Source organism: Galleria mellonella, unplaced genomic scaffold (assembly GCF_026898425.1).
Source record: "Galleria mellonella isolate WM207_F2 unplaced genomic scaffold, CSIRO_AGI_GalMel_v1 utg173, whole genome shotgun sequence".
Taxonomy (NCBI): domain Eukaryota; kingdom Metazoa; phylum Arthropoda; class Insecta; order Lepidoptera; family Pyralidae; genus Galleria; species Galleria mellonella.
In genome coordinates this window covers 2,766,067-2,892,594 of record NW_026442016.1, presented here as the reverse complement: position 1 = coordinate 2,892,594, position 126,528 = coordinate 2,766,067, and the positions used below count along the sequence as shown (strand labels likewise).

Sequence of the window (126,528 nt, the reverse complement as noted above, 5' to 3'; positions counted from 1 at the left end):
ACTAAGTGCTTTTACACACTACGCTTAAATTATTCAAGAAAAGGTCAAATAGGATGAAGGAAACATCAAAGGAAAGATTATTTCTCAACCTTACGGCCTAGCTGAGATATTTTACGAAATTTCCAGTAGCATCACTTTTATGTGATATTGGTATACAGGTAGATAAGAAGTTTCTTGTATTTTTTTGTTAATAACCAATGAACCAACCGGCTTCGAACGGGTTTGTTAATAAAATACAGCATATGCCCCTAATAATATAGCTTTCTATAAGTAAAGATTTTTTTAAAATGGATTAATTAATCGACTTGAAGAGACCCAGATTATATTTCTCCGGAAATCTGTGTATCAAACGATTCATATATACAGACCTTCTTTTATATAAATTTACTTTTATTTACTTTATATTTGCCTATTTTAAATATGTCTTTTTATAACTGTCTTTACTTTATTGACACATGAGTTTTGTGAAGCTAATAAATCTGGCACGTACGCTAGTACGTGTCTAATTTTATTTATTTATTGCTACCGCCCTTCCCTCCACAGCGCACAATTAACAATACAACAACTGTACTTATTTATATTACATGATAATCACAAAATTCAACGTTTGTAATTTCATACATTATTTGTTGACTGACTTATCGTCCTTCAAAATGAAAATTATTTATACCAACATTTCTCATTCGAATTTATAACGAGAGTTCATTTTCGATGGTTTCGAAATACATGTGCAAAATTACTCAGAATTTACAGTACTCCATTATTTTCTTCTATTGTATTTATGCTATTTAGTATATGCACGTATATATATATATATATATATATATATATATATATATATATATATATATATATATATATATATATATATATATATATATATATATATATATATATATATATATATATATATATATATATATATAATCAATTTCATAAGTTTACCTTTTGACATAACATATTAACAGTTCATCAAATTATTATAATACTATACATTTTAAAAATTAGACCTTACAAGGTACCTTAATTCTATACCTATATATATAAGATATATGCCAAAAGATAAACAGATAAACAAAATTAACAAATGAAAGCTTGGTTAGAGTGTGTGAATTACTTAGATCCTATATACACGTCCGGCAATATATTCGCATCTAAAACTGAAAGCGAGTCTTGATTAAATGATGATTAGATTCAAATAGCTTCATAATATATAAATAGAATACTTGTTTTATTCCCACGAAATATTTCAGATAAGAGTTATCTGCATAGGCGTATACAGAGGAGGGGCCGGATGGCCCAGATTCATCTAATGCTCACACCAGGATGCGAGCCTAGCCTCGTAGAAACATTTCTATGAATATACATATATACGCCTTTATTAAGGGGCCTGCCTCCCCTAAAAAATAAAATACACCATTGGTTACCTATTTTTTTGTATTATATCAGCCATTAACTGTCCACTGCAGAACAAAGCCTCCTCCATAAGTGGTGTTTTTCTAGTAGTTGCCACGCTTAGCAGGCGGATTGGCAACCGCAGTTTGGCTTTTTATGATGTTTTATGAAGAACGAGAAGGAGGAGGAGTTTGATGATTTTATATCTCCAGAAATATCTTCTGAACAGGCAGGATTTGTCAAAGGTCGTGGAACTAGGGAGCAGATACTAATATTTCGACAATTAATCGAAAAGAGCAGAAAGTTCAATACCCCACTCTACATATGTTTTATTGATTTCAACATTAAATCAACTTGATTTTATCACTCTAGAATGACTGTAGCGCTAGAGTAGAAAGTAAAATATTTTTGAAGAAATTTATACCTCTTTGGTACCCGCATCCTATCATGTTCGCATCCTATATCTTTTCAGTCAACAAGTCAATACAGAAAACTCAGAGTTTATCATTACAATATTACTATTCCGTATAGCGCGTAGTGGTATATACAGAATAAACAACCTTCCTATATTTTCATAGCCATAATGTGCCCTTTTTGAAGACAATGAGTGTTCTGTATTGTTATTATTGATTCTGTACTATAACTTTATTATAACTATACTCAAGACACGTGTAATATTTCCATGTTTGTACTAACTTACTTATTATTTTTATTGAGCGAATTCATTCATAATTTGCAAAATTATACAATATAATAAAAAAAAAATAAGAACAGGAGTTTTAAATTTTAAAAACATTACAGTATCACAGATAGATAGAGCGGATTATAAATATTAATTATTTTATTTTAATTAATAATAAATAAACACACTTTGTGTTACATTTAATTAAAAGAAAAAACAAAGATTAAACAGATTAAGTAACACTGGAGGTCAATCTTTGAATATTAGCAGTCACACACATACTAATGGTAACAGAATTAAACAAAATAATTCTAATCAAATATTATAATAAATTAAGGTAGTTGCTATAGATATTAATTAAAAAAAAATCGCAGGTAAAACTTGTAAATTTAAAATATTATTAAAACAAAACAAAAAAACCTAATAGAAGGTCCGAGAGAATTTTTGTAATGACAACATTAAACTCTTAACACAACTGCCAGAATTTCACTCAAAACTAAATTGTGATGTTATATCTGATGGTGTGATAGTTGCTATACGAATCTGACAGCCACACGGCTAGCAGCTGCAGGCGATTAAACAATGGGATTACAAGATTTTTACGAGACCCTAATTCTACATTCATAGCAATTCAAATCATGCTACCGAGACCTCGATAAAATCGAAATGATATATACATAGATGAGATCGTTTCCATTTGCAATAATTGCGAATGGAAAATTAAACCCAACGTGATAGCCATTAAAATGTTTTATGTAATGTGCTTTATTGGTAATCTAATCACCATAATTACGAGATTTTGTTATCGAAATACTTTTCTGGTTCCTTTACCAAATTCTATAATCGGAACTCTATAGATTCATTTATTTTTCAATATGCTATATATATTCATATATCTTTTTCAATTGAAATTATTTTAAAATTATTACGAAATCTCTTCTTTATCGAAGTAGTTGAAAATTATTTTTGTATCTATTTTGTTCTAGTTAACTTCAGATGTGACTTAGTACTTAATTGTAATATTCGAATGTATATCACTAAAATTAACCTATAAGTAGGTAGCTATTTAAGTTTTAAAATCAATATAAATTTAATTGATGGACCGACGACAGTTCGATTAAATCCCATCGAAACGAGCAATGCTTCATTGCTCAAATTTAATCCCTGGCTAGTATTATTTGATCTTGAATTCATTTAATTAAAATTCAATTTTTATATATTTTTAGACTTAAAATTAAATTTTCAAATACAAAGAGGAAAACTGACTCTAATTGGCGCACAGTTGAAACGGTGTTGTTTTGGGGCCTAGAAACATGAAACTTTGCGCAATGAGCTATTATATAATATGTAATTAAAAGAGTTTTTATTTTTTTATTAAAATGGAATGAAAACCTCGTCTGTGCTTCAAGAACGAATACGGGGAGGATCCTTTAGAATTCAACCTAATAGGATATATTGCCAGCAATAGAGCCACTAGGCTAAAAAAACCTGCATCGGGAGGGGATTGTCAGTAATGGATAATCCCCTCCTGAAGTTCTTTTAAAGATAAAATCATAACTCTGCCTGCGCCATTGATATACGCTCGTGGAGTACCAATGAGTGATAACAGGCGAGGATAAGTTGAATCAGTTTGCCCATCTTAATAAATTTACTAAAAATTTATCAGGATGGTTTCCAGGAGGAACCAAAGGGTAAAACCTCGTATTTCCGAAGAGCATATTTTCGTTACTAACAGTTCTCTTCCGTTGATGAGAATAAAGTTTAGTTAGACTGTAATAATTCAGCAAAAATTGAGAAATAGAGGATGGCCTTATCCAATAACCTATCCAAGTTTGTAGTTTAATTTGGTTTGTATTCATGAAACTGAACCATTTTTAGTTCTTCACTAAATTTCGAGCCGAATGTGTATACCCAAATGTTGCTATAAAAATTAGACCTTACATAGATACCTTAACTATACTTACATATATATATATATATATATATATATATATATATATATATGATCCTTTCAAGGCATTTTCGAAGCTTTATATTAACATTATAAAAAAAAATTAAAATCACGTAGTTTAACTATTGTATAAAAAAAGTTCATGATATACCGTCTCAAATAAAAGGAAAGCGAATTTTGTCCTGTGAGTCGTACATAAATTATTTTCTCATTAAACCCTATGGGAAATCGACCGCAAGTCAGTGATGGATGTAACTTTTCTTTCCCGCGCAATTAAGTAGATGTTCCTCGTATTTTAGTTTAAAGAAAATGTATTTTAAATAATTATCCTACTAATTATGATAAATCTGAAAGTTTGTTTAATGTTTGGGTATTTTTATCCAATCCAGATAAATTTTAAATGGATTAAAATGCAATAATAACCTCATATATGATTTATGAAACTACTGAAAAATTTGAATGAAAATTAATATCCTAATGAACCGTATTCTATATTTCCTTTTTACACCGAATATTAAAATAATACACGAGAGAAGAGTCTCGGGATAGGAATATAAGTAAAAAATAAATATAAAAACCAGGACTATAATATGAGCTACTCAGAAATGTAGTCATTATGATACAGCTGCCCCTGTTTCGCCGAACATATTTTAATTGATATGATGCTACATAGCTCTTTATTTTTTTAAATGAATGGAAATGGACAAAAAACCATTTTAAAGGAAACTTTTAGTATTTTTCATACCTATTTGTTTCTTTTTTTCGTTATTTCTAAATAAACTGCTGCCTTCTCATGATTGGTTGATAGCTCAAAGTATAAGCGATATATTAGCATTTTATTAACAAAATTTGTACATAAATAATATACATGGAAATTCCTGGTGAAATATGTCTCCTACCTACGCGTCTCACAGGACCTATCATCACATATAATTTTACGACGTGTGATCGAAACTGATGGGACTACGCTGACGTTATTATAAAATAATAGTTATTTGACACATATCACCTTTACATACTTAGCTACATTTCGAATTAGCTGTTTCCCGCGATTTTACTTACATAAATCAATACATAAAGTATCCTATGTGCTAAGTTAGAATGTAACCTATATATATGGTATACCATACCATATTTTATTCTAATCTGTTCGGTAATTTATAAGTGAAAGAATAATAAATATCTATTCATCCATCCTTACAAACATTCGCATTCGTAGTACGTTGAGTATTAAGAGTATTAAAATAAGTAACATTCGAAAAGAAAGGAAACTATTCAACTAAGAATAGTATAAGTATTACTTAAATGAAAGCGTACAAAATATTTTAAATATTTCTCTGTAAAAAAAGAACAGAGGCTCCAATCATTGCAAAATAGAGACCAACACATGGAGTAAACAGAATACAAAAAGAGCAGTAGTTAGTGGAAACAATATATACGAGTATATATATACTATATATATATATATATATCACCTATTATTGTAAGTTTATACTTGTACTGAATCTATGAAATTATATGTCAATATCGTAGTTGATAGACATAATGCACACACGATGTGCATTATGCACATCACATCACATAATAGGCATAGAATATTCCTTTCCTGTGGGTGTTGTAAAAGGCAACTAAGGGAACTCAATAGTCAAAAGGATCAGCAGTATCATCCCTCTTAAAATAACGCCAAAGCCTTAATTGCGGTTGCCAACCCGCCGGTCCAACGTGGCAATTATTAGCAAAACTCTCCTTATGGGGGATGCCTATGTTCAATAAAAACTACAATGGACAGTTAACGACTGATATATACCTTCCTAATGCTCCTCAAATATTGCGTCTAAATTGCGTCCACCATGTACCCTCTTGTATAGGCGTTCCGTCACCCCTATTCAATAGCGAGGACAGGATGCCTTAAATACTGTACCGCAAACCATAAAAAAAAGACTGATATAATGATGATAAATGTACAATCGTTAGACGATTACCCAAAAAGATGTATAATGTTTTTAGGGTTCATATATATAGTATATGTGAGTTTCTTTATTCCATCATAACTTCTAAATACCTGAAAGGATATAGATACATGGGGTACTATTAACACTTTTACCCCATTTCGAGTAACATTGGCTATAATTTTCTTAAAAGTTAGAAACCACACTACAAAAACAAATCAATTTTTTTTTCTCTTAGTTTTAAAATTTGTAGAAAAATACTTTATAGCAATAACAACATCGATGAGATATCATCTGTGATTAGTGATGATAGTATCCATTTATACGCTACTGCTGCCCAAGAGACGAAGGATATTGCTCACTATTGACACAATCATCAAGTGGTTTGGTACAAGGTTTTTTTTTCTAGTTTTAATAATTGAATTAGTTCTCCTGAATTCAAAATATAAAATATTATATATGGTTTCCGTTATTGTCTGTTACAATATCCTGGAGATGTAAAGGAGAAACTTTATGTTCTTCGTATTTATGTGACTCCCACTACTCCTAGTCGGACAGGGAGTTACTAGATATTAAACCTCAACTAGCGCAATATCAATTTAATTAGCTTTTCTACGATCTTATTGCCGTTGAAATATCTCATCCTTAACCAGTTAGTAACTATATCTCATATGAACATAAAGCTGTGCAAATTTTGAGATTTTGGATTCAGCTATATTTGTGTTCGGGCGAGGTATTTACCTGTAAACTAAATTGAGCTTTCCGGGGTTATGCGAGAAATACATATATAAACAATATCAGTCGTAGCTACGAGGCAGCACGTTAGGACAATGTATGAATAATTATTAACCAATTATTGGACGACATCCAAATTATTATTAAAAACAATATTTTGTAAACATATAGAATTAAATCAAAGTGCATAAAGCCGTGTATATACGTAAAACAAAAAAATAATTCGTACTATGCCATATATAAGAACAAAAATGACATGAAACAAAATTTCAAAAATCGTAAAAAAAATTTGAATATGTCATACTAACTAAACACCTGGATGTACTGTGTTAGTATGGGAGGCTCAAAATTTTTTATTGTTACGATAAACGGCAAAATTTTGTCATCTTGATTTAATATTTTTCCCAAAGAAACATAAATCAATAGACATAGAAAAATGGGAAAAAATATTAAGATCTTAAGTTTCACTGTTATAACACTTCTCTATAAATATACTAATGATTTCAATTTCACACTGTGCGTACATACCTATAATTGGAATCCTAAAAGGTGTAAAACAAGTTAAAGAAACAAATAGCTACATACCTGCTTCTCTACATTCGTTAAAATCTTAATTTTAAAATATATTTATACCTTAATTTACATAATTTAATTCACATAATTTAACCACGTAAATGGCCAGGTTGGTATAATTAAGGGCATTAAGTAATTAAAAAAACAGTGTTTTTGCCATTTGTGATGAAATACAGGTACTGATTTTAACCTGTACCTAGTGCATCGATGGACAAAGTAACAACTTAATTAATATAATAATTATTAGTCAGTATACGTATAATCTGTATAGTAAGTATAAGAAACACAATTTATAATATTATAAGAGGTGATTAAGGTTACTAGGTTGATAGGTACAGAGGTCGCAATTGGAGACTTGGTCGTATATTTTTTGCGTATCACTATTATTAATAAGCTATACCTTTGCTGAGTAATAACGGCGAAGCTACCTATAGTAAATATTACAGTATCAAGTAACAGGCTACTGGTACTCCAGACGGGCATGCCAGTAATGCAGACTATAAATATATACAAACTGCGGGCCCCTTTGCCCACATATTTTCGTATTGTTTATCTGTTACGTCAATCTCTCATTACTCAGCTCGACACGTCCGAAATACATCAGCGTGGCTCTCTTTAACGAAAAGTAACCAGAAGTTGAATATATCAAAGCAAAATGCATTTACACATGAACATTTTATACAAACATATTTGAAATTTGTCTGGCACTTATAAAAATAATGGGCTATTTCTGTTTGCTAAAAAGCGTAGAGTTATATTAACAAAAACTTCTTAAGGTTATATTGTAATATGATAATGTAGCTATAGAATATTCCATGAAACATATCAGAATATCTACATAGAAAGTTAAATAAATTCCTAATATTAAATCTCATATTAGTACGTAAGAGTTAATATAAAATAGATCTATCTAGTTAAGATCAAAATGATATACACACATTATGTGTGATTAACAAGTACACAAGCTACGATTCTTCCATTGGTGTCTTTATTCTCCAACGGCCTTCTTCGTAATATTCATATTTTTGTCATTGTTATCATCATCTCAGCCATTATCTGTCCACTGCTAAACGTAAACCTCTCTCATAGATAAGTAACGATTCTGAGCCACCTTCTTCCACTGACTCCCTGCAATGCATTTGAGGTCATCACTCCATCTAGTGGGAAGTCGTCCTACACTGCGTTTACCCGTACGGGATTGCCATATTTTAATATTATAATATATATAGGGTAAAACTAAAATTAATGACATCCCTTTAAGGAAGTCATATAAGAAAGAAAACATTTTGTCAATTGAAAACATATATCAGTAAACTACAAAAAATTTAAAATTTCTTACTACTTGCAAGATTAACGCACTTTTTAAAACTGATCAGCTTGATTCAGTTGTCCACAAAGAGATGCTAATGATTGCGATTCTACCCGAGTACATACGCTAATAGTACGTAAAGACGCTTAATTAGAAAATAACTTATAGAACACTTTAAAATAACAATAAGATGATAGAAGATGATAAATAGGTATATACATGCTGAAACAACTTTTAAATTGTGCCTCGTGAGATAGCCAACACAGGCCTAACACTTCTGTAATTTCATCTTTAAAGTTTTAATGATGAGTTGTCGTTCTTTCTTCTTTCAAATGACGCAACATTTGTGTTGTTTATAACAATTAATGAGATCATATTTTTCTTTTTCTTTATTAATTCTCTGGATATTAATCTGACATTAAAACTTTTTGTCGCCATAGTATATTTTTTTTTTTATTTTAGTTATTTATCCACTGCTAAACAATCTGCGATAATAATTCTAATGGAGAACACTTAACCGTGACCTGAGGCTCTTAAAATGTAATCCTAAAATGAACTTTTAACTTTTCTTAATTCTTATTTGAATCATATAAAAAAAAATACTTTTACTTGCTTTATGTTTCGAAAGGCACGTAAAGCTGACGTCTGATAAATCATGTTAAAGGTTTATAATGCAGGACGGCTAGATATTCTTGATTGATATAAAGAATAATCTGATGATTACCCACCTTAACATGAGTAATAATAGCATAGACCCACCTGGAAAAACCCTGCCTGATGTATCCATCAGCTACAGCACATTTAGTTAGCTAGTTGCCTCTATAAGTATGTAAGTAAGAATAATAAATCATCATTAGTTATCGGCTCTGCAAGTTATATAATACAAATATAATGGGCTTACTACAATTTCAATTCAAAATATAATCCCATATAGTTTGTTTTACATGAATGTATATTTATACCAGTATAAATATACATTCATATACAAACTATATGGAATTGTATATAGGATTTTATTGCTGATCCAGAATGATTATTTCTTTTTAAAGGGTAAGAATGGAATAATAACCCCACCTACACTATCGATATATGATGACGGGGCACCAGTGCGAGATAATAGGCCAGGATGAAACCAGTCAGTAAGCCTATCGTAATAAATTCCACAAGAATTAACCTCTCTTTTCCTTAAAAGAGAGGTTAATTCTTTAAATTAATCTTTAGATTAATTTTCCTTAAAACCACGTGAAGATTGACCTGCTAAGGTATATGAGAGCTGCAAAGACAATGGATTATTTCGACCCCATTACTAATAACCCCTTACCCCCCTCCCCAAATAATATATTAAGTCACATCACGAAGTACACTATAAGTTATATAATAATATATAACCTTTGTGTCACTTCAGTACGGAACACTATAATATTGAAATGTGTTTGAATAAAACATGCAATGCTAGCATTTGTCACTTTCTGTCCAAATAAAACATTTTCCGTCAATAAATCTAAAAGGGGATACTGTTAGTGCGCTATATACGCATTTCGTTTTTATTTTTACTTATTTACTTACTTGTTAGTGATATCTAAATCTGCAGGTGTCGCAAAAACTAACAGAACTCCATAACGCAATTTCAAACTTGCAAAATCATATTGTAATCAACAGGAACAATGTGACAAGTTTAGTGTACTAATACTATCACACATATTTGAACAATCAAAATTGTTAATTTATGCATTTATTGCGTAATGTATAAAATTCATAGTATATACTTAATATGCTATCTACTAATACCTATATTTTTACAAATGTTACAAATGTTAAAGTAAATTTCGTTATTTATTTTTTTATGGAACTTAGAATGGCAAACAACCTGACTGCCCACATGATAGAAGTCGGTAATCATCGCCTATAGACATAAACAATAGAAATATGGACATAACAGAATATACTGTTTCGCTCATGATACCCTCCGTGCGTTGCCATTCTTGAGAATTTAAGTGTTTATTTGTTTGTTTGCTACCTATTGACGCCTTAACGACTTAGTCAATCGTCATGAAATTTAACATTTAAAATAGAGTAGAACTTAAGTTGCTTTTTTCTCGATCAATTAATACATCTGAGTCAGACGGAAAAAGTTGCGCGTCAAAACTAGCCATTATAATATGATGTTGAGTAAAAAATTGTATTCGCAAACAAACCTTGTCAGAATCCTTTATAATATCTACTTTACAAAAAGTATGAACATACATAAAGTTTTTTAATTAGGCGAGTTGATATACGAAGTTAGGCATGAAAAATATTTCAGACGATCATTATATTACAAAAGTTTCAAGCAGCTAAAATTAAAAATTATTAAGTATGATCTGTCTAAAAAATTATTGTACATGCACACTAATTTGACCCGAATGTCATAAAAGGAGTAACATTTTCAGAATATCTTGAACTTTGAAGTATTTTTATATTCACTAGTGTTTAACTACTTCGTCCACGTGGCCAAGATATGTTCATTGACCGGCATAAAAGGCAGCCTAGGTCCTTATTCCATCCTAAATACTATAGTGATTGGTTGAGCTGATGCCAAGAGATAAAAAACAAACTCACATGGAATATTTACGGGTGTAATAATTTTTTAAACCACGAAGGTGGCAAACAAGCATTACTAGGAATTATTTAATATACAAATACGATGACACAAAGCGAATATAATGCTTAATTTTCGGCAAGTTTAAACTTGATTAATGAGCTAATATTAGATTCGCTTTAACTGTGGAAGTACTACAAATCACTCGGCCATAGTGTAAAACTTCGTAAATTTAACAGGCCAGTTTTTTTTTCGGAGATTTTATTGCAGCATTGTTCGAAATGATACCCACAGCCAACTTTTATTATGGCACCGTTCGCCATTTACAGGGAATTTATCCTCACATGCTAGAACCTAAACGCTCACGTACAGTGCAATTTCAATAGAATTTTTTCCCACTAACGCATAGGCTGGCATCCATGGGCTGTAGTAACCGTTTATCGTCAGACGGACTGTATGCTTGTTTGCCATCCTCGTGATATAAAAAAGTCACTTGTTCAGAAAAATGTCTATACAATATAAAAGTGTAAAAAGAGCCGATCAAGTGCGCGTTGAACTCACACGCCAAAGGTTCTGTATATAAATATCACATAAAATTACCTATATTGTATTTCAAAATAGATAGCTAATAGTTATTATTATTGATACTACAATTCAAAATCTCTTCTTTTGGTCCATAATTATGGTTAAAAATAAGACCGCGTAACAAAGTTTTATTAGATGTTTCTGATTATATTTCAAATACAGGGCTAGTTAACTTTGTTTTATTCTTCCATATAAACTTCAGAAATAAGAAGAGAATGGGATACTTTTTCCCCATATTTTCGACAATATGTAAAACTTTACCAAATTGTGCTGTAATAGATGAACAGACGGACAAATTCGCACCATAATGGTTCCTTCGTATCTTTTTAGTACGGAACTCCTAAAAATAGCTGAATTGATATACCCTGAGTTAAAACTCGGGCATATAACCTAATTTTACTAATGACCGTGTAATTACGCTCAATTAGCAAATCGGCAGCAGCCTTAAACGGAACTGCTAGAAGCAATTCCGTTTAAGGCTGAGTAGATAGGTTTGTTATCATTTTCATAATATTGGAATTAATTATTATAAAATGCAACCTTTTATCTTTTAGATTTTTATATCGGTATTTAAATAATAGACTGTGTGGTCCCGGCAGAGGACAGTCCTTCCCCGTGAGTGTCGTAAGAGGCGACTAATGGAAAGCGAGGGATGGGCAGTATTATCCCTTTTAAAACTTCGCCTAAGCCTAACTGCGCTTGCTAAACCACCTGACTAGCGTGGCAACTACTGGCAAAACCCCCCAAGGGAATGTTATGTTCAGCGATAGACAGTTAAAGGCTGTTATGGTGATGTTAATAAAGATGATCAAAATAATGAAAGGAGTAATAAAGACATATATAAATAAATATAAAGCTTTTGTTTAATGTTTCTTTATGAAAATAGAAAAAATACTAATTATGAAGTATAGTTGTGAATCTGTTACTTCGTTTCTCATAGTAAAGCTCTTGCACCTAGAGTTATTAACACATAAAATCGAAAACCCTTTTTAAAAAAAAAATGTTTACTAGTAAATCCACGATTGACCTTAGTATCTCCAGCTCCGAAAAACACATTATTTGCATATACCTATTTTAATTCTACATATGTTTAGGATTGACTTATAAGAAGAAATTTTCTAAGATTAATAAATTTTAGAAAATTTCTGCTCTCAATTTTCTAAAATCCTTTTATTTAAAAAAAATCATATAGGTATATGTAATATTTTATAAGCAATATTTACGACGAAGATTATTAGCTTTCATATTCAACTAATTTATTGAATGTTATTAGAAGTTTCATACAGGTTAATAAACTAATTAATAACATTTTCACTAAAACTCTTACTTAGTTACTCCAGTATCGAGACAAGCAATTGCATTTCTAATTTAATTTGTACCTAGAAGCTTAATACTGAATTTAATGTTACAGACTCGTTTCCACTCTTAACAAAATTGAATTTGTGTTTTGTTTGTTTGCATTATATATGTATAATTTATTATTAATATTTTCAGTGATCACTAAATTCACTCTATTTAATACTAATATTTACTCGCGACTTTATCCGCGCTACCAGGATATAATTTATTGACCTGGATAATCTAAATCTATCTGGATAAAAAGTAACCTATGTTCTTCTCCATCTCAAGTACTACGTAAAAGAAGTAAGGAAAAATAAAAATTAAACTCATTTTTACTTAATATTAATAAAGACAAGAATTTACAAAAAAAATAGACTGAAAAAGCGGCATTATTTATTATTCATGTTTAATACTTTTTACGAGATTTTGTATATCCAGTCATGTGCATCGTATGCTCAGTTAGGGATTACCATAGTACTATAAAAACTTAAATGGTAGTCAGTATTCAAGTTTAATGTAGTATGAAAACTAAAAACCTAACAAGATTTATCTAAGTCTTCTAGGTTATAGCAAATCATCCAATATTTTTATAACGAGCCGAGTTCAAAGGAAAACTGATAAAAGTCTGTTTCATCATAACAATTGAATCTTATGAATATAATACATCGTTTTTGTAAGTAATAAGAACATATGACATAAAACACTGAAACTAAGTAAGGCAATAATACTTATATGTATAAGTATTATATTATGTAACGTATTCTTTATATATCTACAATCTATCGTCATCATATCTACTATCGAGGTCTTTATACTCGTATAATAACTTAAAAAATGTAGATTGAAAGAGAATTTACACAAACTAAATTTAAAATTTTTATTGTAAATTGTAATTTTATTGTGTATTGTAAATTTTAAAATTTAATATATATTTTTAAAAATATAAATTTTAACTACAAAATTAGATACATACAAAATGTTTGCAATACATGCATGATGCTTGTATCAAATATAATTATATTATTAAGTTTTCTTATAACCATTGTTATGTGACTAAAGAAATAAATAAATAATACTTAAATAAATAATTATTAGTATCTAATGGAACACAGATTAATTACACTGAAATATCTATTAATAATTTGTCCTTAGGCAATTGTGTAAGTTTTCGTAATAAACTTTGATACCTATTCTATCTTGGATCTACCCAAACAAAGTTACAAATAAACTTTCAAGAAGACAGACTACATCTAAAAGATACGTACATCACAAACATGTACGCAATTCAGTGTACTAAAGATAATCCCTTAAATGAAATGCGAACATAATTATGTATAGATAATACTCATAGTTGGATAATAATTAAATTGTGTTATGTTTAATGGAATTACATTAAAATTAATGCTCATTGCGTAAATGAATGATTAACTACATGATTTAATCCGATATGCAAATAATAATACACTATTGTAGTTAATAACATATTACACTTAGTGGTATCATTATAAATAGTATATGTATTAGAGTATACGCTTGTGAAAGCAATTATAGAGAAGATTACTATATTTTTATGATTTTTGTACAAATTACTTAGTGTGACAACGTTGCAGTTATCGGTCGATCTAAAACTAATCTAAAACTTTAACAATAACAATATACACATTTAATTATTTTGCTAATACTACATAGTCTTAAAAATTCATTCCGAATAACGTTACTTGACATATATTCATTAGTCTTATTAATTATAAAGATATCTATTAAATACTTACATTTACGAAAATATTAGAAAATGTATATCTATGATCAATCGAAACGATAAATCTTAGACAGATGGATCTACCAACTATCTATTTACGTTGCTGCTTACATATTATATTACAATTTTAGACAAAGAAAGCATCGCAGACTTGCACAGGAGACTAACGGCAGACCAGTTTTGCCAAAACAATTAAACGAAAAATGCAATATATTGTCAAAAAGTTGCTTATAAAGTTTTGTTCGTATTTTCCATTAAGTGATAAATAATAATACTTAAAATTGTTCATTCTTCTTCTTCTTCAAAATACAAGTACAACTACTATATACATAATAAATGTTTACATAGTATATTTAGTTTACGTATTTTCAAGTTTTGTGAAGAACTGATGTCTAAGGTAGGATATAATAATAATACAAAAGAATTGTGCGGAGTTGAATAAAGGATTTTGAAATATAAATAAGAGTTAAATTTGTTGAATATTGATAAATTTAAAGACACAGTTACATACATACAATTTTATCAAAAGTTAACTAATGTAGCAAAAAACTAGGCTCACTGTGCTAAAACGATAAATGTGCGAACGAACGATATCGCTATACACTTGTGATTGATTGAACCATCTTGAGATTGCATTAGATGTCTTCAAAGATTTTCATTGCAATCTACGATCGATCGTTCCATCAATAAATTGAATGCGTTGTCGCTATACAAGTGCGATCCATCATTCGATTATAAAATCGAACAACGGATTTCCTCATTTTAGATGATGAAAACATATTTTTCTTTTAAACTGTTTATTCCAAAGTGTAATATATAATACATTAAATCTAATTAAAGTTTATAAAAATATTTTATCCAGAAAAACAAATTGCCTAGTGTTGTTTCTATTTGTAAAGACCTTAGATAAAATCTAACTAAATCTAATTATTATAGTTTCAGTTCGAATGTAACAAATATAACAAAATACAACGGAACTAAGAACATCCTCTTTTTTAAGTCGGTTACAGGTATTGCGTACCTATATATACCTACGTTACATATATATACATATATAACTACCGAAATAAGGCATACCTATCGAAAGATTTTTCTACCCATATTTAATGTATAAATGGTCCTGAAGATAAAATTTAATTTAAAAAATCAAGTACATAAGTACCTTACCTACTAAGTTTGAAACCAAAACATTATTTACATATTTAAATAATTAAGTTTCTCTTTTTTTAAAGAAAACTTTTACAACTTCAATATAAATTTAAACCCGTACACGAAAGAATTATTTTTAGTGCTGGTATTTCATTAAAACTGCAAAATCTCAGTCCCTTTTTCGTCATGCTTTATATAATAGTGTTTACTTACCATTTTAAAAAGAAAGAAATGCTCAATTCGTTTTATGTGTTATGTTATATCTTTACTAATTCTAAAGCGATTAGGCATAATGATTTTCTGCCTGTCTCACCTTCTGACAGTTGCAAGGTCGATTACCCAATACAAATATTTGTTTTTGTAAGTATATCTCTTTGTTTCGGTTTGTATGTTTCTATATATTGTAAATATGTTTAATTTTAAAACATTTCATAATATGAATTAAATATTCAAGAATCTTAAAGATCATTTAAAAAAAAATTCCGATAGATTAATCCCAAAGCCATACCTTTTCACTTATGAGTACGCAAAAGTTACATTCAATATAAAATATCTCTTAATTGTTTTATACTCGTATTCATATCATAAAATCTGATTAATTTATTACTAAAAAGCGCTGTTTAATAAATAGTGTGTAATAATACTAAATTGTTTTATTATCAATATATGATAAGATTTAATCATAAACTTGTTATTGTTGATTTAATATCTAAAGGGTACAGAGGCATAAATATTACCTTAATCCTCAGGAATAACTACATAATTACTAAAAGCATGAGTAGCACTACTAGTAGTCAGAATATTTTCATGTAATATTTGTTTTTTTTTCTAAGTTTACTATACTGTAATCTTTTGAAAGGAATAATAAAGAAAATCTAGATAACTGCTTGTAAGTAAAAGTGGAGAACTTACAAGTCTATAGAAATTATTTATTAGAATCAATTTATTTATTTATTAAGTTACTAAAATTTTTCTTCCATCTGATACCTATAACGTAGGGTTTTAAAAAACTTAATTTAATAGGGTCCTGAATGGCTTATATGTGTACTTGTATATACTCGTATATTATAAAGTCAATACCATAATGTCAAACAATCATATTTTTAATTAATAAAAAAAAATAAACACTTTTATAAAACTATTTTAGACACTTAATATTATATGTTAGATTAGTACTAATAGCCAATCATGGATTATTTATAAATATTAAATTTTTATTTATAATATTTATAAATAATTTAAAAAAAAACTCTCTAAGTAGGTAAGAATAAGTAGGTAGGCTGCATGTGAAAATGTTTTTTAAAGGTGTTTTTCGAAAATTTTAAAAATCAGTAAAATTTCGTATGGGCTAAACCTGTAAAATGAAATATTTTAGCATTATTGTACTTACATATTTAGTAATTTAAAAGTAAAAAATGTTTACTGAGAACTTTTGAAGACACAATTCTGTACACCTATTTTTGCTTACAAATTAATACATATTTATTTTTAAATATTTGAAAATTCAATTATTTAAAAAAGAAAATATATTTTAAGCCTATACTTAAAATATAAATCGAAATAATAATAAAAGTTAAGAATCATTATGAATATGATGATCCTTAACTTTATGTCATGCATTGTTTACCCCGTTATTTCATTATAGTCGTAAGAATTTTGTATCGTTTTTATTTTGCAACTTAAACAAGATACATCCGATTACTACTTAACAGATCTGCGAGCCTACTGTAATAATCACGAACACAATCATTGATAACTAAATTGTGTACCATGGGGGGAAAGGGATTGTTAGTAATGGAGACTGAGAATCCCATCGCTAGCAATATACCCAACCAGGTCGACCTCCTCGCGGTTCCCCCTGGAAACATCATGGTTAATTCCTGATGAATTCATCATGATGGGCTAACTGGACTGTTTTCATTCTCATCTGTCACCCTTCACTGGTGCTCCGCCAGCGTATCCCATTAGCGCAAGCGGGGTTACCATTACCATTTTCACCCATCAAAACAAAAAAATTGTGTACCATTTATATTTTAATAAAGTTATTATTTATTATTATTATTTATTTCTCTCACATATTGAGTAGTAACTGTACATTATATACATATGTATAAAAAAGTTTACCTGTTTTCGTAGAAGTGTTTGTATAGCAAAACTATTTATATAATATCAGACCTACACCTACACCTTTGTATCAACCTACTTCATAACCTACACACGTATCCCCTTATTTCTGATACTAACAATACCAAAACAAAATTATAATATACTCATACATGCATTATTGCTATGACAATAATCATTATATTAAATATTAAAATATGTTTTTGTTACGTAATAAAATAACATGGCATAAAACTTCTAATAAATTATGTAAATATTCAAATTCCCAAAACGACTCAACTGGACTTCAACTTCGGATAGTCGAATCTGTTATCTTCCGACGCCATAAGAATTTCAGGAAATCGTTTTGTAGTAAACACGACATTAAAAGAATTGAACTTAATGTATCCTATATTAAATAATTTAACGTTTATATTTCATTTTATTTTTCAATGCCTTTTTTTGTTTTGTTGCTCATAAATGGCAACTCATGATGCCATGTATCAAGAGTACCGCACGCTGGTCATGTTTTCAGATATTAGTTACCATTTTTCATCAGATGGGCTGTCAGTATATTTACCTAGTGGCATTAAAAAATTATGGGTTTTTCCAGGAGTAACCGCAGAGATGGACCTAATAGGTTATATCGATAACAATAGAGACTAAATTTCCCATTACGTTAGTAATTGTTAAATACGATTTTTAAATACAAAAAAATAATACAAAATTGTATTGTTAAATACAATCCCTTTGATCCAATCGGTATGACTACCGGGGAAAAGGGATTGTAAATATAAACCCAAAGAGAGTATCCTTTAACAAACTAACCAACAACTTAGACTTTAACTATTATTTATTAAGAAATAAAACAACATTAAGAAATACATTAAATTTTTCATTAAAAAGCCATCACACTTGTTATTTACTATTATTAACTTGAATAAAAGTGATAAAATTAAGAATACCTAATTGTAAGCAAATCCGTTTTAAACTTTCATACATTGACAACTTATAGGGAAGATTCGTTTTTAGTCTCTTTATTTTTCTTGAAATAAATATCACAAAACACTCTATAATCATGCTTATATTAAACTTTTAAGAGATATTTAAAATAGTAAACAAACCTTTACGCAGAAAGTGACAACCATCTCGTTGCTTTAAACACAAAAAACTTTATAGAAGTTTCTTATAACTGATTTACCTATGAGGTCTCTTCTTTCATTGTTGTTACTTCTGAAAACCCATGTCTATAATTGCACCGGTAATGCTATTATTTATTATCATACATTTTTTCAATATAGTTTGTAGTATACAGACAAAGTTAACAGATCTATGAACAATAGATATCATGATTAATAGCTATCAAAGGATAAATTTGATATAAAATTTAATTTAAAAATATACCATAATTTAAATCTAAACATAAAGTATAAAATGAATATGTTTAATGTATTATTAGATTTGTTTTCAAAAACTCTTTTTACTTGTAGGTGTACGTTTATATTTGTCTACAATCCCATAGGTAACTGGCAAAACCTTTCGGTAAATACTGCTTCAAGGAAAGAATTTAAATTAAAATTGTAGTCGAACTGCAGATAAATTGAATGAATAGATAATCTAAAGTGTTTATCTTTTTGTTGAAATAAAATATTAAAATATAATCCAATTGAACAAGGTGTTAAAAATAGTGACGAAATAACTTTTTACAGTTTAACTTGTAAGATAACCACTGGGTTGGTTTTTTGTTTAATGAATATGAACAATCTTAATTCCATTAGATTTCTTATTTAATTTATTTATTATTAGATTTCTTTATTTTTTTTCTAAATATAATTTGATAAAAGCGATGGTTTCATTCATCTCTTTTATATAAAATATTATTTTGCTTGTATTTTGTATTCTATTTAATACTTGATATTTTTATTGTAAATAAGTAACAGCAATAAATACGCCATTTTCAATTAATAACAAAATATCACATGTTTAAGAGTAATTTTGATAAGGTGTTAAAAATTTATTACATTTCAAATATACAACTGAGCATATTCGTAGAATATCTATTGATAAAGCTCTTTAAACACCCAAATTCTTATAAAAAATATTTTTCCCTGAATTTATGTGTAGTTATTAAACTCTTATTACTTTCTTCACGTCTATGCTACAGTATTACACATTATGTTAAAATTTCAATTTCCTGTAAGATTTCGTACAAAAGCTACGGAGCCCGTGATACATAATTGACACCGCAATAGAATTATATACAAAATATTAAAAATAAAATACAGGCGGCATCTACAAAAACGCTCTAAGTAGATTTTTAGATTTTTTATTTACATTGAAATTTACGTAGTTTTTTTACATGCAATTAATAAAGGAAAATATGTCAATGGCCAAGGTACTATTTATATGTTATCTATTAGTATGGGTTAGCATTCTACATCTTTTTGTAAAATCAAATAAAAAAACATAAACGAGTTTTTTTAATGGACGACATTGGAATGGTAACTCCAACCCCGCCCGCGCTATCGGTATACACTGGCCGGGCACCAGTGAAGGGTGATGGGTGAGGATAAAAAGGCAAGTCAGTCAACCCTTTATGACGAAATCAACGATAAATTAGTCACGATGGTTTCCAGGAGGAACCACGTGGAGGTTGCCCTGTTGAGGTATAATGATAGCAGTGGGAACTAACCTCCCCATTACTAATAATCTCTTTTCTTCAGGATAGATTAATAGAGAGATAGATAGATTAATAGAGAGATGGACATCCTGCCCATATTTTTGTTATTGGTATATAGTCAATATATCATTATCATATTAAATCATATATCATTTTAAAATATATAATTCGTTGGTTGATAATACTTTTTCAAGTCCTAAAGTTTTTATTTCTTATGCTTACTTACATATTATTCATTCGGACATTGATTCATCTATTCGGCATTCGGTTCAACTTTCGATCGGTCATCCATTCAATACGTTCTTTATTAACTTCAAAACCTTAATTCCAAAGGTTCTCAATTCGACTGTATTTTTTATGTTAACGCAATATTTTCGCCAACTGCAAACTGATTTAATTTTTTTTTTTACTACTTAAAAGGATTTACTTTTAAGACAGGTCCATACAAATTTTCTTAATGAACTTAAATCATTTTTCTTTATAAAAAACAATCATCATATTTTTAAATAACGTTCAAAAGAGGTTTTTGTTTTATATTTTTGGTCGAGATCGTATTTATATCCGAACCAATTTTATTAATTCTTTTAGCAAGCAATAAAATTTACTTGGATATTATAATTTTTATATTATTTTATTGTTTTTGCTTTCATATTGCCGTTACATAATGATTTTTTACAATTCGAACTATAACAATGATTTTAATTCATACTAAAACTACGTTCTGCTCGTAACTTCAGTCACGTGAAATTTGAAAATATAAAAACCATTGAATTTAACCACTTCAAGATAGCATTTAAAGATTAAACATACTGGTATACCAGATTTTATATCATAAATTCAATTGTGAAAAATGCATCTAATTTTATTAAACAATTTTAGTATAATGCCGGAGAACACAGACAGACAAAATATAAAATAAAATACTTCTATTGCTGTTATTAAAGTCATTCATATAATTTTATCTTAAATATCTACTATATATTACATAGATATCATCGATTTGAAATTTTATTATGTATATGTATATAGATATAACCCGTGTCTTGGAAAAATACCAACCTAAGGAATGAGCTAATTTTCAAAATAATATCCGCAACTGTAGATTACAATCATACAGTCGAGCAGTTAATAGAGTAATGCATTTATGAAGAAGTAAACACAGATAATGTGTATATTTATCTTGTACTACGTATTGATTATGTTTACTTCTTACTTAATACAAACGTATTAAATAAGTCCACCTCTCTTTCAATTAATCCGTAAGTCTGTCAAATTTTATAACGTACGAATAATTAAATAGAGTGATTGAAATGTAAGGTAACAAACAAACTTACTTTCACATATATATTTACAGGTAATTATTATGTTAGTAAGTACTTGTTTTACTTCACAAAGTTTTCCCTTTATATGTAACATAGGTATTTCAATTTGTAAGTAATTTTGGTGTCTTCTTATCTTATATTCCATAAAACTCGGCTTACGACTGAAGGAAATACGATTCCAAATATTTGGACATTTATTTCAATTTTATAGGCGCCTGCCAGTTCTCCGATGTAATACGATAATCAAAATACGACATATTGTTTCCAACCTGTTTTATTTAAATCAAATAAGCTGATATTTGTTAAAGTGAATAACATTTCTATTTCAATGGACGTAATTTAAATTAGACCTATTCGTATTTTTGGCTCAATGGCTTTACAAAGCTATGTCTAACCATTGTACTATTCAAGTGAAAGCTACTATTTTCTATAAAGTGAATACTTAGCTTGTCTGCCATTTCAGGTAATACCTAATAAATACTTACTATTTTTTTTGCCATAGTTCAGTAAATAGATGTCTAACTACATCTATGCAATATTTCATCCGCGTGACCGAGATATATTCATTAACTAAGATGAAAAGTTGCCTATGTCCTACTTTCTTTATAGTATATTTATACCAAATTTCATAGTGATTGGGTGTTAAAAGATAACAAACAATAAAACTCGCTTTCACATTTTTTACGCGCGACCTCCCCTTGACCGGGATGTATTCACTGACTGTGATAATAAGTAGTCTATATACTTCTTCATTTCATATAGTACATTGAGTCTGATACAATATTAGTTTGTTTTAATAGATTATAATAGAATAGTAACCCCGCCAGCACTATCAATAAAAATACGCCAGATACAGATGAAAGCAGGTCAGTTAGACCATTTGGACAGATTTTACTACAATTAACCGCAGTAGTATCCAGCACTTTTCCCTCCAGTACGATATTTATAGGGATAAAGACATAAATATTATTTAAACACTAAGGGGTCAAAAATATCCTTTGCTCACTTAGTAATTTAGGACCTCAGTTTTCGACTGTATGAATATCAACTATAGAAGAGTTTGTCAGTTTATAATCAAAAACTTATATAACCTTTTCTAGATTCCTTCAATAACATCTATAGACAGGCTTGTATAGGTAAATTTAATATATTCAAAATTTTTTCTTGATGTAAAGGTGCCTGTTTTTTGCAAAGGAGTGTATTTAAGTACCTACTGCCTACGTCTTTGATCAAGAATGGAGATCCATTGGGGGAATGGTTACTGATCAAAGGTGCAGCTTTTTTTTATCTTTAGGAATTAACCTTTTATAAGAATATATTTTTCAATTTTCTTAAATACTTTATAGATAAAAGTTTTTAAAAGGCCACATTTATCTCATTATAGATGGATGACAAATATTACAATAAAAATATACTATACTATACTTCGCAACAAATACTAAGCACATAGGAAAATTATGATTTATCAATACAAGTAATTTTGATTTAAAAAATGCATATAACAACACACTATTTATTAAAATGTTTTAAGCTATTTCACACGCTTCGCTTCAAAGATCTGCACTACACACAATCGCTATTTACACCTGTGTACACATACCCGAAAAACATTACTCTCCTTTTATTGACATTCGGATAAATATACAAGGTGTAAACGTGGTTACCACCACTAATGGACTTGCCAATATAGTGGAGTGACATGAAGGACGATATTGTGTACACTGACAAACCCGGAACATCGAAATTACTGCAAATCAAAACACAATAACCGAATTGTATTGTAATTGTCTTAATATTCTTTACTAGGGTTCTCAAATTTTAGCTGTAGTTAATAAATGTCAAACCGTAATCGTTTGCACAAAGTAAATCTTCCGAACCCAAAGGTCGCTATTGACCCCACTAAGTATATGAGTGCCACTTACTGAATCCTGCGAACGTATTTTTTTACAATTCAGGAACATAGAAATTCGGCAGAATAATACTTGACTGCCGCTCTATGTTCTTTTATGTTTAGTATACATTAGTAATCCTAACACGCCTAAGTATTTTAAAAACATAAAATATTTGTATAATGTTAAAAATATATATGTATCCATATACTGAACGTAATGGTAGTAAAATAAATTTCAAATAAAGGCAAGGTAGATAAAATATGAAATAAAGATGCAATCCCATTTCCTTTCTGTGATAAGGTGGGAAGAATATATATATATATATACATATATAATTATTATCAATCTATAATTTTATATCTTAAATAAAATAGTTAATACCATAAGAAAAAGGATTATTCTTATAATAATAATCTGTCTTATAAATGTAATTATACTTTAACATTAAAAATCATATTAATATAATATAAAAATTATATCCTAATATCAATGTCAAGAACCACTATTTTTTCGTGTACATGTATGTTTCGTAATCAAAAACAATTTATCTTTCAGTAAACCAATTTTAAAGAATTTGGACTCCCACTTTATTAACTTTCTCCTAATTTATTTTCCAGTTTTCCGCTTTATTTTTCAAGAGAACAAATATTTTAATTAAGAAAAGTATTGACGAATCGACATTTGAAATTGGAATTAAAACGGGGAAAAAATATCAATCAATACAAGTACATAATTAGTATATACAGATTTTTTATTACGTGGAGAAGTAAAAATATCTATTTATCATTTTCATAATACAGACAATTTTAAAAAAGATTTGCTGTCTGTCCCAAGTCTTAGCAAATTATATGCACAAGGTTTCATGTCCAATAGAATAAATATTCATTCAGTTTAACTTGATAGATTCTATTAAATTTTGGTACCATAACTGGTTTTATAGCTTTATTTAAAAATGGAGTATCCAAGTAAGATATTTTACTTTTCTGGTATCTGTTTTTAAAAGGCGCGTGAAAACACTAGTTACATTTGGAACTTCACGTGATCAAAATTCTGTTAATTGACCAGGAAAAATAGTAGCCTAAGTCGTTTTTCATTATAAATACTACATGCATATAAAGTTTCATGACGACTGGTCGTATCGTGAGAAGCCAGTAAATAACAAATATATAATCAATTGAACAAATTCATTTTTACATTTATAATATTATCGCAGTATAACGGTATATTACTAAGAATATCAATCTGTACTTTTTTAATACACTTCTTTTATGACTAATGCTACTTAGAGTGGCAAACAGACGGCCCCTTAATAGAAAGTGGTAACCGTCGCCTATAGAATTAAACAATACCATGGACATAACAGACTATAATATGTCGCCCATAGTACCCTTCACGCGTTGCCATTCCTAAGGACTAAAGTGCCATGCCTCTCCCTCTCTATATATATTATTAGTACATATAGATAAATGATATCCTGCATTATTTCATTTATCAATAACTTGTATAACAACTATATTTGTAGAACAATTTCATAATAATGTTCGAAATATCAACTATTAATTATACGGGACTATACAATGAAGATCATTAATGGTACGATCATGATATACAAAGCAATATTGTCATTTTCATAGTGATCCGCTTGATTAATATCTTGTGGGACAAATCTCTGGACTTGACGTAACTGTAATAACTAACGACACCTAACAAATTACCTGTTACAATAATATCGTAGTAATGTACTCTTTTATCTGTTTTGATTTTGGTTTTTCTTATAAAATTATCTAATATATATATATATATATATATATGTGTGTGTGTGTGTGTATACTGTTTGCCTAACTGACGAAACCACTAAATGTAAAATCTTGCAGTTAGGTTCTATATGTAGCATAGGTAAATAATAAAAAAGAAATTATGAAAATTTAACTCCTACGGGAGTAAAATATAAAAGTATGTATGGAATTTTATCAGTTTAGAAATTAAACACATGAAATTTTAGGGTTAAACTATTGGTTTAAAAGAAATATAAAATATGATTATCGGTTTTTGAAGGAATCGCCCCTAAAGAGGTGAAATACAAGATGAAAGTTTGTATAAGAGGTCTGTTATAAATGAAGTAGAAGCCAGAAGTATGAAACTTTAGTTTTTGATTTTTGATTTGAAATATATAAAATATTTGAGGCCTAAAAGGAAAAGTGATTCTCGCGAAAAATCGAATATCACACGTGACAGAAGCGGCAAGCAAAAGCTAGTCTATAATGATTAAAGGCTGTTTTGGATAATGATACTATTTTTTTTTCAAGGTAAAGTACGTAATAAGTAGGTATACTATATACCTCTTATAACAATTACTGCATTTTTTGTTTCTCCCCAAATACCAAAACCTTTTTCTCCAGTGTGATACTATTTCCCACTTATTCACAGGTTTGGTCCATTTTTGCGACATTTTATCAAGGAACCATTGTGACGAGCGGTAAAAAAATACGCTACTCCTCAAACTGAAATTAATAGTATAATCTTTCTAACTACAATATTATATTTTTTCATCAAATAGCTAATCCACTCATCTACCCTCACTCAGCCAAACGGAAAACTGCCGCCGTAAAAATTAAATTTCCTTAAATAATTTTTTACCTTATTTCATAATTGGTACTTATTAAATATTATGGTGAAATTAAAATTTTGTCCTTGGGATAGCTCCTATTAGGTGCTTTTATAATTTACTCTAGAACGATACAACACAATTTTTAAGCGATATATAGAAGATTGATGTTTTCGATTTAACTGTATTTTACATAACCGTATAATACACGATGTCTTCACCAATACTGAACCTTTATTCTTCCTTCAAAACATTTAATCACGATAAAATATTGAAGCCCTGCCAAAATTCAGCGTATATTTTTAACAGGACGAAATCTTTAATGATATAGAAAAATTTCTTTGATATTAAAATAAATTTGAGAATATTTTTATCGCATAATCTTGCATTATAAAACATTTTTTTTAAATTAATTGGTTTAAAAATTTCTCTTCCAACAGGTGGATCCAATTCAAACCCACATCTCTATGCTACCCTTGCTAGAAATGATTAAATATTTATCAACTGATTGTTTTAGTGCCATAGTGTAACTGGGAACTCGCTCAGCGCGAATAACACAAAGATCCTAATCTCACCGGATCGAGCTATCATGTGGTAGATTTTTCAACATGTTAATTATTAAAATTAAAATAAATGTCCTTTTCTCCCCCTTTTGACGGTCTTGAGATAATAATATTCTGCCTCCGAACCAAAATCTGAATTTAATTAGACGAATACCAAATGCGATATCTTACCTTTTAAGAATGAGATGTAAAATTTAAGATCTAGACACAAATAATACAATGCTACTAGATCTTTGTCACGCAATAATTAATTTCTCAATCACGTTGACATTTTAGTGTTTAAAATAAGTATAATCAATCATAACGTTGACCTTTCTAGCCAAAAAAAATATAACAAAGTGTATCCGCCTACCTTATTAAATAAATTTTTATTCAGAATTAAAGTAGGTAGTACGTAGAACTTGATGACTATGATTAAATATTATTTTATTTATCATATTATTTTATTGCCTTTTATCAATAAATAAATATCGACTAAGTAGGTATTTTCTTTTTCTAAATTACTACTTAGATATTTTTCCGGTCTCCTCCCCTCCGCTTCCTTTTATGATCACTTAGGAAAGAACAGAAACATTTTACTGACGACTACATAAAAATACAAACAAAAAAAACTATGAAATTAAACAATAATAGTAAATCCCTTATTTAGTTACTGACGCGCCCTACACTCAACATACCTTTGCTAATGCCAGTTTGCAGTTACTGATGTAGCACTTTTAACATGTACAAACCACGTAGTCTGTAATATACATTTTACATTCGTATTATTAAATTGTAAGACTGTCAATATTCTGGCAAACGTAATACTTGACTTGCTCATATTTCACAGGATATATTCGAATACAAGGTGGCACTTAGAAACAAGACTACTACGCCGTCTCGCGGTTTGATTGGTTTCGTTAATTACAAATCAATAACAGAGAATATATTTTATTTTATTAACGAACCCAATTAGTATCTCTATTAGATGTAGGTATATATGTAAAGAGACAGTAGTCGTTTTATAAATTGGTTACTACTTTAAAATAAATAATAAGATCTTAAAATATCACCACAATATACAAGTAATAAGTAGGTGCATATACTACTTCATATGTACCATATAAGCATAAACTTTCAGTCTATGGAAGACACCCAGCTTCAATAGTAAATAATGAAGCTGAGGTAAAAACGATGTTGAAGAATGTTAGCATAGCCTAATCATTTTAGTAAAAAATATTGATATTCCGGTTTTACATTGTGATTTTAAATTAAGAAAGGTAAAAATTTTAATTCTTTCTATAGTGTTTTTTCAAACAGAGAAACATGTATTTAGAGGTATAATCCAAAACTATAATTTCGATAAAGTATGGTATACTACTGAAAACCTAAAAATATAAATGGGTCCTATAAATAATAAAAACATTTGGAAATAACAAAGCAATAAATTTATGTAACAATTAATAAATATAAAAACAATGAAAGAAAACTCCTAAGCAGAATACACATAACTGATACTCGATAAATTTTGGACTCTGATGAGCAATAACAATCTTTGATAACTATATCACTGTAAAATTTTCTCAAATCATTCACTATATCGTTCACTAATTTATCTTGATTCAAATTATCCATGTTCAAATTTATGGTATCTTTATTTATAGTGTCTATTTTAACAGCATTGTCATCATAATCTACATTATTTATAATATTTTTTGATACATCAATCTTAAATGGTTTCAGTGTCACAGCTTTATTATTAAAATAATCATAATTATAATATTTATTATTATCAATTACTTTCAGTGGTACCGTATCTTCGGTTTCTTCATAATACAAATCTGCGTCATTATATGGCTTTGTTTTGTGTTTTTCTTTTATTTTGAGTTCATAATCATCTCTTTCGTCATTATAATAATCAGAGTGTTTGTTAGGTGTATTTATTGGTAATCCTATAAAATAAGTTTGGTACGGCACATACATGGATGAAAATGTTGGTAATGATGATAAGGTTTGTGTACACTGGGGACGTTTTGTGGTTCCAGAAGTATGTGTACATTTTTCGGAGATTGCTGTATGCTTATGACTGCATATCGCAAAGGGATTAGTCTTCATAGAAGTGCATGATTTATTAGACGTAATCAAATGACTAACATGTGCAGGAATCGCAGTTATGTGATGCAAACTTCTGAGACCTAAAGCTTTTTTAGTCAGCTTTTCATCAACAACATTTTTATTTGCAGTCTTAGCGTTATCTTCTTCTTTTACAGCAGCATTTATTATTTGTTTTGTTATATTTTTGACATCTCTTATATAATTTGTTGTTGTATATTCATAGTCTACAGCTGTCCATTTTTGTTTTATTTCTAAAGTTGGTGTTTGAACACTTACATTTGTAATAATTTGAACCGGTATGTATGAGAGATCTTTTTCCTGGAATTGTCTTTTAATTGATAACATTTCATCAGATAACATCTTGTCAAAAATGTTATACTTAAGATTTGAGATTTTAGTATTTGTCATATTTTGAATAATTTGAAAAAAAGGCTTTGTACTTAGCATATTTCGTTCATTACTTTCACGAACATCTGGTAGAGACAAGAAATATTAGATAAATAATAAATAGAGTAATATTTGTAGTACAATACTTAGTAATATTAATTTCAAATTTATTTTTTATATTTATTTAAGAGGGTGGTGAAATTTAATAAATTTAATAAATTCGTCGTCCTTATAACACCAACGTAATAAGTTCATAAAATTAAATTAGAATAAACAGTTCATAAAACCAATTATAAAGTACAATACTGCTAGATTTATTAAAGGTTACCTTGAAAGTTTTCCTGAGATTTTCCACTATTAACGTTTCTATTGAACTTATTTTCCCTAAGCGCAAAACTATGTATTTCCTGTAAATTTATAATTAAAATTACTAAAATGTAAAACAGAAAAAACATAACCAACAAATACCGTGTAGTCCATTTTAGCTGACATCAAAATAATATGCAGTTGGTGATCTACAGGGCTGTGATATTAACACTACAATTATCTGTCATTTGAATTATTACAACATTAGTTATTTTATTATGATAAAAGTGAAATTAATTGTATTCTACATATCTTTCAGTATCGTTTTATGTTGTGCTAAATATTGCGAAATATGTCCCCAACACATACTTTGCAAATATAAAGTATGTTCTACAAAATTTCTGTTCATTATAATTTGTATGTATCTCACGTATGTATAATGATAATAATTTTAATGCTGCTTTTTCCTATGGCTACATTTCAGATGCCTGGACCAAGCGCCTCTTGTGAACGATATGATAACACAGCCGTTCTCACTGAAAACGATATTAATGAGATTGTCAATAGAATCAATGACCGAAGAAATTTTATTGCTCTCGGACTCTCAAAACTTCTCCCCCAAGCAGCCAACATGAAAAAAATTGTTAGTAAGAACAATAAAAATAAATACAGAATAAAGGATTGGTACTTATCTGTATTTATTATACAGTAGTCTATGTAGTACTTTATAATAGAAACTGTACTCGAAAAGACATTGCTATAAAACAAAAATAAGTTTGATAGATACGAGATCATCTATTGAACCATCTAAGAGTATACGTATCATTAAATTAAATCAATTCTGTGTTGTGGTAATAATAGGGCGTAGTATAAAAAAAAAATTCTGTTATTTTTTTTATGATTACTGATGTTTTTAATTTAAGGATACAATTAGATACTAGCATTCTAAACGCATTCTTTTTACAATATATCACTTATGCGATTTTTGGTAAAAAATCTGTCTCTGTTAAATTTGTAATTTTACAACATTTTAATTATTAAAATATTTAATGAAACTGTAGTAAAATTTTATCGTGATTAGAAACATAATAGAAGGTCGATGAAAATTGGTGATAAATTTATTTACGTAAATAATGCATTCATTTTAACCATTACGTAGATAATGCATAATAATAAAAATATTTAAGTTTATAAACATGCTAGATTGTTTAATCACACATTAATATCTGAATGAATATGAACGAAATGGCACGCAATATATCGAAGAACCCTGTAATACGTATAGGACATTTTTTATAGCTGCGATGTCACTCAAAATTGATGTCCACGTAAACTATATTATCGTCAATAGCTGGATAAAACTATTTAAGTCTAAGCTATTTTTCACAATTTCTTCATTTTAGTATAATAATAATATTTTAGCGTTTGTACTACTATTATTATTAGGGGTTAGTGTTTAAAATTGATATAACCTACTCAACGCTATGTAATAACTGCCAACTTTATTCTTCTAGAATTTCTATTTGCAAGACTTATCATCTTAGTCTGAGAAAACGATTTCCGCATTGAGAGATTTCGCTCCCAAGGTTTTCTTACTGCAAAAGGTATTAACAGACCTTTATAGGAACCCGTTCCCCATCTCAACTCACATTTTACAGTAATTATCTTAAACAAAGAATATAATGGGTATTGATTTCCTTATTTACCATCGTTTTATTAAGGCTGGTTCTTAATTAAATTCGGATACCGTTGCTCTTTGATAAGTATCAACCTTTTCGCTTTCCTTTCCCGGTTTTCAAACTTCCTTGTTCATTATCTCGCTTTCTGTCAGATTATTTATGTGATAGGTAAGGAGAATCGTGTGCACAAGGACAGCGTTGGATAAATAGTTTTATCTATTGTGAACCTATGGGGTTATAATGCCTATCTATAGGTTGTTTAAATGGATGATAAGAAAATGGTAAGTCAACTTACGCTATCGTCCCGCTTCACTGGTGTTCCACTATTATAGTATAAAGTGAACCACCACCAGTGAACGATAATATTTGAGGATGTATATAGGTCGTTTAACCTACCATGACCAATTCAATTCAAGAATTGACCACTTTGGTTTCCAGAGAAGACCGAGTGGAGGCCAACCTGACGGATTACTCACTAGAAATGGAGGCAATATTCCCCTTTACTAACAATTCCTTTGAATAGTTTTACACTATGGTGGGCACAATTAAAAGTATGAAGCTGAACTTTTCGTTGTGATAACTGTTCACCAACACTAAGATTATTTTCATTGTAACTATATTGATACGAACATAGATCATTCTAAATCCTGTACATTCAGTTTAGAATGTAGAGTTTATGCTTCCATGGACTTACGTAATCTCGTACCTCATCCGTAAACTACCTATTCAAAGATTAAACGGATTAAATTAAGTGATTTATGAAACTTATATTGTTTATCCGCCCTTTGCTCAACACAGTCTTACTATTCTGTTAATAAAAGTCAAAATAATATTTTTTTTTAATATTGTCTGTCTGTAGATATTTACGTTTGTTCCAAGATCATGCGAAAATTACTGAATTAAATTGGATATGGTTTTCATAAACACAAACAGCGGAGGAAAACTAGTATTTAACATGAAAACGTAAAGTCATCATCGTCATAATACTTTCACAGGTTTTTGACTTACATATGTTAAGTTTACAACAAAAAAGTTATGAATGTATAAAATGACAATCACAAACTTCGTATTTATAATAAAAAACGAAAATAGAAAGCTATTAAGCTACAATCAATCACAGTATTCTTGAACAGACCAGTCCCTACTAGAAGCACCCGTTAACTAGTATGACGGAACACAACGATGGACCAGCCATCGTTGTATTCAACTATATTATAGGGAGCCCAATGACCCGGCCCACCACGCCGCCACTAATCTGGACGTGAGCCTGACTTGTTTCGCAGATACGCAGTTACGCCAATAATATATATACCAAAATGAATGTGACAATCAGTACACCCAATCATAAAATTAAAATGTTATATATATAATTATTTCAATAATTTTATGTAGTTTTTTAAATACTAAATAAATCAGTAAAATAACTTATAACAGCAACTCGGCACTTATTGAGTAGATAGATAGATACTCTTTATTGTTTCCTCCGAAAGATTGCAATAGTAAACTTATTATAGATATAAACAATTACAAGAAATAATCACAATAAGAAAACAATGGGCGATCTTATCGCTAAAAGCGATCTCTTCCAGGCAACCTTTAGATGGAGAAGAGTAACTATAAACAGTTTGATCAGAGGCACGAGGAAATTTCTATTATTTCTAAATATGGAGATGTAATACATGTAATAATGTGAATATATATCCCTACTCATTATTATATACATACATATACACATATACATACATACATACATGCATATAAACACACAACATACACAAATACAAAAAATATATAAATACTGCTCGCATGTATACGTTAAATATGAAGTTATTAAATTTTTAGATATCTGAAAAACTAAGTATGCTAACCAGACAAATAAATTAAGAAGATGACAACTTGCTCACATAAAAATCCTTAAGATGTGTTTTAAAACGAGTATTACTATACCATATACAAACATAAACACGGTGAATTCATTAATTGCCCGTGACCTTTGTATATAAACATCGTAATAAACATTCAGTATTTTTTTTTCTCACTCATGCAGTCACGCCTAAACAAGATTTAAATTTTGTTCATGGATAGACGTTATCCTACATTAAGAAATAGGATTATTTTTGTTCTAATTTAAGCCAGCAAAGACTATGAGTTAATGTTTGAGGTATTAAACATTTTGAAATGAAAAAAATACTGTTATTTTTATTTCATTTATTAATAAATACAAAATAATACAATTGTTTCGCTGAGAATGGTTGGAAAGTCCTTACAATCTCTATTGTAAGGGTTTATCCAGAAAATATCTCCCTTTGTATCATCAACCACACATTTCAACTGCTAACCCTTGGCTTTCTAGGAAAAGACATTTAAATATTAATTGGATACGTTATTCTTAGTAACAATTTATAAAGAAAACGAAGCTAAATTAGAATAAGTAATTATTGTCTTATTTCAGTTATGGTCAGAAGAGTTAGCGACATTTGCCCAACGTTGGGTAGATCAGTGCGATCAATCTTTGCGTCCCGATAAAGAGGATCAGTGTCGAGACTTAGGTAAGCCATTAATACCTCGTTCATTAGAATAATACCACAACACTTAACACAAATTTAGTAAAGTCTATTATTTTAGTAGCAAAATAGCTCGAGTAATCTCTAATATCGAAAGAACATGAAGTTATTTAGAATTAAATTTTATTTCGCATAATAGTTAATTTTATATTAAAATATGTATTAGGTATTAAGTACTTGTAATTGGCGGAAAATACTTTAAGTGGCAATAATTTTCCGATATTTATTTCGACTGCATATTTAAGTAATTATACATTTATTTACACTAATATTAAAGCCAATCGTCAAATTATAGCAATGGAAATTCAATTATAAAAAAAAATATTTTTTTATAATACTTTTAAGTATCTCAACATATAATAAATTTTATAATTTATTTACTTTACACTCTTAAGTATGATAGATTATGTAATTGTTCAATATTCCAGTGGAGGAAAATGTCGGTCAGAATATAGCCAGCATATTAGATCCATCACCAAATTTCAATGTAAAAAGTTTTGTAGACATTTGGTCTATGCCAACATTAGACTACTTTGGAAGCGTTTCATATTATAATCAGTGAGTACGTAGTTATTTTAGTTTTTACTTTCACTAATATGACGAAATTATTAAAAATATGTTATCATTCAATCACAATATTAGGTTTCATAAGATATATAAGTCATTTTCAATCAAATTAAATTGATTCTGGAATCTGTACTTTTGATATCGTTTGTCAACATCGAAAGAGGTTGTTTATAAAGCAAAATCTACCGATTGAGTATATAAATCTTCCCATCACTGTTCCAACGATATGAACAGATTTCAGTCGGATATTTCGCGGGTTGAAAGTTCAATGAAATGCCGCAGTAAATCCTGACTTTACAAGAAACACTGGCTTGTTTCCAATTTGATTCGCTGTTTGTGTAGTTAAATTGTATTTGTCACTTGAATACATATTATTTTTAGCGTTATTCCGTCCCCATTGTTATAGAATCATATTCTCTAGTCAATATCAATATTGGCCCATTTTAATTAACTTTCTTTTTTCTTAAAGATAGAAAAATGAAAGTTAAAATGCTCTATTTATTATATTTTTAAAACTAAACTACCACTGGCAGTAGTAGGGTATGTTCTTCAATAAAATACCCATGTCTAGTCTTGGGGCATTAAAAAAATTACTACAGTAAATTAAAATTATCAAAATATCATGAAAGTAAACACTATCCACTGAACTTTCTGTGAATATTCATATAAATATTTAATATAAAGTTTCTTGGGTAACTTTGTCTCATACATATTTCAGTCGCTAAACAGCTATACTTACTGGATTATACTTTAATTTGAAGAGTGAGGTGGGGCAGTAAAATTAGGCGATTCACAGAGGCTTCAAATTTGAGAAAACATGATTTTGAAATTTATTAAAATAATGCTGTATTGTATATTGTATTTAAAATTGAAATACAAAATTGATAAAACATGACATACTTAGTTTAAGAAAGTCTAAAATGGATTGTCTACGATTACAGATCACGAAATCACAAAACATATTATTTTACACAACTGATCTGGGCTGATAGCGACATGGTAGGATGTGGCAGAGCCAGATTTTTCGTATGTATTTCTATTCATTAGATATAATTATCTACTACTAATCTAATTCCGCAATTTCATTCGCATAGTCGGGATATACCTATTACTAGTAAATAAAAGTAGCCTACATTCTTATTACCTATTCATTGCTACTTGAAATAGATTTAACCTGGTTAAAACTAATTTAAATCAAACCACTCAGTCCTAATCAACTAACTAGGGGGAAAGGGATTGTCAGCAATGGGGATCAAATAGCCCCACTCTGGGGGAAAGGGATTGTCAGCAATTTAGATTGACAGCCCCATTGATAGCAACATGCCTTATTAGGTCGACCTCCACGTGGTTCCCCCTGGAAACCATCGTGAACAATTCTTGCTGAATTCGTTACGATGGGCTAACTGACCTGTTTCATCCTCACCTATCATCCTTCACTGGTGCCCCGCCGGTGTATACCGATAGCGCGGGTGGGGTTACTATTCCATTATCACCCATTAAAAAAATAGCCCCATTACTAGCAATATACCCTGTCAGGTCGACCTCCAATCAATTCCTCCTGGAAACCATCATGGTTTATTCTTGTGGAATTCGTCACGACGGACCAACTGGCCTGCGTTTTCATTCTCATCTACCCCACCTCGTATATCACTAGCTTAAGCGAAGTAATCATTCCATTATTTTATATAAAAAAATTAACTAACCAAACCAGGAGGAAAGGGATTGTTAATAATGAGTTCTAATAACTCCATTGCTAACAATATGCTCTACCAGGTCAACGTGATAGGGTATATTCAGATAGTTCCCCCTGAAACAATCGTGATTAATTCTTATGGTATTCATTACGATGGCCTAACAAACCTTCCCACCTAGTCAAATGGCAAACCATTTTTATGTTTTCATTCCGTCAGTTGTAAACCGAATTGGTTTTTTTTTTGTCGGCAATGGACTTATCAGTAAGTCCCATAGAAATTTTATAAAAATCAGTTTAGTAATTTAGTTTAAAACTGAAATAACTGGTTATGCCACAACTGAAGTCGGTTTTTTGTGGAACATAATCTTAATTATATTTATGTATAGTTGTTATAATACTCGGTTTGTCCATATATCGCATATTTTAATGTAATAGAGTAATGAAATCCTTACTAATATTCAAATTGTGAAAACGAGTTAATTTGTTACCTTTTTATTTGAAATTTTGTATATAAGTATATAGCATTTAAGATGACGAATGACATTACAACATACTTTCATAATAGTTAAATAATATATCCTGATCACGGTGATAATAATGTAGTATGTACATCTATTTACTTATACAGTCGTTTTTAATCATTTATCAAGGTACAACCAAAATTACTAAGTCTAGAAAGCTAAAATTTGAATCATTAGCTTATTTTATAACGTAAGCATCCGAAAACAAAGGATTTTTAATAATTTCAACATAAAAGAGAGAAAGGATGCTAGTTATTGTTATGCTAACAACGCCTCGGGCAAAAACTGTTCTAATATAGAATAATAACAACATCTACTAAAATTATACTTTTACCTTTCAGCACCACAAACAAAATACAATGATTGAAAGATTAGTATGTAATTTCACACCAAAAGGAAATATTCACGGCAAACCAATTTATAACATAGGATACCCAGCTACACAATGCCCAATTTATACTAGACCTGACAGGAATTATAAAGGTCTATGCAAACGTTATTTACAAGAAAACGGTTGGTTTTATGTACCTATAATAATTTTATTCCAATATCTATTATACTAAAATATTGAAATCAAATAATTTAACTAAACGATTTGCTTACAGTGACAAAATTAACACCCTCATCACCCCACCCAAGGGTGAACAGTTTACTCAGGATAATTAATTTATCAAATAACTCAGTTAAACAAGAAATAAATCCTATCCGCAATGATTGGAAACATCTAAAATCAAACGTTAACAAAAGCATTGAACAAAGACATCAAAAGACTAGACATGTCTTAAATAATACGCATGGTATGGAAACCTTTTTTAATAGGATATTACATATCCATATTTTTTATGAAACTTAGAATGGCAAAAAAGCTGACGACCCACCTGATAGAATGTGCTAACCGTCGCCTATGAACAGTACCATGGACATAACAGAGTATCCATATTATTTGTTACACTTTATATCGCACTTGTAAAATATAGTTATGAGCTTCTTTACATTTACTTTGATCATTGAGTGTACGATATTTTATGTATGTAAAAATGGCAAACATGATATCTTATCTGATGGATAATGGTGATGATCTTAATGACATTCCTCATGCGTTGTTATTCCTGAGGCTTAACCTGTAAACCTATGTAGGTTTACAGCTTAGGCCTCAGGAATGTACCCTGTAATTTTACTGTAACATCCTTCCCTTCATATTGAATCACAGCTATACAAAAAAATAAAAGCATAAATGAGATAGAGGTATTAAAAAAGATGACTTTTGTACAGTGTCTTCTTCTGGTATTTTGTCTTACTTCAAAAGTTTTTTTGTGTTTTCAGAATCAATGAAACATGTTTCTTATAATAATCGGAAAAATAATATTAATCATTCTAGAAGTTCTTATATAAACACTTACTCCCAAGCGAGGGGGCATTCGCGTCTTTATCATGGCTACGATATGCATAACAATGTATACACCCTCTCTCATCAAGAAAATTTCAAAAAATTTAGTTATTCGACAGAAGTTTTTAATCCATATCTAAATCAAAATTATAAAAAACACAATCAAAATCCTTGCACACGTAAAAACATGTACCCTGAAAATTATTCTTCAACTTGCGAGACAGTATCTGATAAATGCACAAGACAATATGAAAATAATGATTATTTACAATCTACAAAATCATATGGACCATCCACAGATATTTATTATGCTATTAAAAGTATTTTTCGTCATGATTTATGTCCATTTACTTCATCAACAACAACTTACCAAATTGTAACCCCAACGTGTTTATGTAATAATAACCGCAACACTTTGAATACAAATTGTCCAAGTACAACTGTTTATCCAAATTTTCGAAGACATGAACCTGTAATTGAAGATTATACAAAGAAAACTGGTGAATTTCATTATTATGATCTTTTACCAAAAATGGGAATTCACAGTGGCGATATTATTAGTGACCATATATCTTCAAAAACTTTACATTATTTAAATACCAATAACGATAAAATATTTGAAACGAAACCTAATAGTCAACAACAAATTAGAAATACTTATCATCAAAATTCAAACAATGATCGTGATTTTCCGTCATATAACCCTTTTCATTTATATGAAAGACATAAACGTGATGATGAAAAATTTAAACCATTCTGGCAAGTGGGAGAATTTAGTCAAAAGATGTCTCCTCAATTAAAATCAATTAAATATACAACGTTAATAAATAGAAATAAAAAATTAGTAAAAAAAACAACAATAACTATAAAAAACCCTACAACTACAGAACCCATAACTATTAAAATTAAAGATAATATCAACATCCGTATTAACAGTCAAAATTCTTTAACAGAAAAATATTTATCATTTGACGAACTAATGCATTTAAGGAAACTAGGTATTACAGATGTAGAAAACAATGCACGGCGTAAAGCAAACGATGCATTGAGAAATACCAATATATCCACAACTGAAGTTACTGCTAATACGCCATTCTTAAGAAAAAAACATTGCACTCGCAAATTAACATGCACCTGGACGGCATCGAGCCCGACTGGAGCTGATGGTTCTGTTATTCCTGGAGGTAACATTATAGACCGAGGTTCACGTACACCACCTGGGTATGTTGATGGATGTACTCGTACTTCAACATGTACCAGAGACTTCATGGACAGAAATAAAATGGCAACCGTAGGTGAAGAAAGCTCAGGAGAGCCAGATCCAGAAAATGAAGACTATTGTGAAAGAAAATCTCTTAATATCCATAAAAGAAAGTCTGGTTTGAAACGCTACGCACCTATTTCTTCAAAGCATACTGAATCTAGTAATAAAGAAACTCGTTCTTCATTTCATTTACAACAATTAACAACTGCATCTCAATCTAACTGTGTTTGTTATGAAAAAATCTCCAGGATAAAGAGAGACGAGAGTAATAATCAATTTAACTCCCTTGCTCGTAACAATGCAATAACACGCAAATGTACATCAGAGTCATTGTCATATGGAAATTTATTTTATTTAGTTTTACATAAAATCATAAGTATTTGGAAGAATAATAGATACTCTATTAATCAATGTTTATGCAATTTTACTGATACTTTGAGAAACAATGCCTTATTATTATTTTTATTATTTATATGTAATTTATATTATCTATTTATTTGAAGAATTACACATTTTATGAAAAATATATGTATTAAAATATATTTATTTGAAAACATTTTTTATTAACACCATACTAGGAAAAATTATAAATATTACAAAAGATTTTTTCAAGGAAATATTTCCAGAACAATGAAACATTTTATTAAGTTTTAATACTTTCAAATCTTGTGCAATTTTTTTTAACAAATCATTATATTTAATAACAAAATAATTGTCGCTGCTTAAATAATCTATCTCATGTAAATTCTTTACTTTTTTCAAAGGCATTTTCTTTTTATTATTATATATTATTTTGATATTTCCATTTACATACTGAACTTGTCGCCTATTTCTTGTCACAAATTCTGAAAAAAAAAACTGAAGTGAATAAGTCAAAGATACAATAATAACTAGTTTTTATTATACTAATATAAAATTAAAAATACATATTGTAAACCAATCATGGTATTATTAACGTAAATCTATCAAATCCGTCGTCAGCAAATTAGATCGTGCCCTACTTTCAGACGCAGGTTCGAATTCAAGTATATCTTCTAAAAAATCTTTAGTGGATTTTTGTCGTTTCAAATCTTCAATTTCCAATACTATGTCAGTAATAGGAGGTTCTGAAATATCATCATATATTTGAGTTGTTTCTGAACTGGTTTCTTCTGTATCATCTTCGGGGAAAAAATAATGGCCAGTAAAATCATTATTCTGTTTTATTTCAGCAAGCTCAGCTCGTATCTTAACTGGACTCACGTTACCTACTGGTTGTGTAATTTGTAATCCATTTTCTGTTGTTGATATTTTATCTATACAAAAAAATAAGAAAGTAGCTTTAGATTTTATATTATTTATAATTAATTTACTGTTTTACCAAAATTCCATCATAAAAAATAGCGTTCGTTAAATAGAATTTACGTGGATGATACCTATATAAATGAACTATATAAATGATTAGTTGTTTATAAAATTAAGTGCATAATAAATTACAATTAAATCGTTTAAACTGTTTATAAGGTATCTCAGTCAGTCTTAGTAATTAGTCTCAAAATATATACAAATATTCAATAAAATTAGATTTACCTCCCTTCCTAAATATAACAGCTTCAACTAAATCCGCGAGTAAAGTAGAATTAATATGCTCACTTTCCGTTGATTTTATAGTAGTGATGTCTTCTTTTTTACTATAAATTCGACTTACTAATGCCGCTACACTTGCATCAGTGTAAGTATTAGTTTTGTCAGATATTTGCGTTGAAGCACTTAGCAGAAGTTCTTTAAACATTGGATCCTTACTAAGCTTTATCTTTAATAGTTCTACAAAATCGTCAACAGCTACGAAATCTTTACAAGAACTGTTGTTATCAACATTAGAAGCAGTTGTTGGTCTGGGTACATCTAAAAATCTTGAGAAATAATTATATGGAGTAAAATAATCATCATCTTCTATAAAATCTCCAAGTGTTGTGGTTGTAGAGTTTTTAACATTTACTGTACCAGGTCTATCGATTTTCTGTACAACATCAGATATATTCACGTCAATATTAACTTTAGCTTTTTGGCTTGAAGCAGCTGAAAAAAAAATGCGTTATTAACCTATTATTCTATAAAATATCTTCATAACCTCTAATATACCAAGGTCTTAATGAACTATAAATCCTTTATTTTTAATAATACAGTTTGTATTCATTGACTGAAGAGAGTTGATAGACTCGACTAAGTAAATACCACCATTTTCTATACTCTTTCCATCAAACATTGTTTTTGTTCGAGAAGTCAGCACGAAAAATTTTTAAATGAGGCAAAACAATTTTAGTACTCAAAAATGGCAATGCATGAATACTTAATTCAATAAATGACAGATATTCTATGATATTCACAATACAAATAATATTTATAGACTACTATTAATTGACAATAAACAACATTTCACAGTTTTGTAAAATAAATTAGACACAAATCTGTCACTTTATAATCTATTTTACATTTAGGTAATATTTTATAATTTTCAAACACATTATTGCCACAAAATTTCAAATTAGTGTAGAATAAAGATAATATTAGTAAAATATAAATTAATTGTTATTACGAGTAGCTTGCACCAGTCCTTTTTTTTACAATGTTAGGTCTTTTTTTACTTAGACAAGGTCAAAACAAATCATCGCATCGATAAAATCGCTTCTGTCAGCGCTAACACAATAATAAACAAGACAGCGCTTGACGCCATCTCATTCTATCTTATGTACTCGTCAGCGACAACGATTTTATCAATAGATTAGATTGTAATTTGCCTAGGGGGACTGTTAACGTGAACTAAAATATGACTATACTTTCCGTCATATTGAAATAGAAAATTTAGCTGAAGTAGAGAATAAACTTGACACTCTCAGTAGCAATCAACGAAAAGAAACTACTGTTTTCCGGGATCACACGTGACTCGATTTTTAAATATGTAGGAATTTCTGATATTTACCTTCAAATTCTTATATAAACAAAAAACTATACTTATTAAATAATCGCAAGTCAATTTTTTCATTCGTTTTGGAAAGACATAAAAACAAATCTAGTGAAGTTAATTGTTTTGTGTAGATATGTAATTTTTAGTTACATATCGTCAACGAATATGTCGTTTAGAAAACCCTAACAGAATGATATATCCTAAAAATTATAAGTGCGAAAATTATCCTAAAAACTAACCACATAAAGCTTCATATTCAGTATCACAAACTAAATCATTCAGACATCTTGAACATGGTGTTCCTTTGTTATACACCGCATTATGTATAATGTTCCCACTAGGCGAAAAATTGCATACTAATCTATTTATTGTTTTATTTACTACTTTATTTCCGTCTTCTGTTATTTGCTATAATGAAAAAGAAGTATTAATATTTAGTATAATTTATCTGCCAAGGTGTATGACCATATTCTACTCATGTATATTAAATATATACAGTGCAGTTTCGGAGGGATTTCTTTCCGCAGATGCTCAGTTTACGAAATTTAAGTCACTCCAATATTCAGATTTTCTCAAGAGACTACAACATGGAGTTTTTAAAAATTCATAATTCTGTGAAAGAATTCTTTTAAAATGCGCCATTTATTCCAAGTGTCCACAGTTTTTAATAACTATTTACCATCAGGGGTGACATATACTTTTTGCCATGTTATCATAAAAATATTTACATATGCTGTATAACAATATTTTCTGTACAATAATATCATTAGAATTTCAAAGATCTTGCCTACAAGCTTATTAAATTAAATTAAAATATTTGAATTTGAGATAAAAATTTTGACTCATTATATTATGTATAATTTTTCGACTCGAGTTAATAATTTTATCCTGTTATTATGTTAACAATTAATCGTATGACCTTTATATTAAACAGTTTTAATTTATTTCATTTATTCAATTAAACGACCAACATGACTTCGACTTTGATTATAATTTTTATCTTATGCATATACCAAGTTCAGATATACAGTGTTGGCTTAATTACTGCCACGGCATGACTAATTATTTTAGAAATAATGATTTCGCTGTTTGAACTAAACAATAACTAAGGTGTGCTTAAATACGAAGATATGTATGTATTTATGTATGTTTTTTGAAATGTTTATAAATTTACCAGAGGGAGACTTTATACAAAAGTCGTTTGCTTGGGCACTTCTGTCCCATTCGTGTTTCTACCGTGAAGCAGTCGTGTTTGCATGGTTGTGTTTCAGTTTGAAGGGAGGGGTATGGCAGTGAATTTACAGGGTACAAAGAATTAACCCCTGAGTCCGCAGGAATGGCAATGCATGGGGGTATCATGGGCGAAACAGAATACTCTGTTATGTCCATGGCACTGCTCATGTCTATAGGCGACGGTTACCACTTTCCATTAAGTGGGCTGTCAACTTATTTGCCATTCTAAATTAAATTAAAAAAATGTTCCAGAACGACATACTTAAAATGTACAAAATTTTACGAATATATCAATCAATATATAAATAGCTTTTTGCTGTAACTTTATAATTATTTTGGATTCTGTTAATTGTAGTGAAATGTCCCAGATTAGTTTTAAATAGTTTTCTTGACAATAGAATATATTTTTTACTACGAAGCAATTTCTGCGGTACGTTTATAATAACTCGTTCTAAAAGTTTAGGGCATTTCAGGGCACCTTTTATGAGTTTATAGAAGAGTGTATGGTTATAGAGAGCTCGAAACTACAGCATGGGGTTCTTAAAAAAAGGTATATTAAGATATTTCGGAGTCAGCGACGCACGTGGATACCCTTGGTATTGCATACATCCACAATTTAAAGTAACTGTTTAGCATCATAGCAGCTGTATTGCTTGTTTGCCACCTTTGTAGTATAAAAAAAATAATTTCAACATTCGTTTAAAGAAGACTGTTTCTTGACCCTTTTAAAACAACCTACTATATCAAAGTATACTATTAAATTTTCCATATTTTATAAAAATAATAATAATAAATGTGAATGTAAGTTTATTTAATAAGAACCCATTAGCTTAACGACTCAAGCAATTGTTATAAAATTTTATGAAAACTAAGATGGAGAAAGACATGGGACTTTTAACCTGGTAATGTATAAGATGCGAACTCAACAAATTAAAAATAATTATTGAGTGTTATTAATTTTTAATAATGCTTAGAACTTACTTTATATTTAACGCTGCCGCAACCAACATGACTGGACTCCGCCCAAACTAGTTGAGTGAAATAGTCGTAATGCGACATTCCCATTTGCGTGGAACTGAAATTAGTAAATATTCAGATATTCAATACTTGTTAATGATGTACTTGTTTAGAAGTTTCAGCAAATAACTATTATTTAAGTAAATAATCAAATTGTTTTCTTGTTAACAAGTTACTACGACTTGTATAATAACAAAACAATTTAAGTGCAAACATAAGTAAACCTTCAATAAATTTCCACAACTCATGGTAAGTATTCTTAGAATAGACCATAACACTATTTGATAAATCAATAGATATCCATCCGTCCATAACAATCTATAAACATCCCACTACGAGGCTCTAAATTCTCGTCGTAATAAAAAGTTACTACCAATATTCAACGTGTTTATTTTGCTGTTGAGACATTCCTTAAATGATGCGTATCTGTATAAATTATCGTTATTAATATTTGGTAACAAAACAGTACCCCGCTGCTCAGGTGCAAACTGTCAATCAGCGCTGAACGCACGATACGTTTTCTATTATGCAACTTAGAATGACAAACAAGCTAAGGGCCCACCTGATACAAAGTATAAATATATATATATATATATATATATATATATATATATATATATATATATATATATATATATAATTAAAAAACTTATTAATAAAAAAATTGGAAATAAAAATATAACATAATTAGTTTTTTTTAATTATTTTTTTTTCATATCAAGGGACTTATGGGCCTCCTTGTATTATGGTTAATAATTATATTAATTTAATAAATTTAATAAATAGTATGCACAAACACACAGGCATAACCATATGTATGTCTATACTCGTATATACATATATATGTAAATACGTAAATACGATGGATATTATAAATAGATGATTATAAAGATCTAAAAGCGACTATAGGCTAAATATCTTAAATATTAAAATCGCTTTTTCTTATAAAAGAAAATATTTCATTTTTGTTATTCAATGAAACAATGTTCAAAGACCTTTTGTCTAGTGTGATTTATATTTTATAACATGAATTGATAGGGATCAGAAATGTGAATAATCTTTATAATATTATGTAATATTAATAATTCTTTTTATAGACTAAAGAATTCCTATGATTTTTTTATATTAAATCACTATAGCAGGAATTCAGATTAAAGTAATTAGCCATTAAAATTTAAACCAAGTGTTTAACTTAATTTAAAGATCAACTAAAGTAAATCGGTAGTTTTATCCTGTAAGTTTAAATAACTAGTCTGGCCATAAATGCTGTTACATAAAAACTTTTCTTTTTTCAACTTTTAAATTATTTTAAATTTGGAACACATTATTATTTTAAAAACTTCTTTCGATTTCGGCCCATTTCACATATTTTTTCGTATTCATTATCAAATTACAATATGGAATGGGGTGTTAAAGAAAATAGGATTGCAGTGATCGCCTTGCACAAAGTGGGTATGGAACCGTCGGTCATATTCCAGACACTTCAAAAACTTGGTATTAGCCTTATGTTCGTATATCATAATATCAACAGATACAACAATACTTCCTCTGTCTTAGACCAGAAAAGATCAGGGCGGCCGCGTGCTGTTAAAACTACAAGGGCTATTAATGCTGTTAAAGCCAGAATTCGTCAAACCCACATTAGGAAGCAAAAAATCTTGTCGCAAGATAAGAAGATTCCCGCTAAGACTGTCGCGTATTATAAAACAAGACCTGAAGTTCGGTGCTTATCGTCGATATGCCCTAAATCAATCTTTAAAATTAAAGAGATGGAGTAAAATACATTAACTCACATGCATATATTTCTAGATAGGTTTAGCATAACAGTTTAGAATAAGCACCCTGAAGTGCCAATATGTCGAGAATTTCCTTGAAAAACTGTTAACTAATGGAGAAGGAAAATGAGTGGCGATCTTGTAAAATTCCTAATATTTACGAGATTCCTCTCAAACAAAGAGTAGGACGACCGCAATTAAATGGAACAATAACTATAAATTTATTCTATGCAGAATTATTAGACACAAGTAGCTCAGGACCGTCCCTTATCATAAGGAAATAAAGAAGAGGTCTGTGCTCAACAGTAATAATGAATTATAGAAATATCTGTGCTATTTTTCATAACTAATCACTACATGGTTGTTGGTGTCGTAAGAGACGACTAAGGGAGGGTGAGAGATGGTCAGCAGTGTCCCTCCTAAAACATCCCCAAGCCCAACTGCGGTTGTCAATCCGCCTGCCAAGCGCGCTTACTACTAGCAAAACCCCCCATGGGAGAGACTTATGTTCAGTAGTGGATGGTTAAAAGCTGACATGATAATGAAGAAGAATCACTACATATTTATTAGCAAGATAAGCGACGATTAATAAGTACACTTGATAAGTTACATATAAGTAAACGTCGTCGTTCAATGAGATACTAGCTTAACTTATAAATAGCAAGTCTTAGAATCTGCCCGTCAACAAAAACTTTGTACATGAATTTAAAATTAAAACGGTATTCTATTATAATTCTTCGGTAATGATAAACGCTGTTAACAAATCAAATTAATCCGAGTGAAGGCGGCAGGCTTGCACGCTGCCTCTTTGGATTGTAACGTGCTTAGCTAAATGTAGGTTTGTTGAGTGTTACATTCACCGTAAAGGCAACATTCAATAAATGCCGATGACTACCCCATTAAAAATTTACAGTAGAAGGCATATTTTTTTATTTTATTTTTCAAATAAACCATTCGCTAGTTTAAATTCTTCTCGCGTATTATTAGATTCTTTAACAAGTGAACGTGACTAACTTCTAATAGATTATTTTACACCAGCGAAGCCAGCAGTACAACTTTAGAAAGAAAAAAGTGTTTATTGGCCAGAAAACAATTATACTTAGCATTACAAATTGGAAATAGTTATTATTCCGTCGTGAACTCGTAAAGTACCGCCTCGTTGAACAATACGCAATTTTTGGCGCCAACTTTTTATGTTATGGTATTATGAATGGTTTTATACTTACGGGACATAACTTGATATAATTGAAGCATTTGCGTGTAATAACTCCATATACCATATATCAACCAACGCCGTAAGCGATAGCCCTGGTGCATCGCCGTGCACCGTCGCTATGTTCTGGCCCACAAATACGTTTTCTAAAAAATTTAAGCAATTAGATTTATTTTCAAAAAGAGTTACGTCATCGTAAAATTAATGTTTCAGTTCTATATAGATATCTTTTTACAAACACCTTACTCAAAACAACCCAACTTTTTTTATCCTTTTTGCGAAGGAATATATATATCGTAATAGATCACATGTAGCCTAAACTTTTACGATATATCTGTATTTACTTAAATATCCATACCGAACTATTACAGCTTCTACCTACTTACAACACTGACAAAGTTTCCCTGTAACTTATACTGGTTGTTCAGCGCGTCTTTATCCGTAATATCTGCCGTTTCCATGGAACCGTTTCATGGGTTTCAGGAAATCAAATGAAAATATTCTAATTTCGAAACCCCAGAGGTTCAAGGACTAACCAAAGCAGTCAAATGCACAAAAAATCATGTAGGTATGTGTTTCCATTTCATAGTACGTTTGTTTATACCACCATAAGTTCCTAAACAAATTTGGATGTATGAGGTAACAAAGGTTATATGTAATTTTTTTAATAAATCGTTTTTGCTAGAGCAATAGTGTTTTCTAGTTTGTGTAACAAAATGTACATGTCATGTCATGATAAATTAGAAGAATTATACCTACTAGAAAATTTCATTACATTACAGAGCTAGAAAAGACATGTTCAGTCTTCAGAGTGATGTCTCTATATTGCGTATCCTAATTTTATGTCAATTTAAATTACACCATTAACACATACTACGCGGAATACGGGCAATTCAAATATTACATTTACAAACTAAATTATTATACTGTCTGCCATTACATTAACTACTGTAATAATCAAGCTTATCAACGCAAGTTGCATATATTATAATATATATAAAATTGTTATCATATAATGGCTTTATCATCATCATTTTCAATGCACAAAATAAAGAAAAAAATAAAGACATCAAAGATTTCTTTTCCTCTATCTACGCTATCTAAAATTACAATCTTGAGCTTAGAATAGAGATAGAATCTATTTGATTTATTTAAATAGTATTATTTAATGTTTTTCACTTTTCTTTCGTGAATTTTAAAATGTTTATTGTTTTGCAGAAAGGAGCTTTTAAGAAACTCAACATAGGTACTTTTTCTTGTGTAAAGTGATTGCTTTGAAGGAAATTTCAATTAATTTCGTGAATAGATTTTTAATAAGATATGGAAGTGTTTACCATCGTTTACCATCAGACGCATCGTATGCTTTTTTACCACCATAGTAGCATAAAAATATATACAATAAATATAAACTACTATATAAGATAGAACAGATCTACCTAAATCTCGACAATTATCCAAAATATCTGGCGACTTTTGTATGACGCATTGATCGGCCCATCTCTGTGCTGATATTTCCAGGGCTTGACTCCACTCCTATTTTAAAGATGAAGAAAAATTATGAATTATTTTTTATAAATTTATATCATAAAAATAATGCTTATATAATGAATGTCTATAACAGAGAGAGAATGAAGAACAAGATAATGCACACCACTAAATTATAATGTTATATGGTGTTGTGAATTGATTGATTGTGTGCACTGATCAAACGCAATAGAATTTACCTACAATATATAAATATTTATAATAATATCATCGTGTGGTTCTAGAATAGGCCACTCCTTCCTTTCAGGTGAGTGTCGTAAAATGCGATTAAGGGAACTTAATGGTCGAGGGATGGGCAGCAGCGTCCCTCATAAAATATCACCAAATCCTAACTACAGTTGCCAACCCGCCTACCAAGCATGGAAATTACTGGCAAACCCCCTTTATAGGCAAAGCATATATTCAGCAGTGGAGCTGATATGATAACGAAAATATTACATTATCAAGAACAAATACAAAAACATCGTACGGGAAATATTGCAACCTCAAATGGTCTAAAAAAAAATTTATTACTTCCCCGGAGTTCTCTAAGTCTATTACCTAATTTAAACTAGCTAACTTCGATTATAAATTACCTAACCCTCGTAACATCACCTCAATAAAATTAGATTTTATATCTATATTTATATTTATTTATTGAAATGAATACTTCAAATAGACTGGCAATTAATTTGAACTAGTTATTTATCTAATATTTTATCTAATTAGCTTCAAAAGATTTTAAGGGACATTATTAAAAACGTTATTATATATACCTTCATATTATATATATATATATATATATATATATATATATATATATATATATATATATATATATATAGATTTCACTAAATAAACTGTATAAATCCACTTCTGTACACCAAATTTTATATAAAAATGTTCAATGCATGATTAACATAACATACAAACATCTTACCTGTGTATCCGTTCCTATATTAGTAGTTATATTCTTTTCCATACATTTTTAAATATTTTTTCATATTTATTCTTTGTTACTTTTACTACAAAGTAATATTCGTTTAGGTTTTATTCTCATTTCATAACTTAAACAAACTACCCGATTCGAAGAATAATATCCACTAACTCTCTCAGTATTAACAATTCTGAGAAACTTTAGAAAAACTGAAATGTAAATTCTGTCCCAACATTTTTAGGTGCTTTTTATTAGATTCTTTTTATTTCAATTTGATTTTTTTTTGTTTCCCGCCTTTTTCTGTCGTTGGATTACAGTTATTGACTTTTATAAATATCTGCTTATAGATAATAAGAACCGAATAATTTTTAATTTATAAACTTTTAAAAACCTTATTAAGTTTTAATACACCTTTTAGAAATTTTATAGAACTGTTTATAAACTTCATCACTTTATAATATATGATGTAGGGCTAGCATAAACTTATGTACCAAAAAACAAGTAATCACTACGTTACATTTTTAGGTTATATTAAGTAGTACTCAGAAACTTTTTAGCTATAAACTTTTTATGCACTAACAAGAAATGTACTGTAATCTGAATTGTCTGAATTAATGAAATAATAAACTTCAATACAAGTTTTTTATTTTTATGAAACACTGCATAACATTATACTACGTTAAAGATACAACATACCTAGAAATATAATTAAATTTAATAAATATTGTTCATAAAAGGAATAATAAGACAAATGTGTTTTATTTAGACCAAAACAGCATAAAATCAAAGAGGAAGTAATCACCACAGAGCAAGCAATCAGTACGTTGTAATCTTGTTCATAGATTGTAATCATTAGGTACAAAGATAACGTAGTGATTACAAAGTAAAATGAACGGGTCAAAATTAATCTTACTAAATATCTATAGAAAACAAAAAACCAGAAAATGACACAGAAAGCACAGAGCAAGTAATCACTGCGTAATAATAGAAAGAAAATATGCATTAAATTTGAATATTTATAATTATGTTTATTCTTGTAGAGTAAGATGAAGGAAGTTAAATGTGGATTGCGGAGTGATTCTTCTTTGTTTTAAAATTATTGATAGAACAAAATTAATTGAAAATTGATGACAAAACAGATAGCAATATTGAAGAAATAAGAGAGCTATATTCTATATTTCACTAAGAATACATTATAATCGTCGAATATCGAATGCGCCGAACTAAAAATTGACAAGGCATTTATGTTATACTATTATATGAAAACTCATTCTTATGTTTTTTAAACCAAAGAGCTAAAAAATAGGCCAGTCTTCGCATATAATTTTCATCTACAGTACAAGCCTCTTATACATGACGCTGGCAGAAATGGTCGTAAAAATAACGACCGATTGCCATTGAGGACAAAAAGAAGAAGAATCTACGGAACAATGCTTTTTTATTTTACATTCTGATTTTTGGTCACTCGCCTCAATTTTAAAAAGTATCTAATGTACAGATAATCCACAATTTTTAAATCTTTAATAAGCTAATTAACTACTTAATATATTAACTTTTAAACTTTAGTGCTGCATATTTCTTGCTTTATGAGATATTTTTTTTAAATGAATCAAGATAATTCTAGTAAATTATTATAGTTTACCTAAATTATCATGTTATTTCCCGTCCCGTATAAAACATAATTTGTACATAATTCTGTAATAAAGTAGGTAAATTAATTTACCGGTTCGTTTTGACCACGGTTTACAAGAAACGATAATGTAGAAACACAATTATCTCGCTAACCCAACTGTCGGCGACGAAATCAACAGATCGTGTGTGACGTACAAACAGAGACTCCAATACAAACATAATTGTGGAATAGTACAAGTGTTTTTACGATAGATACGCCTACTCCAATTTCAATAACAACCTAGCCTTGAAGCTTTTAAACACAAGTGGTGATGCATTTCACCAGAAGAGCGCATGTCTAGAATATCTATGTCTAAATTCTGAAATGTTTGCTTATACACGTGATGAAACTTTTGACAATTGACGAGAAATTTTCTAAATATTATAATAACAAGGAAGATTTGATTATAGCTCGAAGGCTGACAGCAAATAGATAAATATCGACGGTCAACAATTAGTCCCCATAGACAAGTGTCAGTTGAAGCTAAATAGATATGTTTTCACTGTTACTAACGATAACTTTTGTCTACACATAATGTGGCTGTTCTTATGCAGATTTGGATTAATATTGTTTGATTATAATGAATATTTATTTTATTATTTATTTATTTTATTTTATTTGATTTTATGTATATATTTATTTATTTAATACCAAATTTTATCCCCGACTTCGTCTGCGCGACCAGGATATATTTATTGGCTGGGATAAGACGTAGAGTATATCATTCACCATCCTCCATAGTATCTAAGTGTATAACAAGTTTCATAACATTTTGATAGCGATGAAATAGACGTTAAGGCGCCAAGATGTTACAAACAAACAAACTCACTTTCACACTTCTAATATAAGTAAGGATTGTTAGATACAGACTATTTTTTTTATTTAAGTGCCTGTTAGAATGAAAAATACCTACCAGTTTCATCATATTTTCAGAAGATGGAAACGAGCGTATATCTCCAGATGCCACTTTATTCCGTCGTGTATTTAATTTGTTTAAAATTGCTATTTTATCTTTCACCGTTTTTGTGGTCGTCTCATATTCAATACAATGGTCCGCTAGAATTTGCGTCTGAAAATAATACAATTAATCATTGGTCCAGTCAAATCGCTCTAAATCACCCTTTTTCATAAGACAAATGACAGCTTTTAACAAGCTTGCAACCTTTTATCTTTTATATATATCTTTCACTAAACTAGATTTAACCTGCGTCTTTGGTTTCATGAATTAGAATATAAAATATCCTAAATATTAATCCAAGATACACTTCATGTATTTGTAAAATTTAATTGAAACCAATTCAACTGTTAGTTTAATTGAGTTCCATTCACACATCTTCACAAATTTAACTTTTATAATATTGATAGGATATAAAAGGAAAGGAAGATCGTACAAAAGTCAACTGCTCCTACTTCTGACTCAATCTTGTTTCAACCAGCTATGCTTATTATATTATTATATCTGTCCACTGTGTGTATCCTTTTACTATACCTAGATAATTTAATTAATTACTTAATTACTGACAATATTTTTGTCCGTACTATGTATCTAATACCCAGAAATATAGGATATAATTATAATGATTAGTTTTAAACAAGAATTATCGAAGCTTACTGTGATATCTCTAGTTTAATGTCGATTATAGGGTTGATTTTAATGTTTCTGAAAAAATTTTTGATAACATGAACAGTTTTTTACTATACACTCTTAGTGTCTATTTACTCCGAGGAGTACCTAAATGATGACGCTGAGAAAGAAGGGAGCCTCCCTTTGCAATTAATATATCCCGTCTCCCTAGAAACTACAGTATTTAATTCTTAATTAATTCATCACGATGAGCCAACTGATGATTTCATTTTCGCCTATCAACTCACTACCCCTTTAGTCAGTACCCCGCCAGCTTAGGCCTACCGATAAAAAAACCGTGATTAGCAATTCATTAAAAAAAATATAGTGATAATCGACGTGCAAATGATCAATCCAATAATATTAAGTCCTTAAAATATTTGCATTAAAATATGTTTTCAAATAACAAAATTTTAGGGCATATTAGAACTCTATCGAATATGATAAATTAGATTCGAAATGAATTATAGGAACTTTGCGTAATGTATTTAGTGAATGTTCTAATGAAATTTAACATAGATTTAATATAAATTACTGTTCTTAATTTAGTATAAAGTACTACGTATTTAAACATACCTGAATCTTACATAAGTTTTGTTGTTTATTATTGTTAATAAGGGCATTTTGACTGTAATTTAAAGAAATAACATTAAGAAAGAATATTAAAACGAAAACACTAGGAATTGTAACAGTTACTAATCCTTTTGCAGACATAAATTTATTTAGTTTTTTGTTAAGTTAAAATTATGAACAACTGATATAACAACAAATCGAGATGGTTGCAACAAATCGACAGGTTTTTTTTAATGGGAGATAATGGAGTGGTAACCCCACCCGCGCTATCGGTATACACCGGCGGGGCTCCAGTGAAGGATAATAGATGAAGTAGGTCAGTTAGCCCATCGTGACGAATTCAACAAGAATTGTTCACGATGGTTTCCAGGGGGAATCACTTGGAGGTCGACCTAATAATATATTGCTAGCAATGGGGCTGTGAAACTCCATTTCTTACAATCCCTTACCAAACCCCCCCCCCCCCCCACCGAAAGCGCGGGTTTTTTTTTGCTGGGTGAAAATGGTATGGTAACCCCGCCTGCGCTAACGGGATACGCTGGCGGGGCACCAGTGAAGGGTGATAGATGAGAATGAAAACAGGCCAGTTAGCCCATCATGATGAATTCATCAGGAATTAACCATGATAGTTTCCAGGGAGAACCGCGAGGAGGTCGACCTGGTTGGGTATATTGCTAGCAATAGGATTCTCAGTCTCCATTACTAACAATCCCTTTCCCCCGAAAGCGCGGGTTAGGTTACCATTCCAATATTACCTATTAAAAAAAAACCATAACCACAGCGCTATGAACACCACAGAATTCTCCGACTATATGGTAACTCTGAAACGTCACCATTTTTCAGGACTGAGATATCATGCCTCTATCAATATTCTGTTATTTCATTATTATTTTATCTATTTATTTTATTTTTTATTAAAAAAACAAGAAAACAAAAAGCTAATTATAGGTTTGCACAAATTCAAATAAGATTTAACTAAACGCACATGACATTGCTAATACTTAAAATCAACTACATAAATTAAACTTAGGTTAACAACATTATAGTAGAATAAAGATTAAAGATAAGCAGTATGCAATTATATCCTTTCTTTCAAAGAAAAACAATCATGTACAGCTGTTTAACAATAGATGGATAAAACAATGTTTACAAAAAATAATTATTTAAAAATATAACAATTAAACAAATCATGTCATTTATTAGCTGGCAAATTTATACGAAAAGGAAACAGTCATATAGAATTAAATACTTATATTCTATAGGTAGTATTTCATTTCAATTTGTAGATTTATAGATAAATTTCTTAATTTCAACGTTGCCAGATTGAAAAAATCGCATCTGACAACCATGACACTTGTTAGATTAATGTCAAACAAATTGTCATTTGTCGGTCTTGTCTGTGATTGTGCTTATGTGATTGATTAAAAAGACACCGCCAATTGTGCTTTTGCATTTTTAAATATTTTCAGAAAATATTTTTTAACCTAGTATATTAGATTTTTGTAACTACTCAAAATCACAGTTTATGTATTTTTATAACAAACAAAGAAAAAATCGTACAATAACCTGACAAATTAAAATTACACGAACTAAAACCTAATAAATTTACCATGAGCAATGTACGGGCACTTATAGGTCCTTCTATTCTTAATTCAGATTTATCAAGATTATACGAGGAATCCCAGAAACTACTAGATAATGGTGCCGATTATTTACATTTAGATGTAATGGACGGTCACTTTGTACCTAATTTGACTTTTGGCCATCCAGTAGTTAAATGTCTGCGATCTAAAATTAAAGATGCCTTTTTTGAAACCCACATGATGGTTTCTAAACCAGAACAGGTATGTTTTTGGACTTAAAGATATTCCTACTTTAATTTCATCTATAATAGTCCTTGAACTGACATTGTAAATATTAACCTATAAACCAAAACAAAGACACGTGATTGTGTATATGGATATTTTTTTATTGCATTTTGTTTCCTTTTCCGCACTTCTGTAAGGTTTATTTAGTATCTATGTTTATTTTATTATTGATTCAGTGGATTGCTCCAATGGCTGATGCTGGTGTCAACCAATACACATTCCATATCGAACCTGTCAATAATGTTGAAGACATATGTAGAAAAATCAAAGAACATGGGATGAAGGTACCTAATATATATATTTATCTTCAAGCCTAGTCCTTTGCTATATATCCAGACTAATGTCAAAATTATTGAATATAAACATCTATAAATACTTTGACCAATTAACAGCTGTACATTAAATCAAGATAGCATTAACTATATTTAATAATTATTATTACAGGTTGGATTAGCAATCAAACCTGGTACACCAGTTGCTGAGGTAGAAAAGTATGTAAATATATCAGATATGATACTTATTATGACTGTAGAACCAGGGTTCGGTGGACAGAAATTCATGGAAGACCAGATGATAAAAGTAAAGCATTTGAGAGAACACTATCCTTTGTTAAACATTGAAGTTGATGGTGGAGTTGGTCCATCTACAATAAATTGCTGTGCCAATGTAAGTATTAAATCTATCTATTAGATAATGTAAATATGAAGAAAACAGTGATAAGTATAAAAAAAATTAATTAAAAAAGAATCATCAAAACATTCCATAACATGATAATAATTTGAATTTCAAACTTCTTCATATCAAAATAATTAAGATCCTAAATCTCATTAAAATGATCACATATTACTATCACTTTTGAACTTTATGATTTCAGGCTGGCGCTAATATGATAGTATCAGGGACAGCAGTTATTGGTGCACAAGATCAAGCCGCTACAATTAAGTTGTTAAGAGAGACTGTACAAGAAGCCATTAAAAAACTATAATGAATATTAATTTAGTTTACCACACACTTTTATGCATATTGCATAAATAAATGTAATTGTCTTCCAAAATATTCTTTATAAGGGAAATGAATGAATTAAAAATTAAATATTTTCTTAAAAATAACTTTTAATCAAATTTACTTAAATCTATTTGGCTAGAATTATTAGTAATATCATCTTTTGACACTGGAAATGTTGAACTGCAAGGAATACCAGATTCATTGAAAACCATAGGTTCATTATTAGCTTTAAGTTTAGTTCTCAAACCAGAGAGAGCAACAAGTATAGCTTCTTCTGTTCTGATTGTTCTTGATCCTTGATTTGGTAGTACATTGACATAATGGTTGAAAAGTAAGTGAGCTTCATCTACTTGCAACTGTTCATCACTTTCTAGAGCTGCTTCTATACCATGTAAACCACCAAATACCACTAAAGCATGATTATACCTTAATTCTTTAGAAGGTAGATCATCTATATTAGTTCCTTTATCTGAAGTACCAATAGTAAGGTCATATCTGGAAATAAAGACAATTTTATCATGATTAGTCTATGGTAATTCCACTAATTGCTTGCATTAATTACGGTCAAACAAAACATTTAAAAAATTAATATGATGTGACATTTACACAAAAATAAATTGAAATGAGAGCAGACTGCAAATCTAATGTAAAGTGGTAATTGTCAACAATAAACATGAAGAAATTAACTCTTATTCAATTACAATATTTTACAGCAAATCTAAATAATTCAAGTAAATATGCAAATTTATAATACCATTTATATTTAAATTTATTAATCATTAAATAGCAGGATGAAACAGATTTGAAAACAATTGGTATGTAGATAGAAATTAATAATTAAGGCAATTAATATTATTAAAATATTGACTACTATATACATATTTTTTAAGTATGCTATCATTTGTGTAAATTATATTTAAATAAATAAATTCTATAATATAACAACAATAAAGATAGCATTGAACAATAATAGATAAAATTTAGTATAATATGCTGGGTGATGCAAGGCATAAAGATGCCTTTAAACAATTGATGAATACACTTACCCATCTTTATATAGAGATTGTGTAAACACTTGTCCAAGGCTATTTGCAATTCTGACCGTGTAACCCCAGTAAACACCGGTCTCAGCTCTTGGTGTTGTGAGGCTGACTATCTTGCCCTTGATTTTCTTACTTCCATCAGATATTGGCAACATCCTAACAGTAACTCTAATACCAGGATTCAATAATTTGTCAGTAGAAACATCTTGATGTAGTCCAACATTGACTTGTGATCCTCTGCCTGGTTTTACCTTCTTGTTCATAGTGATTCCTTCTCTGAAATATAATTAATATTATATCAGAATGATACACATCCAACGAGTAATATATTGTAGTAAAAATTTCAATATTTAAAATTATTACACCACAAATAAAGTTTAAAACCATATAATACTCTTATTAATATTTGTAAATAATTTAACAGAAAAGCATGCTCATAAATTATAAAATATAATAATTACCTAAATTTAAAATCATTTGATAAACGTAAATGATGTGGGGCATCAAGAGGATTTAAAAGACCAGCAAACTCCAAATCCTTGTGTAATGGGAAGAAGTGTTTTCTTAAATATTGTGGGCATTCCAGATATTGTAAAATGCGAGCCAACTGCACACAACTCTTACGAGCTACTTTAACACCATCGACGTCCTCCAATTTAGACTTTTTTGTATCAAATTTATCACCGATATCATCATAAACAATGACTTCATCCACACAGAACACACAAGCAGCTCGAGCAATCTGACCAGCCAAATAAGTTCGCAACTCAGCTGACTGTGCATTCTCCAATATAGACCCTGGTACAGCTATACTGATTGTAGAAATTTCTGCGTATTTCTTTTCTCTCTCAGCTTCCTCTTTACACTTCATCTCAGTTTCTTTTTCCAAAGCCAGCCTCTTCTCACGTTTAACAATTTTCTCCTCATTACGATGACGTTTCAATGCTTTTCTTTCTTGATTTATTTCTCGCCAGCTTTTTCCAGCTGGTCGAACCGTTGACTGAGACATAACCTCAAAGTTAGAAGTACAGAAACCAAATTACAAATATTATTGAGTAACTTTATACTTGTAAAACAATTGATAGTGACAGGATTCAACGGTAAACACGCTTCACAAATATATTAATATCACAATAAAAATAAAAAACTGTTATACGACCTGTAATAACACAGACAAAGAATATATAACTAACGGAACACAGACTAAGAGTACAAATTAGAGAAACTAGAATGACATTACTAGGAATGATGTTATGATGGCATCGCTAATCTTTATATATAAGTACTATCCTTAATCTATGTTAAAAAAATATTTATGGAAGGATTTGAAAGAAACTTAAGTAACTCCTTTTTTTGTTTTCTTTATTTTTATTTAGGAAATAAAGTAACTAGTAAATAAAATAATTGTATTCCTATGCCATTAGATCGTAAATTATGTTATTTGTCGCAAAAAAAAGTAAATTTAACATATTAAACGATTAAGAAGCAATCATGCACTTACCATACATAACATACATACCGTTTTTCTTACAATTAGCAATTGTTTACAATGGGTACACCAAACAGTTTTAGTATTTGTTATTTGTAGTTGCTGTTATCAGGAATATAAGGAACTAAGAAATTACATAGAAGGAATGATAAAATAAAAACTAAATTATATGGTTACTCTCCCAACGACTCCAATACTTTCTCTCAGTAAATACAAAAATCATGCTCGCACAATCTCTACTACTCCCGATACTTGACTATGCCGACGTCTGTTTTTTGGATGTGACTGAGGAGCTTCTAAACAAGTTGGAACGTTTACAAAATCTATCTATTAGGTTTATCTTAGGTGTTCGCAAATACGATCACGTCTCTGCCTTTTGCAACCAGTTAAAGTGGCTCCCTATCCGACTTCGACGTGATATGCACATCCTTTCTTTCCTTTATAACATACTCAATGACCCCAATTCTCCATTGTACCTCCGCTCCCGGTTTAAATTATTACTACCACCAATCCGTCCTAAATGCTCCTGTTAAGTTCAGTTCAAAATGCTTGAACTTCCTTTGTGTAGGACACATTTTATGGGCAACTCTTTCTCGTATCGAGCCGCCCAGTTATGGAACAAACTTCCTTCCCACGTACAAGAGAATCCTTCTATTACCTCTTTCAAGAAAAGGTTAAAATCACATTTTCTTTCCCTTGAGTCATAATTTTTAATTTTTCTAATTGAATTGTCAAATCTAAAAACATTAAACTTTTGTAATGTAAATAATATATTCATTTATTTTAACATTTATTATGTAAGTAGGTAGGTATTATATTTATTTATAGTGTATGTATTTATGTAATATTATATATTTTAATATTTTATTTAACTCTATATTTGTTTATGTATTAATATTTGTAGCACTTCAGCTGCTCGCTAACGAAATGCTTTTTCACTGTATTGGGTTGACTAGAAGAGATCTCTATCAGAGATAAGTCCACCCTTGCACACAATTAATTTATAAATACATTATTTTATATGTTACTTAGAAATGCAATAAAGAATATTTATATATTATATTTATATAAGCAGAAAGGAGGCAACTATATGATTTACAGTTTTTATTTTATTATTTCTTCTATGTAATTCCTTGTTCTTAAATATAATATTACTTAATTTTTTTCCTTTATCTGTGCCTAAACATAACCTTATCTAACCTAAAAAGGTATAAAATAATTACCTATAAAATTAATAATTATATTTGAATGTTTTGTTTATATTTCTTTATTAACATCTACAGCTAATTTTGGTATGTATATGATTGGGTTTATTTAATTATATTTAAAGAGAAGTTATTATCTTATCTACATTTTATATTAATTTTTGTTTATACTAACGTACTTTTGTTAACTTATTTACCCAAAATTTGAAAACGCTATAAAAGAGAAAAGTAAATAGTTATTATTCCAGTTTTCGTTAACACGTGCTCTATCACACTAATGGACACATTGTGATTAGCTTTTGTTTTTTATTATTATCTAGGAATATAAGTACATATAGTAGCAGTAGTGCTTAGCAATAAGGCCGATCTTTTGTATTATATCTCATTTCAATTAATTGTATTTACTATTTTATAAATGGTGTAATAAAGTGTAATATAAATAATAGTACTACGGCTATACTTTGTCTCCTTTTAACCGTTTTCTGCCACTTGCCATACCTACCCCTAGTGCTCGACTAAAGTCGCCTACTTTGTATTGTACTCAGCTCTTTTTAATATTTCTGACAAAAACAAGTAATTTTAAAATATTTATTGTATTACAATAAATATATATTATATTGAATTTCCTATTTTTATTAAATATATATTGTATTTCCTATTTTATGACTTTGTCAATGTGGTAGCCAATTAAATAAACAGAAAAACAAGTAGATTAATTAATGAGAATGGGGTTGGTGCATTTACTTCTATTAAAACTTAATAATATAAACGTAAGAGTGAGTTACCAATTACTATTAGATTTTATTGTTAAAAATTTCATAAGCACACATTCAATTTAAATATAATAATGTTTAATTTACATGTAATTTATAATGTAACATTATAAATTACATGGGGTTAGGTCCCAGTTGGGCCATAATCTAATGAAGGTTTTTTTGACTAAATTACACATAAGTTAAACCATATAGTAAGTTATTATATATGTATTAAAACTACAATAATTGACATTGATTACTTAATATCTGCAGTGATTACCACCACATAACTGATGAGATAAACAATAACAATTGACATATAACTTATCTTTATTACCTACTTATTCAATATTATTTCTTAAAATGATTGTAACCTCAGCAACAATAATATTATTTTCATCATATTGATGTAAACTGACAAGGGCTGTCAACATATATAATTGCTTAATCTTTTCAAGAAAAATAATTTGTAAATGTTTTTCTAATATTGTACTACACTTTACATATAAAATGTGACCTAGTAATGTTTATAGGATTATAAAATAGCTTGATTCTGAGACAAACTGGCAACCTAAAAGTTCTATCTCAATATTTTTTTGTGAGTGAGACTAATTTTATAGTTAATTTTATAATTTTACCAGAGATACAAACTGACCAGAAAGACTGTACAAATGTTAATTTGTTTAAAGTTTCTCTTAATTACCTTTGTTCCACTCATGTTTCTGCCATGAAGCAACTGTGCATACATGGCTGTTGTTTAATTTGAAAGGTTAGATGTGATAGTGGAATGGCATGGTATGACAGTACAGCATCATTGTTTTCAATAATACCAGTGTCTGAACCATGGATGCCATGGACATCACAGTGTATTCAGTAATCTCCATGGTGCTGGGGTCTTGTTTAAGGGGACAGCTATGACATTCTTTTAGGTGGGCATCAATAAAAGTTTTAAAAAAATAAGAAAATATATATTATTTAGAAAATAAGAAACACAACCCTATACTTGTTTGTCTACAGAGGCTCCCATTATCAGGAACCCCTGCAGGAGGTCAAACATCGTGATACAACGGCTTGTTTATAATATTGTTTTAAATTCAGTTTATTAGTACAAGGTAACGGAAACAGACATGGCAGCAAATGGCAAATTGGGTAAGAATTTATTTATAACTTTAATTTTTAGATAACTGTGTTAATCAATTAAAAATTCTTGAATCTCTATTTAACTAGTAAATAGACTTACAATTTGAATTGAATAAATTGGCATATTACTTTTGTATGCAATTTAAAATCAAGAAGAATTGAAGGCCCACCAAATGCAAAATGGCAACCCAGGCCTGTTGATATGAAAAGCACCACAGACTTCAAATAATTCACTGTAACATAAATCACTCATGCTTTCCTATTTCTGGCATTATGATGTTATGACTGTAATTTCACTGCTACGTCAATCAAACCTTTCACGCCAAATTACGACGATGTCAACATAACTGCTTGGCGACAAAGCAGGAGTGGAATAAAGTTACTTTTTTATATGTATAAAGACTCTTGATATTTTTTTTTTTTGTGTTTTTTGATATATTATTTTACACTTAATTTATTACAGCTCTTCTCAGTGTGTCAGATAAAACTGGCCTATTGCCCCTGGCAAAATGTTTATCAGAAGCGGGACTCTCGCTTGTAAGTACAGGCGGCACAGCCAGCGCGCTCCGCAATGCGGGCCTCAAAGTTTTGGATGTGTCAGATATTACTGGAGCACCAGAGATGCTTGGTGGTCGCGTCAAATCGCTGCATCCCGCTGTGCACGCTGGAATATTGGCCAGGTACTTACTGTTCAGTACTATTATTATTATCTAGTATTCTCCTTCTTTGTCCACATGAAATAAGTTTAACTGTATTAATCCAAGATATGATCTATCTGTGTACCAAACTTCATTTAAGTTCATACAGCCATTTAAATGTGATAGAAGGACATACATCCAAATGTAGTCATGAACTTTCACGTTTGTCATATTGAGACTAGGAATAAGTATACCTAGCCTAGTAAAGTAAAAGCAGAAAACGACATCTAGTAAAGGTAAACGAAAAATATTAACAATTACTTCGGGCGTTTATTTTATATGAGTACATAAAAGGTAGTCACTTTATTTGAAACAACATCATATAACAATGATTATAATTGTTTTGTGAAATATATGCAAATTTTGCATAATATAAACTTGTTACCTCTTTAATGGTAAAGACTCCTTTTCTATGCAATAAGTATAGACTACTGTTTAAATTAACCTCTAAGAAGGTAATATAATGCGTCTAATCATTCATCCTTTATACCATCCACATTTAAATTGTTTACCATTATTTTAACTTGTTTATATTTATACATTTAATATACCTATTGCTTATTTTCTTTAACAAAGACTTACAGATTCCGACCAAGCTGATTTGAAGCGGCAAAAATTCGACCTGATTAGTGTCGTGGTCTGTAACTTGTACCCATTCGTGGAGACTGTGTCCAAACCAGAAGTGACAATTGCTGACGCCGTGGAGAACATCGATATTGGCGGCGTCACTTTACTGCGAGCTGCGGCTAAGAACCACGACAGAGTGACCGTGGTGTGCGACCCTAACGATTATGATAGCGTTATCAACGAACTAAACACGAGCAAGGATCGCCAAACCTCGCTTGATACAAGGTTAGTTCTAGTATAGATATTGGCAAATAAATTTAACAATTATATCTAGGTACTATTGCAATAAAAAAATTACTTAAACCTCCCCAAATAATTACCATTTTTTTTTTCACTTAAATTGTAAAAGTACATCACGCTCTGAACACACTTTTTAACTTTAAACTTAAAAAAAAACACTACATAAACAAGTGAAAGCTTTATAGTTTATTGTTTTATTTATTCACCAGTAGTCATACCTATTTTATTTTATTATTTTTCTTTTTTTTTATTTTATAATTTTTTTTTTGTCAAATACGTTATATTTATTTTCTACTTTTTAGGAAAAGATTGGCGCTCAAAGCCTTTACTCACACATCTGAGTATGATCTCGCTATATCAGATTACTTCCGCAAACAATACTCGGCAGGTCAATCACAACTGACCTTGAGATATGGTAAATTAATTATAATTTTCATAAACTTACATCTTAACAATATAAAAATACATCTTTGGTCACATTGTGGTTAATAGAGATCACAAATCGCTACTTGCTTTTGTCCCGACATACTTCCCTTGGTATATTAACATTCTACGATTTTTCATGCATGCTCATTGGTTTTATTTATTTATTCTTTAGTACAAAATATGTTTACAAGTCTAAATTCTAAAAGTATTACCTCCTAGTCTACCTAGTTGATTTTGGCTAGGTATTCTTGATTTGGCTTGTTTTCAACCCATCACCAAACTGCAAAATGCACTGTCGTCAAGAATTTAATTAATTATATATTTTGCCATTATCACGTTAGCATCTATTGATCCAATTTTAAACATTATGTACCTCTTTTACCCTCTTCCAATTTGGCCTGTTTTTAATCTAATTTTGAATCCAGGGTATCCAGCTATTAATGACCTAAAAATCTTTGATCCTTGCTTGGGTCTTAGTGGGTTTTCGGCCACCTGCATGGTCAGTCTACTAGCAGTAGCTAGTAATGCTAAAGGATAAAATAATAAGATATATCCTTTTGCTTCTACTGCTAGGAAAACAACAAGAGTATGCGGGAAATGCTAGAGCATCATATTGGGTGCTTTTTCCAACCAAATACACTACATATAAAATAATTAAAATTAGCGGTGCTATGAAATTTTATTGTATTAAATTTATCATATAATATAATAATATATTTTATCATAAAATATCCTTAAACTATGCATATTTTACTACTGACGATACTTTTGGACCTTGGCCGTAGATGGAATAAGAATTACAAATATTTTACATTTTTGTAGGAATGAACCCACACCAGAAGCCAGCTCAAGTATTCACAACTCGCGATAAACTGCCACTGACAACATTGAACGGTGCACCTGGTTTTATTAATCTTTGTGACGCTCTTAACGCGTGGCAGCTCGTACGTGAACTAAAAGAAGCCCTGGGACTGGCCGCTGCTGCGAGCTTCAAGCACGTATCACCAGCTGGTGCTGCAATAGGAATCCCATTAACTGAGGAAGACGTAAGTTTAAAACTTCGCTCAATTGTTGGTTAGCTTTGAGCAAAAATTGATCCTCAGTTCATAGAAATACAAATACGTCATAACCTTCAAGAAAATAGCATACTCTTTTTTAAAAGGCCGGCAGCACACCTGCTACGCCTCTGGTGTTGCGAGTGATCATGGGCGGCGGTAGTCACTTACCATCAGATGAGCCGCATGCCCGTTTGCCCCCTCTTATAAAAAAAAATGACAATGGATATATTTTTCTTAATTAAAATATGCTCTAAAGCGGCTTGAGTCAAGCAGTCATCTATTGCTATTTATAAGTGAAAATGGAACAGTTTCGTCTTTATTCATTAAATAAAATAAAAGAAATCTGTTGAATGTCTATAGAACCATTTGATCTAAAAATGTTGGCTCTCGTGTTATTAATAAGTGCGGATATCGATTAAGCGTGTTTATATGTGCAGGCGAGCGTATGCTGCGTAAGTGCATCGGAAGCAATCACATTGAGCCCGCTTGCGGCCGCATACGCACGAGCACGCGGTGCTGACCGCATGAGTTCGTTCGGCGACTTTGTGGCGTTGTCAGACGAGTGTGATGTGTCCACTGCGCGGCTGATCTCGCGCGAGGTCTCTGATGGAGTTATTGCACCCTCATATTCACCAGACGCTCTCGTCCTGCTCAACAAGAAGAAGGGCGGCAACTACTGCGTCTTGCAGGTCTGTATCTACTTTAAAAAACTTATGCATTGTGTATTATTACATCATTATATTAATAACATTATTATAATTATTTATGATATTGTATGTGCAAAGTCTTCATGCAACAAACTCTTGTAGCTTTGTTTAATCTCCATCTCCTTTACAATAATATTAGTTATAGTATTTTAGATAATGTTTTAAATTTGCAATAACAACACTAGGTATATTTGTTTCTATATTTTTTTATTAATATTTAATAATTATTTATTGCAGTTCTTTTTAAAATATTTCACTAATCTTAATAAATACTTATCTAATTACATATATTTTGTAGATTGATCCGAATTATGACCCTGTCCTGTTGGAGCAGAAAACTATCTTCGGTCTTACTCTGGAGCAAAGACGCAATGACGCTAAGATCACATCAGACTTATTTAAAAATATTGTTACCAATAACAAAAATTTGCCAGAGAGCGCCGTAAGAGATTTAATTGTGGCGACTGTGGCCTTAAAATACACGCAGAGTAATTCTGTATGCTATGCAAGAGATGGACAGGTATGTTAACAAAATTTGTCTATTTTATTAATAATAATTACAGATTAATTCTTATTAATAAAAAAAAGTGGTAGCCCCAACTGGCATTCCAAAATAATATTAGTTTTTAAAAAATGCAAGAGAAACAGTTTAAAAAGTAAAAAGCTAGTCTGTTTGGTTGTCTATTTTCAAGCAAATTATAAAATAGTTACCAAATATCTACTTGTTGTATGTGACATAGACATCATAATGGAATGGCAACTTGTGCTACCAGTTTACGTTAGAAAAGGAGATAGGTGAAGCTAGAACTAGGTTTATTGGCCTATCATAGAGAATTCACTAGAAATTAATTATGATTGTTGCCAGAGAGGACAGTGTGAAGGTTGATCTGATAAATTACTAGCAACGGGACATCTAGACCTTGTTACCAACTCTTCTTTTTAATTAACAGTACACAGTCACCTTAAAAATCATTGTATTTTTAATTCATGATAAATTAATCATGATGTGCCAACTGACCTGCTTTGCCAACTCACCAGAAAGAAATGTAGTAAATAGAGTAGAAGTATGATAGACTCTATAATTTCTCTTTGGTGGGGATGGTAGTGACGGAGTTGTAATTCCGTTATCGTCTATTTATTATTTTTAAACAATTTTTTTTAATAAGTTGTTTTTTTATTTAATCACAGTGGAAGCGTTATTTAAATGGTGGCAGAGTGTACATTGTAAGGGTAATTTCCAGGTAATAGGTATCGGAGCGGGACAGCAGTCGCGCATCCACTGCACACGGCTAGCGGGCGGTAAAGCGGCGCTGTGGTGGGCCCGCCGCCACCCGCGGGTTCGAGCTATCGCCGCCGCAGCACGACCCGGCATCTCGCGGGCTATACTCTCTAACGCTGTCGACAACTACGTCAATGGCACCGTAGGTATGTACGTCATGCACTATCGTCAGTGAAGTTATAACAGTGCGTAAGTCATTTTTTGAAGTTTGTATGTTAATTTGATTTTTAAGAGGAGATATCACTGTGTGGCCACGGCATAGAATACATCACCTCTTCCTTTCCCGTGAGTGTCGTAAGAAGCGACTAAGATAAGGCGAAGGATGCTCTTAAAGCATCTCCAAAGCCTAACTGTGGTTGCCAATCCGCCTACCAAGCGTGGAAAGTAGTTACTGGCAAAACACCCCAAGAGGGAGGATTATGTTCAGCAGTGGAGAGGTAAGGGCTGATTTGATGACTAAGAGTAGAGCAGATCACCTAAACTAACCAGAATCTTGATTTTAAACAATTGCCCTATATATTAAAACTTATGATTAAAAGAAATGATACAATAGAAAAATAAATAGATATTTTATTCAGTGATACTCTTAAAGTACATTCAAACATCAATATTACAAACTTTTCCCGTTATTATATTAATGAAATAACTAGATCAATTCATGAGGTGCTTTAATATCATTTTATAGTGAATATATTGTGTACCTTAAATATAACCTCTTAAGATTATTTTTCGTTTGTTCTGACCCCTATACAAGTATAGCTACTTGTATTGAAAATGAAACTTCATTACCATCCATAAAGGAATTGTATGAACGATTCTTTATAGCAATGATGCTATATATCCATAAATTAGTGTGCCACTCATTTTTATTTATTTGTAAAATAAATCTAATCAAATAACCTATCACTGGTTTGTTATTGGACTTCCGTAAGATAACACTTTGTCTTTTGTACACATTGAAGTATGTAGAACTCGCTAATGTGAATATTTTAGTAAGTTATATATATATATATATATATATATATATATATATATTTTAATGTGTATAATTATGTATAATTTTAATATAATTATGTACATTTGACCATAGAATACATACCTTTTACATTTCAGGCACTGATTTACCATTTGAACAGTGGAAGAGCCTTTTTGAGGGCGAGCCCCCTGCGCTATTGACACAAGAGGAGAGAGATGAGTGGACCAAAACATTGGACAAGGTGGCACTTGCCTCAGATGCCTTTTTCCCATTCAGAGACAACATCGATCGGGCTGTTCAGGTATGTATCTATAGAGAACATTAAGTGTTTAAAAAAATACAATGTCATTGATATTACATGGGAGTAGTGATCTAGCATGTTTCGCAAACATTATATAAAATTGTTAATTATAAAACAGTTATACTGTACAATTTATCATTATGATCTTATATTGAAATTGTAACTAGACAATGTTTTGGAGATATTTAATACAAAAGTAAATAAAATGTCTTAATAAGAGCAACTTATGCTGAAACAAAAAATATTAGACTTTTATTCATCTATTATGTTTGTCTTATCTAAAATAAGCATAATTATGCTACTTTCATATGCTTAAATATCAATCCCGTACAATTTTATTTTTACTTGTGACATCGTTAATAAAGTCTAAGCTTTTTTACTGCCTATTACTATACTGCTGACATGCTGCTAAAAATGTGTAATGGAAATTATAATTTTGTTAAATATTTAAAGTCTTCTTCTTTTTGTGTACAAAATGCCTTCGATAATTTTTCAACATGTTTGGTAGTTTTCTAATTATTTTAAATAGAAATTATTTCTTAGCATATTGCTTCCATTTAAATTTTAACAAAGATATTGAATAGATTTATAAGATATTTCACGCATCTTTACAGGTTGGAGTTGAATATATAGGCAGCCCATCTGGATCGAACAAAGATGATGAAGTCATCCAAGCATGCAATGAACACAACATCGTGCTAGCTCACACGAATCTCCGCCTTTTCCATCACTAAACATTATTTCCTTATACACATAACTACCGGTGTGCGTGTCTTATCTGCGCCAGCGCTTATCGTTAAAGTCAATGGAGAACAAAATAATGTTTGTGCTTTAAGTATTATCGCGATTTACTATTTTATTGTGTGTTATTTTTTACGTAATTAATTCTGTAATTGATCGTTCAAAAATATTTTCCAGTTATTAATTACGACAATAACACAAAGAAACAATAGTAAATAACGATTATCACGAAACTATAAATATTGAATTATTTCGTTCTCTACGTCGACGTTAATTAATTTTATACTACATTCCTATTACTTTAGATCGTATAAATTTTCGTCCTAACACAGATTTACATTTAATATGTTACAGGCGTCAGTATTGCGCTAACTTCAACTGTACTAATTATTACTTACTATACTTGATTTGCCTCAAGTTTTGAAGTCTGTGACTAACCCAATGCAAATCTGTGTTCATTTATAAATACATAAAACCTCCAATATAGCTATTTGTTTTATTACATTTTATCAAATTAAGAATATTGCTCTAAAGAAAGAGACGAAACATTCAACTATACACTAATAAATAACAGCTAGATTAGGCTTAGGTTAAAATCAAATAGGGCTAAGTTCTATTAATGGAGGGATCATATTTTTTAATAAGTGCCTGTGTATTTGTAATGGCGCTAATACTATTATATACAACATTCCTATTATTGTAGATTTATAAAGATATTTTGAGCTTTTTTACCTTTATATCATAGTGTTTAGAAACTAAAAGCAATTTTACAACAAGTAAAGTTTATCCTGTTTTTTTTTTTATATTCAAACATGCTTTAAGACAAATAATGTGCCAACGTAGTATACACGTGGATTTTTCATAATTATTATTACACTATGTTATTAATTTATAAAAATGTTACTAATTAGTTTGAACTGCTTTAGTAATTTAATAGTAAGTTAACAAAAATAATACTTGTTAAAGTTGGCTAAACTTGTTATTCAGACACCATTAAATGTTATATGCACTAAATAATGTAAAAGTGTATTATGTATATTACTAAAACAGTCCAAACTAGGCTTACGTGAAATAATCTCTACCACTGTACAAAAAATCTGAATTTTCTATGAATCTCTTGTCGAAAGTGAATCTAAAGAAATAGAAAAATGTATGAATCTCATGAATAGCTGAATTGTTCTATTTTGATTATTTCGATGTTGTAATTTATTATATGTATTCAACCTTGAGATTCCACTATTTTAATTTCCGTTTTTAGATTTGTGTTATTGATAAAAATTTATTATTGAAACCGTTATAAATAAACTACTGTCGAGTATATATCACTTTCACACAGAACATCAAAATATTGCCAGTGTGAAATTGTAATAATATTAAGTCTACAGTAATAAAAATTTTTTATGCCTTATTGTTAAGATTTTGAAGTATTTTATTGTAAGAAAATTAAATGTTTGTACGTGTAAGTACATATATTAATATTTTCTTTTTTTATTTCTATTTCTTGCACCATAGAATATAGTTTGTGATATAAGATGATTCTGGGTAATCTCCCGTCCTCGTGGAAATTTCCGAAAATACCACAAAGAGACTATCGTCATAGTGCTACAGTCTGAATGGCAATACAATTACCGTTTATGATATTAATAAGCTATACGCTGAAAAGCGTATTTACCAACTCTGAGGGGTAAAAATTTTGAAAGAAAATAATAATATAATTAAATGTTTCTAACTCAAGTAATGCCTGCGTGTTAATATTTGAAGCTACGGTGGCCGAATGTCATCAAGCTAGCTGTACTCTAGTAATTTATCTTTATAAAAAGATAGTTCTTCCACTCTGATCATCTAAACAGGCCAAATCCTATATGCATTGATGTATCGGTAATTTTTTTTTTACAGCTATAAATTATAAAGATATTGGGTTTAAACTTTAGATACTCTTTATTGTTTCCTCAAAAAGATTTCCTACAGTAATAAATTTATTATAGATAATTACAAACAATTACAAGAAATGCTCACAGTGAGAAAACAATGGGCGACCATACCCCTTAGAGCAATCTCTTAGATACTTGAGGAGATCCCCCAACAATTTTTATTGCAATAGAAGGAACCAAAAAGGTTTTTTAATTATAGTTGTGTTCTAAGTGATTACCGACTTTTAAAATCCACGCATACGAAGTTAGGTCATGTAGCTATAAATAGAAACTAATGTATTTATTTATTGGTTACCAACTAAGAGAGTTTGATAGTTTCCCAATTCGTACTAGCCAGTCTTTTTTTTTTACAACACAGGGGGCAAGCGAGCATGCGGCTCACCTGATGGTAAGTGACTACCGCCGCCCATGATCATCCACAACACCAAAACACGGGTTATTTATAATTTTACTACACAACACGGCAAACGCGTCAAAGGCACTTATCATGTAAGGTGACCAACTATACTCATTTACTGAGTTTTGTACTCTTTTTTCGCAAACTACTCTTTTCAAATCCTGTACTCTAAAAGTACTTATTTGTATAATTTTATACTTATTTGTATTTATAAAATATTTTTTTAGATTATTTTATTTCAATTTATTAATTAAATATTTACTAACAATCTCTGAAGAAATTCGAAGAGTAAATTTATATTTAAATGAAGAAATGGAACGATGAGTAAATAGAACTTGACAAAAGATGGGTGGAAATCTTTCGGCATTTTAGAGTAGAACATATCTCACATGAAAATTTAAAAGTTTTAATAGAAATTCCATATGTTGTCCAGGCACTAATGCTGCTGTTGAAGGGGTATTTTCATTAGGGAATGATTATTGGAGCAGTGTGAAATCGCAACTTTCTGTAAAAACATTATCTGCCAACTTAACAGTCAAATTTAATATGCAAAATGAAAATTGTTTAGATGTGGCTACGTTATTAGACGAACATTCTGGTTTACCAAAAAAAATCCACTCCGAAGAAAAATATGTTTTTAAAAGGAAATAAAGTTTTTATCTTTTTTTTTCACCTATGAAATACTTGCAAAGTGTATTTTTTTTTAAACAAAAAATAGTTGGTCACCTCATTATCATGATAAAATTACCCTACCTTTCAGAAGAAAAAGGAACTGCTAGTAATCAGCTCTGTCTGCAATACACCCTATTATATCGACCTACATTTGGTTCACTTTGGAAACCATCGAGGTTAATTCTTGTAAAATTCATCACGATCGGTCAACTAACATGCTTCAGGGTGGGTATTGCATTTTCACCCATCAAAAATTTTTTTTCTTAACTCGCAGCAAACAGTAGATATATACTCTCAAAATTCTATTGAAAGATTAGTGTAAACCAATACCTATAGATGAGGGGGAAAAGCGATTGTTAGTAATGGAAACTGAGAATCCCATTGCTAGCAATATACCCAACCAGGTTGACCTCCTCGCGGTTTCCCCTGGAAACTGGTATCATGGGCGAAACAGTATACTTTGTTATGTCCATGGTACTGCTCATGTCTATAGTCGACGGTTCCACTTTCCATCAGGTGGGCCGTCAGCTTGTTTGCATTCTAAGTTATATAAAAAAAAACTATCATGGTTAATTCCTGACGAATTCATCATGATGGGCTATCTGGCCTGTTTTCATTCTCATCTTTCACCCTTCACTGGTGCTCCGCCAGCGTATCCCGTTAGCGCAGGCGGGGTTACAATACCATTTTCATCCATAAAAAAAACTATAGATGCTAGCTTGCAATATATATATTTATAATTATATTTAATTATATTATGTACTATTTGTAACAATGATGATGCTTTCGTATGTGGGGATTTTTGTGACTCATAGGTCATTGGTTATTCCCCGACTTCTTACATTTGCAACGTCATAAGTTTAGCGACCGTGATAATCACAATGATACCATGTTCAACAGAATTACCCCATTTTTCAGTATTTATATTAATAAAAAAACAAATTGATAATGTCATTCATGGATCTACCTACTAGAAATCTGTAAACAATTGGCGAGAATCATAAATAAAACAAATTAAGCTTTTGTAAATGAAATTCAGATTACATATACATAATTACTTAGTCGAGCATGTGCAATCCAAATACAACTGAAATTGGAAGAAAAATCTACAAAATTACATATGTAACACTTACCTGCACTTGTGCAAAAGCATTTAAAAAAAAATATAGAAAAATATTATATTCAGGCCAAGTAAAGTTTTAAATATCCACGAATTGAAATGAATAAGAAGACATAACACACAGTTTTATCTAATCTAGTAAATTAATGAGGGTTTCTATTATATATAGTACATAACTGACAGTTATTATACTTAGTTATATTATTCAATGATATTATACTTCATTTATTTTTTGGTAAAAACATACTTATTATTGTACTATAAAAATACTCAGATCAATACAATCAATAGTTGGTTTTTATCGGAAAATAGTACCAGTGTCCTACGCACATAAACAGGAGCTTGTACATCACAGAATATACTGTAACACTCTTAAGGTCCATTGTTGCGTACTGACATATTATGTCTATAATTTCACTGCTATATGACATCCACGATAATACTATTCTATTTTCTATGCTTCTCTAAAATATACTATTTACAATGAAAGTTTCATATTCACTAACTTGCAATTTTACATTAAATATTAAATTTTATCGAAACTTGCACTTTTAACATCTGAGTAATAAGGTTTATAAAAAGGCAGTATAAAATATTTCATTTGGTGTAATAATTTATTTTTTTATGTTTTGTTCCTATGTTAACTAAATACATTGAAGACACTGAACATACAAATATAAATCTACCATTAAAACACATTAGTTTCGTATTGACTTTGATGTTTACCAATGGAGAGATTGACTTTCTAAATCTAAATCATAATTAAAAATTATATTACGTTTTTTATAAAAGATATTATGCAAGTTCTATGATTATATATGTGGCTCATTACGAGAAGCTTATTTAGAATAGAAGTTTGTCCTAATTGAAAATTTATCCCATTTTATTTTCATATTTACGATTATTTTGTTATTGTTATTTATTTTTGCTAAAAATAAATTACAGAAACAATGAAATAACATTATTTTTTTAAGATAAACATCCACTTTCTCAATACATATCAACGAGTACAAAGAAAGGGTAAAGAATCAATGGGTGAGTAAGTAAGCAACATGATTGAGGTAATACTAGGCACGATTCTGGTGTGTCTTTTCTTTAAACTTATCTCTTAAATTATATTTAAATTTAATAATTTCGCGAAATTTCTACTTTGTGGACCATCATAAATTAAATTTATAATAATGTAATCTATATATATTTACAGATTAAATACATTTTTACTTTATCTTTTTTATACCAAGAAGGTGGCAAACAAGCATACAGCCTGTCTGATGGTAAACGGTTACTGTATATATTTAAAAAAAAATTATTAGAAACTTAGTTTATATTGGTTCATAAAACAAAGATTTCGCTGTGGTATCAAATTTAAAGTTTAGAGAATGGCGCTTCAGTATCGGCTCCTCTCAAAATCAGCAATGAGGAATTTATGATTTTAAATTACAGTAACACTGAATTTGCATTGTAGTTCTGAATATAATTTTGTCTTGTGCTAAAAATTTATTTTCAAATTTATTAAATTATTTCAAATTAAAGGAAATTATATTTTCTTGTTTAAAAGCTGTTGTGAATAGAATACAAAATTTAATAACAAGTTGACGGATTGTATTTATTGCAAAATTTACTTAATATGTGATTGTGACAAAGGACTTAGTTTGACTAGTTATCTGTGTTATATTTAAAATTATTTGGTATTGTGATTTATAAAGTGCAAACCATGTCAGCTATTGGTAGTGACCAAGATACTGAATCGTCCAACTTTGGATCTCCATCTCCACAGTCGAAAAATATACATATCGACTCCCCTTATAGTTCACCGTCGCAACAAGTTCCTCAGTTAGCATTTTCATTGAATGAATTATCTTGCACAGATAAAAATTTCAGCATGCATTTCGGTAAGTAAATATACTTTTTGTAATTATTTTAGTTAGTTAAATCCTTTTTTAATAACTAATATGTACTATGTGTATCTACGTGTGCAAAAAAATATTATTTAGAGATACTTATTCTAATAAATAACTTAAATGGACTATAAACATAATCATATTACTGCGTAAATATGTATACCTAATATGAATTTCTCAATTATTTAATTTTTTTGATTAGTAACCGTTTAGAAATATTACCTTTTGAATCATTATGATTGAAACACTATGTAAAAATGAATTAATTTTATTTTTTTTATTTTCTTGATATAAAATAGTATAATAATGATTTAACAGGAAAATTAAGGTTATCTGTCAAATGCTATCTTTAGTGCATTAGGAATTTTTTGTACTAATTTTTATTGTGATTTGTAATAAAATAGGTAGACAAAGTTGTTGAAGTTGCTTTTGTCCATTAATTTGAATATGTAACAGTTTATCATTTTGATACTGAATAATTTATACCAATGTTTGTTTACATTTCTAGCTTACTTCAAAAATGAGGTTTCTTTTATGTTTTTTGTGTAAAGTATGTTATAAAATAGCTACCCAATTATTTTTTAAACATGAATTTACCATTTCTTTTGTAGGCAATTATAATTTAGTTATTACATACTGTGAAATATTTCATTTGACAGCTACAATATAAATAAAAAAAATGCAGCTAAAAATATACAAATCCAAATTTCTTCTCACTTTATGATTGGTTAATAGATTGAGCAGTCAAATAGGTATTTTATTTTTTAAACCATTCAGGTGACAAACAAGCATATATCCCCATTTTCCCTTATTGAAAAATAACAAAATAACGATGTGTTTGCTCTAAGCTATTGGTATTTTCTTACATATGCTTATTCCTGGTTTTTATCTTTGTTGAATAGCTTAAGAGACCAATATAAGGACAGATTTTCACTAACAGTGTCTGTTCAAATAGATTGATAGAGAAGAGCAAGTTTTCATTGCATATTGTCATATACTGTGCTTGAGGGTATAATCAAGTTTTTTTTATACCACTGAGGTGGTAAACAAGCATACGGCCCACCTGATGGTGAGTGGTTACCGTAGCCTATGAACACCTGCAATACTAGAGGTATTACGTGTGTGTTGCGACCCTGAAGAAACCTCTTTATAAACCTCGTTATAAATATCTAGTCTATTTATATGATATACTGGTGAGTGAACATGTGTATTCTTCATATTTAAGGAATGCTAAATTCCTTGCCCAGTATGACATTAGTGGTGTTGAGAAATCATTTTCACTCTTCATTACATGAAATTGCAGAATTTTTTAAATTTTACAACCAAAATCAGGAGGAAGGGGAAAAGTTTAAGATTACATTGTTTATTTGAGGAAATTAACAATTCACTGTAACTTTAAAGATATTGGATGCACTTTGTATGATCGTTTAGTCTGGGATTCAGAACACAGATCTTCAAAGAAAGATGTTACAACAATCTAGTTTAACATTTGTATCAACTTGCTATATGGTATTATCTCATAAATTTATTAATAGTGATGTAGTTTAATACTTATTCCAGAAATTAGAATATTTAATATAGATTTTTAAGAACCAATGGATGTTAATAAAATTTCATACAAAAAGAGAGAGGTTGTCTTCTAAACCTCAAGGAAAAGCTTACCATAGAATAAAAACAGAAGTGAGTGGTGGTTGTGGTAAAAAAAAACATAAAAGTGAGTGTTGATTTAAGTGCTCAAAATGCAATTTGTGGGGGCAAACAAGTCATATTGATCTCAATATCTTATTTTACACAAATAAACTATCTGGTTTGTTTGATTAAAAATATTGATAATGGTAGTATATTGAAGTGAATTTGCAATGGTCTGTATAAAGATTGAAAAGAAGACAAAAGGAAATATAATCCTTTTTCATAAACATTGTTATTAACAATGTTGAAGTTGATTTAGTATTGATGCATTTTCATAATTAAGTGAACCAATAGCCACACATATGGAAAGGAATATTACCTATTATGGAAAAATATAGTGTTCCATTAAAAATATGGAGGAAGATATTTTAGGTAAACTGATAGTACCTGATCAGTATAATGGTTATAATAAGAATTTACCTCTGATTATATAAAAGGACACTGACTGAGTTTAATGTGAAGAAATTGGTTTAATGATTTTAATATTTAATTGCTAGAAATAAATAACATTAAGATGGATGCAGCAAACACTATTTTTTTTTATGGGTGAAAATGGAATGGTAACCCTGCCCGCACCAACGTAATACGCCGGCGGAGCACCAGTGAAGGGTGATAGATGAGAATGAAAACAGGCCAGTTAGCCCATCATGATGAATTCATCAAGAATTAACCATTATACTAGTTTCCAGGGGTCTGCGAGGAGGTCGACCTGGTTGGGTATATTGCTAGCAATGGGATTTTCAGTCCCCTTTACTAACAATCCCTTTTCCCCCGCAGCAGACACTATTAGGGTACTTAAAAATATAGAAACATTTTTAAAGAAGGTTTAGGTAATTAATTATACAGGACCAGTGAGGAACATCACGCCAAAGGGAAGTGGTCAAAATTAATCAAGATGGTTTCCAGGTGGAAACACATGGAGGTCGACCTGATAGCTAATATAGGCTGACATTCAATGGAGCTGTTAGATCCTCATTATGAATAATCCCTTCTCCCCTACTATGGCAGTTTAGGAATCTGAATGTTCAATGCAAATGTGGATAGAGGCGGCCAGAAAGACCTAGGCTAACCTATTATGATCAGATTTGGGGGGGAAAGGGATTGTTAGCAATGGAGTTTGACATCTCCATTCCTAGCGATATGCCCTATTAGGTCGACCTCTATGTGGTTCTCCCTGGAAACCATCATGCACAATTCTTGTTGTATTCATCATGATGGGCTAACTGACCTGCTTCATCCTTACCTATCATCTCTCACTGGTGCACCGCCAGCGTATACCGTTAGCGCAGGCGGAGTTATCATTCCATTATCATCCATTAAAAATTATGATCAGAGAAACCATGTTCAGAGAAACCATCTTTTTGAAAAAAGTCTCTGGAAATGATGTGAATATATAAAAGTTGCCTAAATAAATACGTATTTAAGGAATATATATCCACCTACTTAATAAAATTTAAATTTAAACTATAATTTCATCCCACCCATCTGGACTAGTGGCGGTCCTCCACCGTGCGTTTTTCAAGGCACTTTTTCCCACGCACAACCACTCTTTGAAATCAACTTCCAGCAGCAGTATTTCCGAACCGATATGACAACATAACCTTCAAGAAAAGAGCATATTCCTTTATAAAAGGCCGGCAGCTTACCTGCAATGTTGTAGGTGTTGTGGGTGACCATGCGCGGCGGTAGTCACCATCAGGTGAGCCGCATGCTCTTTTGCCTTCTGTGTTGTAAAAAAAAAAGAACCGGAAATATTTCCATTCTTTTAGACAATATTAGGCATTTACTAACTGAAAAATCTATACTGGGGCCTGTTGCTTATGTTCAGGGACTGTGTATAAAAATACCCATTAATTACCAAAATATTTATCTTTATCAGCTATGGACAAAATATGTAATAACTTGTATTTTTTTTTTTATATAATATTGGCCTGGGACAATGAGTTGTCCAGTTTACAGAGAAACATCCATATATATAGACTTGGTGTAATATAATAGTAACCTTCCGCTGTCAATAGTATGCAAGTGTGCCCACCCCAGAATTGGCTGTTGTCAATCCTTTGATGTTAGCTAAGTTTACAGTTATTTACAAAGATATAATCTGAGAGTAAAAAGAGTCATTTTAAGGAGCCAGCCCTCTGTGGAAAGCAATCTTAAGTACGCCAATGAAATTATCAGAAGTGGAGCATATGCATTATCAATAAATAATAATAATAATACTTTAATTAGCTATGATTTTGGGTATAAAACATTAGATCTTATAAATTAAAAGTACCTTACCAAATCTACTTACATAAAATGTGCAAATATTAAAAAGAAATACAATTACAAATTTTTAGTAGCATTAAAAAACTAAGAATAAATTTTACGTACAACATCAATATTAATTTATTTTATTTAATAATAAAATAATATTAGTTAAAATAAATCTATATAAATTTCAGACCGACTATCAAGAATCTCTAGTCCCATTTTAGATTTTAGTAGTCTCATAGCATAGTGTCTTTGTTTTTTGCGTCTTTAGTGTATCCCCATAAAAAACTAGTCCTGGGGCGTCAGAAAAATTACTGAATAATTCCGTTTCTGCATCTTTATCATTTCATTAGATTCCGGTAGATTATCACCACTGTAGCACTTGTTTTAATGTGTATAACATTAAAATTTTGCAAAAGAATTTTAATCATGTTTGAATAAGTGAAGTTTCGTTTTTTTTTGCTTGTTATTAATTGAAAATATTTTGAAAAAGTAATGTTTTTTTAGTATACCCGTAGCTAATACTTATGATAACAAAGTTCAATCACCAGAGGGAGACTTTGTACAAAAGTCGATTGTTTGGGTACCTCTGTCCCATTCGTGTTTCAACCGTGAAGCAGTTGTGTTTGCATGGCTGTGTTTCGGTTTGAAGGGTGGGATATGGCGTGAATTTACTGGGTACAGAGGAATAACACCCGAGTCCTCAGGAATTGCAACGCAAGGGGGTATCATGGGCGAAACAGTATACTCTGTTATGTCCATGGTACTGCTCATGTTTATAGGCGACGGTTACCACTTTCCATCAGGTGGACAGGTGACCTGTTTGCCATTCTAAGTTGTATAAAAAAAAAAACGATGTTCTGTGTGCTGTTTGGATGACCTAAGTGTGAAGGTCAACTTCCATCAACCGAATCCCAATCTGATTCGAAATAATAGATCTCAATATTTTACTGCACTAGACAATGGCCCTGCCTTGTAGTTCTGGCATAGAATAGGCTACCCCTTCCTATCCCGTGGGCGTCTTTAACATCTTAAAAAATTGTGCTAGTTAGGAATACGAGTATCGTTCTATTTTTCCTATAATATTTACTTATATCTTTATAAATCGTAACTATGATCTATTGGATATAAAAATAAATATTTGAAAGGGACGGATCGACGAAGTCACGCCATAAGGGTTCCTATGTACTATTTGGTACGGAACCCTGAAAGCAGTATGAAAAAACTGCGTGACTGCAAGCGACGGTTGGGGGCCGTGAGCAGTTTTCCGAGTTATACTCGTACACCTTCACAAAACTAACCCGTCTCCGCTGTATTGCATATATACGCCCGTTCCTGAACTAAAGTTGCTAATAAATAATTTTCTGTCTATATCTAGTAATACGCCATTGCAACTTCTGCTTTTCATAGCAACTTCCAAGTAGTCAAACCTTGTTCATTAGTAGTGTGACCGAATACGCTTTGTATTTTATTTTGACGATACCCGTGTATGATGTGGCCTTGTGTATGAAACGTAATGGCTTGTTCTAAGAATTTGATTTTATTTTGGTGCCATAATGTGTTTGTATTATATGCAGTAGAACAGAACGAAGTATTAAGTTTTATTATAGTCCAAACACTTATTGAATTATTTCATAAATTTCTTTGTATAGAAAGAATAGTAGGATTTTTTGAGTTACTACTAAAAAACGAAGCACAAAATTAGATATGCAATTGGTTATCAAATCTAGTAAATGGTTGGACTACAGAGTTTATATACCTACTTATTAAACCTTATATGAAAGTGCTTCCATTATACACCTGTATACGTTCCACTGTAGTAAAAATATATTTATATATTTAAAATATATTTTTTGTCCTTTTTTGTAATACATATCTCCTAGGAAGAAAATTGTCGTATCTCTTTTATCTATTCCCATATTTTTTTTAACTTTTGTTTACATAAAGGAGGCGTATATGTAGGTACATTAAATGGTCATTTACATTCCCATTGGTTAAACTGATAAAGTTTTTTGTACGGAACCGATAAGTACTTAAGTACGTGACTAAATACATAGGCGATAGATGATATTATAGATTTTGAGTAAAAATAAAGTAAAACTGATAACGGTATTGTAAATATTTCGAAAGTTATTTAATTTTAGTGGTATTTTATTCCAAACATAACACATACTATTGACGAAAAATAAAGAGTATTGTTTTCTTATTATAATTTATGAAAAATATATTACACCTAATTTTATGTAATCGTAAAAGTAGATATCTAAGTACATCTCTTTTTACGATTACATAAAATTGTGTTTACGTGCTGATGATAAATAACGATTGATAAGAGTATATGCATAATTTTGTCACCTTTTATAATTTGTTTCATTTATGTATGTATAAATGAAGTATCATTCTTTAAATATGTTTTAAATATTTACTCTGTTATGTCCATGGTACTGCTCATATCTATAGGCGACGGTTACCACTTTCCATCAGGTGGGCTGTCAGCTTGTTTGCCATTCTAAGTTGTATAAAGCATTATAACAGCAATTATAAAATTAAAATGTATGAATTGTATAATTGAATTTAAATAAATAATTAGTAGATACATATAAAGTTTGTACATACTAATATTTGTGAAAGAAGAAGAAGAACCGGCGAGGCGTGTTATTAAAGTTAATACCCGACATTCGGTTCTCTCTGTTTACCCTGTAAAAGATTTGGCGTGAACATGATTAACGTATGTTTTTTTTGTAGAACTGCGACCATTTCTCCGTATCGTCGAACAACCTCAAGACTACTTTAGATTCCGATACAAGAGTGAAATGGTCGGAACACATGGGTGCCTACTCGGGAAATCTTATGTGACGAATAAATCCAAAAAGCACCCTACAATCGAGGTAATATCACTTAATTTTAACTTTTACAATTTCACACTGCGTATTTTATATTTTATAAGAGACAGGAATTAATGCGATCATTTAGATAAACTACGATGACATGAATTATCTCAATGATTCGACCATGTGTTTTTTTTAATAGATGATAATGGTAACACCGCCTGCATTATCAGCTTACGCTGGCCGGGCAACAGTGAGGGATGATAGGTGAAAATAAAAAGCAGATCAGTTAGCCCATCTTGATGAATAAACCTCGATTTTAGCATAATGGTTTTCAGGGGGACCACGTGGAGGTCGATCTGACAGAGTACGTTACTAGTAATTTGTTTGGTAGATACATTACATCGGCCGTGGTTGCTTAATGTTTATTTACTGTAGGCTTTTGAAAGGAACAATAAGAACAATACGCAGTAATCCTTAGGTTCTTAAGTCCCACGTTACATATGGATGCTTGAATGAATTAATAAATTTTCTTTTACAGCTGGTCAATTATACGGGACGGGCAATAATAAGATGTCGGTTAGCCCAACACGATAGTGATAAGGAACACCCCCATAAGCTCCTCGAAGATGAACAAGACAGAGATGTGAGCTACGAAGTGCCCGAACATGGCAGCTACAAAGTCGGGTGAGCTATGTTTTTATATGAACGTTTCAAGGGCACAGATAATACATACCTGTAGTAACCCGATTTTAAATTTGACCTTTCATTTAAGTTCCTTTCTATTCAATAAATATAAAATTATATAATTAATATGGGGTAGATAGTCGTCTTGTTAGCTATTTTTACAAGTGACATCTAATATATAAAATTCTCGTGTCACGGTGTTTGTTACCAAACTCCTCCGAAACGGCTTTACCGATTTTTATGAAATTTTGTGTGCATATTGGGTAGGTCTGAGAATTGGCCAACATCTATTTTTCATACCCCTCAATGATAAGGGTGACCCACCCCTAAAATTATTTTTTTTAATTTTTGACAATTTTTTTTTATTTTAATTTTATTATGATTAAGCATTGAAAAATACATACAGCTTCAAATTTTTACCTTTTTACGATCAACCCCTGTTTTTTAATAGCGATTTTTATATTCCGAAGAAGGGTTGCAAGATGGCAGTCAAAAATAATAATTGTAGTACGAGAAATTTTTCCCTACAACGCTTCATTCCTCTTTTAATCATAATTACATCCTAACACACTTATAATGTTAGCTATTTTTTAAAAAACTATTTTCTAGAAATAATGTATATGGCAAAACAACGTTGCAGGGTCAGCTAGTATATCGATATAAATTGACTACAAACTAGCATGTTAAACATTTTACTAGCAATTTTTAAAATTATTGAATCTATTTCTAACTGAAAAAGTTTTCAATTCGGATGCATTTTTTTATGTGAATGTTACGTAATGTCTTCTCCAATAGGTTTTGTAATGGGCACGGTTAGCTCCCACGTTGATCTTGTATTAATCTATTTATTATAATTATCTATCTATCTATCTAATCTATTAACGATCTAAGCCACCAAATTGAGAAGCAAACGTAAAATTTGATTGTTACGAAATAAAATCTACTAATATTTCCATCTACTTGTACGAGTAGACACCAATTCCATATTTTGAACCGATTTCAAAAACAGGAGAAGATTCTCGATTCGGTTGCATTTTTATTTTTATGTTCATTTTTAACTCCGTCAGTTATAAACAGATTTTGAAAGTTCCTTTTTTAATTGAAAGGACATATTTTCAGATTGCTCCCATAAAATTTTTATCAAAATTGGTTCAGAAGTTTAGTTTTTAAATCAAAATAATTTATTTTACAACGTTAAATTTTTTTATAGAACAATCCTAAACACGTGAATGAAAGAAAAAGTCTTAAACAATATTTGTTATGATAAAATAAATTATTCAACCTATTATTATTATGAATCTAGAACCTAGATTAATAAAATAGATTCTAGGCTATTCTCCAGATTTAATTCAAATCCTAACAGTCGTCGGGCGACTCAAATCTTGTTCTTTCTCTTGCTGATTTCTTTCTTTTTGGCAGGTTCGCGGGCATGGGAATTATCCATACAGCGAAGAAAGATGTCCCCGGATTGTTGTACAATAAGTATGCGTCACAAAATAGTACAATGAGTTCTAGAGAGGTGAGTTCTCTGTGCTTTTTTTAAGTGACTGTCGTGACTACATGGTACCTTACTGGAACTCACAAAACGCTTGATGTTGCATTCTTAATTTAAATAATTTCATGATAATGTGTACTAAATGTCTCGTTCGGGGAGAAAGGGATTGTTAGCAATGGAGTTGATAGCCCCATTGCTAGCAATATGCCTTATTAGGTCGACCTCCACGTGGTTTCCCCTGGAAACCATCGTAAACAATTCTTGTTGAATTCGTCACGATGGGCTAACTGACCTGCTTCATACTTACCTATCGTCCTTCACTGGTGCCCCGCCGGTGTATACCGATAGCGCGGGTGGGGTTACCATTCCATTATCATCCATTAAAAAAAATGTCTCGTTCAGCCATGTTTTTTGTCACGTTTTCAACCAACTTTAGGCAATATTTTTTTAACCAGTTATTTTGATTTGGGAATTAAATTACTGAATAGATTTTGATAAAATTTCTACGGAACCAGTCTGTACATATATCCTTTCAGATAAAAAGAGAAATTTTCGGATTCGGTTGAAAGTTCACGATCAGAAAATTATCCATATTACCTGCCAAAGACGAGTATCAGTCCTCTTAATAATACTACCTATCCTATCCTACTAATAAAAATATTAAAATATGTTTGTTATTGTCATTTGTACGTTATTTATTTAAATAATATCACCAATAAATAAGTATATTTATTGGTGAACGGTTGTGGACAGTTTGATATTATACATTGATTTTCGCTCGTTGTTATACAAAAGACATCAACGTTGGTATGTACCTAGTAAAATTATTTAAATTTTTGAATTTAAAACTGGAAGTTGTGCATGCACATGTACATTTACTTAGTATTTATTCAGCAACAAGCAATATTTTGCTCCGCAAATATCCACATCGGCTTCAATCATGACAATATTGGCTTAACACGAAATTATAATTCTCGATTGAACAGAAATATATCAAAATCGGTTCAGTATTGGCGTAGATAACGCGTAACATACATACAAAGAAAATATAGACGAATTGACGAACGCCTCGTTTTGGAAATCGCTTAAAAATATATTAGTTTATATTGGACTGTAAATTTTGCTTACAGAAATATAGAACAAGTGGGATTAAATATCACGGTCTGAGGGTTAAAATGAAATGAAATTTATTTGCCAGAAACATTGCAGATAAGATGTTTCATTTGTCAAGTTTACAAGATATCCATTATGTTTCGTCACATATTCCGTGTCCGTTATACACGGTTCCGTGTAAATACAAATTAAATAAGTATATTCAATCTATCGATCTAAACATATCTACGTATTTACTAATTTTAATTTGTAATAAATATATTCTAATATTTTAATATTTACCTTGATATATATTTAATTAAATAAACAACAATGATACCATAAAGCCATATATATTATAAAAATCTTGAAAAATCAGATAGTAATGAAGGCAAATTTAATGTTGATTTAATTCTAAAGTTATCCGTACACATAAAAAATATTTTCCATATTCATTATAAATATTCTCTTATCTTTAAGTGCGTCACTCCAATTTCTAGTAAAACCGTATGTGTGTGAAATGAACTATATTTACATAAACCATTCAATATTGTTCTATATACGAAACGACATCCGTTACAAGTATTTTATAAAGCGGTTACTGTTATGCCACTTTATGAAGTATCATTATTTACATGCTACTTTATCCGCGTAATCACAGAATACCCAGAAAGAAAGATACTAAAAAGTATATTGGGGCAAAAACACTACTACAAACAGGCGAAACTAGTGAGCATAAAGCTGAATTTGAACATTCCAGATCGTTTTCGATTATATGGTACCAGATAAAAATATTATATACTTTTTCGGGGGTTTATGCATAATCAATAATACATTTTTATGTCAGAATAATGCATACCACTTTTAATACCCCTAGACTATGCAGATGGCATTAAATAAAGCATTATTTTACATGTTGTGAAATATCCTATTGACAAATCGTGATTTGACACCGTAATACATTCATTACACAAAAAGACAATTGGGTATATATTTTTTATTAGATAAGGCTGTAGCTTCCTCTCGGCAACAAGAATATTTAATGCATAATAATGCCATTTTGTCAATTTGACCTAGAGATAATCCATGCAGTATTTTTTATCCTTTTTAAACATTGGTATTTTATCAAATATATGTAGTAATATCATTACTTCTAAGCGATAGAATGAATCTTTCATTTTTATCAAAAAATGTTTCTTTAATATACGTTCTTTTTAGATTTGATTGTTTTTTAAAGTAAATTTACATTATCAGGCGTCATATTCAGTGTCTAAAACTAATCTACTATTAATATGTACTCGTGGTAGTAATGTGTCGAATATATATAAATAAGAATATATAAGAACGCTGATTGACTGACTGCCTGACCCATATATCAACGCTCAGTTGAAACTGCTGAATCTGGAATTTAAAAATTTTACAAAAAGGTTTTTTTTATGTAGTGTAGGTGAATAATAAGAAACGAGTTTTAAAATTTAATAACCATAAAGGGCTAAAACTTTCATAATCCACGCGTACAAAGTAGCGGGCAAAAGTTAATTCATAATATTATAGCAAAGAAAAATACCTACTTTTTGTAAACTTCATTCATTTCTTGGTCTCCCCATAAAGACTTGAAGTTTTTAGTTAGTTGCTTTGACAGTTCTAAACATATGAAGTGGTATTTTAAGTGATGAAATGTTTGTATTTCTTTATCTTCTGCTTATGGTAATCAGATTATATTTCTCTTTGATGTTTGGTTGCTGCTCGTAATTTTAATAATGAGTTGGCGATTTTTTATTAAAAAAAAAATTATTGATTCGCCTATTTTTTTGTGCATGTTTCGTAATATTTTCGCTAATACTGAACCGATTTTGATAAGGTTTACTCGCGTGTTAGTCCTAAAATAATCTTGTAATAATTGCAGATTTTTTGTTTTTTAAAGTACAATAACAAAATAGCTTCTAGACACTTAGTTTCACGTCCTTTTTTATACCACAAATATGGCAAACAAGCATGTAGCCCGTCAAATGGGAAATGGTCACTGTAGCCTATGGACGCTTGCGACGGGTTTACTACGGGTGTTACGTGCGTATTAATAATATATTAATGGTCTAATAAACAACTTGTTGCTTATTATGTTTTTATTAGTATTAGATAGATAATAGAGACTTTAAAGAACTAATTTATTAACTAAGTAACAAATCTGCATGATGAGAACACTCAATTAGTTAATTTAGTCCTTGAGTCTATCTATTGTTATTTTACATTTTACAATCACTACCTAAGTTAAGTACAAGCGTTCTACTCACGGTTCACTCTAAGAATGCTCTAAAACCCAAAACACAGGAGCAACAGTGGAACACTGGTTTCACACGCGATATAATTATTATAAACAAACGAATGGTAACAAATCCGTAAAAGGAACACTGCTAGTCATCGTTTCTGTAGTTTAAACAACTTGCTATTATCGGGGTCCGACTTAGGGACCAGAGGGTCTACCATGAAATATTTTCTATAAATTCGGGGACGAACGAATACATGCCGTTTAAAATTATTAAAAATGTCTAAATATTGTTCCTCTGGATTATTAGGATAGGATTTATGATGAACGAAACGTTAAGCTCCATTTACTGGGTCGATTTTGGTACGAACAAAAACACGAAATTTGGCCCGAAAATTCGGAATTTCATTTCATGGTAGACCACCCGACAACAGTGTCGCTGTTATTTTTTGCTATGCCATCAGTATGTGTTTACTCAATTGCCAATATTAGTTTAAAAACAAAAACTGTGAGACTGCTTACTATTTAATACTGATTGTGTTACGATTAAAGCTGTTCTATGCTGGAAATAGTAAATAAGTACTTGTTTAAAAATATTACTATTTTGACCGTGTCAATCGTTGACATTAGCAATTGTTAGGTTTATGTCACATAACAGTATGCTGATTATTTTTATCACCTATTAAATTTCTGCAAGTAGGAACAGATGTTTATGCGTTCGCGCTTTCTATTACCTTCAGAGTTTTTTAACTATTAATAATAAAAAAACTTTATGTTACTGAAATTTATTAAACAGGAGCTTATTTTACCCAACTTAAAAGGAAATAAATGTTTGAGCATAATGTTATAAGTACATAGAATTTAGAATTTTCCATGTATAAGTGTTAGCATCTCTGCCATGTGTTTATGCAAAATTAGACCAACATCTCTTACCTACTCAATGTGATCGAAGTTGGTGTTTTTGTAAAATATACTTTTAAGTATATTTTACAAAAACACCAACTGTTTTATTTATCTACGAATAAAAAGTTTTACCTCGAGTTTTGTGTGTTCTTGCAGACACTTTTTATATATAATGTATAAAACATTAGTATATATGTTAGCAATATTCTGATCTTTAGTCTAGTGTTACCTAATTAATTAATCGTTATAATTTATACTTAATTATAGGTGTTTTTACATAAATTATGATCTAGATAGATTCGACAACAGCATAAAATAAACTTATCTACTTCTGTATTTTTTTTTACTCCATTTAACATTTCAGTTTTTCAATAAATAAATAAGAAAATAAAAATTCAATATTAATATCTGTACAGAGGCATAACATTATAGTCCTCAGTAATGGCGAAGTATGAAGGCTACCATTATGAGTTACTGAATATATGATAGCATTTTATCCTACCAATAGGCATTTTCAGACTAATAAAAAACTGGCTCTGCGACATACACAATAGTATATAATTTCTGTGTCCATAATTTACTATAACAAATGGTGATAGCAGAGGATGTGACCCAAGTGTTATTTCTAAATTAAGGTCCTATCCAATCAGTGGTTGCACTGATCACGAATGGTTGACACGGTGATACGGGATTCGTCATGGTGATGGCGACAAGCCCACATAATCCCCACCCTCCGCAGTCGCTGAGAGTGCGTGTGTTCGACGCAAATTATGCCAGTGCATTTTAAGCCGCGCTTGTGAATCCAATTCTATACAATATGAGTGAGGTGACGCGCCGAAAGCGTCCGTGTTCTAGTGTTTACGGGTTTAACCATAAAAAATATCGCCATCACACGTCTACGTCGGTCTCCTACAGTCATCCCACAGTTTTAAATGTGATACAAACCATAAATATTACAGATCTCGGTAAGTTTTAAACAAATACTTTTTTGTTTTAGCTTCGCACCCTGTGCGAAAACGAAGCGAAAAATATCAACCTCAATATAGTTAGACTGAGGTTTAGTGCACATGATATTAATACCAATGAAGAAATATGTCCAGCTGTCTTCTCAGAACCAATTCACAATATGAGTAAGTATACCTAAAATAGTTTATATTTATTAATTTCGATATCTTTGTTGTTTGATAACGTTCCATAGATAGGTATTTGTTGTTGGTACTGTAGTCGATTCTATATTGGTTTTTTATTTGGTGACAGTGGAAACATACAAAATATTTACTCAAAACGTTTTCATTTCAATCCATATTACAGGAAGTACCTGTCTACTAAGTTTTCGTTGGGTATTGGAATAGAAAAAAAAAAAACATTTTTGTATTACATGTACAAACGATTAAATCTTACTTAATAGTTTGCAAGCTTTTTACAGTAATACACATAAATATATCACGTACAACTCGCAGAATAAATGATAAAGATAGGACAGTTTTTACAATACTCGTATCTCTTATATATTCAGCTACAAAACCATACAAAATTAGTAATCACCGTGGTATGATGTGCTGAAATAATCTTCCCGCTTCTCAGCATTTGTAATAACATGTTTCTACAGCGCTTATTTTCACTAAAACCTTATACTACCTTATATTAACTAAATTAAATCACTGTTTGTTGTTATTTGGTTACATTTATTTTGTATAATGCCGCTACCATTAATACGTATGTGACTGCTAACACTCAAAGATTGACTGCCAATATTACTAACGTACAAGAACCTTTTGAACAAAATTGCAGTTGTAGATTGATAGCTAATATGGAAGGTAATAACAGGAGGATTTTATTCCTTTATTATCGCCACCGATTCATGAATACCTAATAAATGTTTTTTGTAAGTGGCACAATATGAATTCTCTTTTCGTTTCGTCTTACGATGAAACGTAGTCATTGTTTATTCTCTACTCCGTCATCACACGGAGATGACATGACCTGTATTACAGCAAAAAATATTATCATGTTCATAATTTTACATTTGTATCATACCAAGGAATGTACAGATAAAATAATGTTATTGGTTGCGTCATCTATCGCATCATACAAATTTACCGCGTTATAATATTTGTAGTGTATTGACACGACGATCAACACTACTTCCTTTGTTTCCTATTCCTTTGGTACACGTACGAGCGATAAAGACCTTTTGTTGTTCTTTCATGTTGAAAGCTATAAAGTTCGCCCGTGCGGTGGCGCGACAGTTGACTCCTTTACCTTCTCTTTTCTTTACCAGAAAGTCGTGCTAATCCTCCGCGCAAATACAGTTCACTTAAGTTTTAGGTACCCACTCTATACCTACATCGCACCGCATTTTTATTCACTCGCACCACCACACACCACAGTTATAATAATATTTTAACTCACTTACTTGTTATTATAAAGTCTGTCATCATAATTTATTGTGGAATATCACTTGCATATCATCTCTAATTTTTCGTTTCATTATCTAGTTTGTAATTACAATAACGTAATTATTATTTAAGACTAATACATGTCAAAATTAGCTTATCCAGCAAATATGTCATTGCCCCTTATCGGGATAAAAACTGTCCTATCTTTGAAGTTGGAGCAAATACTACACATTTATAAACTTTCACTAAAATCGTCATCAATCATTTCGTAAAATGGATTTCTATTTTTATATCCTACTTACTAGCTTTTATCCGCGACTCCGTCCGCGTGTCCGGGATACGTTTACTGACCGAGGTAAAAAGTAGTTAAACCTTCTCCATCCTATATAGTACATGTATACCAAATTTCACAGTCATTGGTTAAAGCGTTAAGGTGACATAATGTAACAAACAAACACACGCAATTTGACATTTATGATATTAGTAAGGATTGGAAAATTCGATAAGGATGAATATCATGGATGTTTGTTACTCTTACACACAGACACTACTGAACGGATTTGAATGAAATTTGGTACACGGGTTTTTTTTATACAACTTAGAATGGCAAACAAGCTAACGGCCCACCTGATGGAAAGTGGTAACCGTCGCCTATAGATATGAGCAGTACCATGGACATAACAGAGTATACTGTTTCGCCCATGATACCTCCCATGCGTTGCCATTCCTGAGGACTCAGGTGTTATTCCTCTGTACCCTGTAAATTTACGCCATATCCCATCCTTCAAACCGAAACACAGCCATGCAAACACAACTGCTTCACGGTAGAAACACGAATGGGACAGAGGTAATCAAGTAATCGACTTTTGTACAAAGTCTCCCTCGGGTAGGTTATACCATAATTTAATATGCGCTATATTATATTTTATATACTGATTCACACGGCCAAACCCGCTGTTTGTTGCTAGTATTACAATATATCGTTTGTTTCATTGATTGATATATACATGAAATATAGGTATTTACTTTCAAATGTAATTGTTAGTTCATTTTATAACAATTTTTTTACATTTTTACTAATAGGATAAATGTTGAAAAGTCCTACCATAGATTATAATCTTAGATTATATAGATAGATAGTCTCCATAGAAATGCTTCAAGCCAAACGGGTCAACTGTTTCATACAATTTTGCGTGATAAATAGTTATGAGTGATTTCTTTATAATTTCCATATGTATTTTGTCTTATAAATTCTGCATCTTTTTTTTTAATGCGTAAACACAGTTATTTTATTTATTAAACAATACTTCTAGATACATTTTCTGCTAATTTAACGATTAGCTGACAAAAAGCTGACCTGTTTTTGAGATTCGATGCTCTATCTATATAATCTAAGATTATAATAAAGTTATCGTATAAATAAATACATACTTGTAAGTACATGTCACACCTGTCATCCATTAGCATAGCGAAAGAATGGAACTCCAAATACTCACAGGTTACTAATACTTTTTTTCAGCACATCCACCTATTAGATTTGAACCCCTTATTTCTTATGTAATACTATAACCGATGTCTCCGTATCTTTTTCTCTGTCAGTATTAATTTATCACTGTGATCGTACAAATTATCTTATACATATCTTTAAGCATTTTCTCTGTTTATGTTAGTATATAAATAGATATAGTATTATACATATTTTATATCTGTACTAAAATTGTTTTTTTTTTTTTAGAAAGTGCAGCTACGAATGATTTGAAAATATGCCGCATTAGCCGTAGTTGTGGCCGGCCCAGAGGTGGGGATGACGTCTATATTTTTGTGGAAAAAGTGAATAAAAGTATGTACCTTTATACGTCTTAGAAATAAGTGAACCTTCTCTCTATCTGACTGATTCATTATTTGACAAATAGCATTCTTCATTTATGTATTTGTTTATTTTTTGTTAATTTGTTTTTATTCTGTCTGTAATTTTTTGTTCTAGTATTAGGTATATATATACTGACAGCATACTGATGCAGTGGATTATGAACAACCGATGATCATATTAAAACAAGCTGACAGCCCACCAGATACAAAGTGGTAACCGTTAAGGTTATCATTCTTAAGACTAGGGTGTTTTTTTTTGATGGGTGAAAATGGTATGGTAACCCCGCCTGCGCTAACGGAATACGCTGGCGGAGCACCAGTAAAGGGTGATCGATGACAATGAAAACAGGCCAGTTAGCCCATCATGATAAATTCATCAGGAATTAACCATGATAGTTTCCAGGGGGAACCGCGAGGACGTCGACCTGGTTGGGTATATTGCTAGCAATGGGATTCTCAATCTCCATTACTAACAAGCCCTTTCCCCCCAAGACTAGGGTGTTATGCCACTGTGGTTCTATACCTACCCACTAATTTTCTATTGTATTTCACCTTTCAAACCGTAAACAGCCTTTGTATGTTAGATTTCAGTTTATATTTAGGTATTTTAATACCTGCATAAGAAAATCAAATGTGTTAAAATTGTATGTGTAACTGACATATGCAACTTTATTTCAGGTAGAATAATATTTTTTTGTCTGTGATAGAGAAAGATAGCTTAACAGTAATGTTTCTGCAGCACTAATTATTTGTTTTGTTTTTTTTTTTTTTAAGAAAACATTAAGATTCGGTTTTTTGAGGTTTCTGAGAGCGGGGAAGAAGTGTGGAGTGCCTTCGCACATTTCTTAGAGAGCGACGTCCACCACCAGTACGCTATCGTCTTTAGGTAAAGTATAGGGTTATAAATGTTTTAGAATTACATCGTGTTATGTGAAAAAGTTATCTTAAGTTCCATGAGTTGTGCGCTGCAATTGTAATTCGTAAGTTTTCATCTTTACAATGTAAATGTAAAAATCCTATCATTACAAAATTAATACAGGTATATGTAATTAAACCCTGAAATACTGTTATATCTTTTGTGCCATGTAATCACAGTTGTTTCATGGTAGACATATGAGTGTTACAGAAGTACTCAAATGGATGACTTTTATACAAACTCTCTCAAAATCAGTCAAAGTTGATTAAAATTAAGGAGCTCCATGTCCACGTGTGATAAGTATACGAATGTCACAATATACATTTTGTTTACAGGACACCCCAGTATAAGGATCCGTATATAACAGTCGATGTGAAGGTGTGCATAGAACTGGTGCGACCTCTAGACGGCAGGACGAGCGACGCTAAAGAATTCACTTATAAAGCGGAACAGGCTTTCAAACAGAGTAAAAAACGGAAGGCCAACTCATCGTACTCGTCGCTCAGTTCCAATAGTACGTTATTTTTACTTTAATTCTTCTAATAACATATTACTTTTCTGGCAATATACTTCTGTTTTAGTCAATTCTCTTATTTTTCCCCATAAAAGTTAAACAAACCATCGACGTAACTAACGTATGTATGTATGTGAATAATAGTCAACTTATTTTATATAATTATTAATTTTATGCTTGTATGGGTGATGGACGTGTATATATTGTATATATGTATGTATGCATTGGATATATTCTAGGATGACCTTCCACTAGAGCGACCTCAAATCCGTTGTAAGGAGTCAGTGGATGTAAGTGGCTAGAGATCGTTCCTTATGGTAGTCTAATTGGGGAGGCCTATGTTCATCAGTATACAAATATTGGCTGAAATAATGATATCTATTGCTACAAAAATATGTTAGATTAGCCAATGTTTAAAATACTGTTTGAGTCAATGACCTAAACAGTAAGGCGTATGTGTTATAAAGTGGCTTATCACATGCTTCACAATGGCGGCTTTACCATGTGCTATTTCATATAGAAATAGTTTGAGTCGAAATTTGTAGATTGGTTACAATACAACAATACAGCACTTAGAGTGCAAATTTAAAAGTGTAGGAATAAAAATAAGTAATGAATTCAATAGGATTTAATTACTATATAAATACGACTTAATGAATTTCATTATGCATAAAATATTTAGTACTAACCACCCGCCCCGGCTTCGCACGGGTAAATAGATCTGTGTTCTTTTCTTTTAATAAAATACAGCTGATAATGTAGCTTTCTATATGTAAAAAGATTATTCAAAATCGGTTAAGATTTTTTTTTACAAACAAAAAAACAAATCTTTTCTCTTTATAATACTAGCTTAATTCGTCCGCGCGAATTTGGCCATAAAGTATCGTATGTGCTAAATTAGGATATAACCTATTCGATGTACCTTTATTTCAAATCTATTCAGCACCGTGAAGTAATAATAATAGATAATAGAAGTAATAATAAGAATAAGATGCGTTTAGAGCAGTATAAAGTACATATTACATTGTAGATACAACCTTACAATTTTATCATATTTTTTATGCAACCTAGAATGGAAAACAAGCCGAAGGCCCCCCTGATGGAAAGTGCTGACCGCCGCCTATAGACATGAGCAGTACCATGTACATAACAGAGTATACTGTTTCGCACATGATTCCCCTCATGCGTTGTCATTCCTAAGGACTCATGTGTTATTCCTCTGTACCCTGTAAATGCACTGCCATATCCCACCCTTCAAACCGAAACACAGCCATGCAAACAACTGCTTCACGGTAGAAACACGAATGAAACAGAGGCGCCCAAGCAAACGACTTTTGTACAAATATTACTCGAAATAAATGACTAGTGTTATATAAGGGATATCCGCGGACCTGTTACCTGATTATTTGGTCACTTCTTTCGTTTCGATATACGTATTATGTTTTATATTTTACTAGTTTTTACCTGCGACTTCGCCACACGACTGGGTTATGTTGATTGACTAAATAGTAGCTATATCCTTCTACATCTCAAATGTTAATATGGTACATGTAAGCGTATACATATATAAATCGTATTTATTGCTGGCAAAACTCTCCTTATGAGGAAGGCTTATATTCAAAAGTGGGTAGTTATCGGCTGAAACGATAATGATAAGCGTTATATCAAATTTCATAACGACTGGTCGAGCTATAAACGTACTCGTACTAAGAGGTAACAAACGAACACTTTTTCATTTATTATATAAGTAAGTGTTAAAACTATTAATGAATAAATTAACATTTGACATCGTTTGCTATTCTGACATTAAAGCTAATAATAGATTTTTCGCTTCTAGTACTACTACTTCGCTTTCGTAGTGCAAAAATTGGACTACAAATAGTTTTTGATCGTACAGCCACGTGTCCATTTATAGAACCCGATTTCTCACAAATTTTGATATTTACATTATAGTAGGTTTTTATGATCTAATACTTCATAGTAGTCGAATTCACACAAATTCATAATTTGAAATTTTTATAAAAAGCAACACCTGAGTTTCTCGACCTTGCTTTTTAGCTGTAATTGCATTCCGAATGCATGGTACAGTCATATAAATTAATATTAAAAAATGCTTAAATTCAAGCATACTTGAATAAATATATTCTTTTTTTAATAGTAGGATGTCAGAGTTTGTTAGTTACCTCTTGTTCTATTAACGATTCAATTGTCCCAACATTTGGTATATACGTAGTATATATTTAGGTTGAAAAAATATATAGGCTGCTTCTAATTATGTCTCCGATAAAGGGGGAAGGGAATATTAGTATTGGGGAAGTTAATCTTCCACCCTGGAAATTATCATGTTTAATTATTAGTGAAATATGTCCTCGTCCTTCGTTCTCGTCCATTCATCTTCCTCTAGTACCTACCCCTGACATGTGTACTGTTGATATAGACGGGTATGTCATCCCATTATCCATTAAAACAATTTTTCCCGCACTATTAGCATACCTCAATCACGCGAACGAAGTCACAGGTAAAAGCTTACATTGTAGTGACGTGGTGTAGGTGATTTCATTGTATTTTTTACACGTTAGAATTAGCAGATAACAAAAAGTACTCAGTGCTCTAAAGCACTTCAGACACTAAAATATGTTAAATATAGAACAAAATTATCAGAATCCATTGTGCACACTACGCAATCATAAACATACGATGTATGGCCGTGAAATGTAGCAAAGGAAAAATGATTATAAATAATTTTGATCTCCTTAAACGATAGTAATTTAGTTGTGTGCTATTTAAACTATTTCTTTTTAATTAAATTTTATCGGCTCCCAAAAGAAGCTTTTGAATGCGTCCTTTTTTTATGGCTCTTACACGATTACGTTCCCAATTTTGAACTGATTTTTCCAATTCTTTTTGTAGTCTATTGTTTGGGTTTAATTCAAATTGGTTTTTTTTTTGCACAGAAAAATACTGGGCGTTTATAGACACGTAATTACTCGTTCTAAATTTAAATATTTTCAATCTGTCTACGAACATCTCGTCATTAAAAGGTTTATGTCGTTTTTTTTTTTGTGAAATATTTAATTATCCAACTTTAATTTTATATAAAAGACTGTCGTTACGTTGATTAGGTCTTACTACTTAAATTTCTTGAATTATACTCAGGCAAGTTCACTGAGTTTCCGAATTCAATTCGAGATATACTGTTGAGTTAAAGTACCAAACCAATATATAATTTGAGTATATCACTCCACTAGATATTACATACATTATAACGAATTTGCACATAATTCGGTCGGACGGCGTTACCCGTGTTAGTTTTAAAATTGTTCTAGGAAGACATACGTTAACAGGTTATAAATAGACCGATTCCTCGATGTTTACATTACTTTTGATATAAATATTGTTGTATAATGTCCTCTTTGAATATGTATGTAAATAAAAATACAGTTTGTAAGCGCATCACATCAGAATGGCTGTGCCTATTTGGTTAAACCCTTTTTGTTGTGATTATTAAGATAAGATATGTGTGAAAGACAATGTTTGATACATAGTTGATAAAAAAGTGAAAAATTACACCCGTGCTTATACGTAGGTGAGAAGCTCGTTTAAAATACAAATAGAAGGGTTTCCTGGAAAATACAAGTAAACTTTTAAGATAGAATAATTGATATTTCACAATATCATCTTAATTTTTTTTATTTATTATTACAAAAATTCAGAAACACTTGTACTTCTAATTTCAATGTCATAGTGTTTCGTGACCTCAAAAGTTAGAAACAGTTTTTTTTTATACAATTTAGAATGGCAAACAAGCTGACGGCCCACCTGATGGAAAGTGGTAACCGTCGCTTATAGACATGAGCAGTACTATGGACATAACAGAGTATACTGTTTCGCCCATGATACCCCCCATGCGTTGCCATTCCTGAGGACTCGGGGTGTTATTCCTCTGTACCCAGTAAATTCACGTTGTTGTAAATAACAAGCCATAAATAGAACGCACTCGGCAACGACAACAACGCATTGTTCTAAAAAATTTACACATGAGAATTAGCTTCTTAAGAGCCATTATTTTAAATGTTCATACAGAGATTCTTAAATTATATTTAACACCAGCCGTTTCCCGTGGCGTTGCCCGTTTCTAACTTTATATCATTCCCATTGTAACTCTTCATAAGTCCGTTTTTATATTGTATTATATACTTAAATGGATAATTACGTACCTAATATCTTCATAAAGTTTCAGCCAATTGAACTGATCTAGGTATTATTTTATATCATTTTATATGATTCTTTAGAATGATATAACTTTTTTATTTATTAAGCGATTGAAATAAACAATAAATGTTAAATGAAGTAAACCGCAACGCATCAATGAAAACCGCATTAAAATCGATTAATCCGTTTCTGAGATTAGCGTGCACAAACGTACAGACAAACAGACAAAAATTCTAAAGAATCATTATTTTGGGTTCAACTGCGTTCATAAAAGCTCTCCTATAATAGTTTTCCTTATATATAATATCTTCCATGTACAGACAGCGACCAGTTACGCTATTTTATTATATGTATTGGTTTGATAAGTGATGCAGAAGGTGTTGGATTAATGTTATTTTGTTTACATTCACTACAAGAGCTTACACAGATTACCGAGTATCGAAGGACGCTCTTTTGTGTTAGCCGATTTGCATGAACATATGCGTTGCCTGCAATACTACGTTGTATTATGACAAAAATATATACCGAAAATAAATAAAATGACAGAAACCAGTAGCTGGTGAGATTGAGTACCGCGAAATAACATTCAACTAAAAATGTTACGTAAACATTGTTGGTTTTTGGTTCTGAAAACTGCGTACTTAGGCACCTTTGTCCCATTCGTGATTCTACCGTGAAACTGTTGTTTGCATGGCTGTGTTTCGGTTTAAAAGGTGGGATATGGCAATGCATTTACAGGGTACAGATGAATAACACATGAGTCTTTGGGAATGGCAACGCATGAGGAGTATCATGGGCGAAACAGTATACTCTGTTATGTCCATGTACTACTCATGTCTATAGGCGGCGGTCAGCACTTTCCATCAGGTGAGCCGTTAGATTGTTTGCCATTCTAAGTTGCATAAACAAAATCAATGGTACGTTATGACTTTTTTAATAGATGAAAATGGCATAGTAACTGTGTTTTTGTTTTCGGCATATACTGATAGGGTACTAGTGAGGGATTGTGAGGATGAAAGTTGCTCATACAGCTCATCGTGACGAATTTCCCAAGAATTAACCACGATGGTTTCCAAGGAGAACAGCGTGGAGGTCGACTTGGAGGATATATTAGTAGTAAAGGGGCTATTAGTGCCCATTCTTAAATTGCTAGTAATGGGGACTAACAGCCCCATTGCAAATAAGTCGCTTTTCCTGCACACGTGGTTGGTTGAGGTACTCTATAGTGTTCTAACTAATGGTCAATCTGGTTTATGTAGAGAGAGACAGCCTTCACCAATCGGCTCTAATGAAATACATCTTTATAACGTCGTTATAAGGGCTCATTTTAAATGATAATAAAAATGTGAATATTCTGTTGCGATGTGACTTTGCAATGTTATTTGTTTCAGGTGGCTCTATAAAGAGCATCGGCGATGTTCCGGCTACAGTCATGTTTGTGAATAGCGTGAGTACCAACCCTACATTATGTAACTAATTTCAAATAGCCCAAAACTTGATGAAATTCTAGCAGCTGTATAGGCTTTTTCGACACTATTTCATAATAAAGTTCATTTTAAATAATCGCGTACCAAACTTAACTATTTTTATTTCATGAAACAATTTGATGCTTACTTTGCAAAATTAATTGTTGGTGAAATTAATGTGCAACTAGTTTTATGATTTTCAATATATTAATTAAACCTAATATGTATTATATTTTCTTATTGGTCAAAACTGTTATCTTCTGATTAGTGGCCAACCGTGCCTCTTGCTACGCCAAGTAGCGTCTACCTATTCTCAATATAATTATGAATTAACGATATTCATAGTATTCATACATATATCATTTGTATTGCGCTCTTTGAATAATAATAATACTAATAAGTTTTTGTAGTTGAGTTTGTTTGCCATCTCTCCTTCTTAAAATATGTGAAATTTGTTTAAAAAAAAGAATTGAATTTAGTCCTTAGGAATAACAGTGCTGGAGGGGTACTATGAGCGTCACAGTGTATTCTTTGGTAGCCATCGTGATATTTATATTCATACATGGTGACGATTACCAGTTTCTATTAGGTGGGCTTTAAATCGTTTATTATTCCAAATTGTATAAATTTTACTTATATAAAAATAGAGGAATGATTTTGACACTATGTTTATTCTATCAACCCTATAAGGAACATAACGTGAATATAGTATAAACTTGTGTAAATGTATGTAAAGAAAATCAATACTAGAAATAAATACTCAATTCAGACTACAATGCGTTTATACATAAACAGTTTTTGTTTATTGCATCGGATGTGTATATTTTAAGTAATATGTGGTTTACTAAATAATTATGTCATTGTGACTAATAATTGTATGTATACATACACCACATCAATACGCTACTCGTTTGTATTTAAAAACTTAACAATTTTAACCTATTTCCACCTCCAAAATACATTTGTAGATGAGTTTTTTTCTCTTTAAATAAAATATTGTTTTAATGATGGTCCTGTTATAGTCAAAAACGCTTGGGGATTCCGTATTGGATGACTACATTGACTGTTTTAATAATAGGAATAGAAAAAATATTTATTTGGCATTTGACATTACACGTACGTGTACTTAAATATTTCAGTAAATACCGAATAGGACTCCCTCCCACTCAGTATATGCTGTGGTGTTTGGATATACCACAGCGTTGATTTCTAGTGGGCTCATAACAAGAAATAGCGTTCATATATTCGTTAAAATTATATAAAAAAAAATGCAAAAGTGAGTTATTCAAATACACTTATTGTTCATAGTACTCCTGTGTGTTCAATTATAATATATATACATTTATGAATTGTATGTATACAGAGGTAATATATGTTAATATTTACATGTTACTAATTAATGCTTTTTTATATTTTAGCAAGCAAACAACTTATGTGAGGATGACAACAAATACGACCTTAAAATGTCTACATTCCAGACCGTAAGTTAAACATTATTTACTAAAGCATTATTATATAGTTTTTATTGTTAGAATAGTGTTGTGAATCCATGAATCCGAGAGACGCGTGTTAGTTCACACTCTGCTTTGTTAGATTTAAATATGCTCCGCAAATTGCGGGCAATGCTAAAACTAGTATATATTATGTATGTATTTTTATTTAGTACTATACAATTCTAGCAGTCGCCTAGTCATTATGCTAGGAAATTCTGTGAATGATGAATCATACAATGAACATCTGGGCGTATAAACTAGAACCTCCATACACCCAGACTCGAGCGAATTTAAAAAAGTTCATTTACTAAATTTGCCTGATCCGCAATTGAACCTGGGACATAATTTACATAAAACAACTTCCCCATGTTTATATATAATGTATTCTAGCTAGTCAATGCATTCCGTTAAAAAGATTGAAGTAATGACCCTACTTGTACTTTATGTAGTTATATTATAATGAGGATTATGGACATGATTGGGCTAGTTACATCAGTCGCAAATAACTTGCTGTAAATACAGCGTTGCCGAGGTCGACCCAGGAAGCGATGACGTGATGACCTAGACGCATATAAAAAGAATTGGTTCGAGGCAGTGCAGAGCCACAAAGTACAAAATTTTAGAAGATGATATTTTAGAGGAACAGAAAAAAAAGCCGATTTCAATTGTATTAAAACCAGTTATATCGATTTAAAAACTAACCTATTGAACCGGTTTTGATTGAATTTCTATGAAATCTGTAAATATAGGATATATTAATAAAACAAAAGAATCTTCCAAATCGGTTTACAATTGACGAAGTTATGATGTAACATAAAAAAAAAATAAAGCCGAATTGTAAACCTCTTGCTTTTTAAAGTCGTTTAAAAATAGAGGATACTTTTACCAAGTTTAACCAAGGAACAATTTGATAGTATTATTATTGTCGAACGTGATGTCATTCCTGTGATATTGCAAAAATTGACTATACAATAAAACAGTAGGTACGTAGTGTATTGATAATACTTTGTAATAAATCGTGTAGGTACCTACTCAAGTACAAGGCCAAATCAGGATAACGGGAGGCGAATGCGGTCTAGACGCTTATTTAATTGTAATCATCAGCTACTACGGACAGAATTTTAATGAATTGATTAGTTATTTAATGTTCCTTGCGTCTAGGACTTGCATTCGAATGTTCGAATAAATCGGCAATTATTTGAGAATTAATATCCGAATAGTTAATCAGTACCATTCCAATATATTCGAATAATTTTACAATTACATTTCTTATTAATAAAATAAAAGAAAATACACTTAATAAAATTAGTTTTGAATCGAGCGATTTCATCCTTACAGCGTTATCAAAGTGACAAACTAAAAGAGCTAGAATGATATTCTTACACTATGTAGTTATTTTCAATCTTCAGAAAAATCATTGGAGGTGTAATTTCAGTATTAATATAAGTTATTTCATTACTTTCTGCTTGATCTTATTACCGAATTCCGCCAATTGTTACCACTTATAAATCTCGGATATGACGGACGATGCACGCAAATATCTTTTCGTTAAATCTGAAAGAACATGTACTTACATGATCTTACATGGTCTTAGTAATGTCTAAGAACACCTCTTCGTTTCCTTCACAGTTCCTCTCGTTGTTCACGTAGAAAATAGAATTAAATTAAAAATAAAGTAGTCATTTTGCTATGCCTAGTGTTATAATTGAACATTCCATTGCCTTATCTCCTTAATCATTTCGCGAACACTCATTTTTCACGGCTTCTACCATATTTTTCCATTTATTTAAAACCTGAGTTTATTAGATCGTGCTTTTTTTAATGGGTGAAGATGGAATGATAACCCCGTCTGCGCTATCAGTATACGCTGGCGGGGTACCAGTTAGGGATGATAGATGACAATGAAAGCAGGTCAGCTAGCCCACCGTGACGAATTCCTTTAGAATTAACTACAATGGTTTCCAGGGGGAACCGCGTGGAGGTCGACCTGATATGGTGTAATGCTAGCAATGGATCAGATATACCCCATTACTAACAATCCTTTTCTTCCCAGATCGTGCATACTAGAATGCACTTAAATTCTCCAACTTATTTTTTAACATATCTATTGATTTCCTTCATATGATGAAATACTCTATTTATAAAGGGAACAAACTCGTTTGTTATTTTTTTGTTTTTCTTATGGATTATTCGAATATCAAAATCATCGAATATTTGCAAGCTTTACTTACGAGGCATGTTCACCTTTGTTATTTTGCGCTCGTTGTTGTGTTTTGTTTTGCAGTAATTGCGCGTATAAAAGCCAACTCTCTTATTTATCATATTTATTATAAACTAAAACCTTCTACAAATATATTTTAACTATTGCACTGTTTTGACATTTTCTTTTAAATTGATAATTTACTCGAAAGGGGCAAACAGTTCAATACCTAAAATAGGTATATTAAAGGTTTAACGTTTTTATAAATAAGGGGATAATAATGTATATATCTATATTAGATTTTTTTTTATTAGATATAGTTCTTGTGCCGAATAATATTGTTTTTTTTTTTCTTTTCTCTTCTACCCAAAGATTGTATGGAAGAGATTGCTTTAGCGAGAAGACCGGCTTTTTGTACTTCATAAGTGTAATATATTGTTTTTTTTATAATTCTTTAAATAGTGCAATAAAGAGTATATAAATAAATATATATTTATAGTTTATAATATGCAATGATAGATATAATATGTACTATTTAGCAATATAAAAGATTGCAAGCCTTTTAGTAATAAAAATAAAGAACAAGTATTCAAAGTTAATTTAATTTAGAAATCATACTATCACACTATTATATCATATTTATATTTATTTACTTTATATAATGTAATAAAAAAATATTCAACTTTTCTAAATCCATTAATATTTAATTAGTAGCAACTTCGCCGAAACTTCACCAACAATAACAGTGATATGTAATGTAATGACTGCGCGGTTTACTTTACTCGTTTACTCTTGACACCTCAGGGAGGTCTGTTTGACGTTTAGATAAGAAATGTCGCCCTACTATACATTTAACCATTTCACGAAATTATATTCATTATTGCCATTTGGACGTGGTATTCTGAAAGTGCCTTTATATTATTGAAATTCTATATAAATTAGGCTACTGCTTCACAAAATAATATTGTCTGTTTTAATGAAATTTAATGAAGAGAACCAAATTTTGTAGACATTTTTAAAGAAACAAATCTCAACATTAATTTTTTTTTTGTACTACACACTTAATTGCATTTGTACCGCATTGGACATCAGCGACAGCCTATGGTCTGGTCGATTATTCGTTTACAATAACTCTCTGTTGAATATAATGTCCCCAAAAGTTATGCCAGTAGTTGTCACGCTTGGCAGGCGGGTTGACAACCGCAGTTTTTTTTTTTTGATGGGTGAAAATGGTATGGTAACCCCGCCTACGCTAACGGGATACGCAGGCGGAGCACCAGTGAAGGGTGATAGGTGAGAATGAAAACAGGTCAGTTAGCCCATCATGATGAATTCATCAGGAATTAACCATGATAGTTTCCAGGGGGAACCGCGAGGAGGTCGCCCTGGTTGGGTATATTGCAAAGCGACAACCGCAGTTAGACTTTGATGATATTTTAAAAGGAACGCTGCTGTCCATCCCTCGACGATTAAGTTTCCTTAGTTCCTCTTACGACACCCATGGGAAGTGAAGGCGTGGTTCATTCATCCATTATCATCATTTCAGCCATTATCCGTCCACTGCTGGACATAGGCTTCCTCCATAGACTGCCATAAGGAATAGTTCTTATTAATATACAAAGAATATATTAATTAAATTTTTGTTTGTTCTTAGATACCGCAAATACCAGTGCCTCTAAATTCACCCGGTAACGACCTAGGGAATGCTCTCTTGATGGATATAACAGGAGCCACGCCGAGCCCCGATAACAAGCAGCACTTACTAAACAACAACCCGATGATAGGACAACCCAATATACCTTCATTGCCCGACTTTAATTCCGCCGAGCTGAGACAGATACTTGAAAACAACTCGAGTATCTCGACGGAGGATAAAAAACGATTTGCCGAGGTTGATTTGTCTGGTGAGTGACATTACTTAGATGATTTATAAGGTTGAAATTAAGATTCCTTCCAAAAAAAAACTTCAATCTTGACAAAACCAGTTATTTTTATTTAAAAACTAAACTACAGTACCGATTTTAATATAATGTCTATATGGGATCAATTTGAAAATAAGATATTTTCAAGAATATTTCAGATAAGAAAAAATTCAAATGGGTTTCTAAATGACGGAGTTATAACACATAACAAAATACAAACAAAATAACCTCCTCTTTTTTTTAAATTGGTTAAAATTTACCTTCCAATAACTCGATCGTATGAAATTCGACCTACATCTCTGCTATCCAGTCATAATGTATTCTGTTTTTATTGTTCATGGTGCAGTTCATGTATAAGCGACGGTTACCATCTCCTTTTTTTAATGGAAGATAATGAAATTATAGTTACGCTTGCACTAACGGTATATGCTAGCGGAGTACTAGCGAGTGATGATAGATGAGAATGGAAAGATCAGTTAACCCATCGTGATAAATACACCTGGAATTCAACACCATGGTTTCCAGGGGCGACTATGTGGAGATTTACCTGACTGAATATATTGCTAGCAATGGGACTGGTAGTCCATATTGCTTTTAACTCCTTTCCCTTCCCTTACCATTTCCCATTAGATCAGCTTATTTGCCAATAAGATTTATACTTAGTACTGAATTTCACCATCGTATAACCCATCATCATAATCATCAGGATGAATGGCGGTCCTCAACTCTATATTTTTCAAGGCATTTTCTTTTTAATTTTTTTTTTGTTTTCATTTGGAATCAACGTACAGCACCGGTATTTCCGAACCGATGTGATATCGCGACCTTTATAAACAACATATTAATTTTTAAAGGCCGATGATTAAGGGCTGACAGCATTATTTCCGTGTTATGGGTGCTCATGGGTGGTGGTAGTCATTTACCATCAGAGGGAGACTTTGTACAAAAGTCGATTGCTTGGGTACCTCTGTCCCATTCGTGTTTCAACCGTGAAGCAGTTGTGTTTGCATAGCTGTGTTTCGATTTGAAGGGTAGGATATGGCGTGAATTTACTGGGTACAGAGGAATAACACCCGAGTCCTCAGGAATGGCAACGCATGGGGGGTATCATGGGCGAAACAGTATACTCTGTTATGTCCATGGTACTGCTCATGTCTATAGGCGACGGTTATCACTTTCCATCAGGTGGTCCGTCAGCTTGTTTGCCATTCTATGTTGTATAAAAAAAAGGTGAGATACATTCTCATTTTCCACCAGTGTTATAAAAACAGTTTTATAAAAAAATACGCGGCTGTAGCTGCAGTATAATAGCGAGTTAATTCAGTAATTTATATTTATGTTATTATTTCTGTTTCAGAATATTTAAGCTCATTCCAGGACAGTTTCTCTGATGAGGTATGTATTATTAAATATTTTTGGATTTTTTTAATATCTCTAAACCTTTAAATAATATATGCATATCTGTAATACAAACACACACACACACACACACACATATATATAAATCATTTACGATTTTATTTTCCCAACCTATTGATTTTATAGAGAAGTGTTAAATGAATAGCCGATTGCCTCATCAACATGGTGGCATAAGCAAATCTATTTAGAAAGATCGCATTGACTTTAGAGTGAACAGCGAATCTCCGATGACTTTTTTTGAGCGACTGTCAATAATTTGTCCAAGTGTACCTCAGTAAAGGGAGTTAGTTAGTCTTGTTTTTTTCTTTTATAACTTATTCAGAGGCGCTAGGTAGGTTAATGCTAGGTCTGAACATAAAGTAGGAACCATAGTATATAGAAACACTAAATTTATTACGTCATTCCTGAGATGGGCTAGCAATTGGAAAGTTATTTTTTAATATAGCAACGTCCGGCATGACACTGCACAATTTTAACATCATGATAGAATAAGACAAGAAAATGTTATCATCTCCTATACTTCTTCTGAACACATAATGTGTTTGAGATTTGCACAAAAACCTGTGGACTGACTGATGGGAACTTCATTAATGTATTGGATAAAAATTATCATGATGATTTGAAATCAGTATGATTTTCCTTATACTCGTACGAAGTAAACAGTTTTGTTTTATACTTCAAAATATGGATGTATTTTGATGGAATTTTGGAGAATTTTGTTACATTATGTATAATGCATATGATGTAAAAAAAATCCGAAAAAGAGAAAAAAGAAAATTCTATAAAGAATATACTATATATATAATAGAATATAGTATACGAGTATTTATAGATTTTTTTCTAAAAAGACTGATTTATGTTGACAATGTTATTATTTGCAAATTTATTTTGAAATGCAGCTTACAATTGTTTTTTGTTTCAGCCGAGTAGCATGAACTTCCTAGTAAGTTCAATGCTGGTTTCAGATTCTGGCCGTGCAAAGGTTTGTTGTTTACTTATTTATTTTTTTATTTTTACCTATTTTACTAATCAATATGGAAATCCGTTATAGTGTGCTGTTAAATGAATGTCAACTGTATTATCTCTTACAAATATTAGGTCTCTGATAATAACGAAGCCTCGATATATATAACCGTATGAAAAACAAAGCTTGCTATTTTGGGTGGGTCCTTGATCTTTGATCCATTATATTCTTTTCCAATTTATTCCAAAGATTTCTAATATATTCTTTTGATATAGAATATATAGGAAATGGGCAGTAGTTTTCGTTTTTAGTAAAAAAATATACTATTTAATAAATAATAAATAAATACCACATAGTATTATTACACAGCACCATTTGGTTTTAAACTAAGCAAAGCTTAATGGTTATAGGCAATCGATATCAATCAATCGTCCGTAGCCATATTTAAATACTATTTTTGATAAATACATATTTATTATACATGGAGAACACTCACAAAAAATTCCACTCTAACCCCCCCCCCCTCCCTCCCCAGGTTCCCCCTGGTTGGTAGGGATAAGTGGAACTGACCATCATTACAAACAGTCGTACACATGATTACAATTTTTTGTATTATTCGGTGTAAAATTCAATTCGATTTCGAGACCACTGGAAGGTTTTTTCATTGATGATAATGGAATGGTAACTCTGCCTGCGTTAACAGTATATGCTGGCGGAGTACCAGCTAGTGATGAAAGATGAGAATGGAAAGATCAGTTAGCCCATCGTGATGAATAAACCTAGAATTTAGCACCATGATTTCCAGGAGGGCTACTTGGATGTTGACCTGACAGGGTATATCAATGGGACTGGTAATTCGCATAACTAACAATCCCCCCTCCCCCACCATCATCGGAAGATTAGGCTAAGTGTTTAGTGATTAATGTGCTAATCTGCTACATCACCAAGGCCATTTGATAATACATATTTTATTTATATGTAATATATATTTTTTAGGGAACTGATAAAAAGTCCAGCACTAGTACTATTAAATCATCCAGGAAAAAAGAGGAAATGAAGCCTAAAATTGTTGAAAAAGCAAACAGCGAGTATTCGGCGTCTTATACCTCAAAAGATGGTACGGATGTGAAGCGGGTTAGTACAAATATTTATATTGATATAATAAAACTATCCGTTTTTTTTTTATTAATTTCTGTAATTTTTTTTTTTTTACTATAGCTGTGTCCAAAATATCTTCTTCAATTAAAAAAAAGCAAGGAGAAAATTTACATGAACTTTTTATCTTGTTACAATAGAAGGAATTATTAATAAAGATCAATAATTCGTTCTATTATTTAACTTATTAAAAAGTTACTTTAAATAGATGTCTGTATCATTATAGTTATTATTGTGTAATGCAGAGCATGACATCTATTTTACTAATATTTGCATATTTCTTGATACAACAATGTAATTTATTTTACAGATACCCTATTTTAGTAATATAAAACATGTTGTTTACTGAATCTTGTACTATTTTAATATAGCGAAACTGCACAAAAATATGTATCTAATAGAAGGCATTAGTGTCTAAGATACAGGCTAGGCCTAGTTTAGATACTAATGTGCTGGGCATAATGCTACACTTTATACACATATAAAAATTCACTTTTAAATTTCTGTAAGCCCATGACTGTATATTTTTATATGCAATAAATCTTTATTATTATTATTTTACTTATTCATTTTTAGTTGGTTGCTGAAATCTGTGATATAATTCGTCAGAAACAAATTACTAAGAAATCAGTAGTTAGAGATAAGCTGGAACAATTGTTCGAAAGACGATTATCAAATGGTGACACGTGAGTATATAAATTGTTCATATTTATAATAATTATAAAATAAGTACATCGAATTATATATTTACCACAACCGCAGCCGTCGAATTAATCTTTTTCTGACAACTATTTTTGATTACAATCGTTAACATATTTGTCTATTTTTATTTTATCGCCGTGCAATCCCGGCATAGAATGGGCCGCCTATTCCTATCCCTTGGGTGTCGTAAGAGGTGACTAAGAGAACTTAATGGTCGATGGATGGGCAACTGCGTCCCTCTTAAAACATCACCAAATCCTAACTACGGTAGTTAACTACTTACAACCCCACTCACGAGACAGACCTATGTTCAGCAGAGGACAGTTAATGGCTGATATGATAATGATGATTTTATTTATAGTATGATTGTATGTTATTTTTGCAATTCCTATTAACTGTAATATGACCCTTCGATATTTTTTAATCCGTTCTATAGTTTTCAAATAATTCGTTAAAAAACCATTTGATTTTTATTTTTAAACCCTTAAATGAATACCTTTGCCCTTTCGTTCATAAATGGCCATTTTTTGACATATTTATTTTAACTCGATAAGCAACTAAGTTTCAGGCTTGTAACAATTTTTCCATTTTTACTTTATAGCAAATTTTATTGGGCTATTTTGCAATGGATAGTTTTTACTTTTGTGTTAGTATTAAATATACTAATTTTGTCTGGAGTAAAAGTATGAACACCTTAAACTTAATCACCAGAAGGATATTTTGTAATAAAATCGTTTGCTTATGCACCTCTGTCCCATTCGTGTTTCTATCGTGAAGCAGTTATGTTTGCATGGCTGTGTTTCGGTTTGTAAGGCTGTAAATTTACAGGGTACAGAGGAATAACACCCGAGTCCTCAGGAATGGCAACGTATGGGGAGTGTCATGGACCAAACAGTATACTCTGTTATGTCCATGGTACTGCTCATGTCTATAGGTGACGGTTACTACTTTCCATCAGGTGGGCCGTCAGATTGTTGCCATTCTAAGTTCCATAAAAAAAAATATTTTAAAATTAACATCTTTTTATGTAGTAAAATCTTAAATTATTACTTTCAGCTTCTTGCACATGACGTTATGCAGTAATCAACCTAGTCTACAATATATTGTGAAACTAGTACATAGTATGGGCATGACACATCTGCTCAATCTTAAGAACAATTTGTCACAGACAGTGCTGCATCTAGCCATAGTCCATGAAACACCTGAACATATTAAGTTCCTTGTATCAAGAGGTAAGAAAATGTTGTTTTTCGTTTTTTTTTTAAACTAGTATATTAGAGAAAAAATGTTAAAATCCTCTACATGGTAGAGCATCCGTACCGTAACCTTGCGGGATGGCCTATTCTGTGGCGCTTTGCCTTCATCCTATAAACTTCGGATCCTTTAAACCTAACTTTACGTTAAGTACGCTAAATGATCTGGTAAAGTTAAAAAAAACCTTCCTCTTTTTGGTTCATTCTATGCATATTTAAAGAACTTGCACGTATTAGAAAAGCAATTTATTATTTATAATATTTAATATCTATATATATATATATATATATATATATATATATATATATATATATATGTAAAATGATATGTGGAGTACTACGTAATACTAACTTTACATATATGTATATAATATATTCTGTAGCAATATAAAGGTTGTAAGCCTCTTAGTAATAAATAGAAATAAAGCAAAAGTTCTTACAGTTCATTTAATCTAGATATCATACTATTAAATCATATATTTACTTATTTTACTTTATATTTGATATATAACATAATTACCAAACTTATGTTAGTCCATTGACACTTATTTAAATATAGCTTCTTTAGGACTTACATTAAAAATAATTGTGATATATTTTATATAATGATCACGTGGTTCACTATACTGGTTTTCAGTACGACTACCGTTCAGTTAACATATTGTAAGAATCGCTCAACACTATTATTTTAAAAGGTGAAGTTTAGAGTTGCCATTCCAATCTTTAACTAAGTGAATTCTGAAATTGAATCCTTTTGTGTTTGAATTGTGGTGTGACTTGAAATATTTATGGTAGTTTTTATGGTTTTTTCAATCAAATCTATTAATACGTAAAAACAAAATACCCACGAAAGGTGGTTACTGTAAGTGTCTTATGATAACGCGTAAGCGACGCGTTCTCCACGGCGCTTACGACGTTCTTCTCGCGGTTTCGCTGAGTTTGTGATATACTTTGCAACCTGGTACTGATTTATTGTTAAGGCTCCAAAATAACACGAAATTCTTTGAAATTGTTAATACGCCGATTAATTGATAATAACCTTGAAGCAATAACACCAATACTTTTTTTTTTTTTTTTTTACAAAATTTATTGAATAACACTTTTTACATTATGCCCTTGGTTTCGAATACATGGGGTTGCTGTAGTGGTGAATCGTCAAATAAAGATGAAAAATTTATCAATTGTAATGGATGTAAAAGGTCATACCATTTTCTTTGTTTGTCAATTGATGAAATCGGAAAGGATTCGAGGATTTTTCGAATATGGAAGTGCCCGGGATGTTTGAACCAGACTCCGAAATCCTTGAGAAGCGATTCGACTCCCGTGTGTAATTCGTCCACGCCTCGAGTAAGTAAAAGACCTGCACTGAACTCACCATCTCCTATTGGAATGTCCGCCACTAAAGAGGATATGCGTTCTATTATACAAGAAGTTATAAAGGAGGAATTCAGTGCTATGATAGAACGCATCAATACTTCTATGATAAACACCATCATCGAACATATGGAACCTATAAAAAGGGAAATAAGCGACATTGTCCACTCTATAGATCTTATTAATAAAAGATTTGAAGAAATTGAGTGTGAACAATCGACTTTAAATAGAATCGTAAAAGATGTGCAAGAAGAAAATACCATATTAAGAAGTACAGTCTCAGATTTGAACCAGCGTTTTAATTTGATAGAGCAGCAGTCTCGTGCTAATAATTTGGAGATACAGTGCATGCCTGAAAACAAACATGAAAATATCTACACAATTGTTAAACAGCTGGGTGAGGTAGTTGGATGTGAAGTAAACGAGACTGACATTGTGCATTGCTCTCGAATCGCCAAAATTAAATCCGCTAGTGATAGACCTAGGTCAATTGTAATCCAGCTTGCTTCTCCAAGAATTCGCGACCGGTTGTTGGCAGCTGTTATCAAATTTAATAAATCCAACCCTCAGAACAGGTTAAATAGTACACATTTCGGATTTAAGACCAAAAAATCGCCGATTTATATTGTAGAGCATTTGTCTCCATCCAACAAGGCACTACATGCAGCTACGCGACATAAAGCGAAAGAAAAGGGATATAAATATGTTTGGGTTAGAGGTGGCAGAATATTCGTACGGAAAAACGAGGAAGCTGGTTATGTTTTTATAAGAAATTTGGATACACTTGAAATACTTTAATTTTCTTGTTTATATATCTATTTATAACATTTACTTATTACTGCATGTTTAGTTATGTCTACCAAATTTAACAATTTACATATATACTACCAAAACTGCCGTGGCTTGAGAACGAAAACTCATATTTTCTCGAGCAACGTTAGTGGTAATGATTACGATATAGTAATTCTTTCAGAAACATGGCTTAATGATACTGTATTGAGCGGAGAGCTATTCGATGACAGATACGTAGTGTATCGAAGGGACAGGGAAAGTTCGATGTATCGGGGTAAGGAGGGTGGCGGTGTTCTAATTGCTATAAAGAAACCCATTAAATCAAAACGCATTAGTACTTGGGAAAGTTGTCTTGAAGATCTCTGGGTAACTATTGATATACCTGCTACGTGTCGTTTTCGTCGAATGGTTTTCTGTGCTGTATACCTTCCTCCTCCAGTCAGCAGGTCTGCTATGGAGTTATTTGTTAATAATTGTAATGCTACTTTTGAACAGATTACTAATTCAGAAATATGTGTCGTGGGAGACTTTAATATGGGTAACATTGACTGGAGGACCGTATTCTCTACTCATGATACCACTCAAAATAATGGATCCAGCACACGTGAAATTTTGATAGATTTTACATGTGTAAATTTATTACAGCAGCACAATTATGTTACTAACCCTGCTGGTCGTACCCTTGATCTCGTTTTCTCAACCCTTCAAACTTTTACGGTTAATGAAAGTACTAGTGTTCTATGTGTTGTTGATCAGCTTCACCCTCCTCTTGATATTAATGTTGTAATGGGTGGTGATTTAAAACTGCCATATAATACCGATGCAAAGAGACTAAATTATTACAAGGCTAACTATGACATAATTCGGGAACAGTTAAAATCAATAAATTGGGATGAACTGTTTGGAGTTGAGGATACTGTAAATGAAATGGTTGATGTATTTTATGAGATTTTAAATTCAACTATAACAAATTGTGTACCTTTACGCAAATATAAGAATAATAGGTTTCCACCATGGTTTAACCGTAATCTGATAAAAATGTTAAAAGAAAAAAACAAATTGAGAGAACGTTATAATAAATATAAAAATCCTTTAGACGCGATAGAGTTAAAAATTGTGGCAAAACGAAGCGAAAAATTAATTAAATATTGTTATCGTAATTACACACAGAATATAGAGAGTAATCTAACCAGTAATCCAAAATTATTTTGGACTTATGTTAAGGCTAAGCGTGGCGGATCCAGTATATATCCAGCCAATATGACGGATGGTTCTTATACTACATCTGATCCAGGGCAAATATGCGAGTTGTTCGCTTCTTATTTCTCCTCCGTGTATGATTTAGATGATATAAATGAACACAAACATAATTCCAGCTTCTTGTACAATTTAGAAACCAATAGTCAATGCATGATACTTCCAACCATTGAATATGATATCTTACTTAAAAAATTATTGAACATTGACTGCAACAAGGGAATGGGACCAGATGAAATACCACCCTTATTTATCAAAGAATGCGCACGCGAGTTAGTGTACCCACTTATGTTGATTTATAGTAAATCTCTTACTACAGGAGTTTTCCCTACAAAATGGAAGATGGCAAAAGTAGTTCCAATACATAAATCGGGAGAGGATGACGCGGTAGGCAACTATCGGCCAATTTCCATTCTATCTTGGTTTGGTAAAATTTTCGAATCAATTATTTGCACTCATCTGCAGAATCATCTTGCCTTATATCTGAGTAATTGTCAACATGGTTTTACTGGTTCGCGGTCTACAAGTACAAACTTGGCATCGTTCACTGAACTCCTAATAGGAGCAATTGATGCTGGAGAGCAGATTGATGTTATATACACAGACTTTTGCAAAGCTTTCGATAAGGTCTCTCACAAAATTATTATTTATAAACTGCGCGCCTATGGTATTACAGGATCTTTATTAGATTGGATGGCTTCATATTTAATGGAAAGGACTTTCTTTGTAGTAGTAAATGGGTTTCAATCGGCATCTTGTAAAATTACATCTGGAGTACCCCAGGGATCTCACCTGGGACCGATTCTTTTTAATCTTTTTGTAAATGAAATCCTTGAGTGTTTTCTTTTCTCACAAGTATTTATGTACGCAGACGACTTAAAATTTGCTAGAATTATTAAATCCTATAACGATGTTACGCTCCTACAAAGTGATCTTGATAGGCTTATTAGTTGGTGTGATATCAATAACATGAATTTGAACCCTAAAAAATGTCGTATAATAAAATTTAGTAGAAAGCATAATTTAATATATTCACAATACCGAATCAAAAATGAAATAATTGAAGAGAGTAGAAGTATGCGTGATCTAGGTGTATTATACGATCAACAATTAACGTTTGTTCCTCACCTAAATAACATTATTAATAAAGCTTCAAGGATGCTTGGTTTTGTTATAAGAACCTGTAAAGTATTTCATAACAGTAACATTAAAATTATACTTTATAATAGCCTGGTGCGGAGTGTCTTGGAGTATTGCAGCGTGGTCTGGCGCCCACATTTTGCTACACATATATTGCGTATGGAACGTATCCAGAAGCGATTCCTATGGCACTTGGCATTTTCCACTGGCATTGCCAAAAAAATTAAATCCTACAAGGCCAGGCTGCAGTACTTTAGGATGATCTCATTAGAAAAACGCAGGAAAGTCTCTGACGCCATATTTATGTATAAACTTATAACATATAAATTACATTGTCCTCAGTTATTAAGCCTTGTAAAATTGCGAGTCCCTTCTAGATTACCTCGTGGACCTATAACTCCGCTAATACCTCCATTTAGAAGAACTGTTCTGGGTAGTAATTCTCCAATGGTAAGGTTCTGTAAGATTATAAATAGCTGCAGTGACCAGGTCGATATTAATTTTGATACTCCAATTGTTTTTGTACGAAATATCTATAAATATATAAAATGAGTCGTGCTGCTGGATCTGCTTATGGATATGGTGGCTTTAGTTGTTAGTTGTTAAGTATTTAATAATAGTTGTAAGCTATATATATTTCTCTGTACTTATTGTTATACATGTATTAATATATGCTGTGTTTGCCTATAAAAAATTGTTACACTTAGTTCTAAGCTCCATAATTGTATATATATTTACATTATTTTGTGGAAACAATTGTTGGTAAACCTAAATAAATAAATAAATAAATAAATAAATAAATAAATAAATAGTTCATTCTTGATACGTCAAGGAGCTCTGCTCTGTTCACCGGTTGGACAAGAAGTGTCTCCCCACCCAAATAACAATCTTTTATATCTACAGGGCCGAATTCGAGTGAACAAGTCAGCGAGACCACGTGTTCTTACAATTTCATTACTTTTTATTCAAGTATCATGACTATAAATAATTATAAAGTTAATTAAAATATAAATTAGTGTTCTATATACACTACAAGAATAATTTATTACCAAATTTGGTATAGTAACAATTTTAACGTTTTATTATATTTAAAGTAGTTAGTCTGATTTTTATTAATAAATGTAGGTAACACATTTTGACACAAGATGTTTAAGAAAATATCATAATTTAAAATAAATATTTAACACACGCTTGCTTGCACTTTATATAAATACACCCATATAAGTATACATATTATAATCCATTAGAATGTTTGTTACATTTTCGAGCAGGAAATACTTATCAGATTTGAATGAGATTTACGGGATACGGATTCATTTTATCCTTAGTTTTAACCTTTTAATAACATTTTAACCTTACTTTATGATGCAAAACACAAAAAGAGCATTGTATCTTTTCTTTATTGTTTCATTATATTTTTTTTTTCAGAAGTATCACAAATGTAAATTCCTCCCCCTCTTCATATATATAATCAAAGTTGTAATGTTGTAGGTTGCGATCCAATGCTGTCCGACATCGAGGGTAACAATGCGTTTCACTACGCGGTATGTCGTCAGGACAACGGCCCCGCCAGCTGTCTTGAGGCTTTGTTGGACACGATACACAAGAATAATGTTCCACACGACTTAAACGCAACTAATTCAGGTGAGTTACACAGTAAAATTGACCATACATATGTATATATACGTCATAAACAGCAATACTCAGTACGTACTCAATATGATTTCAAATTTTAAGTATTGGTAGGTCCAAAAGAACATATTATACTATAATTTATTTAATTATCAAATTATATCAAGCATTCAAATCCTGTCTCTTTTCATTCCTTTGGAGACAAGTTATGTATCTTTGAAACTCTTGGTAAATTTATCAGTATTCACCACAGTACATATTTAGTACCAGCCATTTCCCGCTTTTAACTACGTAGTTCCATATATCATTCCCACTGGAACTCTTCATCAATCCAGTCCTATATTGTATTATATACTTAAATAATATTTATGTACTTAATACATTCATAAAGTTTCAGCCATTACAACTGATCGATTATTTTATAGCATTTTAGATTGATATAACTTTTTTATTTATGAAGCGATTGAAATAAAACAAACAATAAATATTAACTGAAAACCGCATTCAAATCGGGTAATAAGTTTCTTAGATTAACGTGTACAGACATACAGACAAAATTCTAAGTTTTGGTTTCTTTTGCGTTCATAAAATCCCCTTATAATATTTTTGCTTATATATCTTCCATGTACACACAGCGACCAGTTATTATTTTATTATATGTATTGATTTTTTTTTAACACGAATATAATATCAGGGGTGTTCTTCTCTAGAAATCTGTCCGACTCTAGAATAAGGGCATACGGGTATGCGACCCGGCCTCCCGAGCCGCTGCAGTGTCCCAGTCCTTTCCGCAACTGCAGTATCCCCTCCTTTCCTTTCCCACATAAGTCCCTTATTGCTTTCATTCACCAATTTCCTTTACGCATTTCCAACGTTTCCTTCCTTTTTTCCTCAATCCTTTGCCTCCATACGGTAGGTGGCGGAAACCACCAACAAATGCATTCCCAAAAAGGGTTGACGTCAGGCAGGTGGCCGGTCGTAAAACTAAAAAACCAAATCTTTTTGTAATATGGATAAAATCATATTATGCGAACTCCAAATGATTGGGATAAGGATAGGAAGATGATGATAATGTTGGCCACAGAGAAAGAAACCCCCCTACACTTGGCGGCGATGTACGACTCGGCGCAGAAGGCTCGCATCCTGCTGCAGCGCGGCGCGGCGTGCGGCCTACGCGACGCACAGGGCCGCTCGCCGCTGCACCGCGCCGCCGACATGGACCACGGCCGCGTGCTGCGCGAGCTGCTGCACCACGCCTCCGAGGTCAGCCCTATAATATATAAACACCCCTCTCTCTCCAGGCGTACACTCTTGACACAGTGGTCGTGGTGTTTATCATGATAGTGGATCGATGATGCCCTCTTTCGTGTTTGAGGTCCTCGCAATGCGGCTCCATCTACTTCTGCTCACAGCCGTGCGAGCTATAAACACCTGCTGGCAATCTATTGCAAATATAGCATTTTTATGTTTACAATATTTTACAATATATATATATATATATATATATATATATATATATATATATATATATATATATATATATATATGCATTATATTAATTACCTCAGTTTCTCTTGCACAACTTATCAATTATAATTTTAAATAAAAAAGGGTAACTACATCCATAACAATCCTAGTTCATGATCACACTCGAATTTTCTTTAAAAATTTATTATAACTTATTTATTTTTTGTGAGAGTAATAAAGCGTTATTAAACTGCTGCTTTTATATAGTAAGTTTTATCTGTGGTACTGTCACACGAATCATCATATCAGCCTTTAACTGTCCACTGCTGAACAAAAGCCTCCCCTTTGGGGGGTTCGCCAGTAATTCCCACGCTTTGCAGGCGGATAGGCAACCGCAGTTAGGCTTAAGACATGTTTTAAGAGGGACGCTGCTGGCCATCCCTCGCCCATCCTTAGTCGCCTCTTACGACATCCACGGGATAGGAGGTGGTGGTCTATTCTATGCCGGGACCACATGATTTCTCTCATGCGAATACCGCTATTTATATCTTGTATCCCAGTTAACAGTGTGCCTTTGATAACATTTTTCTATCATAGTTGTCTATTGAAATTATGATTTATATTATCGATTATAACATGAATCCTAATATTTTCTTTATATTCATCATCATCATCATTAACAGCGATTTTCTTTACATTACGTACTGATAATGTTTTTTAACTTTTCAGAGTGATGTAAACGCTGCCGACGAAAGCGGTTACACTGCTTTGCAAATAGTCTGTGGCGGTGGTATGAAAAAGAATACGCTTGAGATGGTGAAGTTGCTTCTAGACAATAAGGTATGGAGCTTTTTTAAATTACTATATCCTTCTAACTTCCTCCTCTGAACTTATCGACAATATGGTATTCCATCGGTCCATTTATTTGCATTAAGTATGTTTATTATATGTATGTTTTTAACTGTTATCACCTATCAATATGTGCATCTTTATACTGAGTTAGTGATCCGATCTAGTCTCGCATGGGTAATTAGTATTATCGAAAATAATATACAGCCTATGCTTTGATTATAGAGCATCGGGTATCAAAAAAGGGTCAACTTTTTGTCAGCTATTTGTCAAATTAGCTGACTTGTTTTTATATCAGTGTGCTATATACATATTTATATACGCGTACAATGTATCTTGACGTATTATTTAATAAATAAAATGAGTGTTTACGCATTAACAAGATGCAGAGATTATAAAATAAAATAAATATAGAAATTATAAATAAATCACTCATAACTATTTATAACGCAAAATTGTATGAAAAATTTGACCTTTTTTTCTTAATGCATTTTTATGAAGACACGCTATGTATGTTACTTGTTAATAAAGTCATTTCCTATGGGTGAAAAAATTTATTAAATCGTTTATATCGTTTGTTTCGTATACATGATACTACATGACTACTGATATAGACTCGTATTTCACACATCATCTATGCCATTCATTTAAATTGGTAGAGTGCCATCGAAGGATGATAGGTGAGAAAAAAAAATACAATATTGCGCATATGTCAAGTATGGCAATTACAGATTTAAAAGTTAATTCGCTTTATCTTTCTAAATGTAATAATATAGAACAATCAGAAATATTTTTTACAAGAATTAATAGAAAAGTGTCTCTAATTAAATCCAAAGAAAGCTGTCAACGTCCACAAATTGAAATTAAAATTGTAACAAATACATGATTTTTGCTATTTTTGCAACTTCATGTAAATTTAAAACTGTCTCATGCATATATACATATTTTCATTATACATACATTAGCAGATTGTATTATCAGTCTGCCAGTACGTAATACGGTATACTACGCCTATTGTTATTAATAACCCCTTTGGCACTTCCAAATTCCATTAATTTAGATATTTTTAAATTATATAATATCTATTTTCTATAACTTGTAACGGAATAATGCCATAAAATCAGCTATATATATAAAAACAGCTATTATAGATGATAATGGAATGGTTACCCCGCCTGCGCTAACGGTATACGCTGGCAGGGCATCAGTGAGGGACCATAGGAGTGTCTGAAATGGTAGGCCAGTTAGCCCATTGTGATGAATACACCTGAAATAGGGGGGGAAGGGATTGTTAGCAATGGAGTTTGACAGCCCCATTGCTAGCAATATGCTCTATCAGGTGAACCTCCACGTGGTTCCCCTTGGAAACCATCATGAACAATTCTCGTTGAATTCGTCTTGATGGGTTAACTGACTTGCTTCATTCTCACCTATAATCCTTTACTGGTGCCCCGCCAGTGTATACCGATAGCGCGGATGGGGTTACTATTTTATCACCTATAAAAAAATACGCCTGAAATTCAGCACGATGGATTCCAGGAGGGACCGCGGGGAGGTCGACCTGATTTGCACCAGTATAAAGAATAATAAGAATATAGGGTGGGACTTGCAGTCCGCGTTACTAATAATCTCTTTTCCTCTGGGATAGGTGATGTTGCCTTTATTACGTTTGTTTATCCCGTACATGCAGTTGGTTTAGCTCTTATATTATTTGTAAACACAAAAACATTACAGGCTGATCCGGTTCGCGATGGTGCTAAATCAGCGTGGCATTTAGCGAAGGAGGTACCTGAGATCCGGGCGGTGATTAGAGAGCACCCGTCTTTTGCTAACACACAGATGATGGATGACGAAATCAAATCTGAACCGGAGGACGAAGATGTGAAAAGCGAGGGAGAAGACGACTCTGACAATGAGAGTGTGAGTTGTATTTTTAATTTTGTGTACAAAAATGTTCATTATAGGTCTTTTAATGTAAACCATTCAATGATCCATTAATAAATTCATGTAATCACAGACAGACTTATTCGCAATTTTTTTTTAATTAAAAATCTGAGTATATAAGTGTGAAGAAAATATTGCATAAAATTCCCACAAAAATGTAAAAACTTCATTTTCCTCTACAAGTTGTTTGCGGTTACCAATTCAAATATTTCAAACAGATTAAGGAAAGCACTTGAAGATTTCATTCAAATGTTCAAACATATTTTTAACCCAGTAATGTCGTTGTATAAAAATCCTGTGTTAAGATATGCGTTTACGGTAAATTCCGAAATCGCTTAATTTATTTTTAATAAAGTTTGTAAATGTGTATCATTTGCTTGAACTAAAGAGATAAGAAAGTTTTTATGTCGACAAGAAATGAATGAATTCGTTAGGTTGCGGTAGGGTAAAATAGTGTTTGTCGGGGTAGCTAGTAAAGAATAAATTTGGCGGTGTGCAGGGCGCGGGTGGTGTAGATGGCGGGGGCGGGGGCGGGGGCCTGCAGGGGCTGGCGCAGTACCGGCAGGAGGTGGCGGCGCTGCTGGACGCGAGCGGCGCCTGGCGGCCGCTGGCCGCGCGCCTGCACCTCGACTCGCTGCTCAGCTGGCTGCAGCACACCGCCAGCCCCACCGCCACCTTGCTCAACTATCTTAAGGTAGGCCCTTACATTATATAGATAGAGCTTCGAATTGTAAAAACGGGACGACTTTTTGTCAGCTAATTGTTAACTGAATCGTTTTTTTTATCAGTATTCTATAGACTTGCGCATAAAATGTATCTTTACGTATTATTTAATAAGTAAAATGAGTGTTTACACATTAAAAAGATGCAAAATATATAAGACAAAATAAATATACAAATTATAAAGAAATCACTCATAACTATTTATCACTTAAAATTCTATGAAAAAGTTTATCCATTTTTCTAGAAGCATTTCTATGGAGACACTGTATATAATCTAAAGGTACGGCGTACATAAATTACGCTCACTGATGAAGAGTGTTTAGTAAAGACACTCAATGCGCCTCTACTGTTTGCTAGTTTTAATAAAGATGGACTTATTGAGCTCAAACTAGTTCCTCTGACCACCTAGTGGTTAATTTATAGTAAATTTGTCACTGTGGGCATACTGACCATATACAGTATATAACAGTAGCGCAGTCAGAGTTACCATTACATTTCGTAAAAAAAATTTTGTTTTCTTATTATTTTAGTGGGGGGTATCATGGGCTAAATAGTATACTCTGTTATGTCCATGGTTCTGTTCATTTCTATAGGTGGCGGTTACCACTTTCCATCAGGTGGGCCGTCAGCTTGTTTGCCATTCTAAGTTGTATAAAAAAAAAGTGATCTTTACTCTACCTACTGATCTACTGATGTTTCTCATTTTCTCTTTCGAATTAACAAAACATATGTACATTTTTCAATTAATTTTTATAGCTTTCACTAAGAAATAGATTTACTTAATAAAAGCATATACTCTGTTCAGGAAAGTGGCGAGAATATAACGTCGAAATTATTGGCAGCGACCCTGGATAATATCGGCCAAGAGGCCGCTGCGGTGGTTATACGGAACTACATTGACTGACGGCGAGTTCGACGATTAAAACATCACTTATAGTTGAGGCATTTCTTAGTATTAAGTACATAGTGTCGTTGAAGTTTTAATATCATGTAAGTCGTGTTTTACGATTTTCATGTTTTATTTGATTATTACGATAAAGGCGGATCGTTTGAACTAATTATGACGCTCTAATTGATAATGTCTCCTATATTTAAATTTATTATAAAAAAATGCAAATAATATTTTTTACTCTTCTGTAGATTATATACTGTATTTTGACCTACGCGAATTTATTACTTCAACAAATATAGGTAGAAATATGATAATATAAATAATTAATTAATAATAATTATACGTATTATGTTATTTATTGTATATATGATGAATTGCAATTTAATTATTTGCCATGAATTTATTACAATCATTGTATGGCTATTCATTTTATAAATTACTCTATATTTGTAATTTGTTTTATTATTTGTTCCTAAGCTACTAAATAGGACTTAAAATTTTATTTTATCAAGTCTGACAAGCACCTAATGTCACCGTATTTGACATTGTGGAGATTAGTATCACGTATTTTTAAGTCTGTTGCTGTTGCAAATTTTTTGTTTGATTTAACCCAAATGAGAGTATAGACAGGAGTTTAATTAAGTGGCCTGTATAAATAATAGTAATGTCTAAATACCTACTTATTGTAAATTCAGTAACTAAGTATATAAATTGATGCTGTGATGCAAGTGACTTGAATTGAAAAATAAGTTATTAGTTAGCAATACCTATTATTATCATTAGATGTGTTTGTCTATAATGAATTATTTTTTAGTTTTAATTAGAAGTATTTCAATTCCAAATAGATTAAGAAAAAATGTAACAGTATATTGACAAAGAAATAGCATTGGAACTGGAGCAGTCGTTTCTAGCGCTCAATCTATTTATTTTTGCCGCTCTGGGCAAACATATAAATTTTCTATAGCTTATAATATTTGAATAACTCACAAGAGTTAATTTTTTTAAATTCTCTATCTATTATGCAAAAAAATATAAAGTTTGAAATCGACTACTCGGAGTATTTTTTTTATGTCCAAAGTTTTTCAAAGTTGTCGAAAGTAGTTCACATCTTTTTATTGACACTTTTTGAAATGGTACTCTAGGTCAAATGATTGTTAAAAAGTTGACTTGATAATAAGAAAATTACATACATTCGCACTTGTTATTCAAAATTGATGTAATTTTTAACCTTGTATAATATTATAATTTAATAAGATTTGTTAAAATCTACCTACTGGTTTAATTTTGTTAGTAATAATAAATTTTATATTTTATTTCTATGTTGTTTTAACTATCTCTTAATACATAATCAACATTATAGAGGGAACAAACTTACACAGTTATAAAATTTGGTTAGGCATTTTGTTGATGAACAAATGTCCATGGTCTGAACAAGCCTTAATTATATGACGTTCCTAACAAATATAATAACAATGTGAAATAATATGACTCTTGATATTGTTCGAAGATGGACTATGTCAGGCTATGTCTAGCCCTTAAATCTACAGTAAGATCTTTCCTTTGTCTTTTGAGAAATTGTTCAAAATAATGCTCACAACTATCGTTTATCATCGTACAGCTCGCCATTAACAGAATTCATCCTCACATGCTACAACCTAAATGATCGTGTACGGTACATTTTCAGAGAGTTTTTAGACTAGAATGGACTTTGGGTCGAGGCTTTATTTAGAGACGACAGTATTGGATTCTTTAAAAAGAGCATACTAAAGTTCTTTCAGAACGTGAGATCCCTGATGTTGCAAGCGTCCATAGCCTATAGTGGCCGAATATTATCAGATAGGGGTGAAGAGGTTTCTTCAGGGTCGGCAACGCGCGCGTAATACCGCTGGTATTGCAGATGTTCATAGGCTACTTTAGAGTAGGCTACGGAAACCACTTACCATCAGGTGGGCCGTATGGTTATTTCCCGCATCAGTGGTATAAAAGTCTGTATTTTTGTTTGCCAATTTTGTAGTATAAAAAATGTGAGGAAAGGTAAAGTTTGGATGTTCGGAGTTATCTCCGCTATTATTGTCAGAAAGGTATGTATCCCTACTTTTTATTTTCGGTAAATATATATTTTAAATAATTAATCATAATAAATGTAATTCGAGTCCGCAAAAAGTCTATAACATGGCGTATATATATATATATATATATATATATATATATATATATATATATATATATATATATATATATATATATATATATATATATATGTTTAATATATCAGCCAAAAAAATGGTTTTTATGTTAAAAATGGTTCAAGTTCAAGTCGATTGCTTGGGTACCTCTGTCTCATTCGTGTTTCAACCGTGAAGCAGTTGTGTTTGCATGGCTGTGTTTCGGTTTGAAGGGTGGGATATGGCGTGAATTTACAGTACTACTGGGTACAGAGGAATAACACCTGAGTCCTCAGGAATGGCAACGCATGGGGGGGTATCATGGGCGAAACAGTATATTCTGTTATGTCCATGGTACTGCTTATGTTTATAGGCGACGGTTACCACTTTCCATCAGGTGGGCCGTCAGCTTGTTTGCCATTCTAAGTTGTATATAAAAAAAAAAAAAAAAAAAAAAAAAAAAAAAAAAAAAAAAAGTTATAGCTATTTTATTATGTAACGTATAAGCACAAAATGTTATTAAATTTTATAAGTACACGTAGATATCTATGTACATCCAATGTAATGTATTTAAATCATCATTAAGTAGCAACATCTAGAAAAAGAGAAATTATTCAATTAAAATAATTACTATTCAAGTCCTTTCTTGTTAACTGACGATGATTGATCGACATTTCAGATAGTTATCGGCAATTTATTTAAATGGGATAATTATCTATCTCATTATCGAATTATCTGTGATCTAGTTCACAATGTTGTGAACATATTCACTAGGTTGTACACGGCATTCAGAATTTTTTAGTACCTTTCATAGGTTTCAATTAACAATATTCTTTTATTCACAATTGTACATTTACCAACTGCTTTTTGTTATA

At 31.1% G+C, this 126,528-nt stretch overlaps 7 protein-coding genes across 13 annotated transcripts; 4 read left to right on the top strand and 3 right to left on the bottom strand.

Moving 5' to 3' along the window:
- Nucleotides 1-27,870: 27,870 nt before the first annotated feature.
- On the bottom strand, nt 27,871-30,470 carry LOC116413289 (uncharacterized). The gene is made up of 3 exons (XM_052893367.1): nt 29,981-30,470; nt 28,628-29,738; nt 27,871-27,910 (listed from the first exon to the last, which is right to left on the bottom strand). The coding sequence occupies exons 1-3, from the start codon at nt 30,105-30,107 to the stop codon at nt 27,871-27,873; spliced, it is 1,278 nt and encodes a 425-aa protein (XP_052749327.1). The 5' UTR covers nt 30,108-30,470.
- On the top strand, nt 30,261-39,886 carry LOC113515635 (uncharacterized). Its single transcript, XM_052893366.1, has 10 exons — nt 30,261-30,341; nt 30,443-30,601; nt 34,090-34,186; nt 34,630-34,759; nt 35,710-35,794; nt 37,324-37,495; nt 37,588-37,779; nt 38,306-38,689; nt 39,257-39,793; nt 39,882-39,886. The coding sequence occupies exons 2-10, from the start codon at nt 30,443-30,445 to the stop codon at nt 39,884-39,886; spliced, it is 1,761 nt and encodes a 586-aa protein (XP_052749326.1). The 5' UTR covers nt 30,261-30,341.
- A 253-nt stretch (nt 39,887-40,139) lies between these two features.
- On the bottom strand, nt 40,140-56,186 carry LOC113515636 (uncharacterized). Of its 6 annotated transcripts, none has more exons than XM_052893249.1 (8): nt 54,149-54,347; nt 52,862-53,017; nt 49,252-49,348; nt 47,829-47,961; nt 44,792-44,885; nt 42,817-42,985; nt 41,203-41,691; nt 40,140-40,478 (listed from the first exon to the last, which is right to left on the bottom strand). In XM_052893249.1, the coding sequence occupies exons 1-8, from the start codon at nt 54,284-54,286 to the stop codon at nt 40,177-40,179; spliced, it is 1,578 nt and encodes a 525-aa protein (XP_052749209.1). In that variant the 5' UTR covers nt 54,287-54,347; the 3' UTR covers nt 40,140-40,176. The 6 variants fall into 6 exon arrangements, with proteins under 6 accessions (XP_052749209.1, XP_052749212.1, XP_052749210.1 ...); XM_052893252.1 differs by lacking the exons at nt 40,140-40,478; nt 54,149-54,347 and adding exons at nt 40,513-40,928; nt 56,068-56,186; XM_052893250.1 differs by lacking the exon at nt 40,140-40,478 and adding an exon at nt 40,513-40,739.
- Nucleotides 55,521-57,513, top strand: LOC113515374 (ribulose-phosphate 3-epimerase). Its single transcript, XM_026899555.3, has 4 exons — nt 55,521-55,989; nt 56,190-56,297; nt 56,458-56,679; nt 56,888-57,513. The coding sequence occupies exons 1-4, from the start codon at nt 55,756-55,758 to the stop codon at nt 56,996-56,998; spliced, it is 675 nt and encodes a 224-aa protein (XP_026755356.2). The 5' UTR covers nt 55,521-55,755; the 3' UTR covers nt 56,999-57,513.
- On the bottom strand, nt 57,108-59,263 carry LOC113515373 (putative methyltransferase C9orf114). The gene is made up of 3 exons (XM_026899554.3): nt 58,523-59,263; nt 58,065-58,337; nt 57,108-57,513 (listed from the first exon to the last, which is right to left on the bottom strand). The coding sequence occupies exons 1-3, from the start codon at nt 59,068-59,070 to the stop codon at nt 57,126-57,128; spliced, it is 1,209 nt and encodes a 402-aa protein (XP_026755355.2). The 5' UTR covers nt 59,071-59,263; the 3' UTR covers nt 57,108-57,125.
- A 1,432-nt stretch (nt 59,264-60,695) lies between these two features.
- On the top strand, nt 60,696-71,181 carry LOC113515376 (bifunctional purine biosynthesis protein ATIC). The gene is made up of 11 exons (XM_026899558.3): nt 60,696-60,842; nt 62,528-62,659; nt 63,114-63,330; nt 63,925-64,200; nt 64,518-64,630; nt 65,464-65,687; nt 66,137-66,388; nt 66,705-66,926; nt 67,648-67,831; nt 68,799-68,962; nt 69,577-71,181. Exons 2-11 carry the CDS (start codon nt 62,638-62,640, stop codon nt 69,694-69,696), a joined length of 1,794 nt encoding a protein of 597 aa, XP_026755359.2. The 5' UTR covers nt 60,696-60,842; nt 62,528-62,637; the 3' UTR covers nt 69,697-71,181.
- Nucleotides 71,182-75,310: 4,129 nt separating this feature from the next.
- On the top strand, nt 75,311-124,805 carry LOC113515637 (nuclear factor NF-kappa-B p110 subunit). Of its 2 annotated transcripts, XM_052893440.1 has the most exons (22): nt 75,311-75,715; nt 82,412-82,554; nt 83,036-83,181; nt 84,601-84,700; nt 89,932-90,064; nt 93,069-93,173; nt 93,977-94,088; nt 94,454-94,632; nt 100,236-100,291; nt 101,729-101,791; nt 105,658-105,907; nt 107,283-107,320; nt 108,267-108,326; nt 109,305-109,442; nt 110,040-110,149; nt 111,222-111,397; nt 117,473-117,625; nt 118,698-118,876; nt 119,810-119,920; nt 121,664-121,849; nt 122,373-122,567; nt 123,402-124,805. In XM_052893440.1, exons 1-22 carry the CDS (start codon nt 75,538-75,540, stop codon nt 123,498-123,500), a joined length of 2,910 nt encoding a protein of 969 aa, XP_052749400.1. In that variant the 5' UTR covers nt 75,311-75,537; the 3' UTR covers nt 123,501-124,805. The 2 variants fall into 2 exon arrangements, with proteins under 2 accessions (XP_052749400.1, XP_052749401.1); XM_052893441.1 differs by lacking the exons at nt 75,311-75,715; nt 82,412-82,554; nt 83,036-83,181; nt 84,601-84,700; nt 89,932-90,064 and adding an exon at nt 89,697-89,899.
- The last annotated feature ends 1,723 nt before the right edge of the window (nt 124,806-126,528 follow it).

Bases quoted from the DNA above. Each gene is read 5' to 3' on its own strand.
- LOC116413289 (XM_052893367.1), bottom strand. From the start codon at position 30,107: ATGTTTTTTCTGTTTTACATTTTAGTAATTTTAATTATAAATTTACAG. The intron at 29,739-29,980 runs GTAACCTTTAAT...TGTCTCTACCAG, and splicing joins ATCTCAGGAAAACTTTCAAG to ATGTTCGTGAAAGTAATGAA. The intron at 27,911-28,627 runs GTTTTTATATTT...TGTATATTACAG, and splicing joins CTTAGGAGTTTTCTTTCATT to ACTACGTGGTTTGTACATGT.
- LOC113515635 (XM_052893366.1), top strand. From the start codon at position 30,443: ATGCCTGGACCAAGCGCCTCTTGTGAACGATATGATAACACAGCCGTT. The intron at 34,187-34,629 runs GTAAGCCATTAA...TCAATATTCCAG, and splicing joins GGATCAGTGTCGAGACTTAG to TGGAGGAAAATGTCGGTCAG. The intron at 34,760-35,709 runs GTGAGTACGTAG...CTACGATTACAG, and splicing joins AGCGTTTCATATTATAATCA to ATCACGAAATCACAAAACAT.
- LOC113515636 (XM_031912615.2), bottom strand. From the start codon at position 54,286: ATGTCTGCAAAAGGATTAGTAACTGTTACAATTCCTAGTGTTTTCGTT. The intron at 47,962-49,251 runs GTAGATCTGTTC...TAAATTTTTTAG, and splicing joins GGATAATTGTCGAGATTTAG to AAAACGTATTTGTGGGCCAG. The intron at 41,692-42,816 runs GTTAGTTTTTAG...TTTTTTTTTCAG, and splicing joins TGAATATGAAGCTTTATGTG to CTGCTTCAAGCCAAAAAGCT.
- LOC113515374 (XM_026899555.3), top strand. From the start codon at position 55,756: ATGAGCAATGTACGGGCACTTATAGGTCCTTCTATTCTTAATTCAGAT. The intron at 55,990-56,189 runs GTATGTTTTTGG...TTATTGATTCAG, and splicing joins TGGTTTCTAAACCAGAACAG to TGGATTGCTCCAATGGCTGA. The intron at 56,298-56,457 runs GTACCTAATATA...TTATTATTACAG, and splicing joins TCAAAGAACATGGGATGAAG to GTTGGATTAGCAATCAAACC.
- LOC113515373 (XM_026899554.3), bottom strand. From the start codon at position 59,070: ATGTCTCAGTCAACGGTTCGACCAGCTGGAAAAAGCTGGCGAGAAATA. The intron at 58,338-58,522 runs GTAATTATTATA...ATTATATTTCAG, and splicing joins TCAAATGATTTTAAATTTAG to AGAAGGAATCACTATGAACA. The intron at 57,514-58,064 runs GTAAGTGTATTC...CTTTATTTCCAG, and splicing joins CAATCTCTATATAAAGATGG to ATATGACCTTACTATTGGTA.
- LOC113515376 (XM_026899558.3), top strand. From the start codon at position 62,638: ATGGCAGCAAATGGCAAATTGG. The intron at 64,201-64,517 runs GTTAGTTCTAGT...TCTACTTTTTAG, and splicing joins CAAACCTCGCTTGATACAAG to GAAAAGATTGGCGCTCAAAG. The intron at 65,688-66,136 runs GTAAGTTTAAAA...TTATATGTGCAG, and splicing joins TCCCATTAACTGAGGAAGAC to GCGAGCGTATGCTGCGTAAG.
- LOC113515637 (XM_052893440.1), top strand. From the start codon at position 75,538: ATGTCAGCTATTGGTAGTGACCAAGATACTGAATCGTCCAACTTTGGA. The intron at 75,716-82,411 runs GTAAGTAAATAT...TTTTTTTTGTAG, and splicing joins AAATTTCAGCATGCATTTCG to AACTGCGACCATTTCTCCGT. The intron at 110,150-111,221 runs GTGAGTATATAA...TATTACTTTCAG, and splicing joins CGATTATCAAATGGTGACAC to CTTCTTGCACATGACGTTAT.